The sequence below is a fragment of the Schistocerca piceifrons genome, chromosome 4, assembly GCF_021461385.2.
Source record: "Schistocerca piceifrons isolate TAMUIC-IGC-003096 chromosome 4, iqSchPice1.1, whole genome shotgun sequence".
NCBI classification, from domain to species: Eukaryota; Metazoa; Arthropoda; class Insecta; order Orthoptera; family Acrididae; genus Schistocerca; species Schistocerca piceifrons.
The window spans coordinates 366,766,839-366,911,017 of record NC_060141.1 but is presented as its reverse complement, the minus strand read 5'-3'; the positions used below and the strand labels follow the sequence as shown (position 1 = coordinate 366,911,017).

The following is a 144,179-nucleotide window of genomic DNA, read 5'->3' as shown; positions in this document are numbered from 1 at the left end:
TCTTTCATGCAGGACCCTTTTGGTCATCAAACACGCAGATGTATGCCTTTTTCACAACATGTGCACACGAGTAATTCTATTCACACCAATGTTCACACTGGGCACCTCACTTCTGTATGAGACAAGAAGAGCCGCATGGCGACTAGTCGCAACGCCGACATGTGCAAACGAACCTTTACAGCAAAGCGGTGCATCGGCGATTTTCTACGCCCCGTTCTGTTGCCCTTCATGCCGAGCCATCCAGGGCTCATATTTCAGCAACGTAATGCCCGCTCGCACAGGGTAAAGAGTTTTTACTGCTTGTCTTCGTGCATGCCAAGCCCTACCTTGACCAGCAAGGTCGCCGTATCTCTCTCTAATTGAGAAAGTTTAGAGCATTATGGGCAGAGCCCTCCAACTGGCTCGGGGTTTTGATGATGTAACGCGCTAATTGGACAGAATTTAGCATGTTAGTCATAAGGAGGACTCCAACAACTCTATCAGTCAATGCCGAGTCGAATAACTGCTTGCACAAGTGTCAGAGGTGGACCAATGCGTTATTGACTTGCTCAATTAGTGAAGCTCTTTCTCTTTAATAAATCATCTAGTTTTTCTGAAACTATAATCACATGTTTGTCTGTACACGTACATCACATTTACCGATTTCTGTCGCTTTTGGATAATTCCTTGGTTTTGCATTTATCTTTTTTTGTCTTAGATTGTATATCGACTTAACACTCGCAGTTTATTTAGATACAAATTCCTACAGCTTTATGATTAAAAACTAGTCATAATTTGTGTTCTCATTGTTTGTTACAATGAGAGCTTGACAGAAAAAGTATGTCAAAATTTTTTAGCAGTATTAGTCTCCATGCCCGATAGAATCTTCACAGATCACACATTAATGAAAAGGTTATTTTACCTCATTTTTAACACATGACAGATGTACTCCCTGCTTACGACTTACGCATTGAATCCATTCGTCACCTGGATTGCTGTGAGAAAATTGCTTCAAACCACGAAGACAGAGGCCATTCTCACCGTCATCTTTTTCATTTTGAAGGACCTTCTTAGCAATGCCCCTTTTCTTTCTACGATTTATTTGTTGAATTTTATCACGTGATTTTGCTTGAGCAAGCCCCCCCTTTTTTTTAGAAAGCAAGTTTTAACTCAGAACATCCATATTTCTCTTTAAAGTGTTTTTTTCTGCCTATGGAGGCTTGTTGTTCGTGTCCTATCACTGCTAATTTGATACTTCAGAAACATTGCCTCTTTCATGTTTCTTAGTATAATTTCGAACCATCCCAAAAACGAAACGGCAGAACGACGATGAGTAAACCCATGACTACATTCGAATATTCTCGTATGTATGATACTTCAAAACATATGTCCATCAGTGTCCAAAGCAATACTTTCAGATTTATATTACAATCGTTTTAATTAAATATTCGAACATAAGTTTTAGGTTTAAGAAAAAAAGAAAAATCAAAGCTCGCATAGTGATGCTGCTGGTTTAAAATCAATGCAGGACACAATTTTTTTACGAAAACTTGCGTCGGATATTATATAGACTTGGATTACATTGTATCTTTTAAAGTTAATAAGATTACTTACTGTCGACCACGGTGGCCACGAGGTTCTAGGCGCTGCAGTCCGGAACCGCGCTGCTGCTACGGTCGCAGGTTCGAATCCTGCCTAGGGCATGGATGTGTGTGATGTCCTTAGGTTAGTTAGGTTTAAGTAGTTCTACGTTCTAGGGGACTGATGACCTCCGATGTTAAGTCCTATAGTGCTCAGAGCCATTTGAACCAGGATTACTTACTTAGAAAACCACAGCGGGCCATGTTGGTACTGTCGATCGACATGCCTCTTCGTAAGTGGGCCATTGTGCCTCACCCCATACTTGAATTATTTAAGTTCGTTTACGAAAACGTTTTACAAATTTATCGCCACATACAGTGTCAAAATAATCCTTAATCTATGGACTTAACCACTGTACTTGTTTAGTAAAAGCGCTGTCTAGGATTACACAACAATATATCTTGAGCAAGTTAGGTTTACTGTCACGAAAAAGAAAACGTAAATGTGTGCCCTTCGTCTCTCGACAACCCAACTGATATAACGTGTTTGTGGAAAGATACGGTATTGTGGTCAACAACCTCCATAGTAGCCCGCGTATTCAAATGGTAGTTTAGCGAAATATACATGGTTATTGTGATTAAACTTTCAAACCGCTGTAGAAATAACACCACTGGTCAGAATGACGTCAAATAGAAACGGAATATTATCTGAGAAGGGGGAAAACCTATGGCAGAAGACAAATAGTTACAAAATGTAGCAATAGATGGCACTGTAAGCATCAATGTAATAGTGGTCGACTCCAAATGACAAATGAAGCATATAACAATGCCTAAGGTGTACATCAGTGTGAATCGGTGTACAGATGTGATACTGTTAGTTACGTAAGCCCATCCACCACAGCAAGGTCATATCACATCGGTTTTTGCCATGGGGCCAAAGACCGCATAAACAGCACCACTCACATCGGTTTTTAATTGTCGCATAAAAAGCATTAATCAAAATCAAATCGTATTATTAATTTCCGTGTGACTGGCACAAAACATGTTCAATATGCTGTCCACCGTTTTCTGCAACAAGTTGAAATCGAGAAACAGCATGTTCCACAATTAATTGAAGTGTTTCCGGGGTCACGTTCAGAATGTGTTGCGCAATGCGTGCCTTCAGTGCAGCTACGTCTGCAATCGGAACACTGAACACATCTTTCAGATAGCCCCACAGCCAGGAGTCACACGGATTAAAATTAGGTGATCAGGACGGCCAGGCTATAGGCAAATGGCGGCTGAGGATTCTAGCATTTCCGAAATGGCGCTTCAGCAGCTACTTAACTGGATATGCAATGTGCGGAGGTGCGCCATCTTGCATAAAAATGATCCCATCCATACATCCCGTTGTTGGAGAGGAGCTGGAATAACGTGGTTGCGCAAAAAGACAGTCCTGAGCTTACCAGTGACGATACAGGCAACAGGATCGGAATCAGCTGTCTCTTCGCAAAATATGGCTCTACGACAAGTGATGCCGTAAACCCGCACCACACAGTGATCTTTACAGGATGAAGTAGTACTGGTTGATTTGCGTGTGGATTTTCCGTTGCCCATATTCGACTATTCAGTGTATTGAACTATCCTGTAACATAGAAGTGGATTTCTCCTGTCCACAAAATCTTCCATGGCCAACATTGTCCACTTCCATGCGAGCAAGAAAGCAAAGATCTCTCTTGCTGGCAGATCAACAGTAAGCAACTCGTGCACATGGGTAATTTTGAATTGATAGCAAAGAAGGATGGCCGGCCGCTGTGGCCGAGCTGTTCTAGTCACTTCAGTCCGGAACTGCGAGACTGCTACGGTCGCAGGTTCGAATCCTGCCTCGGGCATGGATGTGTGTGATGTCCTTAGGTTAGTTAGGTTTAAGTAGTTCTAAGTTCTATGGGACTCATGACCTCAGATGTTAAGTCCCATAGTGCTAAGAGCCATTTAAAACAATTTTTTGAGCCACCCTCACATTTAACAAGTCACATATGCCTAAGATTCTAACAATAATAACGACGTACACTGCCTTACAAAAAAGTGAAGCACCCAGAAGACATAGTAAGATGTCAATGCAACTACGTAGACGCACATATCATAGGCGGGTATGTAAATAATTAGAACTGCAATTCTCTGTAGCATTAACATTACCCGTGTTTAGTGTTGTTACCATATCTCGTAAGGTATACAGAGTGATTTTTTCCACCTTGTACAAACTCTAGAGATTGGTCGATGAGAGGAGTTCTTCTTTTATATGATCCGCAAATGTTGACTGACTTATACCGTACTTGAATGCTCTGATGTGTTCTTTATATACGGTACGAGTCATTCAACATTTGCGGATCATCTAAAAGAAGAACACAATAGACCAAGCAATACTGAAAACGATATGAATATCACAAAAATCAGTAAAGACAGACACCTGCTTCCTTTCCAAGAAAATTTCCACATACAAAAAGCTTTAACACGAAATAAACAGTTGCTCAATGACCAATGCATAGTGCTGCAGAACATCTAAAAAAGTAGACGAAAATTATCAGTGTCTAACACAGAAAAACAACGATGTGCTAACAGACGGCATTTCCCGATGTAAGCGAGAAAGCAGCCGAAAAATCACCGTAACTACAAACCAACCTATTCTTAACGAACTGTTTTTCGATCTAAAAAGCAAATCAAAATGTAAATAAACTTAATTACAGACCACTGATGATGCTTTACCTCAATAAAGCGAAACGCGTCTGGTGAAAAAATCACCCACTTTCTTTGGATGCAACGACGGATCAAATATACCCTCATGAATTATAAAGTAACTACGGACACTATGGCCGCACAAATGAAGAATATCATAGTAGCTTGCTTTAAATGTAGAAGGATGTAAATGCAGATCAGCCGGCAAAACGATCCCGTAATGTTGAAATACTGCACTAGTAGTGTGCTGCTAGACACTGTCACGTCGATTAAGTATGTAGGCGTAATGAAATGGAACCAACACGTAACGACGATAGTAGGGAAGGGGAATTGTCGATTTCGGTTTATTGTGAGAATTCCAGGAACATGTAGCTTATCTAATCTATAAAGGAGACCGTGTGTGGAACTCTAGCGTGACCCATTCTTGAGTCCTGCTCGAGGGTTTGGGATCATCATCAGGTTGAAGCACTTCAGAGGTGTGCTGCCTGATATGTTACTGCTACGTTCAGTCAACAGGCGAGTGTTAAGGATATGCTTTGTAAACTCAAATGGGAATCCCTGAGGGAAGATGACGTTATTTTCGCAGAACACTATTGAGAAAATTTAGAGAATCGTCATTTGAAGCTGGCTGCAGAACGATTCTACCGCTGCCACGAATGCAACAGGTCAGCAAATGACTGGTAGTGGTACAAGATACCCTCCTCCATTTAGCATACGGTGACTTGCGGAGTATCTATGTAGGTGTAGATGTAGAGGTAGAGGGAGTGCAACAATGTATGATAAGTGGACTTATACTGTCAAGTTACTCGTGATTTTGACTCGATTTTGCAATTACTGAAAGAAAGTCACATACAATCTCAAGACATTATAATTTCTCTTTATTTTGAACTGAATATTAAAGGTTCATTGTATTTGGTTACTGGCAAGAAAAGAAAGTGGAATTATCTTAATAAGGGGAGCTGAAATGAAAAGCGAGGTAATCAGTGATTGTTGACTTATTGGTAAAAGGATGATGCAATTACTGTAAGAAAAAATATCAATAATTCAATGATAATCTTTGCCTTGCACTGCAATGATTCTTCGTAACTTTAACTTAGAATAGACAGGTTCGTCGATTGACCATGCCATGCGCATTCAAACTGCAGCAAAGGCGGACGATCAAGTAGCATCGCAATATTAGTAACGACTAACTTAGCCCGACGCTCACCGTTAAAAGAGGCTGTTAAAATATTTAAAAATTAAAAGTTAGGATGAAGAATAACGATATTATTAGAAACATTGTACCTTTCAACCACTTTATGCAGTTCAGACAGAGAAAGCTAATGAGAAAGTGTTACAGGGAACTAACAAAGACTCAGCAATTATTTTTTAACAAGATCAGGAAGAAATTCCTACCATAGATTCTATACATTTTACAAATATTTTTAACATCAGAGAATTTGTTAGACTTGCATGTTTTTTACATATTATTCTGTTTCCACAGCCACCTTGAACAGCACTGGTCTAGTTCATTTTACAAGTTGACAATATCATTCCACGAATCATCACTCGATATCCGCACACACTTAGTTGTGATTAAGGTTTTTCACTGGTCGTTATTGTTCCAGTTCATTTGTCTTCAAAAACGGTGTCATTTCTCCATTTCTGATTTCAGATCATTCGATACATATTACATTACACATAGATACAGCCGGCCGGAGTGGCCGAGCGGTTCTACACGCTACAGTCGCGAACTGCGCGACCGCTACGGTCGCAGGTTCGAATCCTGGCTCGGACATGGATGTGTGTGATGTACTTAGGTTAGTTAGGTTTAAGTAGTTCTAAGTTCTAGGGGACTTACGACCTCAGCAGTTGAGTCCCATAGCGCTCAGAGCCATTTTTGAACATAATACAAACAAACATACTGAATATATTCGTCTACTTGACGTACGTAAAAGAAGGTTACATCTAAAGTAATCGGTCGTCGCCAATCAAGTCAGGCAAGGGAAACGTCGGAGCATAAAACAGCCAACTGACATCTTGATGGCATGAGGTCACTTCAGACGGACACACACACAACTGAAAGTTGCACTACTCGAATATTATGACCCATTCAACTTAAACTCGCTGAATCCGGTCCTTGACGTGGTCGTGCACTCTCGCGACCACATCCTTCCATCGGGCAGTGCATATGTCGCCAGCTCCCCCCTCGGCGAGTACTGGCGCTGTCGGACCTCACTGCTCCTCTGTCCCAATTGAACTACTTAATACAGTACACAGACAGCTTCTTGAAACCATACAAGATACATACGGACCAGCGAAAACAATTCCGCAAACAACTCAATATTAAAACCAGACACTGTGGAGCAACAGGATGAATTACAGAGGAGCCAGAAGCGATTAGAAAACCAAATATACGTCGTCCGCTGGGACAACGACAAACCAACGGTTGGTCCCGCTCAAGTCGGGCACGGAAAGGTCCCAGTATGAATCGCCGACTGACAACTTATTGCCATGAGGTCATCTCGACGGACGGAGACACACACACGAGTGAAGGTTGCACCACTGGAATATAACAACCCATTCAACTTAAACAAGCTGAATCCGGTCCTTCACGTGGTCGTGCACTCTCACGACCACATCCTTCCGTCGAGCAGTGCATGTACGTCGCCAGCGTTCGACCGAGTACTGGCAGTGCAGACCTCACTACTGCTCCGTCCCTCCTGTGAACACCGACACACAACGACCCGGAAATACTAGAGGTCGCTCCAAAGATAGTACCAGAGTACTCGCTATCGATCAACACCACTGTTGCCACTCACGGACAGACAAAAAGAGCAAACGTAGTGGCGCCAGTGAACGCACTAAGAAAACGAGAGGTCACAATCCGAATACACGACGCCAACCTGTCAACGACACAAACGCGAGCCGGAGCACGGCTCAACACTCGTGCAGGCATGGAGTGTTCAGCGTGGGCCAGGCTCGTGGAACAATCGGACAGTGCGATCAGAAGCGCCTGTGTACAAATCACAGTAATTGTGCTCAAATAAATGTTCTTATTACATAAATACTGTTTTTCCATACAAGTTAGACACAGATCATACGATAAATACTTACAGAGTTACGAGATCCATGCGTTAGTATCATCGGACTGTAAGTTTTATAACAATTTTTGCCAAGTCGTAGATTTTACTTGTTCTTTGATTATTCTGCACTACAACGTGCGTTTGATCAACCTCACATATCTAATATGCAAAACAGACGTAGTAAGCGTCTTTGTTAAACATATTTTCATATTTATCTTGATCATGACACTTAAATTTTTTTTAATGGCGCCTCGCGCGGGTAGGGTTAACAATCGATCGGCGATTCAGCATAGTGGGTACTGTGTTCATGTGCTTGCGTGTGTGGAATGACAAAGCTATCTGCTTAAGGGTATCTCTTCTACACATCAAACCACAAACAAACATATGCGGTCGTTTCGATGCCAACGTTTTGGAAATCACGGATTGACCTAAATTATTAAATGTTCATTAATGACCTACCTTCTGACTGCTGTCGTTGTTCCATGTCTTCCTTGCATTTCAAGGTTTCCCTAAGATTTCACTAGTTGGGGATGGTCACATAAATATTGCTTGCCAGCCGCTTCGTCTCAAACTGATGCTAAGCAACGGCATAGACCGTATGCAAAAACACCTGCATTGTTGAGAACTGCGTCACTTCGCAATGCATTTATTCCAAGAGGATATGCGGAATAGCATCACCGCACAATTAAGGAAACCATCCAGCGAAAATAGTAGGGGCAGAACTAGGCTGGGAAGAACGGGGCACTATCTTCGAGGATAAGACGTCTCTGTAATGGAAAAAAGGGAAAGATAAGGAAAAATTGAATTGGAAAGAAAAGTGGACAGTCAAAAGAAGTAGATGGTTTTGATAATATTCTAGCTTAAAGATATGCGAATCATTTACCTCCTTTACCCAGGCCAAAGGCCAATCTGCTTTATGGCTCGACCACCAATTAATTTATATAAGGGAAGGGGATACATGTGAGCTAGTGTTCCGACCAAGATTATGATGGGTTATAGAACTGCGTGCAAAAATGAATCAAGTAACAATTTGCATTTAATCATTAAAGACGCTGTACAGCTAAGAGGTTACTTAAGAAACAGCCGTGTCTTCAGAACCAGCTGTGAACATCTAAAAAAATTGAAAAACTTGTTCTGTGAGTACTTTCAGGGTAACGCCATCTAACATTCTGCGTGGTGTCTGTTCTATATCGTGTCTCCCTACCACTTTCGCGCAACGACGCTCTAAGCGTGTTTTTTAGGGAATTGACTAGTTTGAACCTGGGACCTGTTGCTGGTAAGGAGACGCCAGACCACACATGACATGTAGAATTCAGAAGAGTTCAGTGAGACTAGCGATGATATAACCAAATACTTAATGATTTCAGCGTCAGCTCCACTGCACTCCCTGTAAAAAATCTTAATACTAACTAAATTTAGTGGAAGGGGTTCAAGGCTTACCTATTATTAGTTAGCTGGTAAAATAACGTCGAAAATGCAGTTAAGTTTACCATTGGAAATTTTATTCTACTCACAAAACATTGTTTATAAATTGCACTATTGATAAAAGGAAATGTTTTAATACAGGATGGTAAAAACCAACTGCGTTCAACAAAAATGAACGAATATTCCCTGAGTGGGTTTCCAAGTTCTACAATGGATCGAAGGATGACCTAAGCCATATCACATCTATAATCTAGGTTTAAATTAAGTTTCACAAGAGATAAAACTATCAAAATTGTCTACAGTGACCCTCAATTATCTTTACTTATCTAACTTGTAAATTACAGTGGCTGATGTGGCTTCTCAATAACTATATAACAGAAAAATCATCGAGTTTCAGATTTTTACTTCAAGTGGCAAATGTGAACACCGTGAGCTTTAATAGACGATCGACACTAGTATTACGCAAAAAGGGGGTGTAACAGATGAGACTTCTGCAGTTCTGAGTGAAGCTTTATGCGCTGTTATGCGGCATCGCGTTCGTTCATTACCTCGTCGGTGTTCGTCAGGGGGCGGCGGACAGCACAGCTCCGCTCACCTTGCCCTCTTGGAAGCCACTCTCCTAACTTCTCCTTACTACAATTTACCGAAGTTGGTTTAAAAAAAACTATCTGGCTGTGTTTTCATCGTTTTCATCTGACCAGTCAGGGTCTCAATGTTAACCTTAAGCTCCGCCTACAAAAATTCTGTCTATCCAATGAGAAACGTTATACTTTTCGTGGTGGGGCAATGTTTTTAAAGTTTTCAACGTAACAGAGACGCGAAAAAGTCTCAGGCTAAAACTTGCAGCTGGTGTGGTCCTTTAGTGTTAACGTAACATCTGTACTGTTCTTCTGGAGGGCTCTATCTTTTAACATGGGCTGGGGGGTGGTCCTAACGTGACAGAGACGCGAAAAAGTCTCACGCTAAAACTTGCGGCTGGGGGGGTGGCCCTTTTTGTGTTATCGTAAGATCTATACTGTTCTTCTGGAGGGCTCTGTCTTTTAACATGGGCTGGGGGGTGGTCCTAACGTGACAGAGACGCGAAAAAGTCTCACGCTAAAACTTGCAGCTTGGGTGGTCCTAGTGGTTGGCTGGCGACGTGGGTGTCCAGTCCGTCCCTTATCGTAGGGCCTTCTAGCTTAACACGGTTCTGCTCTCGGCTTCTGTTCTCGTTTCTCCCCTCGGAACTGCGTCTGTCTCACGGTGGGAAGGTATGACACGCATTTAGGCATTCTTGTGTTAGTCTGTGGTATTCCATTTGCTCACTCGTTACTCGTATTACTTCGGTTAATTTAATGTCACGATTTATTCGGAGCTGTGTGACATACTACTGGATTTGCTTATCATGTCGGGGTTTTCATGGAAGGTGTTGGATTTGCCTGACACCTTACAGCCAAAGAAACCAAATCCAACGCGTTCGGTTGGCATATAAGAAACCATTTATATAATTAAAGCGAGATTCACTGACGTTCTAAACAATTTGATAAATTTAATTCGTAAGAGTAAGAAATGTAACAAACGAAGTGCAGCAAGAGATCGCTATTTTATTCGTCTTCAGCAGCTGTAGGCGTATGTAATGAAATAATAAGCAACCAGTTGTATAAAATAAATTTGATTTCTTTACCGGTTTCGGGCACTTAGCGCTCTTCTCCAGAAGACTGTACAGGAAAATACACCACACATAAGTAGAAGTCAAATAAGAATATTAAAATTATGGACGAAAAGTTTAAAAAATATTCTTAAAAATTAAAATATAAAAATGGTACATACGTATGTCCATAGCATTGTTTGAGAGTGTCAACAATAAAGTGTATACGACGCAATGACGGTCCCGCTGCTTATATCCATTTACAATTATGTTTATGTCTTATGACAACTATAGTTACTTTGTTTTGTTATTATATTGTACTTTCACCCTCACTCTAAGACTAACTTTAAGATATTCACGCTATTGGCTCATGTTCTGGTGAGATGTCTGCACTTTTTGTTTCACTTTTTGTACTAGAATTATGCAGACAGGGTAAACTACGTACAGGCATCTAAGAACTCTTATTGTATTAATGGATTCAGTATTGTATTACTTATTGCTCGTGCATATATTTTTTTGGCCATGGCATTCTGCTGTATGCACTTTGTTGACACCCGCAAATAGTACGATAAGCATAAGTATGCACCATTTTTTATCTTTTAATTTTTAAAATATTTTTTAAACTTTTCGTCCCTGATTCGAATATTCTCATCTGGCTTCTAGTTATTTATGGTGTATTTTCCTGTGCAGCCTTCTGTAGAAGGACTCTAAGTGCCGAAACCGATAAACAAATATTTCTTTTATGCAACTGTTCACTTACTATTTTATTAAGTAGTAACAAAACTTAATAACATAATGTTACCCTTTCAAGATGGAATGCAAACCACAATAAAGAATTAATATACATCCCAGTGCGTCTCATAGTGAGAATATGGACGTTGCATCAGGATGTGACCTCTTAGGAACGGCACTCTCAAAAATAAATGATTATTAGGGTTTAACGTACCGTCGACGACGGGTCATTGTAAATGGAGCCCACATTGAGTACGTGAAGGATGGGAAAGGAAACTGACCCTATGCTTTTGAAATGAACCCTCCCAGCATTTCCCTCAGTTGATTCGGTAGGGAAATGTTTAATTTCGATGGCTGGATGGGGATTTGAATCGCCGAGCTCACAATTGCGACACCTCGCTGGTTGCTGTCAGAAATAGCAATCATCAAAGGACCATGCGACACACTACTTGACGATACTTCCAACACCTGTCAAAGACGGGTCAGACTGATGACCTCAGATGTTAGGTCCCATAGTGCTCAGAGCCATTTGAACCACTTTTGAAAGACGGGTCATAGTATAAACTGGCTAAAAGAATTAAAAGAGTAAAGAAGCACTTGTACGAGTTTTGCTAGGACTTAATATGACACTTTCTTACCCAGTAATGGCCAATATTTTTTCTCAACTAAATACTTGGTTTTAAGGAATGAAGTGTGTTGTAGACGCATACGTAGAAATACAATCTTTTTTCTATCTACCGCTTACGATGAAGCACTTTAATCGTTCGATGAATTTTTCTCAAATTTCACTTCTACTTCCAGAAAAGCCAGTGTCACTAAGAACTTTACTTAAAGCCAACCTAATGTACCTCTCAGAACCCACGGCTGTTGCAAAATCTGAGCGCTCGCTTTCCAAGAAAAAAATAGTTTTAAAAAATTACCTACATTCTAAAATCAGTCAGGAACGGTTATCCGATCTGAAAAAACCATCAGTAGGTGCGAATGGTCACAGGATTGTTTATCCGGCGATAGAGTGAGGCAGAAATGTTGAAATATCTCAAATGGCAGATCTCGAAGCAATACGCCGTACATCTCCCCATGACGTGCCTGGAAAACTCCAAGACTCATGTTTCAGCGTAGAACCCGCTAATGGTCGTCTGCCACCTACGTGTGTTGTCCAGTACAGATCATGTGGATAAAATTATAGACACAAAAACTCGCACAGAAGAGCTGAAGAACACATTCTTTCTACGCTCTATTCACGAACATAAGAAGAGAATATAATGTAAGTCAACAAGAGGTATCCTCCGTCGCGCAGTTTACGGTAAATCGCAGAATATAGATTAAGATATAGACGTATAAGTTATGTACCAAACGAAAGAGAATGAAATATTATTTCTATAAAATAATGGACAATCTTACACATACAAAGAGGAGGAAAAACTGATTTAAGAAAAAACAAGAATTTAGGTTGCAACTTCTTGTAATAAATATCTGCTTATATTATTTTGTATGAAAGTGTAACGTTCTTTAAAAATATTTATTTCGTTATTTTTTAATACATTAGATGAATGCGTGTGCATACAAATAAATGAAATTGTCTTACACCTAAAGTAGCAACGGATTAACGCGATATATTCTGTTCTATCATGAAAAAAGAATATATGCTAGTTACAGGCTCAGCAGTGTGCAAAGCTGGCCATATTGAAATGCAGGTGAATTTTTTTTTGCCGGATAGATGAAAACATTTAAGAAAAATCCATCTTCTTTGAAAAACATATGACCTGGACAGGGAGGCGGTACTGATTATGGTGAATTACTAACGCTGAGTTTTTTAGCAATATTATATTGCAAGTTAAATTTGTCTTTTCAAAGACAAATGACAATTAAAGTTACGTTGGTAAAAAAAATACCATATTAACTAACTGATTCACGAACAATGAGATTTATACAGCACGTATTATCTAGAAGACTTTGAAGCCATTTTGACTAATTTAAGAAAACTTTTACATCCTAGAAACATTAAAAAAGTGAAATACCCAACTAGCCTTTTTATGAAATCAGTTTAGGCGCATTCTGGGTTTACTCAACAATTACAAATTATCAGCCAACTCATCTATACTAACGCGCTGGCAAAACAAAAATCAATTATTTAACATCTTTACCTTGCTTTCATGACGGCTTCTGCTCCATGTTCAACAATGTTGACATACCTACTTTTGTATCCCGCCTGATAGGCGGCGTGTGGGTCGGCTCCCGTAACCTGAAGGGTAGACCGAATGTAACAAGCGATTAGGAGCAGGTGAGGTAAAAATCTCTGGGTACTGCAATTAAAAGTGGTTTTACTATATCACAACACAATACTTTGAATATATCAATTGTACTTAACTTTGGCTGACGTGAGAACGTAGATGCGAAGCTGTACATCAATCAAATCTAACATTGGCTAGAAGTTACAAAGGCAAAATCTGTAGTGGCTCGCCCACTATGAATTAGAAACAATGTTGCTTGGTCGTCTACTCGGAATCAAATGGGCAGAATCTGGAGCGGCGCTCGTAGAGCTGCACAGAGCCTGCTAGAGGGAGCAGTCGTCGGTGTCGGTGTCTAGTGCCAACCTAAGAAATTGTACCTGCACTGTGGCATCGTAGCTATCGATACCACACCTACATTAATCTAACACATGATGGCTTCAAAGAGCACACCACAAAAACTGCCTACTCCATCCTCTCTTACTCCAACACTACAATCTCAGACCAGAAACAGTGTCTTTGGCTCTGCGGTCGTGCACAGTCAGCGATCCGCTTTATATAGCCTATCAGAGATATACATCGTTCCAGTTTGGTTTACATTAATATTCTTATCATCTTCTGCTGTCACATACAAGTGTGCCCAAGTAGACTCCTTTCAAGGTCAATAAGCAAATACATTTTGTTAGCAGTTATATTTCTATGTTTATATTGACACATATATATTTCCTTGACATTATGTTTTCTTTCTTGTTTTGTCTTGCACTACAGTAACAGGCATTGTATCTCTTTTTGTGGAATTATTCAGTTTTTTAATTAATTAGGTTTATATGTTCTTATTAGGAACGTAAAAAGATAGTCTTACTACTTAAATGAACAGTCACGTAAGTAACAGTTTGAATTTGTATTTAATTAAAATATACTTGTATTGTTATGAGCAATGATGCACGGACAAACAGCTGTTTGATGTTTGGCTAAACGGGAGAGTAACTGATAAGATTATGTTTTTTATTTAACCAAAGTATTTGAAACGCATTGGACTCTTGGTTAACTTGTTCTTGCTTATTTCATGTTTTGACTGAAGTGGTTGGAGGGTAACTGGGTTAACTGTGTAAAGTAGTGTGTGTGTGTGTGTGGCTATGGGATCACGCTTCATGTACTTGCCTCATGGTCCCCATGATTGTACTTTCCACTCTGAGTAGCCTCCACCAATCCTCCCTACCCCGCCCCCCTCTCCGCATCCGCGAAACGCCTAAATCAACACAGCACAGAATTCTTCAAGACGATGTAACCGGCATAGCCCGAAAATTATTGTTATTCTTGTTCCGAGAGTAAGCCAGGAAGTAACGATCTATTCTGGAGTCCCACTGCGCAGACAGATACCAAGCTTCTATTCAAGTCATAACAAATAGTCACTGTGCACTAATTATTTAATATGAACTGGGTGATACAAAATCAGACCGACTGTGAGTCACAGGTGTGGATAGATTTTTAAAGCTAAAGAGTTCAACTGTCGGAAATCTACTCCCAATTACAGGTCGTGTGTGGTGATATAAACGGAATAAATGTGAAATTTTCAGCGATGGACGAAAAAATGTCCATGATAAACTCGACTCCCAACGTCTGTAATTCTTCACAAATTCTTTGAAGTATGTAGTGGAGAAACTCAAACACTTTCTAGACGGAAAAAGTTTCGGAAGTATTGCCGAGGTAAATGGAGTGAACAGCTGGCCTAGCGATAGCCGACTACAATGTGGGAACTTTCAAACCTCGTGGATAAACGTTACAGATGTCTTAACAACGAAAGTGGTTAAGTAGAAAAATAAATTAAGCTTTGTGGCTATTAAAATATTTTTCTTGAATTTATGAAACCACAACGGTTATTACCTTTTGGATTAACCTAGTGCGATATTTGGACAACAGTGTTTAAATATGTATGTCATTCCAATTAAGCAACGTTTCGATATCCACAGAAATGTAATTAGTACGAAACTGGTTTCAATATGAGCATTCCAAAGGCGTTTGCCCCACAAAAATTGACATGTATATCAAAACTTTGTTGTTCTATTGAACATATCCCCAGCTTTCGTCATTCGTTCCGGAATCTCAACGTGTTCCGTTGCGCGTAATGGGCGGCTTGTCAAACTCAGGAATGAGAGCAAGAATTTGGAGCTATCTGATGCTGTTAACTGTGCGCAAGTACTTGAAACAGAGCCATTAGTCCTGCCAGAGGCACTACCCTTGATTCAGGTCGGACTTAATTGAGGTCAGTGCTGGTGCAACAGCATTTTGGTCCCCCTCCCTCTGGCCCTGTTTCGTTGCTCACTGCTTATCGGTCAACGAGATCGAGGGAGGCGGGAAAACTGCAACAGCGGAGCGGCCACAATACTCAGCAACTCACGCTAGCTCTTCCTTTGTCGTCTGCATCTACGTCTTCAGCCGATTTGTTATACTGTAGTCTCCTAGAAGGCTTTGCTCGCCTCACACGCCAGACACAGAGTAAATGCGGCTCGCATAACGTCATAAACTCTCATCTAGAGGTAAGTTTCAATGCTTAGATACACAGGATGTCCAAATTTTTACACAGAGCTCCCGGAATCTCAGTGGTTTGAAATAAGGAACTAACGGTTAAAATGTAACTGTAGTTTCTTTTTGGCGTGGTTAGCTTACATCATCTAGCAACAAAAATTTGTTCAGAGTGTATAAAAATATTATAGGATTTTTCTTGTTTTTCCTGTGTTAGCAAAATTACTTTTTTTTAAGAAAAAATGTAATAAACTTATTGTGAACTATGCCACAGATGATAAAGAAAAAGAGTCCTATCTGTACAACATGAATTTATAACGTTTTACATTTGGAAGACTTAGTAGCAAATCTTGTAAAGCAAACTGTATCTTTTATCTGACATTCCTCTTTTGTTATTTCTTTCGTTACTTTTCCTCCTTCTGGTCTTCATCAGTTGTGTGTATCAGTATAAGTTCCTGTATGTGAGAATAATGACTCATTTTCGTTCAAGTTGTAAGGTCGTCATGTCATTTTGGTTTTTATATGTTATCGATGTGCACGTCAGAGAGAGAGAGAGAGAGAGAGAGAGCAAGTTACGTTACTGTTAAACAATCTTTGCTCTTGTCGTGGCACAGTTTTTGCATTTTACAGTCTGATACATTCTTAGTTGAAGTGTGCTAGGTGATGGACGCATTCAGTAGTGCTGTGTTGACTTGTGATTGTGTCTGTTAGATGTAGAAAGATTTATTGTAAAGGACAGCAAGGATGAATATGATGTACACACTGGAAGGCGAAGAGGATATAAATTTTGAATAATGTTATCATTTTTTTGAAGAACAGAAGTTTGAGATAAAACTGCAGCACTGCGCAGTTAGGAATGGTTATTGTCAGCTAGTTAACTTACTCAGAGCTGAGAGAAAGACCACCCCACTTCCTCAGTCGTACACTAACATACTAATTGAATAAGCTGTTTGATTTTTGTAGAAATTCTCTGTTAACGTTGTCCCCTCCTTACACCATTGTTCACTTTGTTTAGCATTGTATCGTTCAGGTGTATGTTACATGTGAAGATCAAGCGAAGTTTTACTCTCTCTTTTTGAATACATATACTTCATTCTAAAATCGTTGTCTTGGAATATCATTTCATACGAATAGTTACTCCCCCCATCCTGCTGTTTGTCAATACGAATTACCACCTGCAACAGGTTGAATATGTATTTAGAAATAGAAATCTAGCGTAGCCGCTGCCTGCTTGCTGTTTGCTGTTGTGCTGTCGAGAAATCTGCAACAACTTTGTCAAGACGCGAGGTAAATGGAAGTTTTTATTAGGTCCAGATAATGGCTTTACTTCAGCTGCGCATTTAATATAGAGACAAGTTGCATTCTGGCCAGTTACAGTTCAGTTCAAACTAGGATCTGTTTAGTCAAAGGTTAGCACACGAGTTTAAGTTAGATTTTGGGGACATAGTTTTGGTAATACATAGACTTTTATAGAGTGGGAGGTAAAGTTGGGCTAAATTTCACACAGAAACAAATATAGTGGGGAGGCTACAAAGAACTGCCTCATGTTCTTTTATTTGACACCACCGACCTCATTAATATATTACTGATAGGATTCCTAAACGGCGTCATTTTAGTTGACGCCGTTTAGGCGACTTGCGTGCGGGTGATGTTGAAATGATGATCAGGACGACAAAACACCTTGTCCCCGAGGGGAGAAAAATCTTCGAACCGGCGGGAATCGAACCCGGACCCCTACACGTAGCATCCAGCCACGCTGACGCCGTAGCCATCGAAGGAGACAGTGGGGGTCAAACTGCAAAGTTCTTTGTATATTTTCTTTGTACATTTGACTCGATTTTGTAATCATCAGAGTGCATCCTTTTTTTTCAGGCAGTTTTGTCTTGTTGTCGAACTGCAGCATCCTCTAACATGGTAAATACAACGCTGCACTTCAACGCCGTCTACGTTCCACCAGCCTTTCCTGTCCATCTTTCCAATAAATGTTTCTTTGTAACTTGTAAAGGTTTACACACGCAAACTATTATAACCAAATATGAGGACTGTTCAAAAAATTCTGGGACCTTCGTAATTTCGCAAATTCATGTCTTGGAGCAAAATGCTGTTGGCGTCCCTGCACACGGCTGTGTTTAATGTGTTACTGCCGGTACTTCCATTGTTGTGTTACCTAATGTTCAGTGCTGTATTGACTAGAACGTTAAATCATACAGTTTGCGCATTTCGAGATTGATGAGTGCTCGGTGTTACGAATGGGTCACTCCATTTAAAAAATGGCTGGACAAAAGTTAAATATGATCCTAGTTCAGAACGCCCTTCGATGTCTACCGTCGATGCTCATATCAGAAACGTCAGCGAAATTGTCCGTGCCAGCCACCCGTTGTGGCCGAGCAGTTCTAGGCGCTTCAGTCCGGAACCGCGCTGCTGCTACGGTCGCCGGCTCGAATCCTGCCTCGGGCATGGATGTGAGCGATGTCCTTAGGTTAGTTAGGTTTAAGTAGTTCTAAGTCTAGGGGACTGACGACCTCCCGAAGTGCTTAGAGCCATTTGAACCATTTGTGCGTGCCAGTCGAAGACTGACTGTCCGAGAGATTGCAAAAGAATGTAATATTTTAGTTGGACCATGTCATAAAATCCTGACACAACATCTTGTAATGCATTGTATTGCCGCCAAGTTGGTCCCACGGCTCGTGAGTCAAGACCAAAGAGATCTTCGCCTCGCAATCTGTGAGGAGTTTTTGGATCGCGCAGATGAGAACGAGGTGTCCCTAAGAGAATCATAACTGGTGATGAGACATGGGTCTAGGGTTATGATGTTGAGAGCAAGGTTCAGTCTTCACAATGGGTCGGAAAATGTTCTCCAAGACATAAAAAGCCCATCAGGTCAGATCAAATGTCAAAGCAATGCTGATAGTTTTCTTTGACTTAGCAGGATTAGTTCATCATGAATTCGTGCCACAGCGACGAACTACTAACCGGGATGTGATGCGATGCCTGCAAAAAATGTGTGAAGGACGGGGCCTGAAATGTGGCGAGACAATTCATAGCTCTTGTATCACGACAACACATCCGCACATTCGTCCCTGTTCGTGGGTGACTACGGCACAAAGAATCACTGTGTTACCTCATCCTCTGTACTTTCCAGACCTGGCCTCTACGGACACATTTTATTTTCCGAAGTTGAAAACCATGAAGATTTGCAACGATAGACGAGATAAAAGAAAATTCGCGACGGCGCTTCGCGCGATCGAGCAAGACGCGTACCAAGACTGCTTCCGGAAATGGAAACGGCGTTGGGGGCTGTGTATGAATCGTGGATGAGAGTACTTCAAAGGAGGCCATGCACATTAAGTAACAGGTAGACCTAGAGAAATTTTGTGAACAAAGTTCCAGAATTTATTGAACAGACCTCGTATATCACAACAGCAGCTACGCGTCAGGAGTATGGAATAATCAACCTGTGAACTCTTGATGTTGCGCAAACGGTTCAAGGCATCGATAAACGGTTGGTAGCAGGCAAAGACGCTGGTATTTTTATAATGTATGATTTGTGCTGTGGACTTTTTAAGTAACCAACATACCGAAGCATGCGTGATTTTTTTTATGTAGCCATGGACTCTTTCAGTGAAATTCGATATTACAGTGATAAGAAACACGCTGTGAAATGCGTTGCAGAAATAGCTCAAGAAAAATAACAAATTTGAGTATGAAGTCTGCTGTCACAGGGTAGTGTCAACGCTATTAAACTTATGTTTATGAGACAATGGAAGACTTTGGTCTCTCAACTGGTACGTTTCTTCAGCTATTTTGGAAGAACTTAAAAAGAATTTCGCCTTTGCATGTAAGCCCAAATAAAATACGTGACGCATGTCGACATTAGATATTGACTATCCTCCTACTTCATTGCATGTCGTCAGTACGTTGGATCAAGAAGTTTGGGAAAACAGAGAGGCAAATGGCAAATGAATTTTAAGCATGCTATGCACGGCGACATCTCCCCATCATGTAACGATTTGTTCGGCAGCTGGCGACAGAGTAAGACACTATCCTCAAATTGGTTTGCTGACGTCTATGGCCACAGCTACTGTGAGTTCCTGTCTACAGCGGAATCCTCTTTCTGGTAGGTAAATATCAGTGCTACGACCACCCTTTCAGTTGCAGACTTATGCGTTGCAGGATCTTCAAACTCAACAACAAATAACTGCCCTTGAATCTGAGCCTTCTTAATAACACTCGATATCATGGCCCACTGACTATTATTTACAACAGATAACATTGATCATTTGATGCATTGCATCGCATAGTATCTGAATTCTTAGACCTAATAATTCACCGAACAGGAATAGACAAATAACCCGTTTGAAATTACGCTATGTGGAGATTCAGCCATCAATCACGGCAGTTCAAGCCGACACAAAGGCGGAAGGTGGTCACACCGCATATTAATGTCCACTAATAGGTGTCCGGACACTATTGATCAGATAGTGTACATACAGAGTCAGTCGCCTTGTACTTGTACAGCAGATAACGCAGAAATGGAAAGTGCTATTAATTTGAGGTTTTCACGCAACAGATTGGTTGTCAAGGGCTCGTATTGTTAGCCAGTCACCATATTTAATAATACTTAGCTGAAATGTTTTTGGTGCAAACATACACTTTTCAAATAAAACAATGCCTATTGGCATTACCAAAAAATAAAGTAGGCCAAATCAAAATGTTTGTGGTGTTTGTTGCAGGATTCTAGTGCGAGTCGTTTGCGAGACATCGTATTTTGAAAATTTCCCACACTGACACTTTTACAATGCCCGTGGTAGAAGGAGCTAAAGAACAACACAAGTGCATACACTAATTACCTGGATTCTGACCCAAAACAAGACAACTGACCATCACAGGTTGTTTTCAGAGCCGGCCGGTGTGGCCGAGCGGTTCTAGGCGCTTCAGTCTGGAACCGCGCGACCGCTAAGGTCGCAGGTTCGAATCCTGCCTCGGGCATGGATGTGTGTGATGTCCTTAGGTTAGTTAGGTTTAAGTAGTTCGAAGTTATAGGGGACTGATGACCACCGATGTTAAGTCCCATAGTGCTTGGAGCCATTTGAACCATTTGATTTTGTTGTTTTCAGAATGACCACCGGCAGCGGAAATACAGGCTTCCAGTCTGATATGGAACGATTGTTGTGCACGTGCTAGCATTTCAGTGGAGATGTTCGAGCAGGCTGCACTAAAATGTCGTTTGCATATCTTCGAGCGCAGTTGGTATGTCCTTGTAGACGGCGTCTTTCGGCTATCCCCACAGAAAAAAGTCTACAGACGTCAAATTCGGGGAACGGGCCAGTCAAGGTACAGGTCCTCTGCTTCCAATCCAGCGATTTGAAAACATTTCGTGAAGACATGCTGTAGTACTTGATGTACTGTGGGCTGGACAGCCATCTGTTGGTACCACTGGTTCCTTCAAGTCTGCTGAGAAAAGTCTTCTAGCATCCGTGGAAGATGGTCTGTTAGGAGGCTACGAACTTGTGCGCATTCAGTGTTCCATATACGAAAAGCCGGCCCATGAACTGGTGGTTCACTATCCCGCACCATTCCTTTACACTCCATGGACGCTGACGTTCCACCTGACGAAGCCAACGGGGATTGTCGACAGGCCAATTGTGCGTGTTTCAGCGGTTTACCTGGACGTGATTGGTAAAAGCGGCTTCATCACTAAACAAGATACATGGTACGACTGAAGTAACCTGTCGTAACGCCCATGTACAGAAGTTAACACGATTCTCGTAATCGTTTCTATGCAGAGCTTGACAGAGAGCAATGTGATAGGGATGGAACCTATGTCGATGGAGAATGCGTGGGACGTTTGTCTGACTCATGCCACTTTGCCGTGCGATGGCGCGGGAGCTACTGTGCGGATCAACTGCAGCAGCAGCAAAAAATTAATCTCCCCCTCTTTTGTCGTCACTTGTTTCCTTCTGATACGTGGTCTACCACTTAAACGTAACTAGTTGAAGAGGTTGATAAATAATTGCCGAGATGGTTGACGTCTATTGGGATATCGGACCGCATACACGTTACCAGAACGAACTGCATTCTTCCTACACTCTCCATTCGCCATGAGCATGTCGGCTTTCTCTACAATGGTAAATACCATCGACCACTCACGACATACCACTTGAATTGTCACACACAACTGACTAGCAAGTCGCAGTGCTATCAAGAAACACACAACCACGCTGTGTGCAGCTGATCCCGGCGCAGGTTCGAGTCCTCCCTCGGGCATGGGTGTGTGTGTTTGTCTTTAGGATAATTTAGGTTAAGTAGTGTGTAAGCTTAGGGACTGATGACCTTAGCAGTTAAGTCCCATAAGATTTCACAGTCATAAGAACATAAGAACAACCACGTTGTAAGCAAACATAATAACATCGTATCTAGCAGCTAAGGAGGTTGAATGGCATAAACGAGTATCGGAGTGGAAACTTTTCTAAATACGATATCACGTAAACGACTCGCTCTAGACTCCTGCAACAAACACCACTGACATTCTAATTTCGCTGCTTTTAGTTTGTTAGTATCAATACGCATTTTTCCATTTCAAAAAGTGAAAGTTCGCACAAAAATATACTATCTAAGTATCTGTTTATTGACTAACAATAGAAGATACTAACTAGTAGTCCCTTTTGTGAAAACCACACATCAGTAGCACTTTCCATTACCGCAATATTTGAGATGCAAATTTTAGTTTATTCACCCTGTACAAAGCAGCTGTTTGCTGTATTTGTTCAATTGATTTAATCCACAGCCACAGAGCTCAACAACCGCTAACATGGACAAATAAGCTACAATATCCGATTCAGACACGATGTCGGTTTGTCAACAGCGCTATTAAAGATACACGCAGTGTTAGAAGGTTCAGAATTCTACTAAGATGGCATATTCTGTCGGTCGGCTACGTATTAACACTTTGGTGTCCGGCGACACCACAGTGGTGTCGTGTGCATAGCATCGCTCAGCGGCCGGTGACAGCAATTCAGTATCTTTCTCATTCTGTTGGTGTTTTGTTTATGTAACAATAACTTACACACGTCAACAAGTTCTCTGTTTTTGTAAGCACTTGCGCACTTTCATCATGGCAGACGAAAGCGGCGATACGATTATTTACGATGAATGCGCGGACGTCTTATCCGACGTTCCGGGCGACTTGGCCGGTTGGGAAGAAGACATTGGATATCAAAAAAATGAAAGTGAAGCAGAATCGACGGAAGATAGTGAAATATGTCCAAGAAGTTTTCGGCTTTTCAAAGTGCAATTCGTAATTGATTATTTTACCAAAAAGTTTAAAGAAACGTTTAATCTATGGCAAAACTTCTCAGTTGATGAAGGAGTGATACCGTGGCGCGGTCAGTTAAATTTTAAAGTTTATAATCCATCGAAAATTACGAAATACGGCTTACTCATCGGATGCTGTGTGATTCGAGTACGGGATGCATTTCCTCATTCAAGGTATATTCCAGTGCTGAACAACCTTTAGCAAAAACAGTGATGGAACTATTGACACCTTCTCATGGAAAGTGGTGCCACCTCTATATGGATAATTATTATAACATTGTAGAACTTGCAGAGAAGTTACTTGAAAAGAAAATTCGAGTTTGTGGAACGATACGGTAAAATAGAGCATTTCCGGAAAAATTAAAGGGAGCAAAAGTCAATATGTCTGAAGCTTGTCATCAACGGAAAGGCGACAAGCGGCTGGCGACAAACCAAGTAATCCGAATTAGCGCTGCCGGCGCCAAGCGAATAAATTTGTACGAGACGTGCGGACGCCAAAGTGTTAATGTCTACTAGACCGATAAGGTGAGCCTACAGGTCCGGGAGGTGGCGCGACCGCCAACTGTCGCGCGACAGCTGCGCCCGCTGCTACTGGTTCTGGAAGGTCAGCGGGCGGCGCCGTGGCGGCGGGACCGGCCACCCCCGCCACGCCAGCGTCCGCCCAGGAGGCCAAGGTGAGCGCTCACACATTCGCTCCGTCCGCCGCTGCGCCCCGGCGCCCGACAACCGTTACTGTTGCCTGTTACCCTCTCACATTCAGTGAGATCATAACTTCCCGCATACTTTGATGTTCTCCAGGGGCCAAGGGTCTCAACGTTCCCTCGTGTAGTTGGTGCTGCCATTTGTACATTAGAGTGACAAACACGTGAAAATTCCCGTCGCTGCCAGGAGTCGCGCTGGCAACAATTGACTGAGCGTTATACACTACTGTTCGTAAAAAGTGAACACTCAGAAGCAGTATTATGCATCACACCAAGATAACAGAACGTGTTGAACAGCGGAACCACAATAAGTGATTTCAGTGGCGGAGAGGTGGCGTACACGCAGGCCCAACACCGTTCTTTTTTCTGTGACTGGGCAGGTAAGTGTTACGCAACGCTCAGTTGATGAAGAGCCGTAATGCGAAGTGGACACGTGTAACCAAGTACCATTACGCCCTGCCAACATCACAGGGTGGTCTATAAGCGTGCGAATGCGATCGAACACAGCAGAATGATTGGTCTCTGTGAGACAGGTCTGTCGTCCGGGGCATAACAGTGAGGTTCGTATACACTAAGGTGACAAAAAACGTGGGATACCTCCTTATATCGTCTCCGACCACCTTTTTTCCATCGTAGGGCAGCATCTCCACGTGATATGAACTCAACAAGTCGTTGGAAGTCCCCTGCAGAAATATTAAACAATGTTGCCTCTATAGCGCTCCCAAGCTGCGAAAGTGTTTCCGGTGCAGGATTTTGTGCAAGAACTGATCTCGATTACGTACGATAAATGTTCGATGGGATACATTTCGGGTAATCTGGACGGCCAAATCACTCGTTCCAGTTATCCAGAATGTTCAAACCAATCGCGAACAATTGTGGTCCAGTGACATGGCCATTTTCACCATAAAAATTTCATTGTGGTTTGCGAACATGAAGTCCATGCATGGCTGCAAATGATCCCCAAGAGGACGAACATAACCATTTCTAGTTAATGATAGATTGAGTTGGATCAGTCCATTCCGTGTATACACAGCCCACATCGTTATGAAGCCACCACCACCTTGCACAGTGCTTTGTTTACAACTTGGGTGCATGGCTTCGTGGGGTCTGTGCTACGCTCGTACCCTACCATCAACTCTCACCAACTGAAATCTGGACTCATCTGAAAACGTGTAATATCTTCCCTCCTTCCTTCTTCCATCTGTTGTCCACATTTAACAACGCACAGTTCAAGTAATTAATAAATAAAGTATTTAATGAAGATTTGAGAGAAGCAAAGATTACAATAAACTCTCAAGTCTGCTTAGCTTGTCATGTTGAGATGGCTCCAGTTCTTCTTGTCAAGGGATCTGATCCTTGAAGCTGAAAATATAACCTCAGGTCCTCGTGATTGGTTTGAACTAAATACATTGGAAGATTGTTGTTGCAGAATTTTTTAGGTAAATATATTTTCCACTGATTTTCTCACATTTTAATATATCATACAGTATTTTGATTTTTCACATTAACACAAATTGAACAAGTCAATAACGCGTTGGTCCACATGTGGCTCTTGTGGAAACAATCAAGCGCCTCGGCATTGACTGACAGAGTTGTAAGACGTCCTCCTGAAAAACATCGTGCCAAATTCTGTCCAGTTGGCGCGTTATAACGTCAAAACACCGAGCTGGTTCGAGGGCCCTGCATATAATGCTCCAGACGTTCTCAGTTGGGGAGAGATACGGCGACCTTGCTGGCCAAGGTATTGTTTGACAAATATGAAGACACGCACCGTGTGCGGGCGGCTGTGATGTTGCTGAAATAAAGTGCTACAAACTGGGGTGTACAATGTCATCGATGTACCGCTATCTGGAGCTTCACCAGACACGGCTTCCCTTGTCATCGGCACTCACCACTTAAGACAATTATACTCCATTCAATGAGATTCCAGCTCGAAGAAGCGAGTAGAAACGTCCCGGACAGCTGTGGGATATCAACCTGACTGTCGCTCGCCATACGGCGTGGCAACCAGGAATGACGGTCTGGGGAGCCATTTATGTTCATAGCAGGACCGCTTTGGTTGTCATCCGCGGCACCTTACAGCACAGCAGTACGTCAACAATATTCCTGGCCATTCATTTCAACAAGATAATGCCCGTCCGCACACAGCGGGAGCTTCTACTGCTTGTCTTCATGCTTGCCAAACTCTACTTTGGCCAACAAGGTCGCCGGATCTCTCCCCAGTTGAGAACATTTGGAGCATTATGGGCAGTGTCTTTCAACCTGCTCTGGATTCTGATGATCCAATGGGCCAATTGGACAGAATGTGGCACGATGCCTTTCAGAAGGATATCCAACCATTCTATCTATCAATGCAAAGCCGCCGGCCGCTGTGGCAGAGCAGTTCTAGGCGCTTCAGTCCGGAACCGCGCGACTGCTACGGTCGCAGGTTCGAATCCTGCCTCGGGCATGGATGTGTGTGATGTCCGTAGGTTAGTTAGGTTTAAGAAGTTCTGTTCTAGGGGACTGATGACCTCAGATGTTAAGTCCCATAGTGCTCAGAGCCATCTGAACCATTTGAATTCAAAGCCGAATAACTGCTTACACAAAGGCCACAGGTGGAACAACGCGTTACTGACTTGCTCAATCTGTGAAGCTCTCTTCTTGGATAAATTATCCAAATTTTCTGAAATTGTAATCATTTGTTTGTCTGTATATGCACATCAACGTTGCAGATTTCCATTCCATACGGGTCTTTGCTGATACTAAGGGTAATGTGGCTACTATATGTGATGCTCCAGCTCACTGTCCTCTTGCGAGTAGAGCCGAAACAATGGTAAGGGCAGAGCATTCCCATTTGGCTTGTGTGTTTACATGTGTGCTTTCTATTATTGATACCCACGCTGTCAAAACTTATGTCCACTTTCAAGTGAATGCACCTCCCTTGAAACGCATTTCTGGCCCTATGTCCATATGATCTTTCCCGCTCCTTATCGTCTCAATTATTGTTGGCTGCAATTTTTGCCCATTAGGTTATTCACACTTTATACAATGTCTTTTTGGTGTGTTTAGAAAATCAAACAATGAAGAGGTATTGGTGAAAGGGATCGGAAAATTATGTCCCACTTTTCACGTAAACCTGACCTTGAAAAAATTAATTGAATAGAAATCCAATTCATACGTAAAAGAATCATATTTGCAAGATATGCTGCTGCTACATCTAAACGAAGCATGCTGATCAATAAGTGCACGAAAAATCGTAGTCGACAACCATACGATAGAGGGTCGTAAACGTGGAAAAACCGTGTTTCCTCGTGACTTGTCCGGCAGGGTACGTGACAAATGACGTGTTGAGCGAGTATTGCATGCTTTCACTTTAACGTGAGCTTCGCGCGTGTCTCTTGGGATATCCATAAGCGGATGACTGTTCCAGACAAAGGCGGCTTTTGAGGGTCTTTTCTATAAACAAAATCTTCAATGTATTCAACGTTATTTACTAAACCTGTGGCCAAACAAAAAAATTGGAAAATGAATTTTCGTCAGTAAACTGTATGTAGTTTCTAAAGGCGGTGTTTCAGCACACATCGAAAAGTCACCCAGTACATGTAATAGCAGACAACCTGATTAGGTGTAAGCAAGCGATCGTACCCATTTCTCTCGGTTTTGTAGATAGCATTATACTGATAACGACATCGCGCAGTGGAGAGTACCGAGAAAGTGGAAGTTAACTGATGAGGGTGAGCGCGATAAATGTCTTCCTAGATGCAGCGAAATACACCGTTGAGCCAAAACTCTATGATCAGAGCCTGCCGCCAGACTGAATCCCGGCTGGTATGTTGCGGACACTTCACGCGGTAAAAGAAGCACAGGGTTACAATTAAGTTGTCGCTACTTGAGCCAGTGTAGACGGAAAACTATTTGCTGTATGGGTACCTAGCTTTATATGAATGGTATTCAGACTATGCGCCACAGGATTTCCGCTGTTAGTGGTGTGAGCGCGACAACTTGTCGGCAGCCGCCGGTACTGGTACGGCGACATAGGGGTGAAACAAGAATCACTGTGCATCACAGCTGGAGGCAGCTATATGAATACGGACAAGGTGAGCAGGGATCTACTCGTAAAGCAATAGTGATGCTCCTTTCCGCGAATATCGACGCATTAAAGGACTGTAGAACGGTCCTCTTTCCGCACCGGGTTTGAAGAAAAATATTCCCAAGTTCGAATTAACTGGCGATCTTGGAACTGCTGCTGGGAGAGGTCGACGGCCAATTGCGCCACACGTTGTCGAAGAAGCTACTGTTGCCATGACTCTGAATGCTGGACCCAATGCACCTTCCTCAGGCAGTGCACGAGCTACACAGAAGAGCCAAAGAAACTGGTACACCTGATACCGTGAATCCTGGAGGGCTGTCCATAAATCCGTCAAAGTACGAGTGGGTGGAGATCTCCTCTGAACAGCACCTTGCAAGGCATCCCAGATATTCTCAATAATGTTCATGTATGGGGAGTTTGATGGCCAGCGGAAGTGTTTAAACTCAGAAGAGTGTTCCTGGAACCACCCTGTAGCAATTCTGGACGTGTGGGGTTCAGCATTATCCTGCTGGAATTGCCAAAGTCCGTCGGAATGCACAGTGGACATGAATGGATGCAGATGATCAGGCAGCATGCGTACTACGTGTCACCTGTCGGAGTCGTATCTAGACGTATCAGTGGTGTCATATCATTCCAACTGCACACGCCTCACACCATTACAGAGCCTCCACCAGCTTGCTGACATGCAGGATACATGGATTCATACCGGTGTGTGTGTGTGTATTGCGTATTGAACCGTGGACCTAGAAACGACTGAGAGGCTTGGTCCCCGCCTTAGCCCTCAGCGGTTCACAACCCCACAACAGGCTACAGCAGTCCACGCACCCCACCGCCGCCTCACACCGAACGCAGGGTTATCCCCATTCATACCCGTACACGTCCATCCGCTCGATACAATTTGAAACGAGACTCGTCCCACTAGGCAACCTGTTTCCAGTCATCAACAGTCCAATGTCGGTGTTGACGGGCCCAGGCGAAACGTAAAGTTTTGTGTCGTGCACTCAGGTTTCATTGACTGGTTCGCATGCTGGTGGCCCAGCTATGAAACCTGCAGCAATTTGCGGAAGGGTTGCGCTTCTGTCACGTTGAACGGTTCTCTTTAGTCGTCGTTGGTTCCGTTCATGCAGGATGTTTTTCTGGCCGCAGTGAAGTCGGAGATATGATGTTTTATCGGATTCCTGATTTTCATGGTACACTCGTGAAATGGCCCTACGGGAAAATCCCCACTTCATCGTTACCTCAGAGATGCTGTGGCCCACTGCTCGCAAGCCGACTATAACACGACGTTCAAACACACTTAAATCTTGATAACCTGCCATTGTAGCAGCAGTAACCGATCTAACAACTGCGCCAGACATTTGTTGTCTTATATAGGTGTTGCCGACCACAACCTCGTATTCTACCTGTTTACATATCTCTGTATTTGAATACGCATGCCTATACCAATTTCTTTGGCGCTTCAGTGTGTGTCACGACAGCTGAACATCCAATGGCCCACGGTTCGAAAAGTGCTACGAACAATTGAGAAATGGTGTCCGTGAAAACTTCACATTACCCACTAACCTTTGCCACGGGAAGCAGACATTCGAGCAGATTTTGCTCTTACGTTTCTTGCGAGGGTTGGAGTTGACGACATTTGGCCTTAGACAATTTAGTGGAGTGATGAAGCACACTTTACCCGCAGTGGGGCAAACTGTGTGTTGTGGCTTCGCGGCACAGTTCACGATTAGTCCATTTTTCTTTGATGAACTCGTTACTGCAATCTGCTTCTCCAACATGTGATCGAAGCTCTACGGGACAGAGGTGCTTTGGACTCAACCGTTCTGATGCACGATGGACCTCCACTTCACGTTCCTCGTGAAGTCACTCGGTAACACCGTAACACATTTGGAGAAAACCGAATCATTGGCCGATCGTTCCAATCTGTGTGGCCACGAAGATCACCAGATTTGAACCCCAGTGATTTGTGGCTGTGGAGGCACCTGAAGGGACAGGATTTATCAACGGGACACTAAGGCAAGATGAAAGACGAAGGTGAACATAGCTAGGGAGGTAGCTAACATCTCACTTGACACGTTTCAGCTAGCAGTAGACCAGTCTCTAGTGCGGATCTAGGCTGCCGTGGACGCGGATGGTCGTCAAATTGAGCAACATTCGTAAACCTGGAACGTAAACCTGGAAATGAAACTCCGTACCTTTCATTTTTTGTTTTTTCTCTTCCGCATGTCGTTACAGATGTTTCCACAAAGTTTCATTGTCCTACGATCAGTTGTTTTTCATGGAAACCCTCTGAAGTAGTTGAAGTTTAATTATAACCACCCCAGATATACGCGAAGCAGAGACGTATGGGGAATCATTGTAGCGACGATAGGAGCCGCAAATGGAGAAACCCACTGATATAAGCGATGTTGACAAAGGGCAAATTGTTATGTCCTGTAGCTTGGGGACGAGCATCTCGGAAAATGCAAAGCTGGTCATTCGTTCACCTCCTGCTTTCGTGAGCAGTTATGTAAACTGGTTGAAGGACGGTGAAACCACGAGTGAAGGACAAGACGGTCTACGTGAACGCGTCATAGCACAATGTGGAGGTCGGAGACTTGACTTGTTTATAATGTACGACAGTTGGCGATCTGTGACTACAATTCCGGTTCAGACACAAGTTCATCGCACTTTGTTGAACAAGGATTTCCGCAGCACAAGACCCTTATATGCTCGATTGTTGACGGCTGCGGTGGTCTAGAGGTTCTAGGCGCTCAGTCCGGAACCGCGCGACTGCTACGGTCGCAGGTTCGAATCCTGCCTCGGGCATGGATGTGTGTGATGTCCTTAGGTTAGTTAGGTTTAAGTAGTTCTAAGTTCTAGGGGACTGATGACCACAGATGTTAAGTCCCATAGTGCTCAGAGCCATTTGAACCATTTTTGCTCGATTGTTGACCCAATAACGTCGTCAACTGGGACAGCTGTGGGAATTGGATCATTGAGACTAGACCTTGGATCAATGGAAACGTGTCGCCTGGTCGGATGAATCTCACTTCTTTTTACACTAGCATGATCGACGTGTCCGGACACTCGAAACATGCCCCGCGCTACGGATACAGAAGATGAGGCAGTATTATGCAGTGGGGGACGTTCTTCAGGACTTCTGTGGAACCTGTGTTAGTAATCGAAGGCACCATGACAGCTGCAGACTACCCTAACTTTATTGCGAACCATCTGCATCACTTCATGCTAGATATATTCACCGACACCGTCCTCTGTCCGTGTCACAAAGCCAGAATCGTGCTACAGTGTTCTGTAGTGCGAACACTGTAATGAACTCACATCAACATCTTACTCATCAAATTCGCCACGTCTCAAGCCGATGGAACCCGTCTGATACGCTATCGGGAGCCAGTTTTGGCTTCATGAACACGTGATAGTGTTGACAAGGCGTATGGAAGTAGCTCCATCTTGCTGTATAAACAAGTACTGCCCTCGATGTTCCTTTAACTGAAGGAAACGTCTTCTTTGACATTGGTCTTTAAGAACACTGGGTTGATAATTCAAGTACCAGAAATAGCGCACAAAACTCCAATTTTCCTATCGTCGTGAAGAGGATTTTATGCACAGTTTGAGAGTTTTTTACGCATCAGCAGCGATTAGTCCTGCTTTTCACGTGTCCAGAAAGGTGAAAACAAGCTTCAATGCTCATGAAATATAGTGTCGGCTCTGGTTCACCATCCCACATCTTTTTAATCAATCTCCAATCTCTAGCGATACTTAATTGCCTTTTCTTTATTACGTGCAAGTAATCCCTGAGCACATGAAAACGCGGCAATGTGTCAGATGCAAGGACTTAAGTACATAATGGCATTTAATACCTGTCTTATCAAGTTTTTTGGGCTAGTAGTAGTATGTTACAGAATCATTTTCAACTGCTTGGGGAGATCGAACTGAGTGCTTACAGTTATGGCTTAGAATTAACGACATCGCCAGTGGACCGCCATTTTATTACCACGATCTGAACACTATTTCTTGCTGGGATACTGTAATTTTAGAATCGTTCATGAAAATTTTAAGTCTTTTTAAATAAACCATTATGCGATGTAAATTTTCTGTGCACACACTTCCATTCATAGTGTGTGGCATATATTGCTTGAATAACTCAGAGAACGACGAAAAGACACCCACAGTACAATCAAGCAGCAAGCAAGAAATAATGTTGTGACTGTTAATCCCCCCTCCCTCCCCCGCCAGTGATGTCCCAGTTAGTCGTCTAGTCGTTAGCGTCGATGCCTCTAGAGCGGGGGGTTATCAGATTTTCTTCGATCCGAGGCAAGGTGCTTTATATTGTCCAAATGATTTCATCTCGGGGCCCACGATAAACACGCAGTGAACTTGTGACGTCACACTACTCTTCTCGGGGGCAGCGAAATATACGGGCCCTACAACATCACACTAGTCGGTTTGTCGCCACACTCCGTGGGCGCTCGGTGTCATGCAGTGCCAATGGAAAATCGATATTTAATTGAAAAGTTACCTATTAATGGTCTTAATTTTGTCGTGTGCTATCGAGAAATTAGACGCTTTTAAACACGCAGTCAAGAATTATTAAACTCGTCTGAAATAGTTACTCGATCCCCTCCGGAAACGGCTGCTGGCGCTAGTAAGACCCGCAGTGTCACGAGCTGGAACGTACACACCTCAGCCTGTCTTTCTCGTGGGCCTCAGTTCGTCTCATCCCTATCACGGGGATGCGCAAGTCAACGGACTAGCGTCAAAGAGAAAGACTGCACAACACGGTCAAAAATCGCAAATGGGGTCTCTCAGCCAGTAGTGCTGCACTACATATCATTGTATGATCGTAAGATAGAGAGAACCGAAAACACGAAGCTCACAACACGATGCTTACGGAATAATGTAGCGTCTATGATCTACACTAAGGTGTTTCTCTCGCCGGCACGTAAAACCATCCATTCCAGAAGGAAGCCGCACAGCTTCGTTTAAATGAGGACATAAGCACGACTCTCAAACACTTTACTCGGCAAATCATGTGGAGAACTCTCCTGGCTTCCTTCTCCACAGCTGTAGGTATCTATAGCACTTTCACGACATGCGGCGTCTGAATGTTTGGCTGACGTGAAAGCAGTGTCTTCGTAACTTCGAGAGATTTCAACTTATTCTTCCTAAGCATGTTAAGTTAATCGTAACGAAATAAGTTAGTGAAAGATTTTATAGGTTACAAGTAGAAGATTTGCGGCCCTTAACCTTTGCATTACTTAATGCAGGAAATTTGTCTCTTCAATACATAAAAACCTGTCCTTCTTGGTTCACTGCTTCGAAAAAAATTTTACCAACCCCAGGTTTATACGTAGGGGTGGAAGAGTAACGTCTTTTGGGTGAACGAGAGGCTCAACAATGACTTTTTCTCACGAGCTTTACTATTTCTTGCAATCCAATGTGGATGAATATCGCGTTCAAAAATAAAAATTTTCTCGGAACAGAAAATGTAGACTCTAGAAACATTAAGAGCTAATCGGCTATTTTTATGGTTATTTATGAATTCAGCAGGTGGAAATACATAGTAATCAGTTATTTTTGAACCCAGAACATTTTCATTGTTGGCCAGTCTTACAATTACTAGTAGAGACAGTAAAACAAATAAATGGTCCTTGTAACGTACCGGAGCGGAAGACATAATTTTGACTGTAATGAAAATGAAATGGTCCACATAGCCAGATGAAAGAGCTGTAGACTGAGAAAATTTAGAGAACCGTCATTTGAAGGTGACTGCAGAACGGTTCTACAGCCGCCGACGTACGTTTCGCGTAAGGACTACGAAGATAAGATAGGAGAAACTAGAGTTCGTACAGAGGCATACAGACAGTCGTTTTTCCCTACCCCCATTTTCTATCGGAACGGGAAGGGAACTGACTAGTAGTGGTACAATGCACAGTCACCGCTTGCGGAGTATATATGTAGATGTAGCTGTAGCTGTAGATTCAGATGGACAAAAAGATTCTTTTACTGGATGACTAGAGATGAAAAGAGACCAAGGAGACGACTTAGTGGAATGCAAGTAAATGACAGTAAGGAACATGCATGAGTTCTACAGAAGTGTATAATTGAAGACAAAATACATGGAGAAATCTGAAGGCCTTTATTCAACAACGGATGTCAAGTGTGTGATCTGATAAGATCTAGGTGTAGTTCCTAGATTAAGATAGCTTGGGAATTTGGACACTAAATTTACACTGACTGACAAAAAAAGACAATCACCCAGAACGGGAGCAGGAAGCCAAACGAAAATTAACGGGTTTAGAGGGTTTGTGATGTTATTTCAGTGATCACAAAATCGAGTCAAATTTACAAAGAACTTGACAGCATCAGCCTGTTTATCAGTGTGAAACTACAATCAGTCTGGCCTGGATGCATCTTCTGATTCTATTGGAAAAGGTGCCATAAGGGCGTCGTATCGTCTTCTGAGGCACGCTGGCCCAGAATTGTTGCACTTCGCGCTTGACACACAGGATGGACCGAACTGACGTCCCATATGTGTTCTGTCGGGGAAACATGTGGGGATCTAGGTGGCCATGAGATTACCTCAACACACGCAGACAGCTCATAGAGTGCGTGTACGAGTACTGTAACTTTAAAAAATACCATAACAATACTGTTGCGAGACATAACACAAAAGACCCAGGATGCCCATGACGAATTGTTATTGCATCAGAGTTCGCTCAGTCACGACCAGCTATGACGCGACGGCTCCCACCACCATGACGTCAGGAGTAAAACAGATGTGCCTCTCCAAAACACTGAGAGACTCGGACTTCTCCTCACACTGCCGTCATAGTCACCGATGATGGTCACTGGGGTAGTGCAGAACTGTGATTTATTGCTGAACATAAGGTGAAGCCATTCAACACCAGTCCATGCTATCTATCACAGCATCACTCCAAATGCAATAGTTAGTGTTGCAGTATTAATGGCAGCATACACTCGGGAGGACAATAATTCTCTAATCTGGCTAATACTGATGTCCTGCCAGCGGTGTGGCAGGACACAGAATGTTGCAGGCGCCGGCCGCTGTGACCGAGCGGTTCTAGGCGCTTCACTCCGGAACCGCGCGACCGCTACGGTCGCAGTTTCGAATCCTGCTTCGGGCATGGATGTGTGTGATGTCCTTAGGTTAGTCAGGTTTAAGTAGTTCTAAGTTTACGAGACTGATGACCTCAAATGTTAAGTCCCATAGTTCTCAGAGCCATTTGAACCATTTGCTGCAGGCAGGCACAAGCTGAGTGATTGGTACACAGTACAGCGATCCTCCTTTGCGGTGGTCAGAGGTGGTTGATCGGAACCCCGACAATGAGTAAGTAAAATCTGAATGCCTCACACATCTGGATATTGCATGGTTCTACAAGCCGGCCAAATGGTGACGTATAATGGGGCCCATTTCAAACTCCTTCAGGTGCTGCTAACGCTGTCTCACGCGAGTGTGCGACATCTCCTTCACAATGATCACTCTGTCTCTGACGATGTCCATACCATTTGTGTACCCTGCCAGGCCGGGTAATAACACTAAATACGAACAACTCTAATGCACTCTGGTGGTCATTCTGCTTGTCACAGACAATTACAACTCTAATAATGTCACACAGCCATCGATGGCGTGCACGAGTAACAAGTTCCTTAGTCGCTCGAGTATGTCTTTGAGTGCCACACATTCCTGTCAGGCACCGTAGATTCCCGCACATACTCGCTAATTTAAGTTTCTCGTGGCTTCCTTAAAGTGCTGCAGGTTAACGGCTAAGTGGCTCTTTAACCAAAGCAACAGATCAATATTTTTCCCCGCCTGAGGTACTGTTCCCTCTCTGAAGGTCTTCATCTCAATGGAATATTCCACATTATCCTAAGAAGTAGATTAAGGAAAGGTAAACCTACGTTTCTGTAGACTTAGAGAAAGCTTCCGACAATGTTGACTGGAACACTCTCTTTAAAATTCTGAAGGTGGCAGGGGTAAAATACAGGGGGGGGGGGGGGAGTCTATTTACAATTTGTACAGAAACCAGATGTCAGTTATAAGAGTTGAGGGGCATGAAAGGGAAGCAGTGGTTGGGAAGGGAGTGAGACAGGATTGTAGCCTCTCCCCGATGTTATTTGCTGTGTTGGCAGAAGAGCCAACACCGTGTTGCTAGAGGAGGCCGAAATGCACGCGTTTAATTACACGCAGACTGGCGTGAGGTCTGGAACAGTTAAATGTAATTAATATAGCCAATAAGGTACGTTGTTGCTGGAATACTTAACTTTAATCCGTCGCTCTTGACGGTACATGCTTCACATAATAAATATCAATTGAATACGGCGCCTTGCTAGGTCGTAGCAAATGACGTAGCTGAAGGCTATGCTAACTATCGTCTCGGCAAATGAGAGCGTAATTTGTCAGTGTAGCACCGCTAGCAAAGTCGGCTGTACAACTGGGGCGAGTGCTAGGACGTCTCTCTGGACCTGCCGTGTGGCGGCGCTCGGTCTGCAATCACTGACAGTGGCGACACGCGGGTCCGACGTATACTAACGGACCGCGGCCGATTTAAAGGCTACCACCTAGCAAGTGTGGTGTCTGGCGGTGACACCACATTATTTAATCTGTATATTGAGCAAGCAGTAATGGAAACAAAAGAAGAATTCGGAGTAGGTATTAAAATCCATGGAGGAGAAATAAAAATTTTGAGGTTCGCCGATGAAATTGTAATTCTGTCAGAGACAGCAAACGACCTGGAAGAGCAGTTGAACGGGATGCACAGTGTCTTGAAAGGAAGAAATAAGATGAACATCAACAAAAACAAAATTAGAATAATGGAATGTAGTCGAATTAAACCGGGCGATGCTGACGGAATTAGATTAGGAAACGAGACAAAGTAGTAAACGAGTTTTGCTATTTGGGAAGCAAAATAACTGATGATGGTCGAAGTAGAGAGGATATAAAATGCAGACTGGCAATGGCAAGGAAAGCGTTTATGGAGAAGAGCAATTTGTTAACATCGAGTACAGATTTAAATGTTAGGAAGTCGTTTCTGAAAGTATTTGTGTGGAGTGTAGCCATGTATGGAAGTGAAACGTGGACGATAAATAGTTTAGACAAGAAGAGAATAGAAGCTTTCGAAATCTGGTGCTACAGAAGAATGCTGAAGGTTAGATGGGTAGACCACATAACGAATGAGGAGGTATTGAATATAATTGGGGGGAAGAGAAATTTGTGGCACAACTAGCCCAGAAGAAGGGATCGGTTGGTAGGACATGTTCTGAGGCATCAAGCGATCAGCAATTTAGTATTGGAAGGCAGCGTGGAGGGTAAAAATCGTAGAGGGACACCGAGAAATGAATGCACTAAGCAGATTCAGAAGGATGTAGGTATTGGGAGAAGAAGTAGCTTGCACAGGATAGAGTAGCATGGCGAGCAAACCAGTCTCTGAACTGAAGACCACAACAACATCTACATCTACATCTACATCTACATGATTACTCTGCAATTCACATTTAAGTGATTGGCAGAGGGTTCATCGAACCTCAATCATACTGTCTCTCTACCATTTCACTCCTGAACAGCTCGAGGGAAAAACGAACACCTAAACCTTTCTGTTCGAGCTCTGATTTCTCTTATTTTATTTTGATGATCATTCCTACCTATGTAGGTTGGGGTCAACAAAATATTTTCGCATTCGGAAGAGAAAGTTGGTGACTGCAATTTCGTAAATAGATCTCGCCGCGACGAAAAATGTCTTTGCTTTAATGTCTTCCATCCCAGTTCGCGTACCATATCTGCCACACTCTCTGCCCTATTACGTGATAATACAAAACGAGCTGCCCTTTTTTGCACCCTTTCGATGTCCTCCGTCAATCCCACCCGGTAATGATCCCACACCGCGCAGCAAGATTCTAACAGAGGACGAACGAGTGTAGTGTAAGCTGTCTCTTTAGTGGACTTGTTGCATCTTGTAAGTGTCCTGCCAATGAAACGCAACCTTTGGCTCGCCTTCCCCACAATATTATCTATGTGGTCTTTCCAACTGAAGTTGTTCGTAATTTTAACACCCAGGTACTTAGTTGAATTGACAGCCCTGAGAATTGTACTATTTATCGAGTAATCGAATTCCAACGGATTTCTTTTGGAACTCATATGGATCACCTCACACTTTTCGTTATTTAGCGTCAACTGCCACCTGCCACACCATACAGCAATCTTTTCTAAATCGCTTTGCAGCTGATACTGGTCTTCGGATGACCTTACTAGACGGTAAATTACAGCATCATCTGCGAACAACCTAAGAGAACTGCTCAGATTGTCATCCAGGTCATTTATATAGATCAGGAACAGCAGAGGTCCCAGGACGCTTCCCTGGGGAACACCTGATATCACTTCAGTTTTACTCGATGATTTGCCGTCTATTACTACGAACTGCGACCGAATCCAGTCGCACAACTGAGACGATACCCCCTAGGCCCGCAACTTGATTAGATGTCGCTTGTGAGGAACGGTGTCAAAAGCTTTCCGGAAATCTAGAAATACGGAATCAACTTGAGATCCCCTGTCGATAGCGGCCATTACTTCGTGCGAATAAAGAGCTAGCTGCGTTGCACAAGAACGATGTTTTCTGGAACCATGCTGATTACGTATCAATAGATCGTTCCCTTCGAGGTGATTCATAATGTTTGAATACAGTATATGCTCCAAAACCCTACTGCAAACCGACGTCAATGATATAGGTCTGTAGTTCGATGGATTACTCCTACTACCCTTCTTAAACACTGGTGCGACCTGCGCAGTTTTCCAATCTGTAGGTACAGATCTATCGGTGAGCGAGCGGTTGTATATGATTGCTAAGTAGGGAGCTATTGTATCAGCGTAATCTGAAAGGGACCTAATCGGTATACAATCTGGACCTAAAGACTTGCCGGTATCAAGCTATTTGAGTTGCTTCGCAACCCCTAAGGTATCTACTTGTACGAAACTCATGCTAGCAGCTGTTCGTGTTTCAAATTCTGGAATATTCCATTCGTCTTCCCTGGTGAAGGAATTTCGGAAAACTGCGTTCAATAACTCCGCTTTAGCGGCACAGTCGTTGGTAACAGTACCATCGGCACTGCGCAGCGAAGGTATTGACTGCGTCTTGCCGCTTGTGTACTTTACATACGATCTGAATTTCTTCGGATTTTCTACCAAATTTCGAGACAATGTTTCGTTGTGGAACCTATTAAAGGCATCTCGCATTGAAGTCCGTGCCAAATTTCGCACGGCTGTAAATTTTAGCCAATCTTCGGGATTTCGCGTTCTTCTGAACTTCGCATGCTTTTTCCGTTGCCTCTGCAACAGCGTTCGGACCTGTTTTGTGTACCATGGGGGATCAGTTCCATCTCTTACCAATTTATGAGGTATGAATCTCTCAATTGCCGTCGCTACTATATCTTTGAATTTGAGCCACATCTCGTCTACATTTGCATAGTCAGTTCGGAAGGAATGGAGATTGTCTCTTAGGAAGGCTTCTAGTGACACTTTATCCGCTTTTTTAAATAAAATTATTTTGCATTTGTTTCTGGTGGATTTGGAAGAAACGGTATTGAGCCTAGCTACAACGACCTTGTGATCACTAATACCTGTATCAGTCATGATACAACAACAACATCCTAAGAAAGGTGTAAGGTTTGACCAAAAATTATATTAGTGTTCTAAAAACAGATTCTCCATGAGTGATTTCTCAATCAATCTCGTGTTTCGTCTTCATCTTGAGATAATCGTCTTACCGACGTACTCACTACATCCAACATCTTCCATAAATGAGCATTGTCTGTCCATACAATTAAACTACGCTACCTGATCACATATCCTTCAACATCCTCTGCGTCTGATAAAGATTTTACATTGGTTGTTCACCTTAAGTATTCCCTTTACTTCGTACTACTTCCGTCCATAACCTTTGTACCTTCATTCTGTATCATAAAATTTCAAATGTGACTAGATTCTTGTTTCTGCTGTTGCATTGTGCTAGTCACATACTTTGAGAAACATGTTACAATTCTGTGTGACTTCTGGTACCTGTAGAGGTCTGTATCAGTCTGCTTATAACGTCTCCATTTCTTCGAAGGTGCTGTGTAATGTTGTTTGCATTGCAAGAGCACACTTTCCCTTATTTCACGGCGTCTTTCCTAATAATTTGTTTCATAAGACTAACTGCGCGCATTCATATGCTTTGGATCATACGGTTGTTAAATAATTTTCATTAATTTCTCGCTTTATAAAACAGGAAATCGTTAGTGTTCCCGTACGTAAAATTAATCAGTTCGAAGTTAAGGTTCAGATAATGTTTTTGCTGTGACTCATTGCATAACGGGTTCTCTGCGAGGATTAAATGACAGAATACGATTCGTACCGCTACCAAATTTCTCCTTCCTATTTCGAATACTTGATCTGTCAAGCATAAATTCATATACCGTTTTATAAATAAGCGTAGTTTCGGGCAGAACCGCAGTTATTTTTGTGAAAACATCAATTGCATCCAGTAGCCGGCCGATGTGGCCGAGCGGTTCTAGGCGCTTCAGTCTGGAACTGCGCAACCGCTACGGTCGCAGGTTCGAATCCTGCCTCGGGCATGGATGTGTGTAATGTCCTTAGGTTAGTTAGGTTTAAGTAGTTCTAAGTTCTAGGGAACTGAAGACCTCAGATGTTAAGTCCCATAGTGCTCAGAGGCATTTTTTGCATCCAGTATGTAGTATGTGAAGTTCGTTCTATACCAAATTCCAACTTACTTCTCATCTGATCAACAACGAAATTCATTGCCTTACTTGACCTAAATCTGTTTGGTGTCCCCTAAGTTGACTGAACGTGCTAACGTTTTGAATACTCGTTGTAGACATGTGCGTTTGCTTAACGGGCATATCCTATGTTCTCCGCACCATTCCCTTTGGAGATTTGTGGTCTGTGCATTCGTGCACGCTTCTATTTGCATTACGCCGTACTTTTCCATTCATGGAGTCGTGTTTTTTATGAGTCTTTGAGATACAACCTTGGAGCTCAAAATTAGTTGTAGTGCATCTTCTCTGTATAAAAACAACAATTGCTTAAACCAGTTCGACAAAGAGTTACGTATCATTCACCATCTAAGTGGCAAGTAGTTACAGGTGGCGTCCTACAAGATCCTATACCCTGACTTTTTATTGGGTGTATGAATCGCTTTTCTTCAGTAACTATACCAGATGCCTTTTCTTTCATATTATACAAACATTACAATAACCAGCAAATCAGGTATAGTTTTAGAAAGAGCGATTACTTAAATTTTCATTGACATGAAATTCTTTAACTTCAAGCTTCGAAAAAAAGCGCTATGTGTGGTCAGAATGTGTAAGAATTTTCCTTCCAGTTTACAATTGAAATATGAAGATAGTCACTGCTGAATTCTTGAGATTACAACTTAATAATAAACTCTGTTTTGAGTAGTACACCGCATAACTGCTGAAGCACCTAAACAATTCTTTATTTGCAATGTGGATAATATCAGCACACAAAATGACGCAAAAATAAAAAAGAAGCTGAAATATTTACGCTACTGTCATAAGGGATCATTATTAGGGGTAACTCAACGATCCAAGCTAAGGTTCTTCGTGACCAAAAGCAATACCAATTATTTGAGATGCGAACTCAAGACCGTCCCGCGGTGGCCTGTTGAAAGAATTGGATATCGTAATGCTGTTTCCGAATACAGTTAATCCTTAATGAAAATTGTCATAAATAATAGACCACTACTAGAAGTAGGAATAACCTACATAAAGATTTAAATTCACTTACTTTGGTACTGAGAGACATCCAGTCTTTAGGAACACACATTTACAATAAATTTCCAGTACCCATAAAAAGTTTAATTGCCAATAAATTACAGTTTGATTTCTGACTGGTTATCTCATTTTACTCCATTGACAGATTTCTTAGTTGAGTCAATTGATGTATGTATTAGTATGTTATTGTTTTTGTTGTGGTCTTGAGTCCAAAGACTGATTTGATGCGGCTCTCCGTGCTAGGCTATCTTTTGCGAGCCTTTTCATCTCCAAATATCTACTGCAATCTATATCCTACTGAATCTGTTTAGTGTATTCACCCCTTGATCTCCCTAGGATTTTTATCCCCCACACTTCCCTCCAGTACCAAACTGGTGATCCCTTGATGTCTTTTCTACCCAGTTCTATTCAGTACCTCCTCATCAGTTATATGATCTACCCATCTAATCTTCTGCATTCTTCTGTAGCACCACATTTCAAAAGCTTCTATTCTCTTCTTGTCAATACTGTTGATCGTGCATATTTCACTTCCATACATGGCTACGTTCCACACAAATAGTTTTAGAAAAGACTTCATAACACTTAAATCCATATTCGACATTAACAAATTTCTCTTCCTCAGAAACGCTTTTCTTGCCGTTGCCTGTCTGTTTTATATTCTCCCTTCTTCGATCATCGTCAATTATTTTGCTGCCCAAATAGCAAAACCCATCGACTACCTTCAGAGTCTCTTTTCCTGATGCAATTCCTTCAGAATCATCTGATTTAATTCGACTGCATTCCATTACCCCTGTTTTAATTTTGTTTATATTGATTTTATATCCTCATTTCAAGACACTGTCCATCCCATTCAGCTGCTTTACAAAGTCCTTTGCTGTCTCTGACAGAATTACAATGTCATCAGCAAACCTCAACGTTTTTATTTCTTCTGCGTGGACTTTAATTCCTACTTCAGATTTTCTTAGGTTTCCTTTACTATTTAAAATTGAATATATGTAGTCACAATCGCAATAAACTTGTTTTCATTTTTTATATGATGTTATCGGTGTCGGTCTGCTTTAGACCATCTTCAGACCTACACTGAAATATTTACATACAATAGAATTAGAGGGATGCAGTGATGTATAAAATATGTTATATAAAATACATGTCATGTACCAAATAATTGAAGAAGAAAATTTACACATGATGTAAATGGTGCCTGTGAGGTGGGCAGACGCTACACCTCCACGAACACCAACTGCTAAAGACGGTGATGTACCTGTTGCTTAAATACGGGATGCTCCACCCACTGCCCACCAATTACATCAGCGATAGTCAATTTGGCACACAGGACGTTGATCGGTTTTTACCTTTAAGTGTATCTAAAATGGTGACACGAAAGCTAGCAACAAATGAAGAAATAGGTGTCTTATGTAACACATGAGTCACGAGGTTTTCTCTCGGTTGCTGGAGGTTATTCATTAGGTTATTTGGAACAAAAAATGTAAATACAGTAATGTGATCAGATCCATAATTAAGGAGCTACAACAGAGTTCCGAAACATGCCACGGTGTATGGAGCACTACACTTGTGTTAACAGGACAAACGATCAGCCTTAGGTAGACAAGTGCAGAGAGTGGTACGTTTGCATGACAACCACGTTGTTGATACTGCAGTCACTGTTTACTGTTATTGTCTCCTGTGTACAGTACACTTTGCGATGCCGTACAAGTTTTCATCGCAAGAGTATGGAGAGATGGTGTACATTTTGGGCTTCTGTGATGGTAATGCGAAAGCTGATGTTGCCGAATATCACCGTCGGTATCCTAATCGCAGGATTCCGAGTGCCAAAACATTTAGTGGAACATAGCGAACACTGCTAGAAACTGGTACTCTTCCCAGTATTCGTATTCACTCCGAAAAACATCGTGACGTTCAAGAAGAGGAAAACATTCTTAATTCAGTAGACCGCAGTCCTCGTTCAAGTACAAGACTCCTAGCAACCCGATTAAACGTTTCACAATCTAAGGTATGTACTGCTAGAAAGTAACGTGCTCCTAAAATAGCATGAACATCTCAGATTTATTTTATGAGCATAACAAGATGCCATAGGAGCAACGACGTATATGGCATAATTTGCTACTAAAAAATCATCCATAAAATATTTGAAAATGGCCTAAGGCCGAAACTGCACAATTGTACAAGAAATAAAGAGAGTGGCAGCTGAAGGCTTCAAGAAATCTTTCAAAGAATTCATCGCAGCTGCAGACCCTATCGCAATGAAAATATCGATATGTTCCATCCAGCAGGAGAGGATCTGAGAGCTGTAACAGTGGCTGGAAGTGTGTGAAATCTCATGGGACTTAACTGCTAAGGTCATCAGTCCCTAAGCTTACACACTACTTAGCCTAAATTATCCTAAGGACAAACACACACACCCATGCCCGAGGGAGGACTCGAACCTCCGCCGGGACCAGCCGCACAGTCCATGACTGCAGCGTTTGAGACCGCTCGTCTAATGCCGCGCGGCTGGCTGGAAGTCGCACACGTACTGGCATGCAGGTTGACATGTAGAAATACATGCAAGTGATTGCACATTGCTGTTAGATCGTAATGCCAGTGAAAATACTGCTTGACTGACGCTATTGTTTATCATCGAAGCGGCGTGGAGGAGACAGTGTGCTCGTTTCACAGGGCCGATTTCAAAGCTGCGCCATTGACTAATTGTTACCAACTATTGGTACGCAAGTAAGACCACTGTCGTAATATGTGTCAAATCCCTCAGATGACATTAGCCATGTAACTCCCAAGGTAAGAAATAAGGTATGATACCTAAAGCACTCTCATTTACCCATCAAGGTAATCAAAGGCATAAAACAATGCGCATAAGAAATCTGCAGCTTAAAAAACTGTGAAGGCAGTTGTTTACAGCCATGACATAAAACAGGCGTACAAAACGTCCGATGTGCAGAAATACAGATTACAACACTACAATGTAATAATCGTGGACCCATCTACATAGTCAAAAACGTGAAACAATTGCATAAGCAGTCAAAAGTGAAATGATACTGTGACTGTAGGTGTTTACAGTCACGAAAATATCATTAAGGATGAAATTACATTCGTTATTTGGAGAAATAAAAGATAAATAAGCACGAACTGAGGAAAGATAGCGTTCTAAAGTTAGCCTAGGGCACAATCATCATGAAGTGAGGCACTGAGGAAAAACTGGATCTGTTAAGGCAGTCCTGAGGAAAAAGTATAAAAGCCTGAGCGCTCAAGAGTTTAGAATAAAGTGCACAAAGTTAATCAATAAGAAATTCCATAAAAAGAAAAATAATAAAAGAGGGACGGAAGAACAGTAACATTCTATAACAAGTCTTCAAAAAGATCGTAGAAATATTTTTCTCTGAAGTTTAGTTGCTCGTTGAGTATGGATGAGGGTTTATTTTTATAGTGACCATACATTTCTATCTCTTCTAATGTGTTAAGTAACAATCTTTTAGGCGCATTGTGAAGGAATTTTAAGTTATTCGTTATAGATCCTTTTGAGTGATTGTGATGTGTGAAGTGTTGGCCGAATGCTGATTTATTACGAGACGTACCTGAAGTATGTTCCTATAACGAGCAGCGAAAATGCTACCTCTCTGGCCAGTGTCCTATTTGTCGCAGTCTTTACATAATGTATTATAAACACCGGAATTAAGGTAGGCACTATTGAAGTTATATAAAAAAATAAAAAAAGTTTATTGTCGTTGTGGCTGTTTATATTCAATTTGAAATAATAAATAAACCGCTGTACTCCAGATAGACATGTTCTCAAAAATTTCCTTTACTACATGCTCAACGTACTGATTGAGTAAAATCGGGGGTACGCTACAACCCCGTCTGACTCCCTTTTCAACCACTACTTCCCTTTCATGTCCCTCGACTCTTATAACTGCCGTCTGGTTTCTGTACAAGTTGTAAATAGCCTTTCAAAAAAAATGGCTTTGAGCACTATGGGAGTTAACTTATGAGGTCATCAGTCCCCTAGAACTTCGAACTACTTAAAACCTAACTAACCTTAGGACATCACACACATCCATGCCCCAGGCAGGATTCGAACCTGTGACTGTAGCGGTCGCGCGGTTCCAGACTGTAGAGCCTAGAACCGCTCGGCCACCCCGGCCGGCAAACAGCTTTTCACTAGCTGTATTTTATCTCTGCTATCTTCTCTGCTCCATTAATAATAAAATCAAATTACTTAAGTGTTTCGTAAAATCTGACCTCTGGCCGTCTTCAGAGCTGCAGTGTGACCCGTGTAAATAACTGTGGTAAGCTGTTTCCTGTCTGTTGATGAGTGGCTACAATAACCTAAGAATTATCTTACGTACTTCAGTGTGTGTACATGTACATATCTGTGACATACCTGTCATTAACTTTCAAATACGAATATGTTTCAAATTTTTAGCATATTCCTCATCTTCAAATACCATTTCACGTAGGATCTGTGGGAGGAAAATTAGCATATCTTTTTGAGTAAAAATTTATTACGTGTTTTTATGTTTATGACATGATACGTATGCTTTAGGAAATCCTGTGATTTACCTACTTATTCCTTGTGATACAATCTCGTTTACAGATGTGTCTGATTTCTTTAAATTTATCCCCAGAAACTGCACTCATTTGGCCACGATTACGTCCCCACATCCAATATCGATCTTAAATACATTTTGATATCAAATTAATCTGACCTTAGTGTTTGGTAAAGCAGAAATCTTCTCTGTCAGTCTGCCGAAAACCTTCTTTGATTTCTAGGAGTTAATAAACTGTCGTTATTGAATCGTTAGAAACCCACCTGTTACTCATCTTATGTAGGCATTGGAGAAACACTGAACTGTAACATCGTTGCACTGATGATGCAAATATAGACTTATTTCGATTCACTGAAAACTCAGGCCTAATGAGAGAAGATGGACAGAGAGACACCGATAAAAGATCTTCCTGTTTAGTAGTAACCCAACCTTGCACGTTTAGAATAATGTCATTATACGGTCCTTTGTTGTAGATATCTCATACTGCAGGAACGTGTATTGTCCCATTACTTATCGTGCTGTGCAGTCAACAGCCGAACTGCTCGAAGAGAGTATCGTATATAGTGCTGGCTTGCGTGACAAGGTTTGCCATACTCGGAGCAAATTCTTATAATTATTGACGAGTATTGTGTGTAGGCAGGTCCGACAACCGTCTAAGTAACGGGTTCATTCCTAATCTCCCCTTTAGTAATACATCTCATGACCGATAACCCTTTCGTGACTGATGGGACACGTACACTATGTGATCAAAACTATCCGGACACCCTAAAAAACATACGTTTTCATATTAGGTACATTGTGCTGCCACCTACTGCCAGGTACTCCGTATCAGCGACCTCAGTAGTCATTAGACATCGTGAGAGAGCAGAATGGGCGCGCCGGGGAACTCACGGACTTCGAACATGGTCATGTGGTTGGGTGTCACTTTTGTCAAACGTCTGTGCGCGAGATTTCCACACTCCTAAACGTCCCTAGGTCCACTGTTTCTGATGTGATAGTGAAGTGGAAACGTGAAGGAACACATACAGCCCAAAAGCATACAGCCCGACCTCGTCTGTTGAATAACAGAGACCGCCGACAGTTGAATAGGGTCGTAATGTGTTATAGGGAGACATCTATCCAGACCATCACACAAGAATTCCAAACTCCAGCAGGATCTACTGCAAGTACTATGACAGTTATGGAGGAGGTGAGAAAACTTGGATTTCATGGTCGAGCGGCTGCTCAAAAGCCACAATCACGCCGGTGAATGCCAAATGACGCCTCGCTTGGTGGAAGGAGCGTAAACATTGGACGATTGAACAGTGGAAAAACGTTGCGTGGAGTGACAAATCACGGTACACAATGTGGCGTTCCGATGGCAGGGTGTGAGTATGGCGAATGCACGGTGAACGTCATCTGCCAGCGTGTGTAGTGCCAACAGCAAAATTCGGAGGTGGTGGTGTTGCGGTGTTGTCGTGTTTTTCATGGAGGGGGCTCGACCCCTTGTTGTTTTGCGTGGCACTATCACAGCACAGGCCTACATTGATGTTTTAGGCACCTTCTTGCTTCCCACTGTTGAAGAGCAATTCGGGAATGGCGCTTGCATCTTTCACAAAGCACGGCCTGTGGCGGAGTGGTTACACGACAATAACATCCCTGTAATGGACTGGCCTGCGCAATGTCCTAACCATGGGGTGGATTTATAGGAGGCTGTGAGCGATCAAATGGGGCAGCGTGTGCCTGCGGGCACACAGCGTCTGTTTCACGAAAATCAGACCAAATCACCATCTTATTCGTCCTTAGAATGTCTGAAGCAACTGCGTTTTCTTATACAAGAGTGAATCGAATATAATCCGCACTTTTTTATAATTTTATTTAAGCTTCGGAGAAATTCATATACACGAACTTGTTCCTCTATATATTCTCCTGAACGAGAAACACATTTTTCCCAGCGGACAGGCAGTTTCCTGTCCAGTTTCGTAAAATTTACGTGACTGTAACAGCAGCCAGCTGCACACGAACACTTCGAGAGTGCCATCGTCGTCAAATAAGTGTCCTCCGACTGCTTTCTTTAGTGATCCAAACAAATGAAAATCACTGGACGACAAGTCCGGACTATAAGAAGGATCTTCTTGTGTGGTCCAGAAACTTCGTGATTTTTTGTTGAATTCGGGCAGCTGTGTGAAGTCGAACATCATGAAACACAATCACACACCGGATTGAAAATGTGTGCCTTTTCTCCTTTTCTGACGATAAGCATTTTTTTCTTGGTAATAGTATGCAGCGTACATAGCATGATGTTAGTGGAGGAGATCGACGAGTAAAATTCCTTTAAAATCAAGGAAGACTGTTGCAAGAACCTTCCCAGCGGAGATACGGTTTTGGCTTTGGCAGGTGCTTTTTCTGCCATTCCGTGCTGCTTTTTTCTATTCGGGGGGGGGGGGGGGGGGGGGGGGGTAATGGTGCACCCATGTTTCATCGACATCCGGTGCAGAAAATGTTCCCCTGCAGTTTGGTAGCTTGTCAGTAGCTGTTTGTACGCCTCGAGACCACGAAATTTGTGCTCTGCATGAGGAGACACTTTCCGATATCCAACGTTGTTAGTAATGAACGGCTGAGCACAACCGTAGTTTATGGCAACCTCAGTAGCAATTTCAGCAACTGTCATTGGGCAATCGTCTTGAATAACCTGGTTTTCAAGAAGGGTCGTCGAGCAGATGCGCACAACTATAGCCCTATATCTCTGACATCTATCTGTTGTATAATTTTAGAACATGTTTTTTGCTCGCGTATCATGTCATTTCTGGAAGCCCAGAATCTACTCTGTAGGAATCAACATGGATTCCGGAAACAGCTATCGTGTGAGACCCAACTCGCTTTATTTGTTCATGAGACCCAGAAAATATTAGATACAGGCTCCCAGGTAGATGCCATTTTCCTTTACTTCCGGAAGGCATTCGATACAGTTCCGCACTGTCGCCTGATAAACAAAGTAAGAGCCTACGGAATATCAGACTAGCTGTGTGGCTGGATTGAAGAGTTTTTAGCAAACAGAACGCAGCATGTTGTTCTCAATGGAGAGACGTCTACGGACTTTAAAGTAACCTATGACGTGCCAAAAATGGCTCTGAGCACTATGGGACTTAACATCTATGGTCATCAGTCCCCTAGAACTTAGAACTACTTAAACCTAACGAACCTAAGGACAGCACACAACACCCAGCCATCACGAGGCAGAGAAAATCCCTGACCCCGCCGGGAATAGAACCCGGGAACCCGGGCGTGGGAAGCGAGAACGCTACCGCACGACCACGACCACAATATATATAAATGACCTAGTAGATAGTGTCGGAAGTTCCATGCAGCTTTTCGCGGATGATGCTGCAGTGTACAGAGAAGTTGTAGCATTAGAAAATTGTAGCGAAATGTAGGAAGATCTGCAGCGGGTAGGCACTTGGTGCAGGGAGCAAATGTAATGTATTGCGCGTACGTAGAAAGAAGGATCCTTTATTGTATGATTATATGATAGCAGAACAAACACTGGTAGCAGTTACTTCTGTAAAATATCTGGCAGTATGCGTACGGAACGATTTGAAGTGGAATGATCATATAAAATTAATTGTTGGTAAGGCGGGTGCCAGGTTGCGATTCATTGGGAGAGTCCTTAGAAAATGTAGTCCGTCAACAAAGGAGGTGGCTTACAAAACACTCGTTCGACCTATACTTGAGTACTGCTCATCAGTGTGGGATCCGTACCAGGCCGGGGTGACAGAGGAGATAGAGAAGATCCAAAGAATAGCGGCGCGTTGCGTCACAGGGATATTTGGTGAGCGTGATAGCGTTACGGAGATGTTTAGCAAACGTAAGTGGCAGACTCTGCAAGAGAGGCGCTCTGCATCGCTGTGTATCTTGCTGCCCAGGTTTCGAGAGGGTGAGTTTCTGGATGAAGAATATATTGCTTCCCCCTTGTTATACCTCCCGAGGAGAACACGAATGTAAAATTAGAGAGATTCGAGCGCGCACGGAGGCTTTCCGGCAGTCGTTCTTCCCGCGAACCATACGCGACTGGAACAGGAAGGGGAGGTAATGACAGTGGCATGTAAAGTGCCCTCCGCCACACACCGCTGGATGGCTTGCGGAGTATAAATATAGATGTAGTTGCAACAATGCGAATATTCTCCTCAATCATGGTGGTCCTCGGGCGACATTGGTTAGCTGCATTCTCAACTGTTTCTCGTCCTCGCAAAAATTGTTTGTGTCATGCGTAGACTTGAGTCTTTCCCAGGTTGTTGTCCTAGAACTGTACTGTAAGTCTTTTTAAAATTTCTAACGGTTTTACGCTATTGTGCATTGCATTGCGTAACAGTTGACCGTATCTCTTCCTCCGATATTGCGAATCTGACTAAAGAAACGGTGTGGAGAACAATGAGTGAAAACGAAACCAATAAGGAGCATAAAAAGGCCCGCAAAACAAAAATTTCGGCCTATGTTTGATTCACCCTCACTTGAGCTCCCGAGGCCCACCGCACGGCGTCCATGGAGACGAGGCGCACGCGAGAGCTTAAGTTATGTCTTGGTGTTGGACTTAGTACTTATGTACCACATTTTTAAAATGTGACTACGCCTATTCAGGATGTTTTAGTTTTATATCTGGACATGCCCTCTTAGAGAAATTATAGATTCAGGTATATCTTCTGAAGAAGGCTCAATTATTTGGGCTGAAACCTAGGTAAAGGTTGGTTTCATTACCGCAATTGAGGCTGATAGTTTCTTATATATTCGATAATCACGATTTCTAACTGTGCTGCAATGTTGAAAGTACAAAAAAGAGCTCACAAAACTTCTTTGTACCGTTATTCCTCACCCACTCCACAGCTCGTGCCTCACACATTCCGATTTCCATCTGTTTAGCACTATGACGGACACATTCCACAGGAAGCAGTATGTGGATGTGTGGATGATGAGAAGGTTATTGATGCAGCAGGACTCTACTGAGAGTCATACCGTACGGTCATAAAGGCTCGCCCAGTAACCAACAAGGTAGCGGAACGCCGTCGCATTGGACGGAGATTATGTTGAAAAGGAAGGGTTTGTGGGGAATAATATAGTGTACTGGAATCCAGAATAAAATCAAGAAGCTTTCAGAAATTAAAGTTTTGCATTATTGATTGAAAGCCCTTCAAAAAAAAAAAAAAGAGAGGAAGAAGATTGGTTAAAGATCTGCAAATCAGCTTGTATGGACATTGTTTCCTACTAGAGCGAATTGAGTTTGGTTCGAGTTTCCATTCTGGAGATGTTACAGTCGACACACTGGGTCCACACTCAGGTGATGGACCAGTGGCGGGTAGAGAGTGGGACCTGCCAGCTCGGACGGGGCGGCATCGGCGTGTGGCATTGACCGCCAGCGCGCTGCGCTCAGCCAGACTGCAGAGGCGGCGGGCGGCCAGGCAGCCACACCGCTCGTACATCCTCCCTGCGCGGCCTTGGTGCCGGCCCAGCGCGCGCTGCCACTCCAGTGAAAGCTGCTGCTGCTGCTGCTTTCTGCCAGCGGCGTGACGGCCCAGCGAAGAAGCTCACGTGTCGGCGACCACTACAGAGCCGTGCCCTAGCTAACAACAGAGCGAGGAAGAAACTTCAGCTATCCCAAAACAGTGTCTATGTTGTACTGGATACCAGAACTGAAGATAATTTGTAAATAATAGATTTCAGCTATCAGTATTCCTTTGGAATTTTTATTGGCAGATCTAGATTTCAGCTAGAAACAAGGTATTCTCAATAATGCACTATCCTTTTTTTTTGGTCAGTGCATGTAATGCCTGTTGGTCTGGCCTTAAATGCATCGACAAAAAAAAAAGAGGATAGTGCATTGAGAATGGCTAGTTTCTAGCTGAAATCTAGATCTACCAATAAGAATTCCAAAGGACGACTGACAGCTGAAATCTATTATTTACAAATCCAAATAACGGTCGCTGGGTGCATCAGCCTCTGAATGGAGGGTAACCTACTGAAGATAATGTTAAACAATAACAATTTATATTCATATTCATTTTTCAAAAACGGATTTTATCAGATAACTGTAAATGCGCTTTTGGCACTTTTATGTTGCAAGAGCCATGTACTCTTACATGCAATACATTCTAACACAAAAAAGACTTTGCGCCACGAAGGAACTATCCGGATACGGAAACAGACATATGAGATGTACATGTACAGAGAAGCAAATGGTTGCGAGTTTCGAAATACTGGATGATTTATGCAGGAGAAAGAGCTTCACAAATTGAGCAACTCAGTAACGAGTGGGTCACCTCTGCCCTTTATCCAAGCAGTTATTAGCCTTGGTAGTGATGTTCTCTTGAGCGACGTCGTACTAAGTTCGTTTCAATTGTCGCGTTAGATCGTCAAAATCCCGACATGGTTGGAGGTCCCTGACCATAATGATCCAAACGTTCTCAGTTGGGGAGAGATTTGGCGACCTTGCTCGCCAACGTTGGTCTCGGTAAGCACGAAGATAAGCGGTAGATTCTCTCGCCGTGCGCGAGCGGACGTTATCTTGCTGAGATGTAGGCCTGGGATGGCTTTCCAGGGAGGGAAACCAAACGGGGCGTACAACAGCGTCGACGTACCGCTGTGCTGTAAGGGTGCCGCAAATTACAACCAAACGGGACTTGCTATGAAGTGAAATGGCAGCCCAGAACATCAGTCCTGGCTGTCGGGCCGTATGACGTGCGACAATCTAGTTGGTATCCCACAACTGTCTGGAGCGTCTCCAGACAAGTCTTCGCTGGTCTAGGGGGCTCATTTCGAAGCAGGACTCACCACTGAAGACAATTCTACTCCATTCAATGTGATTCGAGGCCAAAGACGTGTCTGGAGATGCCTCGGACAGCAGTGGAGTACCAACCTACCTGCTGCCCGCCCTACGGCCCGACAATCTGGAGTAATGGTTTGGGTTGCCATTTCATTTCATAATAGGACCCGTTTGGTTGTCATGCGCGGCACCCTTACAGCACAGAGATACGTCGACGATATTGTACGTCCCGTTTTGTTCCCTTCATGGCAAACCATCCTAGGAATACAGCTCAGAAAGGTAATCCCCGCCTGCACATAGCGTGAGATTCTACTACTTTTCTTCGTGCTTACCAAATCCTACGGTGGCCAGCAAGGTCGCCAGATCTCTCCCCAACTGAGGACATTTGGAGCATTATGGACAGGACCCTCCTCCGATCAGGATTTCTTCAGCTCTAACACGCCTGTCGGACACAGTGTGGCACGATATCCCTCAGGAGGACATCCAACAACTCTCAATCAGTCCCAAGCAGAATGACTGCTTGCATAAAGACCAGAGGTGGACCAAACCATTATTGACCCTCTCCATTTGCGCAGCTCTTTCTCTTCAATAAATAATCCAATTTTTCTGTACATGTACACTTGTCTGTACATGTAATCCCATATACTGACTTCCATCGTTTTCGGATAATTCTTTCATGGTGGTCGTCTCTTTTTCTCCTACATGTATTTCCATGTCATTTATTTTCGAATGTTTTTCTTCCCTTTTTTCACATGTACTCTGGCGGTCGATGATAGGTACGCAATAGAGGGACAAATAATATCCAGTTGTTGAAATAGTAGCAAAACCATGTCGTTGAACATTAGTGTTCCAAGGAAAGCAGTGTTAGAACTGTTCGAGTTCGTAATACTCCATTGTGAGTTGCAGTGCCATGTAGTCAAAAAAGTTGTGATGATTCGGTTAATATGTGGATAAGCATGAGAGAACTGGAATGCAAAATTTTGGTCGGCCATCCGCGTCTGGAACAGACATGCTATCCAGAAATGCACCTTGAGAAGTTTTAGTGGTACGTCGTGGGGCACAGGGCATTGTGCTTTGCTTATGAATCTTTGTGCGGCGTTGGTTGACAAACGAACGAATAAAATAACGTTCGTGATCCAAAATGCTCTTATTTTTGAGCCTTCATTACCTTGTTGATTATGGGGTTGTCTCTGATTTGAATCCAGAGTTCGACGGGCGATTCGAACGATAAGAAACTCTAATTAGTAGTACAATACTGACCACTATGTTTCACTCACTCAGAGTTCTTCGCAGAGCATGTATACAGATGTTGATTTAGCAAGGGAAGAATATTGCGGACGGCAAGCGATGTTGTACTGTCAAAACAGGAGACATAGCAGTTTCACGCAACAATACGTTATATTCTTCTCATCTGCACACAGACTTGTTAGACTCACGCGTTAGCCTAAAAGATATGTTCCTAAATCTAAATAGAGATAAACTTGACGAAAATCGCCTAATACAATCCGAAAACCTGGTGCCAAATACTGAATAACAGACGAACAGTACGGAAACCTAGCTGAAGCTTCCTATAAACATTGCTGAGCCAAAACATTACGACCACGTTTCACCGCGAGAATGAATACCGCCTAGCGTTACTGCTAATGAGCGGATAAGAAATGTATGAAAGCGGAACACAAGAATGGAGAATGGTTCCAGCGACGACAGGAGCTGCAAATGAGGAAATCCACTGACACAAGCGAATTGGACAAGGACAGAACATATGGCATGAAGCCTGTGAACGAGCATCTCGGTTCTACATCTACATCCATACTCCGCAAGCCACCTGACGATGTGTGGCGGAGGGTACCTTGAGTACCTCTATCGGTTCTCCCTTCTATTCCAGTCTCGTATTGTTCGTGGAAAGAAGGATTGTCGCTATGCCTCTGTGTGGGCTCTAATCTCTCTGATTTTATCCTCATGGTCTCTTCCTGAGATATAAGTAGGAGGGAGCAATATACTGCTTGACTCTTCGGTGAAGGTATATTCTCGAAACTTCGACAAAAGCCCGTACCGAGCTACTGAACATCTCTCTTGCAGAGTCTTCCACTGGAGTTTATCTGTCATCTCCGCAACGCTTTCGCGATTACTAAATGATCCTGTAACGAAGAGCGCTGCTCTCCGTTGGATCTTCTCTATCTCTTCTATCAACCCTGTCTGGTTCGGATCCCACACTGGTGAGCAGTATTCAAGCAGTGGGCGAACAAGCGTACTGTAACCTACTTCCTTTTTTTTCGGATTGCATTTCCTTAGGATTCTTCCAATGAATCTCAGTCTGGCATGCTTTACCAACGGTCAACTTTATATGATCATTCCAGTTTAAATCACTCCTAATGCGTACTCCCAGATAATTTATGGAATTAACTGCTTACAGTTGCTGACCTGCTATATTGTAGCTAAATGATAAGGGATCTTTCTTTCTATGTATTCGCAGCACATTACACTTGTCTACATTGAGATTCAATTGCCATTCCCTGCACCATGCGTCAATTCGCTGCAGATCCTCCTGCATTTCAGTACAATTTTCCATTGTTACAACCTCTCGATACACCACAGCATCATCTGCAAAAAGCCTCAGTGAACTTCCGATGTCATCCACAAGGTCATTTATGTATATTGTGAATAGCAACGGTCCTACGACACTCCCCTGCGGCACACCTGAAATCACTCTTCCTTCGGAAGACTTCTCTCCATTGAGAATGACATGCTGCGTTCTGTTATCTAGGAACTCCTCAATTGTTGGCAATTCACAGGCTACTGCCGAGAGCACCTATGGAAATTGGTTGAAGGATGGTAGCACCACGCGTAGGCAACGAGATAGTGGACTCACATGGTTTTTCACTTAATGTGAAATAACAGAGACCCTGCTCATCACAATAGGATTAGCGATGATCTGACGATCTCACGACAGAGTACAACGCCGTTGTATTTCGAAACATAACGTCCAGTGCACACTGTTCAACATGGCGATCTGCAGCGCATGACCGCTATGTGTTGTGACATGACTGGCACATATTACTATGCGATTTTGCTTCATTTTTCTGCCACTGTTTTGTGGTTTTTTTATTGTCAGTACTGGACATGTGTGCCTGGGAGCAAAGCTTTGCGTCATTCTCGTTGGGAAGGTGCGCTCCTGCTCTAGTCTCAAGTTCCTGTTTGATGGCAGACTGTGCTCACTGAATCTCTTTAGAAGGGACGAGTATCCCAGGGGAGTTGGACAGTTTTCGCAGAATTTCGGCCAGGGCCTGCTCCATACTTTTGTTGGCGGAGCCGGCGCCCCCCCCCCCCTCCCCCCTCCCCGCTCAGTGCACAGGACGCCGTGCCGCCACTACCAGAGAATAATCACAGATTAACTTGACAGTTATGACACTCCGTCTCTGATTTGTTACCCACTGCTATTGCAGCGCGCCAAGCGGTCAGGAAATTATAGTATTGAGTTCGGCGAGATCTTATAAAACCGAAAGCGAATCGAAATTGTTTGTAGTGGTCTGTAGAATATTTTTCACAAATGGTAGCATTTGTAGCGCAATGAATTACAGGAAGAACAAGAAGAAGACACCACATTTGTCTTTTTAGGGACGACTCTAGGAGGCGTGAACCGCAACATTACAGAACAGTTTAATTATGATTTTCTTTTACGCTACAGACATTTACTGGAGAATTTCGTGTTCTTTAAGAACAAATAAATTGATAGTAAACAGATGAAGACCTGCAGAAAGGCATCGTGTATCTACTCAAAACGTGTTTTCTTCATTACACTTCATTCAAATCAGTGAACGTGGAACATAGGAAACGTGCATGGAATACAATACCTATATTATTCAGAGTAGCACAGAAGCTACTACAACTGTAGGCGAAGGAAAATCCACACAAACATGATAATAAAAGACAAAAAGCAGCACCATTGTTTCCCAAATCGGAGGAAATAAATGCCACAATTCTTGGTGCATCTGAGCCGCAAACGGAAGGATATTCAACACATTCACCTCTGAAGAAAAAGTAATTACATTTACAAAAATGTTAATGTATTAGAAAGTCGAGTGAACTGTAAGACTGTGCGAAATATTAGGTTCTCTCCAAAGTTGTCAGGTGTCAAGGAAAGTGCCGTCATAATAAGAATAGACAGCTAAATAAATAAATTCTTCTCATGTGTGAAATATGTGTTTACGTTCTCTTGTCTTCAGCGGAGTAAGCTGCAGTTATGCAGATATTCGAAAGTATTTCTTCGTCATTAAGTTGTAGTTTATGTCACTGAATCAGGATGATTCGGGTGTTTTTACATTTACTTCAAGATCGTTCACGTGTCTCGATAATTTACTAATACATGGAACGCAAAAATGTAATAACTAATTCATTAATTAACTGGAAAAATAATTAAAAACAAACTGTAATTTTACGGCTGCTTTCTCGCCGCTTGGGGCGCTAGTGTCGCACCGACTGTCAGACGGTAACAAATTTTACAGCAGTGAGTGTCGCGTCTGTATGTGTTGGGCTGTGATATAATAGAACATAATATTTTTGCCTTTTCCGTGCGAAGCTCAAAGAACAATAGATAATGTGGGAAAGACGGTAGATTTCGCTCCAAAATTCTGGGATGTACAATTAGATGAGTTTCCTTTGCCACTGTGCCTGGAGCAAAATGGCCGACCAATTGAGGAGACACTGTTCCAATCTCCTGTTTGAAAAAGTGCGTTTCGTACACCAAGAATAGGACGTTTCTGCTGCGTTCCTTGTTTTATCGTAAAATAAGCAATATTCTCATAAATCACGTGGGCAATAGCACTGAACCGCACCCCCTACATAGAGCTTTTTTTGGATGTTTAACAGTCGAGGGTTCTGATCTAGGATACTGGTCGAATAGTCTCCCGGTCACTGTCTGGTGCTGACTGATGCCCCCTAGCTGACTTTGGAGAAATGCGATCGTCGCAGTTGCGGTAGTGCAACTGATATTCTGAGAACCTCATTACTTTCTTACTTTGCCACACATTTTGTGTTGCTTAATTGATTATGATTTGTGGTCTCTTTTTGTCTTACTAACATTTATTTCGCGATCTGCTGAGATGAGGAGATCTGGTGTTTTCTGCATACAGTCTCCTATACAATGTAGTATCTCCCTACAGTGTTACTGTCATTTTGTAATTACATTTGTGGTTTTGGAGAACTTTGATCTCTCGTAATGTAATGTGAATCATGTCTGTCATTAAGAGCAAATAAATACCTGTTATCTTGATTTTTAACTTAGATTTCAAAATCCTTTACGGTTTTACTTCTCCCTGGTTCGGCGACCTACAAATAACAAATATAAGGTGTTCTTACTGTGACGGTGTTTTTGCTGCGCACAGCGGCCAAGCTCAACAATCAGTTATTTACAAATTCAGAGAAGGGAACTACCATTGCACTAACTCATCTTGTATGTTTACAGATTTGGTTATTGCCCAGAGAGAGGTGTTTCGACTTCCTCTTTGGTTATAGCTTGGCTTTGTGTTATTTCATTATATTACCGCTAACGACCTTGCAGTAACCAACGACCCACAAATTTCATGTCGACCCTTATCCAGGACCTTACTTTCGGTTTCCATTGGTATTTTGCAGTTATAATGGCACAGTGAGGCACGTCTTGGGGTGAAAAAAGTTGTAGCAACCATATTTTTGTCCCGCTTTGTATTTGCTTGTGCACTATTCCACAAATACAGCATATGCTAATGTGGCCCGTGCGGAACAGTGTCTCGTTGTAATTTGTTTCATTTTGTGAGTGCTCGCATTTTGGGGTTCAGTCGGGGTAAATTTAAATTTTATGTGAAAATTGTTTTTCTGTGTGTGATCTTTTTTGTGTTAAGGGTCATTTATTTATGTCAGATTTGTGATAGCGATTGTTTGCTGTGTGGTAGGTCTTTTTACTTTAAGTTTTTAACGATGTGCATGGGGATAGCTGAGCACGATCTAGAGAGGCAGGGAAAGTCTTCCAGCCAGGAGGATTCAGCGGAGCCGAAGGAAGTCGTGTCGGAGTTTTATGAGAGGGATGCGTCAGTAGCAATTGCGCAGACTGTAGTCCAGGAGACCGCACCGAAACTAGTGTGGTTTGTGAAATGGAGTCGACCGTGGCACAGAGCAACTCGAATTTCGGAATCGTGGAAGACTTTTCATTCTGGAGCAAATAAATGCTAGAGAGGCCCAAAACAGATAGAAAAGAAAGGACCACAGGACAGACACCGGTAAGCAGAAGCAGATAGGAAACTAATGCAGGAGATAGATAGAAAGGACAGACCAGATAGAAAAGAAGGGCTGGAGGACAGAAAGCAACTTAGGAAACAGACGGCAGAACTACACAAAATGTCGATTCCCGTTTGAAATCAGTTGTCGAAAAGCTAGACAAGGTTACAAAAACAGCAGAGAACAGCATGTCCAAGTTGGACCACGCAGAATCGCATTTGAAAAAAATAAGGGAAACTAATACCTCAATATCTCAAACAGCGCAGACTGTAGAGGAAATTAACATCTCAGTATCAAAACAGGTGCAGGTTATGGAGGAGCAAACGCTTTCTGAAGTCACGGAACCAGTTCAGATCTCAGAAACTGAGGGGTTTGCCTCGCTAAAACGAGATATAGAGAAGTTGAGAAGAGAGATTAAGTGACTATGAGATGCAGCGCCATAAACACTCCTAGAAGAGAGTGGGCAGACCGTCTATAATAAGGGGCATATTTGTGAGAGAGAGCCACGACCAGAAAATCATGTGCGGCATCAGAGTCTGTGCCCGTCAACAGACAGGATTTTGATGATGAGCACTTCTTCGCAATGAGGAAATTCTTCATTTATATCTGTATGCCCGCGTTACCCTGTCTCACAGTTTCACGGCGCATTAATCCTTCGTTGGACGAGTATAATGCCGGTTTTATACACATTTTAGACAATGGAGGGGAAGCTGCAATCAGAGAGAGCTACCGGCAAATGTGTTTGGTCTCTTGCAGGAGCGTCAAGGAAGCAATGTTTGAGATAATTAAATGAAATGTATCGTTCCCGTATTTTCTTTTCTTTTTTTACTCTGGTTTATCTTCGGGTCTTTTGACTAGGGCCCATATGTTGTGTGAAACAAGTCTTTATTGTTGTGAGATGGGGAATTTTTCTGTGGGAATTCGTCAGTTTCTTTCACTTGTATTCAAGTTTTGAAGGATGTAGCGGTTTGTTTTGTGGCATGAGAGGTGACTTTATATCTGCGGCATGAGGGAGATTTATGAATTGCGTGTTATGCGTGGTAATACAATGCACTGCAGACGTTATTAGGAGATTTTTTTTTTCCTGGCGTACCACCAACTACGACTAATGCCCGGGGTACAGGCTTAGATGTTTAGAGGATTTGTCACATGCTAGTTTTTGCCAACAGAGTGCTGAGCTGACTTAATCATATTTTATTTCCCCTGTATGGCTGGGGTTTAGTGTCTACTTTGGATTGTGCACACTCTCTGAACTTACTATGCATAGCACACATCTCACGGAAATCATCATACAGATAGACCTATGGGAGAGGACCAGAAAGTTGTTAAACATAAGAGGGCTGTTGTACCCGTTGTATATTACCCGTCTGTCCCTATAGCTTAATCCTATTTCCCACAGAATTTCGAACATCTTGCACTATTTGACACTGTCGAACGCTTTTTCCAGATCGACAAATTCTATGAAAGTGCCTTGATTGTTTTTTTTTATTATTATTCTTGCTTCCTTATCAACCGTAACGTTAGAACTGCCTCTGTGGTGCCTTTACCTTTCCTAAAGGCATACTGATCGTTCCATTCTTCTGTATATCATTCTTATCAGCAACTTGGATGCATGAGCCGTTAAACTGATTATGCGATAATTCTCGCACTTGTCAGCTCTTGCAGTCTTCGGAAGTGGTGTGGATGATACTTTCTCAAAAGATGATATATTGCCAATCTCGTACATTCTACACACCAACGTGAATAGTCGTTTTGTTGCCATATCCTCCAATGATTTTAGAAATTCTTATAGAATGTTATCTATCTCTTCTACCTTATTTTATCTTACATGTGCCAAATCTCTTTTAAATTCTGATACTAATACTGGATCCCCTATCTCTTCTATACTGACTACCGATCCTTCTTCCACAACGTCAACAGACAAGTCTTCCCTCTCTAGAGGTCTTCAACGTACTCTTTCTACCTATCCGCTTTCTCCTCCACATTTAACAGAATTCCCATTATACTCTTAACGTTACCATCCTTGCTTTTCATTTGACCGAAGTTTCTTTTGACTTTTCTATATGTTGAATCAGTCCTTATGGCAATCATTTCCTTTCGATTTCTTCACGCTTTTCATGTTGCCTTTTTGCCTTAGCTTCCCTGCACTACCTATTTATTGCTATTCACAGTGAGAGTGAGACACAGTTACACTGAGGTGACAAAAGTCATGGGATACCTCCCAACATTGCGTCGGGCCTCATTTTGGCCAGCATAATGCAACAACTCGAGGTGGCATGCACTCAGTAAGTCCCCTGACTCTGTAGTCGCCCATAACTGCGAAATCGTTGCCGCTGCAGTAGTTTGTGCACTAACAGACGTCTCGATTATGTCTCATAAATATTCGATGGGATTCATGTCGGGCTATCTAGATGGCCAAATCATTCGCTCGAACTGTCCAGAATGTTCTTACAACCAATCGCGAACAATTGTGGCCCGGTTACATGGCGCACTGTCGTTCATAAAAATTTCATCGTTGTTAGGAGACATGAAATCCATGAATGACTGCAAATGGTCTCCAAGTAGCCTAACATAGCCATTTCCAGTCAATGATCGGTTCAGTTGGATCAAAGGATCCAGTTCAGTTGGATCAGAGGACCCAGTCCGTTCCATGTAAACAAAGTGTGGTGTCACCGCCAGACACCACACTTGCTAGGTGGCAGCCTTCAAATCGGCTGCGGTCCGTTAGTATACGTCGGACCCGCGTGTCGCCACTATCAGTGATTGCAGACCGAGCGCCGCCACACGGCAGGTCTAGAGAGACTTCCTAGCACTCGCCCCAGTTGTACAGCCGACTTTGCTACCGATGGTTCACTGACAAAATACGTTCTCATTTGCCGAGACGATAGTTAGCATAGCCTTCAGCTACGTCATTTGCTACGACCTAACAAGGCGCCATTATCAGTTGCTATTGATATTGTAAATAATGTACAGACAAGAGCTACGTTCAACATTAATGGATTAAAGTTAAGTATTCCACCAAGTACCACCTTTTTTCTGAAGTCTAAATACCTTGTCCTGTTCCAGACCTCACGCCAGTCTGCGTGAGCTTAAACGCGTGCCTTTCGGCTTCCTCAAAACCCCGTGGGTTGGCTCCTGCCAATCCACAACACAAAGCCCATACCATTATGGAGTCACCACCAGCTTGCTCAGTGCCTTGTTGACAACATGAGTCCATGTCTCACCTCCACCCCCAATTACTGCTTCCCTCTCATACCTTCGACTAATAAATGCTGTTTGGTTTTCTTTCTAGTTGTAGATAACCTTTCGCTCCCTGTATTTTATACCTGTTCCTTCAGAATTCCGAAGATTGCTGTCATCACTCTCAAAAGTTTGGTGTAAATCTACAAATGATACAAACGTAGGTTTTTCTTTCTTCAGCCCACCTTCGAATACAAGTTGTAGCGTTATTATTGCCTCGCTTGTTCCTAGATTTCTCCTGAACACAAATTGATCTTCACTGAGCGCGACTACTAGCAGTTTTTCCAATCTCCTGTATTTTTATTTGCTTATCTTTCAGCATAAACACTTCGACTTTTATGGTAGATTGAGCATTTGAATTACGTAATTTGAGGAGCTGGAAAAAAAGTACATCAGAGTTTTTGCGCATTAGCTATAAATATGTAGTAAAATGAACAGCACAATGTGCACTGCAACAAGCTGTGAAACTACCAGTAAAACTAAGCTGTAAAATTTGCTAATAAAAAGAAACTGTAAAGTGAACAGTAAGGTGAGCAGTTGAATGAACAATAAAGAGTACATCAAAATGAACAATAAGTATTAAAAAGAATAACAAAATGAACCTTAAATTCACACCAAAAACATTGACAGTGGATTAAGGGAAATGGACAGCAATCATAATCGCTAAATATTATTGTCGAAGCCTTTCAGCCAGGAAACTGCAGTGTCGTTCAGTTCACATAGATCTGTTTTTGATTCTCGGTATGCTCTGATGCTACAGCCACTCACATGATCCGTTTTCTCGCGCAGAGCACCACCGTCACATTGAGGATTTGAGCTTTTGCTTCATTTGTACAGAAGGTCCTTGCAAATCCCATGTGATATTCGGATCCTGTTAAGAGCTTACCCATTGTCGGCGGGGATCTTCGAACCCAGAAAGTCGTTGTATGGGATCGGAAGTGAGGCAGTGAATCGTCCAATTATCGGTACTCCAATCTATCTCCCACTGCGCAGTGGTGGATAGATTGGTGTTGAGGTTTGTGTCCAACAGGTGCTCAGCTCAGAGTAGGCTGGGGTCTTCTGAACCTCAACCTTCTGAATGGTATATGAGATCAATCTTCAGCAAATTATTGGTGTCACGATTTGCAATCATAACTTGTTAAACTGATGATTCGGAATCCAAGCAACATTTGGGGACGCGAAAGTGTAAGTGCTACTCTGAGACGAGGAGGAAGTCCTGATGGGTTGTATCTAAGCAGTCGGAAGACTGGGACACCCTCATCTCCCCAGCCATCCCCATCCCAAAAATTGGTGATCCTGCACCTTATAAGGAGGATGGCACCCAGGCTTCCGTGTGGAGAATAATGAAATAGGCACCTCTGGAGTGAATACGTCGCCTGGTCCGGATGGTATCCCAATTAGATTTTACAGAGTAGTCTTCGGCAATGGTCATTTATTTAGTTAGCATTTATCGCGAGGCCCTCCCAGCGCAAAGTCTCAAGTGACTGCAATAACGCGCAGATGACTGCTGTATATAAGAAGAGTAAATGAATATACCCGTAAAATTACTAACAAAGACCCTCAACATAGGTTTGCTACAGTATCCTCGAACATATTCGAAGTTCGAATACAACAAATTTTCTTGAGACAGAAAAGCTTCTGTCCACAAATCAGCACGGATTTGGAAGGGACGGCTCATTCGGATCCCATCTTGCCATTTTCTCATACGATACTCTTCAAATAATGGATGAAGGGCAACAGGCAGACTGCATATTCCTAGGTTTCCGGAAAGCGTTTGACACAGTGCCCCACTGCAGATCCGAGCATACGAACTAGGTTCCAGACATATGGCTCAAAGACATTTTAGGTAATAGAATCCAGTACCTTGTCCTGGACGACCAGTGTTCATCAGGGATAAGGGTATCGTCAGGAGAGCCCCACGATAGTGTGATAAGACCGTTCTTGTTCTCTACATACATAAATGATGTGACGGACAGCGAGAGCAGCAATCTGGGGCTATTTGATGATGACAACGGTGTATACGAAAAGGTTTCGTCGGTGGGTGACTGTAGGATGTTTTAGGACGAGTTACACACAATTTATACTTGGTGTGATGAATGGCAGCTTGCTCTAAATGTAGAAAAATGTAAGTTGATACAGATGAGTAGGAAAAACAATCCTGTAATATTGGAATAAAGTATTAGTGGTATGCTGCTTGGCACAGTGACGTAAACGATATGTAATGGAACCATCACGCCGAGTCGGTAGTGCGGAAGACGAATCTACATCTACACGGACACTCCGCAAGCCACGGTACGGTACGTGGAGGAGGGTGCCCCGTACCACTAATGGTCATTTCCCCTCCTGTTCCACTCACAAATAGAGCGAAAGCGACTGTCTGTGCGCCTCCGTATCTTATCCCCGTGGTCCTTATGCGCAGTATATGTTGGCGGCTGTAGAATCGTTCGGCAATCAGATTCAAATGCCACTTCTCTAAATATTATCGATAGTGTTTCTACCCTCCAGGTATTCCCATTTGAGTTCCTGAAGCTCCTCCGTAACACTTGCGTGTTATTCGAACCTACCGCTAACAAATCTAGCAGCCTGTCTCTGAACTGCTTCGATGTCTTGCTTCAATCCGATCTGGTACGGATACGAAACACTCGAGCAGTCCTCAAGAATTGGTCGGACCAGTGTCCTACATGCGATCTCCTTTACAGGTGAATCACTCTTTCCAAAAATTCTGATAATAAACCGAAGTCGACCATTTGCCTTCCCTACCACAGTTCTCACATGCTCGTTCCACCTCGAATTGCTTTGCAACGTTACGCTCAGATATTTAAACGACTTGACTGTGTCAAGCAGGACACTAGTAATACTGAATCCTAACATTACATGTTTGATCTTCCTATTCATCCGCATTAACTTACATTGCTCGACTTCAGTTTATTGGGAGAATTCTAGGGAAGTATTAGCTCATATACAGAAAAGCGGAGGACACAGGTGGGACATATTCTTGAGTACCTCTCACGAGGTCTGATGAAAGCAAGACACCGAAGCAATTCATAGGAGTGTTGCTAGACTTGTTACCTGGATCAACACGCTAGTATTTCGGAGATGCTTCGTGAGCTTAAATCGGAGTCGCTGAAGGAAACACGACGTTCTTCGTGCGAAACAGTGCTGAGAAAATTTATATGACTGATTGCAGAACGATTCTGCTGCTGTCAACGAACATTTTGCGTAAGGACCACGAAGACAAGATAAGAGAAATTAGAGCTCGTAAGGAGGCAGACATAGAGTAAGTAGTTTTTTTCTCGCGCCATTTGCGAGTACACTGGCTATTAGTGCCGTATACCGCAAGTCTCTAGAGGAACGGAAGGTTCCAAACTATTGGAAAAGAGCACAGGTAGTTCCAGTTTTCAAGAAGGGTCGTCGAGGAGATGCGCAAAACTATAGGCCTATATCTCCGACATCGATCTGTTGTAGAATTTTAGAACATGTTTTTTGCTCGCGTATCATGCCATTTCTGGAAACCCAGAATCTACTCTGTAGGAATCAACATGGATTCCGGAAACAGCGATCGTGTGAGACCCAACTCGCTTTATTTGTTCACGGGACCCAGAAAATATTAGATACAGGCTCCCAGGTAGATGCCATTTTCCTTGACTTCCGGAAGGCGTTCGATACAGTTCTGCACTGTCGCCTGATAAACAAAGTAAGAGCCTACGGAATATCAGACCAGGTGTGTGGCTGGATTGAAGAGTTTTTAGCAAACAGAACACAGCATGTTGTTCTCAATGGAGAGACGTCTACAGACGTTAAAGTAACCTCTGGCGTGCCACAGGAGAGTGTTATGGGACCATTGCTTTTCACAATACATATAAATGACCCAGCAGATAGTGTAGGAAGTTCCATGCTACTTTTCGCGGATGATGCTGTAGTATACAGAGAAGTTGCAGCAATAGAAAATTGCAGCGAAATGCAGGAAGATCTGCAGCAGATAGGCACTTGGTGCAGGGAGTGGCAACTGACCCTTAACATAGACAAGTGTAATGTATTCCGAGTACATAGAAAGAAGGATCCTTTATTGTATGATTATATGATAGCACAACAAACACTGGTAGCAGTTACTTCTGTGAAATATCTGGGAGTTTTGGTACGGAACGATTTGAAGTGAAATGATCATATAAAATTAATTGTTGGTAAGGCTGGTGCCAGGTTGAGATTCATTTGGAGAGTCCTTAGAAAATGTAGTCCATCAACAAAGGAGGTGGCTTACAAAACACTCGGTCGACCTATACTTGAGTATTGCTCGTGTGGGATCCGTACCAGGTCGGGTTGACGGAGGAGATAGAGAAGATCCAAAGAAGAGCGGCGCGTTTCGTCACAGTGTTATGTGGTAAGCGTGATAGCGTCATGGAGATGTTTAGCAAACTCAAGTGGCAGACTCTGCAAGAGAGGCGCTCTGCGTCGCGGTGTAGCTTGCTGTCCAGGTTTCGAGAGGGTGCGTTTCTGGATGAGGCATCGAATATATTGCTTCCCCCTACTTATACCTCCCGAGGAGATCACGAATGTAAAATTAGAGATATTGGAGCGCGCACGGAGGTTTTCGAACAGTCGTTCTTCCTGCGAACCATAATCGACTGGAACAGGAAAGGGAGGTAATGACAGTGGCACGTAAAGTACCCTCCACCATACACCGTTGGGTGGCTTGCGGAGTATACATGTAGATGTAGAAGGTACGCGCCCTCCGTTATGCGCAGTCTGGCAGCTTGTGGAGTACGTACGTTGATGTGCAACCTGATATTGTGTTGAGCAGCCCTCATTAGTGTCTTATTGCTGCAGCTGAAATGCACTGCAGTGGCGAGAGCTGTTAATGAAGACGAGTGCCCGGCAGCACAGAGGCCTGGTGGACTGGGGACTGGCGCAGTGCTGCTCTCGCCTGCGCGTGGCGGCGCTGCGGCGGTTGGAGTCTTCGTGGGGCGGCGCGCCGCCTACCGCGGGTATATAAGACGCGGCGCGGGCGGCCCGCGGAGTTTCTCCCGACACCGCCGCTCTGCCCCGTCCGTCGCCGCACGGCCCGCAACACCTCGCTACAGTACCGCGCTCTTCTGCAGGTGAGTCCCTCTCTCTGCCACACTCTTCCTCGCGTCAGCCAGAAGGTAAAGCTGGAAGCTAAGGATTCAATGTCCCATAGACACCGATGCCATTCGAGATAGAACACTAGCCTATTTGGACAAACATGGGCGAGGTAATTAGCTGCCATCTGGTCTGGTTATCTCTGCGTGATTGATCAAATGCGTGCTTTGGGGTGTTCGACGACCGACCCAGTGGTCTTCTTCAACTGCTGCGAACTGTATTATGAGACTCGCCGTCCAGACTCCAACCAGTATGATTAGAGTCTAAGAGCAACAGCCCGCTGCACTTCAAGAAAACTGCGTCGTTCGTCGATATATTGTGCATGATGTGAAATCAACAACTTGTCTCTACATACGAAAGCACACCATTAATCCTGCGATATTTACGAAGGGACCACCCGAAAGAGATTTCGTGCAAGTGGTGGTAAACGTGAATAAGGATGACCACTCGAAAATTTCAGTCCCATACCTCCCGAATACAAACCTAATAGCTTAACCGAATGGAGGAGGGAATCGTAGATTCTATGCAATTGCAAACGGCTACGCGGTTTATCCGAGGATTTTCGCGGTGGTCACCAAGTACTTTCATCGTTACAAAAGAAAGAAGGAAGGAATATTAGAGTTTAACGTCCCGTCAGCGATGTCGACGCCAGTAGAAATGGGGGCAAGGATGTTCAGAAGGGCCATCACAGAAAATCTAAACCTGGTTGCCCGATCGAGATTTTAACCGCCGTCCGAATGAGCGTCCAGTGTACTACCACTTCCCTGTTAAGAGACTTCCCCTAGAAACAGGTTTAATCTGAGTAAACAGCCGTGACAGCTTATATTATCATCATCCAGTTTACCATTTTCTTTCGCAACACACGTGGTATTGCATTTGAATGTGTACATCTAGCGAAATCATTTATGAGACGTTACACTTTTCTATGAATTCTACATATTTTTTCCGGCAGCAGGATGGTTTCGTAAGTAAGCTAAGTAACTCCACTAATCGGCATTTTCTTCGTAAGGATGTATCATTTCCGCCGCAGCAATGTTCTTCACATGATAGTATGCAGTGTCCTTTATCCCGCGCGTGGATGTGTAACAGTATAGCGCAGATGATTGTAATGATGGTGGTTTGCGTGCGATTTTCCGTATTCGCATTAATGAAAGGATATTGAGGTTGAACGTCACATAAATTGAGATGTAACTAGAGACGGACTTCGAACTCAAACGGACAGTTTTGTGTGCGCTCATAGAGAGGAAACTCCCGACATTCTTCTGAAGTCATTTGTGGAGTCCACATGAAACCAAACTCCGACTGATTCTTCGTGAGTTTGAAGCCTACTCTTCCTGAATACGGGTACGATGTATAATCTCTCTGCCACATCACTCATTCTGTGCCTGGAATTAAAGTTGTGAAAACGATTATGAGCCCGATGAAAGCACGTAATTCTCTTTCGGAAAAACAAAGCTCGGTTTCATAGCATAACGTCATTACGTACTCACACAACGTACTAATCATCACGAACTGTCTCATCTGCCTTCACGTCGTAATAGACTGCTAACCGGATAGAAATGTATCGGAGGACATTCGTGTACGATTTGATGGGCGCCGTCGACAGTTCTCAGCTTCTAGCAGCTCTCCTGCCGCAGTCGAAAATATCTTCCACGATCTGATTCGAACCAGCATCTTGCGAGTTGAAAGCCACACCGTGACAAAGGTTTTTTAACTCACGCGTCCCTTTACGAGGTGAACTAGTGTTCGAAATTCACCTCCATTACCTTCACTTCAACGCCAGTGTATCTTTTCGTAGCAGTCGCTCTTGTGACCACATTCTGATAGTGAGCCACCGTAACGCACCTGGACGAAAGAATAGCTGTCTGCGCGCACATGTATGTGAATGTAAAATCACTTATTGATGACAGATTTATGCTTGAATTAGACACCATCGTACTAAATAAACTGGCACTCAGCAACATGGTACGCACGTTAAATGCTCCACTACTGTACTAATGCGAACTCGTGTTCCAAATTTCGACTCTTCTTGGCAAATGTAGACTTCGCTTTTAGTATTAACACCACTCTAGGCGACTACTTAATAATTCTGCTCTGGGAGGGTCGTTACTCCCTTGAAATTCCATCGTGCCCCTGCTCAAAATATCACAAAGTATTTTTATAGGTGGTGCGGACAACCAGCATGTTATTTAAAAGGCGGAGTATATACACTCTTTCGTAACAACGTATTTATTCGTCTGTCTAGGACACAGTTTCAGCCCTCAGGTCCGCTGCTTCCACAAGCCTGTAAAAAGAAGTTTGGAGGAAGACCAGAAACACCCTGCACATGAAAGTTACTAAGACTCCATCGTAACTGTCAGTGATAAACTTCTCCAATAGTCATGCCATCACATTACCTGTAGGGAAATGGTAACTACAAACAACAAGAAATGAGGTATTGCAGGAATTAAGGTCAGTGAGAGCGGAGGTTTTGTTTCTTTTCCTCAGACAATCCACGGCGAATACCGCTAAAAACGGACCTTAAAGAGAGAAAGTCAGAGTTTCTCCGCTGTGGCTTAGGAAGATTTTAAACAATATTCGAAGTCAGAATTTTTTCAACACAGAGTTGTTTCTGTTCTAATTCCGTACGTAGACGTTGGCTTTACTTATCAGTTTCTTAAAGTGTTTGATACACAAAATAATTGATTTTCTGTTTGCTGAATATCAGGTGACAGTTTAAAAATTTACTGTTTCCTCAGAATTCGCTTTCTAAGAAAAAGGTTTAGCATTTGAAGAGTATTCAGTTAAGACTTCCGGGATGAGAGGCCGCGATCGATATATGAAACTATTCATTGAGGTTCCATGCCAATCTGCGGGATACATCTTCAGTGACGAACCGGTCACTGTTGCAGCTGCCGAGTCATCTGTGAACAAGTAGCCCTCAGATGGGGAGGAAACGTCAGTGAATAATGAATACTATAATTATCGACCAGACACTCTCAAACTACAAGTTTTAACTGGTCTAAATACCGACAGTAACAACCCACATTTATTTGCAAGAGTTATTTTTTTGTATTTATATATTGTATGTGTGAAGTTATTTTAATGAGATTCGCCACCTAAATGTAAAGCGTGTGTATCGTGCGGATGATTACGGCTAGTGTTTCGTGGTTCATTGCTGATTTTGTGGTGTTGTGTACGCTTGAAATTTCAACAAGAAAGAAGTTGAACCCAGTGATGGAGCGGGTGTGGCCTGTTCTTGTGGGTGGCCTCTGGGTGTGATGGCCCCATACGAATATGCATAAGGAATGTCCAAGAGACTCTGTGATGAGTTTTTGCCACTTAAACCGTCATCGCATACAGTCTAGGGGCCAATAACTATACGTCGGTCTCTCAGTTCCCCGTGTCAAATTTCAGTGACAGTTTTTTCTGCGATCAGCACTAGAATGTATTATGTCCAGTCCGAGCGAGATTGTGACGCTGTACGTGAGCATCAGTGGCTACGGAGGCGGATTGTATTACACATATACTCATCATTCTCAACCTCGAAGAGCCATGCGGCGTCGGAGCCATTGCACAGCTCAAATTTTTTCTGACCAATGCCCAGCGAGTTGAGAATTGAGTGGAGAGGCTCGGAATTGGGAATTATCTGGAAGGGGTTTTCCCATTGCTGGCATTTGCATTACAACAGAGGGATAGCTCTTGAAGGCCTTTACTGCAATCGGGCGATTAGAACTAATTTAAATTCATTTCTGAGGCAATGCATCCCAGCCAAAGAAGAGGCCTCGTCCGTGTTTGTGTAATTGTTTGGGTAACACAGTAAAGTCGACTGCTTATTATGACAAGAACGGGAGTCTCGCATGTCGTTTTACAACACATAATGTCGCTAACTTCAGATATAGGAGCAATCAGACAGCACGTGGAAATTCCAGCAGTTTAAATGCGTAGCACGGGGAGTGAGTGTGCAGTGGAGAGACAGGATTACGACAGGCAATCAGAATTGCCTCCAATGTCAGTCGTGAGCAAGAGTCGATGCCGCGGCTGGAGTCAGGAAAACTTTGCGTTAATTTCTGAGGCCGCTGGTCCGGATATGAGATCCGCTTCATCGCGAATAGCGCTCCGGGTCACGAAAAGTCGTGCGCTTGCAGCAGCCAGCGTAGCGTTGCTTGCGTAAGCGAAACAAGCGTTGCGCGGAGGAGACCTGTGATTTGCTAACGAACCTGAGCTTCTCACAGACAGATGTGCTGTTATTAACGCGTGCATAACGGTACCATCGTAATAGCAGCGCCGAGCGTACAGTCATCACCTGGAGGCCAATCCCCAATCGTAAAGTCAGGAACATAACCTACAGCCACGATATTTGCAATGTGCAATTAGTGAATCCCGAGCACATAAATAAAGAAACGTATGTTCTCTTTTTTCGTGTTATTTGGCTGACTCTAATGCCGATATGAAGGTGTGGGATCATACCGAGTGACCAGAATAGCTTAATCACGACATAAACGTGGGACGCTAAACAAATTATGTATCGAGGCCGTCATTGTCGTAGTGAAGTCTAATCGGCAGCCTTCGTTAGAAACTATGGCTCCAGAGCTCTGATTTGCATCTAGAAGTGATGCCTTTTACTGTTGTTGTGTTCAGATTCCGTTGGTCACCTCCAGTAAGTAAACTAAATATCATGGAAGTTAACCTTTATTTCGAATTCCAGTGCTGCAAAACATGCCGAATTTCACTTTAAAATAATGAAAGTGAATTATGTGAAGTGATGAATCAAACTACATGGTGTAGCTGTAAAGTCGTCATGTGTCGACACGAATAATGCCAAACATGGTGGAGAACATAAACTTTGGTGGAGGAGATATTATCTTGAGGGCATGTTTTTCTCGACGTATTTTGATCTCTTGATAGGAACGTTGAAGCCAATAAGGTAATAATGAGCACTTCTTCAACATTCAAGCTGTGTCTACTAGTTGGATCTGTCAACATGATCATTTTGGTGTTAATAAAGCAAAAGCTATAGCCGAGCGATGAGCTAAAACAGGAGTGCCACATAGCTGAAACGAAGCCCAGATCTCAACGCAGTCCAGCCTAGTCCATCATGTTCAGTTATACTATCGACCATACCATGCCACACCGTAACGGATAAGTGTTTGTCATGTTCCAAATGTAACGATCGACATATGTGAAGAAATCTACAGCAATTCTTTGAAAAATCTTCCCATAACTGCAGAAGTCGAACTAATTGCGAAATACTGATTAATTGCTCGAGATAAGCAATTTCCTGCAAGGAGCCCACTCACAGGAGCATTGTAGAGTTTCTGGTCGGCGTCGCTTTTTGAATGACTGGAAAAATCGATTAAGATATCCCACGAGGAAAAGTTCTGCAACAGTGACATTACACCAACTTTGAGTTCAGGAAGCTACTATTCGTCTTTGTTGGCCAACCTGTAGAAGAGAACGGCGCTCTTCGCCAGACATCATTCGAATGAACGGTTTTTTTTTTTTTCATGCGCCTCAAAGCATTCCCTTTTTTGGCTACACAGCGTAGTAATATTTTTGTATTTTTGCATCTGTCGCTGTTTTGTAGCAATATATTTTTTATATCTCTACTAGTTGAGAGATTCCGATCCAGTACTCCATGCAAAAGGATTACTGATGCTCTCATATCAGGAAAAACCTGATGCAGTTAGTCTACGGGTAGCAAACCCAGGTGACTGCTGAAAGAGAAAGCCGTCAATTATAGCGCGATTGGTGGAAAGGAACAGGTTTTCTAGTACTCTGAAACTGGTTTCATCTCTAGCTAGCATTTCAAGCACTCGTATTTCCCCATAAATACATTATGTATGGCTGGAAACCGTTGCTGTTCCTCCCGCTCACTCTCATAACTGCAGTGATCTGTTGAGTTGTGAACACAGTCAGCAGCAATGAGCTCTAGACACGATAACAGGCTCGTCGAAAGAATATCCCTGACAAGTGCAGTGGGCTTGGCGTTGCTGCTTCGTGCGTCTACCTCCACCAATTGCGTAACGCGATTTTGTACGTGTCTCTATGCCAACGGCTCACTGTTACTGCAGCTCTGTAGACGACAATCGTTTTCGCTGCAGTTGTTTGTGCTTCCCAGTTGGCAGTTGGCAGCTGTCAGAGATTTTCTTTCGCTGACTCCACCACAGTTCGGTGTAGAAAATGATTCTGGATACCAGCTCATATGGAACAAATGAGGAACGCTTTGCCACGGAGGAAGCACACCGGAACGGAAGAACCTTCAACATCGCAGCGCGTCAGCAATCGTTGGTTAATATATTAAAAAACTACAAACCCGCCTCGATTGCAAAAAAGCACCTAGTGTTAACCTAGGTTCCGGCGTAGATAACTACACCTTCTTCAGAACAATAAAACCCATAAGTGCCCTAGCTATAGTGTTCTTTTAATCATTGACAAAGGTCTTCTTAGGCACTTGTGGGTTTTATTGTTCTGAAGAAGGTGTAGTTATCTACACCGAAACCTAGGTTAACACTAGGTGCTTTTTTGCAATCGAGGCGGGTTTCTAGTTTTTTAATACACCGGAACGGGGCACTTGTGATGACCATTGACCGATAGTCTGGATGGACATCATGCTAAGTGCAAGGACATAACCGCACAGAGAGCTGTATCATACTGGAAAGGCATTGTGCAAAGACGGAGATGCAAAAAGACTGGAGAGACAGTTCATCGTGTGAACAGAGTTACCTATGTATCCCTCGGATATGAATCCTATAGCTTTGGATTACCGTCGGAGAAATGTTGGCCCGTTAGGATCGTGATGTCGCGTAGAGACAGGACAGGTGCGACACACGTACAGAATATTTGTACTGTCCCGTGCAAAGTGATATAGATAGTCACAGACCATGTTTTGCTTTCCTCGGTGTATACATACTTCACTGATCAGCTGCCAAGCATGATGCAATGACATTGTAATCAGTGTACGATACTTCTCCGAGTCCAACTGTTTCTGTTGTGTGCTCACCCGTGGTACGGTATTTCTGGTATATCATTATGTGATTAAAGGTATCTCAACATTCCTAAGTAGTATGGAATTGGCCATCAGATGTAACGAGAGACGGACACCCCAGTATAAAACAAATGTTCAAATGTGTGTGAAATTTTATGGGACTTCACTGCTAAGGTCACCAGTCCCTAATCTTACGCACCTAAGTTACCCTAAGGACAAACACATACACACACCCATGCCCGAGGGAGGACTCGAACCTCCGTCGGGACCAGCCGCACAGTCCATGACTGCAGCGCCTTTAGACCGCTCGGCTAATCCCGCAGGGTGGACGCCCCAGTATAAAAAGAGACTGAGGCATACTGTTGCCCTGTCCATAGAGAAGCAGTAAAGCAGTAAGAGCAGGGTGGGTCGGTCGCGAGAACGCAGTCCCTTCTAACATGGACTAGTCATTGGATGTCATCTGAGCAACAAATCCATGAGGGATACTTTAATCATGCTAAAGGTGCCCAAATTGATTGTTGGTGATGTGACTGCAAAGTGAAAACGAGAGGCAACAACCACAGCTAAATCAAGAAAAGTCGGACTTCTTTTTCTGGCGGATAGCGACCGTAGAGCGTTGCCGAGGGTGGTTGTGAAATATCGCATGGATTCGCCGAAAGGAATCACTTGTGAGTTCCTAAGTTTTACCTGCAGTCCAGTTAGCACAATGACTGTACGTAAGGAGTTAAAGAGAACGGGGTGCAATGGTCGAGAGTGTCCTCATACGCCGTACATTTCTGTAGTGATGACCGATGCTTGAGATGGTGTAAAGAGCGACGCCACTGCACAGTGAATGATTGGAAACGATTTATTTGGAGTGATGAATCACGGTGCACCTTGTGGCACTCTGATGGAAGGTTTGGGTTTTGGAGATTACTCGACAACATTAGTGGCCGTCATGTGTAGTTCTGACTGTGGAGTATGGAGGAGGTGCTGTTACGGTACGGGAGTTTCTTCTGGTAAGGACATTGCGCCATTATTGCGCTTAAGAAAACGCTAAATGCGGAAAGATATGAACACATTTTACAGTACTGTGTACTGCTTACAGTAGATAAACATTTCGGAGAGAATGATAGTGTGAGCAGGTCATCGTACCCTGTCAAAGAAGCATCTGTGAGACCGGCGTCCAAGATTACTACCTTCTCTGAAAACAATGGTTCAAATGGCTCTGAGCACTAAGGGACTTAACTTCTGAGGTCATCAGTCCCGACCTTCACTGACTTCTGCTCTTGAGGAAGAAAGGGCTGTCATTCCTGTACGGACATTCAGACGCTTCGTTGAAAGTGTCCCCAGCAGACTCCGTCATAAATGGGAAGGGTGGACACATCTCATACTAATATCCACTATAGGTTTTCGGATACTTTTGGTCAGATAGTGTAAACGGAATCAACACATGTTCCAGATCCCGTATCGTTTTAGATATTCCAGTACCCATGTTAACAAAAGCAGCAGAACGTGCTATTCTGTAACTCTGCAATTATTGAAGCACTGAAAACGGAAGGTCAGTTATTGAGGATACAAGTATATAGAATGTTTATTGGTGTGACACATCAAATTGTACCTATATCCCTATAGAACTACATAAAGGCGGACATGTGAATATATAGCACTTGAGTCTTACACGTCTGCTCTTAAATCGAGGTGGAGAGTTAAGTGGCCGTTCACTTGTAGAGGGATGGCTGAAACCGTGCCATTCGATTGGTTCCGCTGCCGGGCCCGCGGCAGCTGTGTGCTTTGTCACGCAGAGGGAAACCGAAGGCCAAGCGGCTGCTGGGAGGCAGAGAGACAAGGCAAGGCTGTGCCCGAGAGGCGGCACTTTCCTGGCGCGCCATACGGCAGCCGGCAAGAGCCGCACTTTCACACCCCACGTCGGCTTTTTTACACCGGCTTACATTCCCCAGCAGCCGCTGTAACTCACCGCACTCCCGAAAGTGAACGCGCCGCCGCCAGCGCTGCACTTAAGGTGATCCGCTAGCTGAACCACGAAGTCTGTAACCGTGTGTATGTACTAATCACGATAAAGTTGTACACACATACATTACTAAACTGCTGGCCTGCTTCATGGTCCACGGTCCCAGTTGCTGGCTGCCCTGTAACCGCTTCCAGGGACTACAAAAATTTGATTTTTAGTACTTCATATTCACTGAGGAGACAGAAGTCATGGGATAGCTGTACGCACATAAACAAGCGACGGTAGTATCGCGTACACAAGGTATGAAAGGGCTATGTATTGGCGGGAATATCATTTGCACTCATATAATTCACAGTGAAAGGTGATTATAGACGCACGAGGAAAATTAACAAATTTTGAACTCGGAATGGTAACTGGAGCTAGACGCATGGGACATTCCATTCCGGAAATTGTTAGTGAATTCAGTGTTCCGAGATCCACAGTGCCAAGAGTGTGCCGAGAATACCAGATTTCAGGCATTACCACTTACCACGGACAACGCAGTGGCTGACGGACTTCACTTAACGACCGAGAGAAACGGCGTTTGCATAGAGCTGTCGTTGTCAACACACGAGCAACACTGCGTGAAATAATCGCATCGCTGAAATCAATGTGGGACGTACGACGAACGTATCCGTTAGCTCACTGCGGCGAAATTCGGCGTTAATCGGCTATGGCAGCAGACGACCGACGCGAGTGCCTTTGCTAATAGTAAAAAATCGTCTGCAGCACTTCGTCTGGACTCGCGATCACATCCGTGGACTCTAGACAACTGGAAAGTTGTGGCCTGATCAGATGAGTCCCGACTTCAGTTGGTAAGAGGTGATGGTAGGATTCGAGTGGAGCGAAGACTCCATGAAGCCGTGGACACACTTGGTCAACAAGACACTGTGCAAGCTGATTGATGGCTCCATAATGGTGTAGGTTGTGCTGACATGGAACGGAGTGGGTCCTCTGGTCCAACTGAAGCCATCATTGACCAGAAATGGTTATTCTCGGTGACATTGGAGAACATTTGCAGCCCATTCATGGACTTCATGTTGCCAAACAACGATGTCATGTCACAGGGCCATACATGTTCGTGACTGGTTTGATGAACATTCTGGATTATTCGAGCGAATGATTTGGGCATCGAGATTGCGAGACATGAACCCCGTCGGCTGACAACATCTTGCATGGGTGTTCTGACCTCCATATCTTTCAACACGGCGCACTCACCTGTCAGTGTTAATTGTGTCATTGTAGTCCTTCCACATGTGTGTCCTTTCAAGGATGCATTCGGCCCTGACTTCACTTTTATGGATGACAATGTGCGATCGCGTCGAACAGCGTAGGTAGAGGAGGTCTTGAAACGAGAGAATTTCGGCGCATGAACTGGCCTGCCCGTTATCTCGATTTAAATCCCATAGATCACGTCTACCATAGGTTGGAAATACGTATCGCAGGATCTCCATACATAGCAACGACCACCAAACAGTTGTCAGCTTCGCTGGTGGAGGAATGGAACGGCTTACCACAGGGGTTCTTATCAACCTTGTGTTCATCGTGGGAGCGGGTTGCAGAGCATGCGATGCCGTCTGTGGTGATCACGCATCCTATTAGGAACCATGTCCCTCCCCGCCTTCTGTCATGTCCCGGGGACCATTATAAATCGCTCTTTCGGTATACTTATTGTCTTCGAATAAAATGTCATTTCTGTTCGTTTCATTACGAATTTCTGTCAATTACCTTCTATATTATACTGTGCAATGCATTTTGTGGACAGTATCCACATATACCACTGATTGTACTTGAAAAAATACATAATTTTACGACACATAGTTCAGGAGATATGACGTCGCAAACATGTAATGCATGAAAAACGAGATTTTCATAAAACGGAGCGCTTAGTGACTTCCAACAAACTTCCACGTCTCCCAAAATCCCGAAAGTGGCGTGCTAATGCGCGCGTCTACTCGGGCAGTTGTCAATTTTCCTTTAAGTAGACAGCGTTTATTATACAAAAAGTCTTCCACGATCAGCTGAATATAACTTGATAATGGCCGAAAACAGCTGAGCCCTTTGGCTAATGAATGCGGGCTAGTTAAAGAAAAAGCGACGTCGCTTCGTATGAATAGTGTTGCTTTAAAATGGAATAAGTCGCAAACTAGGAGTACTGCCTTAGCGGACGACAGATAAAGCTTTATAAACGATATTTCTCGCTTGTCATTTTCGGTCTCTGGCTACTTGAGGCAATCCAAAACGAACATCGTGATTAAAAACGACTGAAACCATTTTTTCATAGCGACATATCGATAAAAATAACAGGTAATGTAAAAGGAAGTATTCATTTTTTGCCTCCATTACATGTGTTCTTTACGACTCCCCTATGTCACATGGACAACACATAGGTAATAATCCATTGTACCCACACTTTATGAAGCATATGTGGAGTCACCAACGCGAGCGCATTTTGAGTTCTGGAATCGTTTTTTGCAAAGGAGGCACATTCACAAACAAGGTCCTTCGCACAACCCAATGGGTGTCATGTTCAGAGCTCGAGGTGGCCAAGACCACAGTATCGCCATGTCCAGTACGACCGATTCAATTATCTGGAAGATGTTCGTTTAATAATGAGCGAAACTCCACACCCCAGTGTGGGTGGAGCTCCATCCTGCTGAAAGATGAAATCCATTGAATCAAACCAAGTTCACAATTCTAACACGCAGAATACCTTCTCTACGGGATCCACTTATGACACGGAACTTTTCTCTTATGCCTCACTGTGCAGGCACCGGCTTCCGATTTACTGCGCTTGCTCACTTATAGAAATTTTGACCTTCCTTAACATTCTCTATGATGGATTAAACATCTGTAGCCGTTCGCAATTGCTATATTCATTTTGAAATCCTCCTTACAATAACGAATTACGGAATAAATTGTATCAAATAAATATACATCTCTTTTCGGAGTACATTGTATCAAATAAATTTACACTGCTGGTCACACAAGGAAACATCCAAATGAGGTGAAATGTGCAGCGTGTGTTTGCGGCAACGAGGAGGCACAAGATTAGCATTTCAGCGCAGGCACGCATCACGGGCGCCAGTAGTGCCACTTGCAAGCTTTATATAAAGGGGGAACAGACGGAATTGTTCTTGCGTGCGGTTGTTTTGCGTAAACAGCTTCAGTATGGCTCGTAGAAGACAGCAAGCATCTTTGGAGCACGTTTCGGAGTTCTAATGAGGAAGAATAGTTGCCTGTAGGGCTTGCGTATTATCCTTCAGAGAAATCGATGATAGTGTAGGACGGAACCAAACAACTGTGATGAGGATCTGTAATCGCTGGGTGAAGGAGGGAACGACGGACCGACGAGACCGATTGCGCCCACCTCGTGTGATGACAGGCATGTTATGCGTGTGACAGTGATGGATCGCTCGGCCATATTATGAACCATATCACAACAAATTCAGTCTGTTGCGCAACAAGCAGTGTCCGCGCTTACCATTCGACGTCGTTTGGAGCAGTGTGGACTGTCTGCTAGGCGTCCATTATTGCGTTTACCACTGAGTCAACGCCACAGGCGTTTGCACTGGCAGCGGTGCGAAGAAAGACGGACACGGACAACCAAATGAAACGACATTACTTTTACCGACGAATCCAGATTCTGCCTGCACCACCACGATGGTCGGATTAGAGTCTGAAAACAACGTGATGAGAGATCGTTGAACTTTTGCCTTATGCACCGCCAAACCGGTCATCCACCCCCATTGTGGTTTGGGGTGGTACGGGATTCCACTCCCGTGCCCCCCTAATACGCATTGGCAGTACATTAACCAGCCAGCGTTACATCTCTGAAGTGTTGGAGCCTCTTGTCCTCCCATATTTCGGAGCTTTCCGATGGCCACATTGCAGCAGCATAATGCCCGACCATACGTGACTCAGAATGTTCAAGTCCTCTTCGTCGCTCATCGTATTGCAGTGCTGCCTTTGCCTACCTGTTCTCTCACCTATCGAAAACATCTGGTCGATGACTGCAGAACTACTGGCCCGGTATACACCACTCGCTGGTACACCATATCACTTTTGACGATATGTGGAAGCAGTATGGACTGCTATATCCCAACAACGTATCCAGAGCCTCTTTTATTCAGTGTCGAGGCATGTAGCAGCGGTTATAGCCAGCGATGGAGGCAACGTTCAATACTACTTTCATCATCTCCTCATGGAGCTGTATTTCCAATCATATGATCTTTGTACAAAGTGTTACCTTCCTTATCAATTTGGCTGTTATTCCTCCGGTCCTTCTTGGTCATTCACTTTGGATTGCTAACTAAAACGAAAGTGAGGTGAATAATCAGGTTTCAAACCTTGTTCAACATCAATCCAGAGAGCACTCTCCTTTCCGACCACATCTTACTAATGATAGCTTCTACGATCACCGTGTGGAGCGCCTTGGTTTGAGTAAGCGACATCGACTAGGAATGCAAGTTAAATGGTGCATTGGTACTATGAAACAAGTAGCTTCCTTTTGTGATAGGCCACGCTTCTAATCGTGACAGATACTGATAAGTAAGAGAACAGCGCGAAAATGACGCAGCATTCCTGCCGCAGGTTGCGCCGGGTTTCGCCGGTCTCTCCGCCCCCACGGCGTCCCACTTGCTGGCGGTCAGTGGCCGGCCAGCCGCAGCGGCGAAAGTGACGGCGGCGAAAGCGCTGCTACGCCAGCTCACCAGCTGCTCCCTGGTTCGATGCCTAGCTGAGCAGGTGTGCTCCGTCAACAGTCCATGTTCAGCCGCCGAGAGAGGCGTTGCTTTATCGATAGCAGAGCGTCATGGTCAAGCGTTAGCAGAGTCTACCTCATTGTTGTTGTTGTACACATCACCCACCTCCCATTTAATTCGCTTCGGGTACTACGTCATGGTCCACAAATGTGGCACGTTCTTTCTCTTCACCTTATTATTCCGTTTTGCATTACAACTCTCAATGAACCTTAAGATTTTCAGCGATTTGCTTCCATACATCTTCGTCCTCTGTATTGCTCGATGTAGCTGTTTTGTTACGAAACAAACTATTGACGTTGATAGGTTTACGAGAAGTATCGATAGCACACACATTCTAACAGGAGGTTCTTTATAATAACGTTTTAATCTGCTAAGTATAGATGTCGAGATTATGTCAAGGTTATAAGCTAAACAGACAAAATATCCGTCATCACATTGAGAAGAGCACACTGGTCGATTTGGAGCGCTGTAAGTCATGTGACCCTCCACCGCTAACGTCAGTAACGTCATTGCAGTGGTTTCTGGCAGTCCCATTCGTGGCATCAGCGCAGTAAGACGGCTCCAGATGGAGACGTGAGAGATAACACATCGTGTTTGCACGAGTCAGTGATCACACGGTAAATGAAATCAAATGGTTCAAATTGCTCTGAGCACTGTGGGACTTAACATCTGTGGTCATCGGTCCCCTAGAACTTAGAACTACTTAAACCTAACTTACCTAAGGACATCACACACATCCATGCCCGAGGCAGGATTCGAACCTGCGACCGTAGCAGTCGCTGCCATTCATGAACAGCATTCCAGGAGAATTCCAACAGAATAACGCTCGTCCACATACCGGTATTGTAACCCAACATGATCTACAGAGTGTCGACATGTTGCCTTGGCCTGCTCTATCACCAGATTTGTTTCCAATCGAACACATAATGAGTCATCATCAGACGACAATTCCGACCAAGTGCAACATACATGGAGCGCCATCCCAAATACTGACATTACAATGCAATGCATGCACGTTTACATGCTTGCATTCAACATTCTTTCGGTTAAACCGGTTATTAATGTACTAGCATTTCACATTTACAGTGGCTTATCTTGTACTTACCTGTGATTTGCAATGTTAATCTCTTAAATATGTTACCTAGACAAATGTATTCCAGAAATGTAATTACTCTACATTAGCATCGCCGCCTGCCCCATGGGGGACTCAGGATCGATTCCCGGTATCTCCTCGGATTTTTCTGTGGTAGGGAGTTCTGGAATAGGGTCCACTCAGTCCTTATGAGACCATCTGAGGAGCTGCTTCAATAAAGAAGCAAAGGCATCGCCAGGTTTGATCTGCTAGCAATAAAAGCTGGAGGGATTGGCGACGTGCTGATCACTTGCTCGAAGATCATGGAGCGCTTCTCGTACTGCCATGTAGGCAGCATTCGGTCAGTCGGAGCAAGCCTAAGGCCAATCCCTAAAGTGTTGTTTACGATTACTACTTGAAATTAGCTGATGGGGCGTATGGGTCAACATCTGCGCAATTTGAGATCTCTTCGGGATCTAATTCTCAATCTGCGGTTTCAATTGGATGTAGCTTACCTGAAGAAACTTTCGGACTCTCTTCCTCGTCGAACTGATGCCATTATCAAGGTTACAGGCGGTGTTATACGGTATTAGCGTCATGAGTCCGGGGTGCGTCACCAATTTTTTGTCCGATGGTCTTGCTATAAATGTTGAAAGGCAGCAGTGTTCAGTGCAACAGCTGAAGGATGTAAAGCTACTGGGCAATAAATAAACGCTACAGATGTATCAGAGGATAAAGAAAGTTTGTCACGAGCACAGATTCAGGACGAACAGATGTTACAACACAGGTTAGAGGCTGTTGTTGGACGGAGAGAGATTCTCTTTTCCACAAGCACCTGACAACCCGCCTGCATATTCACGGTGCGGCAGTGATTAGTAGCTGCTTGATCGCTTCCCGCTATTTCTCAACGGCGCTGTGACGCAGCAGATGTGGAGCAGGGTGGCCGATATCGCCGACCCGATCTACGGCTTCATCGGCAGGGCCTCCCCTGCAGGCATACGGCGGCGCTGTTGCGTAAGGCGGGTAATGGCAGAATTAGGGCCGAGCCGGCGGTGGCAGCTTTCACTGCGAGGCGGAAGCCGGCAGCCCTGCCCAGCAGCAGGAGCAGGCTGAGCGGGGAGGGGTCTCATGCCTGGTCCGATCGTCTCCTGTACCTGTACAGACAAAATATTTACACCCGTCCTGGCACTCAAAGCTCTGATCAGTTCGAGTGAGCGTCAATGCTGCTTCTCTCACCAGGCAGCCACAGCGTGGTGAAACATACATACTCCCGAAAAAGAATGCAATACCCTCAAGGACAAGAGCGCAGGACCATTTTGTTGACATCAGCTGTGACAGGTAGTTCGTCGTAGTAGGGGTGTACGATAACAAATTCATACCAAATGAGAAACACCTGCCACAATAAAGATTGCCCAAACAATCACATTAATACATAGTACCCCCCTCTGGCAGTAAAGCAAGTGTGTATCCTTGCATGCAAATAGTCATAAGGATTCCGAATGGCATCCTGTTATAAACTGTCCCAGGCAACCTGAGCTTTAGTATCAGTTTGGCAATGGTTCTTGCTGACTCAGGAGAACTAGTAAGTTTCCGCTTCATCACGTCTCATATGCGTTAAGTTGTCGAGAAATCTGGTGATCTTGCTGGTCAGGCCAGTTGCGTTGCAGCAGCCGTATGAGGGCGTGCATTGACTTGCCGAAGAACATCACCTTTCTGTCGAAGAATTGTCAGTAGCACCCTGCTTGAATATAGGAAGCAGATCCAAATAGATGAAGGTCGCTGTAGTATGCATAGCTGGAGAGACTTGCACCAACATGGAGAGTTGCATTAAACTAGTCTTGGGACTGGAATTCACAACAACAGTAACAATTGCATCATGCATGTCCCTCGTTCTTTATCGCAGAAAGATGATGCGGACAGCAACTCCACCGTCGAACATCCCTGACAAATCCTTCCGCTGCAAGTCTTGGGACAACGTGAAAATAAGACTAACAGATCTCTCGTGAAAGAAAATTACAAAGCTCTCCGCTGAGAGTCGGTTTAAGCTTTTTGTGTAAATTCTCAGTTACTGGCGAGTAACGCCTCAGTAAAGCAGTGGGTTTTCAAATGTGTCATGTACCATGTCTTTGTAAGTGCAGTAAATAGCAATTTCCGGGAAAAACATAATATGTATTTCGGGTTACAGGTGTTTACCGATGTCCGTGGAGCTCCGCGTCTGCATTATCGAGGATAATCGGGAAGTTACTGTATTTGCAAGTATATATATATATGTGTGTGTGTGTGTTCTTTAGGTTTAGACGGCAAGTAACAAAACTATTTCTTGTTCGACTTATAGCGAGCCGCATTACCGAAAGACTGACGTAGAAATTAAAACTCAGTTCCTCATGCGACACTGGTTTCTTAAATTGCGTAAACAATGGAAGGCCAAGACAGTTTACCCTCCAGTTACATCTAAAATTATTCCAACTAAAAATTTATTATGGCGGTCTCTGCTGTCTGATACTGAACTGTTCATCTCTTAATATATGTAGCACAAGGAATATTTTCTTTTTATAAAGATGTACCTAAGTTTTCTTTTGTATTTTCAACCTAATGTTTTTCGTGCAGACGGGAAAGAAAATAACATATTACAAACTCAATATTTCTTACCCATTCCCTATTTATTCGACAACTGGATTATCAACATTTTTCAAGAACGCGTCGCATCTCGTGATGTGATGCAAAACTTTAAGGTATTGCGTAGTCAGCCGTTGCCTTCAGTTTCAACACTCAAAGTTCAGATATGATTACTTTGTAGGCGCCAGTCGTGACCTATTCAACTGTACTTTGGCGAGTAAGTAAACAACGTATCCAAGGACGTATCCGTAGCAGTTACTTTGATTTTGTAATTTAGTGGATTAGTATTTTCTTTCTTTTTAAAAAGAACATCTGGTGACTTCGTAAAATGTCGGAACCTGTAATGACACCACGTGAGTGATCTTAGGCTGAAATACAAAATACAAAAAAAAGTTTGTACACAAGAAAGTCTCTGTGCTTCTCTAGGGCAAGGTTTCGCAAAATAAGTTCATGCGAACATTGGTGCTCCGCATGAAATGAATCAATGCCCCGTGAAAATCTATTAATAATATGGTTTTTTTCCATATTTTGACGATACTAAATATTTTTTTAAACTTTATTATGGCTTTTTCGTTATTAGTTAAAATTTAAAACTGAAGTAATCACGAAATAAAACATGTTTCTCTTTTTTTTAATTTTATTGACTCTGAAAATAATCAACGTATTCCACCAAAGTACCAGGTTTTTCAAAGTGTTCCGTCAGAGAAAAAGTTTGGGAAGCCCTGCTGTATCTGCCTCGCCGAAGTGAGAGTTTCGCCTGCTGCATAGGCAACACTGCAAGCACCACTGCTTGGCGGGTAACCTACAACGCAGGCGACCAGATACCACAGGCGTGTGCTATAAGAAGGCTGTGTGTCTGTGTTACAGGCACGAGGATGAGGGTGCTCCTGCTGGTGGTGGCGCTGGCGGCGTTCGCGCGCGCACAGGTGCGCGAGGAGTTCGACGAGGAACTGGAGGAGGAGCGAGGCAAGCGGCAGACGTTCGCGCCCCGTGGCGTCACGCAGATCCCCAAGGGGGTGCCGCTGCCGCAGCAGCTGCGCTTCCCGCCGCCACAGGTACCGCAGCCTGCCCCCTGCCCGTAACTACCCGTAAACCATAAGACAAGTTTGCACAGAAGGAGGGGGCGCAGTGGTTAGCACGCTGCACTCTTGCGGGAGGACGGTGGGTCAAATCTTCGTGTGGCCAGCCCGATTTAGGAAGTCAGTGATTACCTTAAACGCCAGTGGTGAATGCCAAGACGTTTGCTTTGAAAGAACACTATCCGTTTCCTTCCCAGTCCCCAATCGGACGACTGTTAACGACTTCGTTCTTCCATTTACAAATCAGCAATACAATGGCATTAATATCGCCAACATTACTCACTCCCCTTAATTGTACAGGAGAGTGCTGTACCTTGGAACACTTCTCGCACTTTCGCCTGTAGAAGGTCCAGTAATAGAGGCTATTATATTTTATTATTCCTTTTTGAAATAATGGCATTCACTTTTTGTGCACTGCAGTCTTTTTTTCTAAAATTACAAAAATTGCTCTGTAAAGTAAGTCTTTTCCAAAAGTTAAAAAACGTTCCACGGTACAACATGGTCGTATAACTATGAACAAATATCCTATGGAAATTTGAAAATGTTGAACTCGAGAACATTTTGTTAGTACTACAAGGGTGTAAAGACTCGGTTGGTTGGTTGGCTGATTTTGGGGGAAGGGACCAAACAGCTAGGCCATCGGTCCCATCGGATTAGGGAAGGATGGGAAGGAAGTCGGCCGTGTCCTTTCAAAAGAACCATCCTGGCATTTGCCTGAAGCGATTTAGGGAAATCACGGAAAACCTAAATCAGGATGGCCGAAGCGAGTACGAACCGTTCTGGGGGTAAAGAGTATAAGTGCAGACACCTTTATTGGTGACTGGGGTTAGTGTCCTGAACAACATTACATCAGTCTTTACTTCATTTGCAGACTAATAATTATAGCTGTTACCAGTAGTATGTTTTAGCTTGGCCAGCACCTCCAAGTGCTTGTGGCAAGAGCAAGCCATTAATGCTTATTTTCGTCCGGGCAGCATGTCAGGAAGTGCCGACATGTGGACGCAGAATGGTTAGCCTATAATGAAAGACATACTCTACTTAGTGGTGCAGTTACGACCACGCAGAAAATATCACGTAGTAAATTACTTGATGTGTTTGTGGGAAGATTGTTCAGTCCAGAGAAAAAACAACCAGCACACTCATCTGTGTACGTATAAAGCTACCACGTACAAAAATTTCTGCGCGTATACCTCTTACATCCTATATTTAATGGTCTATCAGTTACATTATATATTACACAACAATAACCAGTAAGCGAGTTCAAATTAAGTACAAGTACTATTAAAAACCATTTACAAATTAAATACGTTTTGAAACAGAAGCTGTTGAAAAATAATACAAATTTCCTTTTTCAAAACAGTGTTAACACACTACACAAACTCAGTTAATTTGCAAAGATCCCATGTTCCGTTTTAGAACGCCTTCTTCCTTTACGAGGTATAAGATGGTGGACGACCGACAAACTGTGGCTCAGCCTTCCACAAGCTGCATACTATAGGTAAAGTGTAGCTGCTCACGAGGGGGCTGTAATTATCGTATGGCAGCGAAACGTGATAGATGTGCATTAGACATGCTAATGTGGAAACAATTTACGCTGAAAAAAAAAACTAGTTACAATTTTGGTCATCAGGTGCAAATCAGGCACTGTACAGCATCTCGGTGAGGTTTCCGTTGCTCCTACTGAACAAATTGTACAAGCGTCGTTTAATAATAAAATCATTATATATTTCTCACTGGTTTGACCTTTTCTGGCCACGTACCATTGCACATCAATCACATATGGAAACATTTCTATACATCTTTCTTGCATTCATAGTGCCAGATTTGCACCTGGTGGCCAAAACTGGAACTTTTTTCAGCGCAAATCGGTTTCACATCAATGCATTAGAATATCTATCAAGTTTCGCTGCCATACTATAATTACAGGCCATAGTGCACCTCTGTGAGTAGCTGCATTTTATTTATAACCACCTGATAGTTCTCCGCGTCATAAAATTCTGTAACTAAAGAATTAACTGTATCTTCCAAATAACTTTAATATATTACACAGCACATAAATGTGTAGATCTGAAAATATTTACAACGCCACACAAAAGACAACGTCAGGTTCCACAATAAAGAAAACAGAAAATACCGCAAAATTTTTACGGTGCCTCGTAGCGTACATTCCTTCATGTGACTGAAACGCCGACCAGGAACCATCCAAATAACTTTAATATATTACACAGCACATAAATGTGTAGATCTGAAAATATTTACAACCCCACACAAAAGACAACGTCAGGTTCCACAATAAAGAAAACAGAAAATACCGCAAAATTTTTACGGTGCCTCGTAGCGTACATTCCTTCATGTGACTGAAACGCCGACCAGGAACCAAGATGTATTCGGAGATAAACCATCCTCAAGGTAAAATGCTCTCTCTTACTTTAAACTTTCGCCTCTGAGACTTCGATTGACAAGTATTTTCCTTCCATTATCACACTTATCACACTAGACAGTGGCCAGTGACTTTGTATGTTAATGGGATTGCCATTGTACATAGCTGTTGTTAGAAAACAGCCTAGAACACTTCAGAAACAAAAGATTCTGCTACCTCAGACATTGTGTCCATTCAGGTGCAAAACCGCAGTCATTGGTTCACTTATACAATTTTATGATATACGCAAACCAAATACACGATATCTTCCCTTTCTTCTTTGAGTAGTTAGTTCCCTATTTTGTAGACCATTTAGATTCTTCACGTCACTTGTCGTGGTGGATACAATTCTTTTTTAACAATCAGTAATACCTAATACGCGAATCGATGTGCAACAGATCTACATTATCAATCAAAACTTTCTGGATACCTACTAGTGGACATTAATATGGGATTTTTCCACCCTTCACCTTTATGATGACTTCAACTCAGCTGGGAACACTTTCACTTAAGTGTCTGGATGTTTGTGAAGGAATCCTAGACCATCCTTCCTCAAGAGCCGAACCACAGAAGGTGGGCGCTGTTGTTTGGGGCAAAGTCGAGGTTCTAACTCATACCAGAGGTATTCCATTGGGTTCAGACGGCGCTTCTGGGAAAGTCAGTACATGTTCAGATATGTTACTGTCCAGAAATGTTACTGTCCACCAAGCTTGCCTAACAGATAGATGGTGCCTTACGACAGGGTGCATTGTCTTGCTGATACAAACAATCTTCCATCGTCCGAACTGTTCCTCTATTCTACGCAGTACATAATGCTGTAAAATGTGTTCATAACATTACGCAACTCGTGTTTTCTTAAGCGCAATAAGGGTATAACACTCTGGCCTTGAGAAACACCTCCATACCATCACACCACATCCTCCGTACTTCACTGTTGGCACTACACATAATGGCAGGAATAATTCTTCAAGCATTTGCCAAACCAAGACCGTTCATGGAGTTGTCACAGGTTCATGGAGTTGTCACCACTGCAAATCACTCGTTTCCAGTAATCGACTGTCCAGTCGCGTCGCTCTTTACGCTACCTCAAATGTCGCTTAGCAGTGACTGCAGAAATGTGTGAGTTATGAGGAGCTGTACGTCCAACGTACCCCCATTCTTCTTGACTCCATTCGCACAGTCATTGTGCTAGCTGATCTCCAAGCAGCATTTTGGATCTCACTAGGGATTCCTTCCACTGGTTTCATGCGATGTTTTACAGCCACACTTAGCAAAGCTCGATGGTCCCTAACCGCACATCAATTCAAATATGTGCGAATTACTAAGGGACCAAACTTCTTAGGTCATCGGTCCCTAGACTTACAAACTACTTAAACTAACTTATGCTAAGAACAAAACACACACCCATGCCCGGGGGAATACTCGAACCTCCAGCGAGAGGGGCCGCGCAGTCCGTGACATGACGCCTCAAACCGCGCGGCCACTCCGCGCGGCCGTGGTTTAATTGTGGTTGTTTCTTCGTGTTTCCACTTCACAATCACATCGCCAACAGTCGACATCGGCAGCTTTAGAAGGGTCGAAATGTCCTTGATAGATCTGTTACTCAGGTGACATCCAATGACCACTCCACTTTCGAAGTCACGGAGCTCTCCTAACCGAGCTATTCTACTCTTACTGCTTCTCTACTGACAATATAATACTCCGACTCCTTTTACTTGCATACTAACTGGTCCGACATCTAGTGCTCAATTCCGCGTTACACAGGGGCGTCCGGATACTTCTGATCAGATAGTGTATTCGCGCACTCCGAATGAAAACGCTGACATCTACTGAGCGTAATGAACAGGTACACTGCGACTAACTACTGGACAATACGCACCAGGATAAAAGTCTAGTAAACAAGGGCTCTAAAATACATATCTTAAAAGCAATAAGCACTTATTCACCTTCACTACTGTGAAAAAATCTCTTTTACTACAAGTTCTTTGCTTTCCATATTTTGAAACGTGCTAGTATGAACCAGAACAAGAAAAAAGTCCAGTAAACATAAGCACTTTTCATGTTCGCTACTCTGAAGCATATCTCTTCTATTGTATCATTATTCATAGCTCGTAACGTATCCTCCTCAAAGCACACGTTCGCTTGACTTTTTTTTCTTTTTTTGGTTCATACTTTCTCTTCTCAAACTGCAGAAGACAAAGAGCTTGCAGCAGAAGAATTTTGCTTCACAGTAGTGAGGTTGAAAAAGTGCTCGTAACTTTTAAGGTATGTGTTTTAGAGTCCTTTTTTACAAGACCTTTTTTCCTTCGAATGATCGTTGCTGCCATATCCCAGGATATTGACCATTCTTGTTGGGATACCTTGTGAAAAAGGACAATCATATAAGTAGGAAGGGCAGCCGACAAGTTTTTAATTGTCACCTCCTTCAGCGCTCTAGATTGGCCTGTCAGGGAGGCGCCATTTCCACTGTGCCGATACTAGACCTTCTCAATGGCCTGCGCCAATTTGTCCCGGCTCCTCTAAAGATCTAATATGGTAGTGCAGCACCTTGACAGTGTCTACCAGGATTGCAGGCATGTAGCTGCAAACAAATAAAAACTTCAGAATGAGATTTTCACTCTGCAGCGGAGGTTGCGCTGAGATGAAACTTCCTGGCAGATTAAAACTGTGTGCCGGACGGAGACTCGAACTCGGGCGGAAGTAAAGCTGTCAGAACGGGGCGTGAGTCGTGCTTGGGTAGCTCAGTTGGTAGAGGACTTGCCCGTGAAAGGCAAAGGTCCCGAGTTCGAGTCTCTGTCCGGCCCCAGGCTGTGGCTAAGCCATGTCTCCGCAATATCCTTTCTTCCAGAAGTGCTAGTTCTGCAAGGTTCGCAGAAGAGCTTCTGTGAAGTTTGGAAGTTAGGAGAATTGAAGCTGTGAGGGCGGGTTGTGAGTCGTGCTTGGGTAGCTCAGATGGTAGAGCACTTGCCCGCGAAAGGCAAAGGTCCCGAGCTCGAGTCTCGGTCCAGCACACAGTTTTAATCTGCGAGGAAGTTTCAAACACAAACTTAATTACGCTTTTTTATGTGATAATTAAAAATTTATGAATATCCTTGTACATATATCGTGAAGTAATTTGTAATACACATATGGTAAATTTAATCTCTGGAAAGTGATCTTTTCGGAAATAAGATTTAATGCTCTTCACTAACGAGGGGACCTTAGGGATTGACCGTGTCAGATTTCCTTCATACTCAGAGGATCTGAAGTGCCAACGGTCTCGCCGCAGAGGTAACGCCGGCTCCAGTCAGGTCACCGGGTTTAAGCGCTTTCGGACTTGGCCATCACTTGGACGGGTGACCGTTCGGATCTGCCGAGCGCTATTGGCAAGTGAGATGCAATCAGCACTTACATGACCAATCGAGAACCTACTTGACTGAGACGCTGCGGCTACTGTCATGAAAACTGAAGAAGGCCGTGAGAGCAGTGTGCTGACCACATGACCCTCTATATACGCATCCAGTGTTGCCTATAGGTTGAGGAGGACACGGTGGGCGGTCGGTACCGGTGGTCTTCCCGGGGCCTGTTCGGATGGAGTTCTGTTTTCTTCATAGGACTTGAGGCTCAGTGATGTTTTAATATAAATAACATCTTTTTATTTCCAATCACTAATCAGATGAATATGTGACTATTGACAAGTTAAAATTTAGTACGAAAATACAAAAAAATAAATAGAAAATTAAATACTTTTTCCAGAGGTTGAACAGTATTAATGATGTATATCTTTTTTATTTAACAATAAGGCATTGCGCTTGTTTGGATCAAAATTCAATTTATCTTAATATGACCAGCAATTAAAAGTAATATATGTTATTTATATTACAAAAATATCACTCGGTATTTGTTAGCCAATATTTCCATTTGTTAATAAATATGTAATACAAACAGAAAGCTTTTAAAAAATTTCTGCTAGCAGTATTCGAAACAAACACTTTACGATTATAAGACTTTGAAAGTGTTGTTAATAAAAATTCTCTATTTAAACTAGACTGAACTGCATGTGACTGCTTTAGTCTTTAATAAAACTTGCATCTGACTGCGTATTTAACTGAACTGAACTTTATCTGACTGCATCAAAATATTGTTGAAAAATTAATACTCAAAATACACATCTGACTGCATGAAAGTTTCGTGGTAAAAATAAATGAAATTCACCAACCTGCATCTGACTGCGTCTGTGGACTTAGATCGTGCACTCCTTCCCGTTTAGCCGATAATAAAACATATATTCAACTCAGCCGTAATGCAATGGCATAAAATTGTCATTCTACATAACTTTACTCATTTTGGAGCTGTTTGTTACTTAGTAAAAATTCTGTCCTGATCTGAATAATTTGCCAACTGTGCAATGGCATATAGATTATTTTACTCTGATAAATGAAATTATTAGCTTTACCCATGGGAACTTTAATGTACCTTTTGGTTCAATGCAAGCACAGGATGCGGAGAACAGCATAAGGTGTGAGATGAAAGTCTAATTTTATCTAAAAAATATTTATTGTTCAAACTTTTAAGGCATATGTGAAAAACTAAAAAAAAAAAATTCTATAGCATGGATTTACGAGAAAGTTTCACTAAACGCTTATTGCATCAACAATGGGTTTTCTATCTAGCTTTTAGACATTATTTAACCAAAGAATACCTATTTTATTAATTATTCTTTCTAGTTTCCCCAGGTATGTGCCGAGTTTCGTTCAATATATAGCTTATTATGTGCATAGCGCCAATTCTTACTTTGATGCTGTCACGACCCGGCTGCCTCCTGCAGGCATCTAGCTCCGACTCGAAACACGTCTGCTGTCTCTGCGGATCTCCTCACCACTCCTCAAACCTTTACTGCGTGCACCTATATCTGTTAGCTGTCAAAGATCTTACTACTCGAAGATGTACTACCCGTCCAACCTTGAGGTTGGGAACTATCGACATTTTTCACTGGCTCTATCCTGATCGAATCTCAGCACATACCTTTCAAGTTTTACGCTAGTGCTCACTATGATTGTTTTGCACTTACCAGCCTTTGCTAATCCTCCAACATTCAAAGTCGATTTTTTGGAGTTCTTCAAAAAACTGATTTATGTTAGGACAGTCATGTCCGCACGCTGATCTTCAAACCCTACGGAGAATATGTAAGACATCTGATACGAAATGTTCCCTTGTAAGAGTGGGATGTAGGTGCCGCTTGCTCCGGGTGTAAAAACAGACGTAATCAATGTCTCTCATTCCCGATTGCTGACCGCGGCTGTTGCCGCCGCTGTGCAGGCGTTCCGGCAGGCGGCACCGGTGGACGAGGAGGACGAGCTGAGTCGCAACATCGTGACGCCGACGCCGCAGCCGGTGTACCGCCGGCCGCCGTCGCCGCCCCCGCAGGACTCGCAGCGCGATTACTCCATACAGAGGCCGCAGCCGCAGTCGCCCAACGCCGTGCGCAGGCCGGGGCCGCCGCCCGGAAAGGGACAGCCTCTGGTAACACGCCGACTGCACCCACACCAGTAGCTTCCATCCCACGCACTGGGCTCCGGCTGTGCTCTTCCTCTACCTGTCTGGGCTACTGTTTCCATCTCCACACACTTGCTAACTTCACTCATTCGCACGTCGTATTCCTTAAAGCTCATAATGGAGCGGAGGCTTCAAATGTGCAACGAGTCAACTTATTACAGCCAAAAACAGCAACCGCACACTACTTCCGTAAAGTTCTTTGTTGTTATTCTACATCTACATCTACATACATAATCCGCAATCCACCATACGGTGCGTGGCGGAGGGTACCTCGTACCACAACTAGCATCTTCTCTCCCTGTTCCACTCCCAAACAGAACGAGGGAAAAATGACTGCCTATATGCCTCTGCACGAGCCCTAATCTCTCTTATCTTTGTAGTCTTTCCGCGAAATGTAAGTTGGCGTCAGTAAAACTGTACTGCAGTCAGCCTCAAATGCTGGTTCTCTAAATTTCCTCAGTAGCGATTCACGAAAAGAACGCCTCCTTTCCTCTAGAGACTCCCACCCGAGTTCCTGAAGCATTTCCGTAACACTCGCGTGATGATCAAACCTACCAGTAACAAATCTAGCAGCCCGCTTCTGAATTGCTTCTCTGTCCTCCATCAATCCGACCTGATAGAGATCCCAAACGCTCGAGCAGTACTCAAGAATAGGTCGTATTAGTGTTTTATAAGCGGTCTCCTTTACAGATGAACCACATCTTCCCAAAATTCTACCAATGAACCGAAGACGACTATCCGCCTTCCCCACAACTGCCATTACATGCTTGTCCCATTTCATATCGCTCTGCAATGTTATGCCCAAATATTTAATCGACGTGACTGTCTCAAGCGCTACACTACTAATGGAGTATTCAAACATTACGAGATCCTTTTTCCTATTCATCTGCATTAATTTACATTTATCTATATTTAGAGTTAGCTGCCATTCTTTACACAAATCACAAATCCTGTCCAAGTCATCTTGTACCCTCCTACAGACACTCAACGACGACACCTTCCCGTACATCACAGCATCATCAGCAAACAGCCGCACGTTGCTATCCACCCTATCCAAAAGATCATTTATGTAGATAGAAAACAACAGCGGACCTACCACACTTTCCTGGGGCACTCCAGATGATACCGTCACCTCCGATGAACACTCACCATCGAGGACAACGTACTGGGTGCTATTACTTATTGTTGTTGCTCTCACAAAACCGAAAATTTTCTTCGAACAGTGTTGCACTCTACCTTACACCAGACGTTTCGTATTTGCGTAAGTACTACGTACAGTTGTAAAGCTATAGTAGGCTACCGTAGACTGTCGTAAGTAAGCGAAGACTATGGTAGTTTTCCTGGTGGCATTGGTCAGTTAAGATCGTACCTGTAAATTAAGTGTGTTGCATGCCTATCGGACGTTACTTCATTTCCATCGCTCTGTTTACGTATACGATTACTGTCTTACTTGGTTCCCCTAGAAACTGAAGAGCAATGAACTGTCTAGAAATTGAAGGAAATTTGTAAGATTTCAGATCTGCAGAATTCTGAAAGAATGCGGTGCGAAAATATTGGACGTTTGCCACGAATTGATTTGCCAGAGGGCGCATTAACATCTATACTAAATTTTATCCACCTCTCCTAGAAAGGTTAGAACGCACCTTTGGCGAAACTAGCATTGCTTGTAGTTCCAAATAAAAATAGATGTTTCACGAGTGATAAATTACGCACTGACTGGATCTTTCTCCAGCGCTAAACAAAGTTATTCTACGATAATGATGCAATCCGAAGAAATGAGTTAATATTTGTGCCACGGCTGGGACTGGAACGTGGGATTCCTTGCTTACGAGGCAGGAATGCTAACCATTACACGACCACAGGACTATGGCTACCATTGCTGCACGCTCTCCACATGTCCAATACCCCCCCCCCCCCCTTTTCTTCATATTCCATCATTATCGTAGATAAAGATGTCTCAAACGTCTGGATCAAAATGGTTCAAATGGCTCTGAGCACTATGGGACTTAACATCTTAGGTCATCAGTCCCCTAGAGCTTAGAACTACTCAAAATCTAACTAACCTAAGGACATCACACACATCCATGCCCGAGGCAGGATTCGAAACTGCGACCGTAGCAAAACGTCTGGAGGAAAATCTAATTATAATATCTATGCAGCTACTCTAATATTCAAGACATGAGGGAAATAAAGACATTATCTGCCACTGGGCACTGATTTATATCAATGGGGCAAGTTGAAAAATTGTGCCAGACCAGGTGTGTAATACAGGTCTTCTGTTCACTAAGCAGTTGTGTTGACCACTACGCCGTTCAGGCACAGTGGTGACCACACCCGCACAGACTGCCATTAGCACGCCTCCCGTCAGACTCACGTCCTCAACTTATACCACACACTACTGACTTGGTGCCCTTGCTCATTAACCTCATTACTCGCGGCAGCTCGCCGATTCCCGTAAGAGTTCGAGCTTGGTGTGCATCTGCACTGTTCTTTCGAACAGACGCTACATGCTTATTTACCTTATTTCCTGGTGAATAAAAGTCGAGAAACTCAACTTGAAGAGAAGGGTGACTGCCCTCGCCGGTATTTACACTGGTTTCTCTCACAGTTAGATTGACAGCAGTGTGTACAGCGGCTCGCGTGAAAGCTGCACAGAGCGGAGGCCGTTGCCAACAGCGCGTGAAAATGCATTGGGCCTCGCAGACTAGCATTAACAGCTGGCACGTTGCGAAACTTGACAGCGTTTCCCAACAAGCCGCCGGTGCAATGAAGACTGCACTACACTTACCTCTAAATGTTTTAATTATCCCAGAGGATATGCTGAACTGAGAGGCTGTTCTTGTAATTCCGGTAAGATCATGTTCCCACCTCACTGTGATCTATATTTATTAATTCATTTATTTTGTTGCCTTTCTACTTCCCGTAAGCTCCTATGCTCTGGCCGGGTCAGTCAGTCCGACCGACCACCGTGCCGTTGTTTGCCACATGGCATCACGCTGGTACAGTGTGGAGTCAGCGTCTGGTGAGCACACCGCTCTTCCAGCCGTTGTCGATTTAGCGCACCTTGGAGTCGCTCGTCTTCACTCAAGTAGCTCCTCAACTGGCATTACGAACCAGAATGCATCCCGTTACAGTCGATCCACCAAGGAAAAATCCCTGGCAGTACCGGGAAGTCCTCCACATGTCGGACAGCTACGATGACCACACCGCTACGGCCGCGGTCCCTACTTCCCGTACATGTGTTTAAATCACAATCCTCCTCATATCTGTGCCACCTCAACAACACTGAAGTTTTGCCTATCGCTTCGAACAAGTACATTTGGGACCAGGAAACCTGGTGATAGCGATAGGACTCGTCCACAATTCACCTTTCAATGCGAGACATTTTTACCAATGATAGATGACTTGGTGGACACGTTCGTTGTAGAAGCCTGCTTTTTGGCTATTCAGGAAACGTTACACCTCGAAAAGCACCTCGTCTTCATCCTGGAAATGCCTACCACTCAATAGATTCTTCAGGAAGGAGTCATTGTGTGTCATGTTAGGCGGAAACGAGGGTGAGGCAAAAACTGATAGCGCAAAGAGGCAGCATGTGTGACCGTGTTCTGTACACAATGAGGTGAGGGATGCCGTGGAGCAGAATCACCCCGTTGTACAGCTTCCCGCTATGCTTTATCTCGACAGCCATCATGGAAAACCATTAACAGTGACGTGCACTGAGAGACATACCGTAGCCTACGCAACTCCATCAACAGCAAATGGCCTGAGCTCGTCACGGATGGAGTAATTCCACTCCACGATAACGCGTGTCCACACGTCTCTAGGGTCACACAAAGTCTAATGGCCAAGTTCAAGTGGGAGCAGCTTGACAATCTGCCCTACAGCCTGGACAAGTCGCCCTGCGACCTCCGTGTGTGTGTGGTCCGCTGAAAAAATTTTCAAAGCGAAGCGCTTCAACTGGGACGACGAACTGAAGGACACAGTGAAGGACTGATTCCCGTCACAGCCACAGGAGTTCTTGGAACATGGAATCCTTCGGCTCGCGAAAAGTGAGATAGCTGCGCTCGGGCCTCTGGTGATTACTTTTGAATAAAGACTTCAATTATACCCACAGTTTGTTTCGAACCTTTCTTCTGAACACCCATCATGCTACGATGGCCATTTTCCCATTTGTAGGAAGGAATTATCAAAATATTTTCGTATTCGCACGAGAAAGTAGGTAACTGAAATTTTTTGCTGTCCAAAAGCTATCTAACATCAGATTCTGAAAACTGATCCATGTCTGATTTTCATTTCTCCCACAATCTCATCGATTGTGATACCCTGGTCTTCGAGCACGATGGGCTCCACTTCCCTTGAGATTTCCTGTTCTTCACAGAGGGATGGTCCGCCACTTCGTTCTTCCTCATTCAGACTTGTTTGTCAACACAGGCACCCTCTGCACCACCAAAGCACTGCCTCGGATTATGGTGTATTGTTACTACACGCTTCTAGCAACTTCAGAAAACGAATAACCGCAGGGTATTCCATTTTAGCAGTGAGCTGCGCCATTTTGCTTTGGTTACTCTGGTGGCGTGCTACGGTCCAGTGGTGCGGTGATTTCAATGCGTATCAGCACTGTAGATATGTATCTGCAAACATACATAGAATCAATCAGGTAACGCTGTTTATTGAGGTGAAAACTAAAATCTTATGACTGCCTGTCATGTATGGACGAACACCGAATCATGAATAAGAATATTTTGTTTAAGGAGCAGTGGATCTTGGCCCACATTTATATTAGGCAGATTCATCAAGCTGCCAGTGGAAACCAGACTCTGAGTTAGGAAGTTTAACAGTAATGTGTGCTACGAGCTCAATAATGCATAGATGAACACACTTGTTTCAGAAAGTCTACAGAGAAGTGTGCTCCATTCTTCTCATCCAAACATATGTGATGTAATCTTATGTCATTCGAAATGCCATTGTAGCTCCCGTTTCTGGGGTTCCTGCCTTCCGAGTCACGTTTTGATGACATGTACTGACCAATTGGAAGTGGACTTCGGTCTTTCAGAGTAGTTTCACCTGCATTCGCCATAATCATTCGCTCCTTGACTACTAACCTTATGAAAACAGCAAAAAAAATCGAAATTTTATTCGGCTTCAAAGCGAGATTTAGGTAAAGAACATTTTGATCCACGAGTCCGTCGCCAAAGACGTTGAGGTCAAGTTAGTGATAACCATCAGTTTGTTATGAAATGCACTCGCATACTGGAAATACGATTGTACAACGGCTATACAGCAGCAGCAGCACTCCGTCGTCAGGCCACAAGTGGCCCATCGGGACCATCCGATCGCCGTGTCATCGTCAGTTGAGGATGCGGATAAGAGGGGCATTTGGTCAGCACACCGCTCTCCCGGTCGTTACGATGGTTTTCTTTGACCGGAGCCGCTACTATTCTGTCGAGCAGCTCCTCATTTGGCATCATGAGGCTGAGTGCACCCCGAAAAATGGCAACAGCGCATGGCGGCTGGATGGTCACCCATCCAAGTGCCGGCCACACCCGACAGCGCTTAACTTCGGTGATCTCACGGTAACCGGTGTATCCACTGCGGCAAGGCCGTTGCCACAACGGCTATACGATTTACTAATAACATACGGAAACTTGTGCCGGGCCGGGACTCGAATCTCGATTTACAGGAGCGGTCGCCTTACCCGTTTTTTTAGCCGTACATTACTCACAGCCAGACAAAACTTCCATATGTCCTTGTGTCGACGTCCCTTAGTGCTTGCATAAAAATGGTATGATTCCTGCAAAGGAAGAGACATTGTTATGCTCGTAAGATTGCTTGCATGGATGTCCGAAGCAACGTCGCATAGATCTACGTTGTGTTGTTGTTGTTGTGGTCTTCAGTCCTCAGACTGTAAAACACAGACACTGCCCTACTGTAACATCAGTACAGTTTCACTCCCTAAAGATAAATGAGAGGCAGTACTTCGTTTGAGAGAACGAGCGATATGGCGCAGAGTTTGACTCTGGACTCCCATTCGGCAGGTTGGTGTTTCAAACTGAACAACCAATTTCAAGTTTCCCGCGGTGTCCCTAAGCCGCTGAAGGAAAGTGCCTGGGTAGTACCCTTGAAATGGACACGAACGGTTTCCGTTTTTATTCTTCTCCAGCGCGCTCTTGACGGATGTTATATTCTAACGCTATCTTATCAATAGCTTTACATGGTGAGAGGCGTGACTGTAGTAGAATTACATTGCGTATTCGCAGAGAATACATAAAACCAGCTGATGTATTTGTTACAAACCCCTGTACGTTATGCTACATGCGATGTTCAAGAGTCTTGTGAGTCACCTGCATTTTAGAGTTGCTGCTTGTGCGTTCCTGAGTCCTGACAGGGAGTTCCTAGTAAGCTACAATGATCGAAAAGGATCAGAAATAGAAAAAAAGAAGACGAATCTTCAGTTAACAATATATTCTAAAGTTAAAGAACGCTACGGCCAATTTATTCAAATAATTGTTGGATAGCAACGTAAGCAACCAACGACAAGAGGACATGCAGCCACTAATACACTCTTGCCTGAATCAGATAAACATAAAGAGCACAATATTGATTCCCAGCAATAAACGTTTTGTAACTGATTCTTCCATGTAGTACAGACAGCGCTCCCCCATATTTCGGGAGGAGGAAGTATCATATTTTCTGCCGCGCGGGATTAGCCGAGCGGTCTCAGGCGCTGCAGTCATGAACTGTGCGGCTGGTCCCGGCGGAGGTTCGAGTCCTCCCTCGGGCATGGGTGTGTGTGTTTGTCCTTAGGATAATTTACGTTAAGTAGTGTGTAAGCTTAGGGACTGATGACCTCAGCAGTTAAGTCCCATAAGATTTCACACACATCTGAACATCATATTTTCTCAGCGAAGTTTCAGCAGAGCGCACATTTATCTGCAGAATGGAAAATTCATTCTGGAAACAATCTCTAAGGCTGTGGCTAAGCCATTTATTTGCAATATCGTTTAAGCCAAAATTACTAGTTCCGCAAAGTATGTAGGGGAACTTCTGTGAAGTTCGGAAAGTAGGATGAAGGTAGTGGTAGAAGTAAAGCAGTGCCTGGATTGCTCAGTCATTAAGAATATTTCCCTCTAGAGGTAATCATCTTTCTCCATATCCTAACTGCATACATCTCTATCTGTCTAAGAGAGTGAATCAGACATTCACTTCGATTATACTCTTGAAAGAAAGCAAACACAATTACTTCAGTCTCGTAACCGACACCCATGACAATGATTAAAAATGCAGCAATATGCTTTCTCCTTCGCGTTCCATCATTTAACGGAAACCTCTTATCATTGTCTCAAATCGTTATGTAATATTAGCGATACCAACGTTACGTTGGAGACAATGCCTACACTATCTTTCCATAGCAAGAAGATTTTCAGCCAGAACGCAGTGACATGCATTTATAATTACTGCGTAACAAATCAGTTTCAGGTGAATGGTTGATGAATTCTTTTTCTTAAGCGGATCTCCATTGAGATAGTTCCCGTGCAAGAAAGGCAAGACGGACGCCACTACGCCTGTCAGAATCGTTTAAATATTCCAAAGTAAAAGTGCTTGTGTATTTCTCCCTCGGCTTGTGATACTGTGCGCCCTAGACCTTGGCAGGCCCGAATAAAGCCTGTCTCTTGTTCCTGTTCGTGCCAGGTAGTCAGGTTTCGGCGCGGCTCCGCGGTACAGCAGCGTTCGCTCACGAGAGTGCACCCGCCAGTGTAAACACGCGAGTCTTCTGTTTGCCCTTCGCTGTCGTTTACGCAGGCCGACATCCGCAGTGCGCATGCGCCCGCCGTGCCACTTTGCCCGCTGCCCTGTTTGCATACGCTTTCGACTGCCCTGGTGAGCGAAGCGTTGTAAGTGCCAACTACGCACTAGCGCTATGTTCACCCGTCAAATACAGCTCCAGAGATAATCATGACATTGCTGGCGTAGTCACTGCCTAAATGGAATACAATGCTCCTGATATACGATGGTATTTACATGATCTTGAAGTAGATTTCTGTCTTAGGAGAAATCACTACTTGTATCCGTCCTTGTTTGAACAACAAATATTTCACGAGGTGCTCCCTTCAGCAAAACACAATTTCCTATTTTTTCCTCTTCTCCCACGCGTGCTTCGTTCGGATTAGATAATTATCAGGGACTTTCTATTCATTTTACTGTCAAATACTAAATGAGAAGAAGGTTAATAAATTTCAAGCTGTGTGTGGAACAACTGGAATAACACAAATGAAATTCTACAAAGTTACGGTTGTACCTACTCTTGCATGTGGCTCCGAATCAAGGAATAAAAAAAATAAAAAATAAAAAAAACTGTGCCAGCAGAAATCAAGTTCATTACATGCGTAAAGGGCTGTAATAAAACGGATAAAATAAGGAATGAAACAATAAGATCTTAGTCTTTACAGTTAATGACAAGAGAGAAGAGTACAGAATGAAATGGAAGAATCATGTTGATAGAATGACAGAGAAGAGATTGCCAAAAATATTAATGAACTATCTGCCGACTGGAAGGAGAGAATAAGGAAACCTTGCAAGAGGTAGATGGATGATGGAAACTAGAACAGGTGACTACAGCACCTAATCCTTGGAACGGGATGATGATGATTATGACGATGATGATGATCATAATGAGTAAATATTGGATGACAAACCATTTAAGCTGGAGTTGTGGTCATCATGCTTAAAACGTGTTTTAACAGAAATATCTACAACAGCATGTTTTGTTATTCATGTCGCTGCCAAGTTCTGCATTACAGCTGACATTTCAATACTGCTTGCATACTCTCTCTCTCTCTCTCTCTCTCTCTCTCTCTCTCTCTCTCTCTCTCTCTAAAGAAAATAAAAGAAAACGACGTGTTTATTCCGTAGCTGGACTTATTAAGGCACGGTATAATATTAGTCCACTGTTCTCATCTACTCCCCAGACCCCATCATAGCATGCAATATAGTGATGAACTATTCGCAGTTTACTCTATCTTTTGCTATATTTGTTGTCATGGATCATACATACATTTAGCCTAACGATTATACGAAGCCAGAAGAGGTCTTTTCATCTTTAAGCTGCGATTACACAAACCTAATGCGGAAAATTCTCGCTGCGATGAGCTGTCCACGTGGCGGTGCGGTCTGGAACATCATTTACGGCGACTGAAGGCAGAGGCTCCCTCCCTAGACAGTGAGGTAAAACGTGTTTTATGCGGTAGTGCTAATCAACATTTATCTGTCAGTTCTTCTTTGTGACTCTGTTATCACGCTGTGACTTTCAGATTACAGTTGCGACTTCCGCTGTGTTGCTACAGGCTTGATTTGTTACGACCCCACTTAAATGATTTCAGCATACCTTAGCGTCCGAGGAAGATTACTAAAGTGCTCGTTTCCGCTGTTACGAAACACCTCACAGAGTAAAGTCTCTGTCGTCATGCCACATGTATCTTCTGTCTTTTTGTTAGTATATTACGTGAAGACACAACCTCTATTGGTGATCTCTTGGTAGTTTTGGGCCTTACATTATTTGGTCACATTTGGAAAGTGTGTGCGATGGTCTTAAATAGTTGTAAGCCATTTCCTTCGTGATTTTCAATTGTTCTAATTCATGTTAATTTCTTTCGACCATCCTTTTTGGAAACATATCTCAGCCAAGAAGTGGTTGTCTATGTCTCAGAACATTCCTTGTTTTACCTATTTGCTGTGTATCTGTATTGATCTATTTTACAATTTTCAACTAATGAATCACTCTGTTCTTCACTGTGACTTTTCAATATCACACCACACTGTCACCCATCGATGGACTGATTTACAGCACTTTTTATGTTTTTAGTCTGATTATGGACAGTCAGCTCCCAGGGACCTTATCTTAACTTAGTATCGAGCTAATTGTTGCATTTTATTAATTCATTCGCTGCATTGATACTTTTAACTCTTGCAATAGTCAACAAAGGAAGTTAGTTAGCCAATGTAGTGGTTTTTTACTGTCGAAATCATTCAAATTTGAACCGGCGATTAAACCAAAGGTTTTTACTGTTGCGCTGCGATGACTGTTGTCTGCCTGGAACGCATCTCCATTACATAAGCAATTTTGAACCCTATGTGAATCGCCGTCGCCTGTCGGAACTTCATGAAACTATAGAGGCTATAGCGGGTATATTCCACGATGTCCTATAACAAGTTCCACTTTTTTTCAACGGAGTTTGGTGGAGGAAAATAACTGGGGTGCATTTCTTATCGAACGCCCTTCGCACGAGGTTCAAATGATTCAAATGGCTCTGAGCACTATGAGACTTTAACTGCTGAAGTCATCAGTCCCCTAGAACTTAGAACTACTTAAACCTAACTAACCTAAGGACATCACACACATCCACGCCCGAGGCAGGATTCAAACCTGCAACCGTAACGGTCGCGTGGTTCCAGACTGTAGCGCCTAGAACCGCTCGGCCACTCCGGCCGGCCTCGTATAAGGAATCAGTATCTAGCCATGCATCTTGAATCGATAGTTTTGTTCCATTATTATCATGATATCGATATAACTCTAGTTACTCGTATCAGTACCAAATATGATATCGAATCTGGCACTGAAACGTCCTTAGACTATAGTGCGACACCGCTCCAAGTGTAGCTTTCTACTTTTCCTTGTCCAATGTCTGTTCATGATGGTGAAGTCCTTCCTTATCGCTCTAACTGGAAATAGTCGAGATGGTCACACGAACGACTGTTACTGAAACAGGAGTCTGAAGCGTTAAATGGTCCCAACAGTTTTCTTGGACTTCTCTCGATGGCCACCGCTGACTCATCTACGAGTAGTTCGGCTAAAATCGAGTCGGAGGAGCGGGCCGCAGCGTATGCTGAAGTCGCGTCGTGCGTGAAATACGCAGTATAAGCGAGAGGACGCTACTGTTTTACGACTTTCGCAGGTAAAGCACGTGTTGGTATGTAACAGTTCGCGTCGCACTTTCCGAGAAATGAGCGCGACTGACTCGGGCATTGTTCTCCGGTGTGATAGGGGTTAGCGCAGATAGCCTTGCCCTCGGTCAGGTGCAAGACTCGAGGCGCGGCCGCTCTGCCGCTTTGTTTGTGCCAGGAACAAAGGCCTCCGTACAAGTAACAGCTCTGAGGCTTTTTTCCCGCAGACACAATGAAAGACACTCTAAAAGCGCTGCTCTTGAAAGCACGTCTTCCGGGCCTTTCTTGCTCCTTGCCCCACAGAAGCCATTCAGCGAGCACCGGCACGATCTCCGGCACTATCCTTTCCCTTTGCCTCTTGATAAAAGTCACGAAGCCCTCTTCCTTTCGGAACGACATCAATACTCGCTCACTGCACCAGAACACATTACATTGTTTCCCTCGAATACCAACCAAGGCCCCCTTCGTATAGTCTGTCAGGCGGTTTTTTGAACTTCGATCTTGTTACTGATCCATGCTGCTTCAGGAGGAATAGCAAACATTTTAGGAGGTGGTACTGTAAACTGATGCGTAGAGACCATTCCATACAACATGCGCCCACTGGCTGCTGACGATATCTTCGTAGTTTCTTGTTTTATTTGATTTGTGATATATCTATGTTGATCTATATTATGATTTTCAACCGATGAATCATTCTCTTGTCATAATTAATTGTTTTTAATATCTTACCATCTTGTCACCAAACTGATGGACTGATTTACAGTATTTTTTATGTTTCTAGTCTACATGTAGTCAGTGAACTCCCAGGGACCTTAACTTGGCATCGAACGAATTGTTGCATTATTAATACTCGCATTTTACTGGCGTTGAACCGACGATTAAACCAAACGTTTGTACTGTTGTGCTGCGATAATTGTTGTATTTTCGAACGCTCGGCCTCTTTCTGTTCAATTACCTTCAGTCAAGTAGATGTCTGTCGTCATCTCAAGTCACACAAAGAAAAAAAATTTCGTATAGGTAATTTTAAAATATGCCTCGGAGGTTCAGTTGTATAACTTATTCACTGGAGATCCAAAATTTACAGAATAATAACGTGTAACGTCACCTGTTTCTCATGGATATGAAGCATCTTGGCATGTGATGCACTTAATCGGTCGGCGCAAATATCAGGACGTAATGTTCCATGTCGTGCCATACATGTCCATAGGTTCATGATTGACTGTAGGGAGTAGATTTTGAATTTCCGATTTTATCTCATGATTATTCCAGTGCTGTCTCATCTAGCGATATTATTAGCCAAATAATTTCCTTACATTGTTCTGAATGTTCTGCAGACGAAACTAACGGTGTCTAGAAGATGAAATGCGGTACTACCCGCCTATAATATACTAAAACACAATTTCTGTTTGTAGTGTCGCTAGGGAGCTGTCTTGGACCTATGTAGCTAAGGAGCATGTTTGATTTTTAAGTGGAGATAATTTTCATTTCACATGTTGGTACTCCAGTTACGAGGATAAATGAGTAGATCAATAAATAAATCGCAAAGGTCAGGATACCACACATTGTTTTAAATGTCCTGCCTGTGAGTATCTAGAAGGTGACAGCACATGTAGCGTGGGAGAGAGCCGATACACAGTATCACGCTGCAAACGCCTGATGACTTGCAGCCAGACCAAGATGGCAGGTGTGCTATGAATTTGTACCCGACTATAACAGCGTTATTTTTGTGAGCCGAGGGATTGTCCGCAGATCACGTCCATAGTGAAATACGTCCTGTATATTGTTAGAAGCGTATTTTACGGAAATTATTGTTCAACCGGATACAATAATTCAGTAAAGAACATGAAAAAGTCATAAACAAGGAAGGTCCTGGCCGCCCTGGTTATACTGATAGTTTCCCCCATCTAGGGATATTTAGCTACCCGCAGAACACATCGGTCTTGTGGGTTGCAGCAATGTAAGGAACCAAACGAACTTGTGCTGAGAGGTCAATCGTTAGATGAGAACGCAGCCAGAATAATTCCACACTATGGCTTTTATCGCCTTGTCCAACAATGGGAAATGTGTTTAAGCTCACAAGGGGAGTATCTTGAAAAGGAAAATAAATTTCAGATTGTTAAGTGCGACTCTGATGTCTCTATCGCAGTACAATTCATTTATCAACTCTCCCTCGTACTAAGCGTTTCTATCATTATCGTTTATTTATCAGTTGTCATTCTTCTTACAATTCCTTCAAGAAGAAATGCCACGATTGCTCGAAGAGTTCCACTTACTACGCGATTGGAAAAGTATTTTCAACATGTCTGTTGAAAGCTTTGTGCAGTTGTCTGGAATTTAAAAAACAAATAAGGCCAATTAGTTAATAAATTAAAAATTTTACGAAATTACGTCTTTGCTTCTCTGGATGTTCTGGAAAACTACTGTAGATACACGTCTGGGACATGTTTTATTAGATTCACCAGATCAATAACAACAAAATAATGGGAATCTTACTTTACTTTAACCTCGTACAGTTTTTCGATGGCTTCATATTAGTGAAGTTGGTAAATTTTAGGCAAAAACTTTTATTAGCTTTATTAGCTGTAACTCTGTAACCAAATATTTGCGGACCTATGTTTATATGAACTTTTTCCTTTAGTTTTACTTGTAGAATAACATATTAAAATATTTGCAAATCTTAGTGAATCACACTGTATGTCCAGAAACCAATTCCTGTTAAGATAAGAGCCGTTCTACTAGTGCTGACTGATGTATACCTCCAGGTGAGACAGGATTCACAAGATACAGCATAGTAAATAACCACAATACGCATGTATGTCCAGATACAAACCCTTGAGCTATAATGGAGGTGAGGCATCAAGCTCGCTTTAGTGTCAATGGATGGGGAGCAATTGCCGGTGACAGACTCATAGGATCATACACTTTATCAAACAGATTAATAGGTGCTGTGTATCAGCCATTTCTGCGTGATGAGTAACCAGCGCTACTGGAGAACGTTAACCTCGCAGAAAGATAGCGACTGTGCTTTATGCACGACGGGGCAGAGGCACGTTTGTACGGATCCTGCGACAGTACCTCACCGAAACGTTTCACTGGAGATAGATTCCTCGAGAAGGTCTGGTAGCATGCCTCTCCATTCACCGGACCCGAATCCGTTGCATTTCTTGCTATGAGGACATTTAGAAGCAAAGGTATATTCCAAACCCGTGGACAATGTGCAGACATTGCAGGAGCGTGTGATGCTACTGTTGACCAATACAACTTCCTGTAGGAATATGTGACACTTTATGAACCAGCCTATACTGTTTAGTCAGTAGCTAGTTTAGTAGTTGTTGTGGGCTTCAGACCGAAGACTGGTTTGATGCTGTTCTCCATGCTACTCTATCATATGCAAGCGTTTTCATCTCCGAATAATTACTACAACTTAGATCCTTCTGAATCTGCTTAATATATTCATATCTAGGTCTCCCTCTACGATTTTTAACCCCCCCCCCTTCCCCACATTTCCCTCCAGCAGTAAATTGGTGGTTCCTGGATGTCTCAAAATGTATCCTATCGACCAGTCTCTTCTCCTAGTCTGATTGTGCCACAAATTTCCTGCCTCTCCAGTTCTGTTCACTACCTCCGTATTAGTGACGTCATCTACCCATCACATTTCACAAGTTTCTATTCTCTTCTTGTCTAAACTGTTTATCGTCCATGTTTCACTTCCGTACATGGCCCCCCCCCCGCCCCCCCCTCCCCCCCATACAAATACTTTCAGAAAAGATTTCCTAACATTTAAGTCTACATTAAATGTCAAAAAACTTCTCTTCTTTGGAAACGCTTTTCTTGTCATTGCGAGTCTGCATTTTATATCCTCTCTATCTCGGTCAATATCAGCTTTTTGCTGCCCAAATAGCAAAACTCATTTGGCGATTTAAGTGCCTCGTTTCCTAATCTAATTCCCTCAGCATCACCTGAGTGAACTCGACTACTTTCCATTATCCCTGTTTTACTTTTGTTGGTGTTCATGTTACGTCCTCCTTCCAAGATACTGTCCATTCCAGTCAACTGGTCTTCCAACTCCTTTGCTATCTCTGACAGAATTACAATATCATGCTCAAACTTCAAAGTTTTTATTTCTTCTCCCTCAACTTTAGCTCCCACTTCAAATTTTTCTTTGGATTCCATTTCTGCTTGCTCAATGTACAGACTGAATAACTTTGGGGATAAGCTGGAACCTTGTGTCACTCCCCTCTCAGTCACTGCTTCCCTTTCATGCCCCTCGACTCTTACAACTGCCTTCTTCTTTCTGTACCAGTTTTAAATAGTCTTTTTCTCCCTATATTTTACCCTTGCTACCTTCACAATTTCGAAGAGAGTATGCCAGTTAACACTGTAAAAAGCTTTCTCTACGTCTACAAACGTTATGAACGTAGGTTTGATTTTCATTGATCTATCTTCTAAGATAAGTAGTTTAGTTACGTCACTGGTTTTGTAGATTATTTTTGTTAAAACACTAGCACCCTAAGACGATCTCATTTTGACTGATATCACACTAGGTGTACACGCGACGCTGCCCACTCTTTCGGTATGTTCCCCTGCTAAGACATTATTTCTACAATACGGAGCGTACGCTTACTGTCGGGTTGTTCGCAGGATGAGGAGGAGCTGGAGGAGGAGAAGCCCGACAGACTGAGCCTGCTGCTGCCGCAGTCCAAGTTCGACTGCAACAACAAGAAGACCGGCTACTACGCCGACGAGGGGCTCAACTGCGAGGTCTTCCACTACTGCCAGGACAACGCGCGACACTCCTGGATCTGCCCCGAGGGCTTCCTCTTCCACCAGGTAAACGCACTACGAGGCGCCGCCTCTGCCCCATCAAGTGCTCTAAAGCGGACGAGTTTCTTCTGTTAATTAGTTTTATAAGAGTGTGCACAGTTTGGTAACAGACCCTTTTTTTTTTTATCGGAAACGACAGCGCTTTCAAATGTGTGGCCGACCTCGGACATCATTACTGATAAAATTCTCCTCTTTCACCAAACGTTTAATCTGCATCCGGGATACGCATCATTAACTGGGAAATCAGTTCTCAAAGACTTGTTCATAAATGCTGTAAAGTTTATTATCTGTTTACCCAGAACTTTTTCCTGGTTATGTCTGTTTGGAGTGCACAGTTGTGTTTGGATACTAGGCTTGAAAATTCCGTGCAGATCGTTATTCGCATTTTCCTGTCAAAATTATCCCCAAGTTTTTAATTTATTTAACTTTTATTAATGGTAGAGCATAAAATTTCGACCCATTTGTTTGATCCGTAATATGTGTGAAACTGTATATAGATCTCCCAGTTTCTCTGTCATGACTTCCTCCGCTTTCTTTGAACTTCTTTTTGCAAAGTTGCCTTCCTATGTACATATATACAGAGGTTAGATAAAAATGTTGAAACTGTCGTTTCTTGTTAATAATATCAGCTTATTCCCAAGAATAAGCAGCTTTCACTCAGTTAATACTCGGCAGAAATCCAACCTGCATTTGGATCGGACTTCCTTAACTCTTGTGCAGAAAGGTATGCAGTATACTGATCCACCCACTTTCAATAAACTACCACAAGAATTCAAAAATCGTAGAAGTAATCCACGCGCTTTCAAATCAAAACTGAATAGTTTCCTCAGGGGTCACTCCTTCTATTGTGTTCTGGAGTTCCTTGAAAAATTAAACTGATTCTTATGTCATATTGTTGACTGCGTTTACTGAAACTTATAGATTAGCTTTTCTCGGGTTCATAAACATTTTATTTTTAGCTGTTATTACTTCTACGTTCTAATTTCATGTACTCACATGTTCCATGACCTTGGAGATTTGCTCCTCAATTTGGTCCTACAGAACTTGTGTAAATAAAATAATATAAAACAGCGAGGAATACATGCTTGAACACAAATGCAGATGCTAGCTAAGCCTGCAGATGGCGCTGTTGTATCTGACCACGAACGGCGCCTGTACAATGCAGTCAACATGTCAGTCGTGGTCAGAACAGTGCCCTGCGTAGCTAGGATGCATTACGTCGGAGCAAAATGAATTCGGACGTGGGCGAATTGTCGGTGCTCGTATGATGGGTGCTTCCGTAACCAAAGGAAGATTTATACCGCATACGGGGTAAGTGGAAGATCATCTAAGCCACAACGCGGACAAAATTGTGTGCTGAGCTATTGTGACAGGCAGTTACTGAAGAGGAACCTGACCAAAAATAAACAGGACGACAGCTGCAGAAGTCACTGTAGAACTGCGTGTCTCATTCTGGAACCCTGTTAACACCAAAACAACACGAAGGGAGCTCCTTAAGCTGGGGACTACAGGGCGACTCGAAATTCCAGTCAAATAAATGGACGTAACAGGAAAACGTTGTGCCGAAGCCATAAAACCTGAAAAAATGGTTCAAATGGCTCTGAGCACTATGGGACTTAACTTCTGAGGCCATCAGTCCCCTAGAATTAGAACTACTTAAACCTAACTAACCTAAGGACATCACACACATCCATGCCCGAGGCAGGATTCGAACCTGCGATCGTAGCGGTCGCGCGGTTCCAGACTGTAGCGCCTAGAACAGCTCGGCCACCCCGGCCGGCATAAAACCTGCACTGTCCAGTAATAGAAGAAAGTCATTTGGTCGGACGAGTCTTGTTTCACAATGTTTCCAACTTCTGGCCGAGTTTACGTCCCAAGAGTGAAACATGGCGAGTTTCGGTGATTATTTCGACAGCCATATGGCGGTATTTCATGGGCCCCATGCTTACCCTGCAGCGTCGCATTACTGCCAAGGACTATGTGACCGATTTGGCTTATCAAGTGCATCGCATGGTACAATATTTGTTCCCCAATTGTGATGTTGTGTTCCAAGACGACGGGGCCCCTGTTCACGCAGCTCACATTATCGATGCCTAGTTTTGTCAACACGGGGATGAATTGTCGCATTGCCCCCGGCCACGTTATTCACCAGATCTCAGTGTTATTGAGCCTTTATGGTCTATTTTTGAGAGAAGGGTGCGAGATAACTAGTCATCTCCATCGTCGTTAACTGAACTTGCGCTTCGTTTGCCGGAAGAAAAGATTGAGATTCCGAGACCTGTATGTATCCATTCCGAAACGACTGGAAGCTGTTTTGAATGCCAACAGTTTTCTTACACCGTATTAGGCATGGTAACGTGTTTTGTTTGTGTTGTTTCCACATTTTAGGCCACCCCTGCACATGCTATTACAGCTAAAAGAAATCTCATAGTCTCTTCAATGGCGGAAATACATTTCAGTAACCCCCTACGGTAGATACTGAATCGACACAAGTATTTTGTTCTGTTCAATTACCCTTGGTAAACAGTAATATCGATAATTTTCCAAGGAAAGGAAAAGGAAGAAAGACCTTTAGGTTGGTGGTATCTGTTCCTCTGAAGCCAAAACTGCACCTGTTCAATTTTGGATTGAATTTGTTGCTGTCGATACATTGTGGTATTGCATTGTAGTGAACAAGACTTAATTTTTTCTGATTTATAAGCAATACTGATCCAACGATGTCACCGAATTTTACTTGTAGCTCCATAAGAACTGCGACCACCACTGAGAGCTCAAAAAAGGGGACTACGTTCCTAGGCAGATAGTGGCCTTAAATTTTCTCCACATTGAAATCTAAAGGTGAAGATTTTCTACATATTTTGCGTTTTTAAGCAAAATAGTTACTGTAAAGATGTCAGCCATGTTCAGAAATGACGACAGTTAACTTTTACAGCTTGCCACAGATAAGCACACGCCAAAAACAAACGTCTTCAATTTGTGCAACGTCTTCATCTCAGAATAGCACAACCAGCGCCCTTAATTATTTGTCGAACGTATGTGAATCGTTTTGGTTTCTATGGCTGTCTCTACCATCACGGAAATCATTTCCTGTATCTTAACACATAGCCTGGTATTTTGTTCATTCTTTTAGCGTTCACCATATATTCCATATACCGGGTGATCTAAAAGTCAGTATAAATTTGAAAACTGAATAAATCACGGAATAATGTAGATAGAGAGGTACAAATTGACACACATGCTTGGAATGACATGGGGTTTTATTAGAACCAAAAAAATATAAACGTTGAAAAACTGTCCGACAGATAGCGCTCCATCTGATCAGAATAGCAATAATTAGCATAAAAAAGTAAGACAAAGCAAAGATGATGTTCTTTACAGGAAATGCTCAATATGCCCACCAGCATTCCTCAACAAAAGCTGTAGTCGAGGAATAATGTTGCGAACAGCACTGTAAAGCATGTCCGGAGCTATGGTGAAGCATCGGCGTTGGATGTTGTCTTTCAGCATCCCTAGAGATGTCGGTCGATCACGATACACTTGCGACTTCAGGTAATTCCAAAGCCAGCAATCGTACGGACTGAGGTCCGGGGACCTGGGAGGCCAAGCATGACGAAAGTGGCGGCTGAGCACACGATCATCACCAAACGACGTGCGCAAGAGATCTTTCACCCATCTAGCAATATGGGGTGGAGCGCCATCCTGCATAAACATCGAACGTTCCAGAAGGTGTTTATCAGCCAGGTTGGAGATGATGCGATTCTGTAACATATCGGCGTATCTCTCACCCGTCACAGTAGCAGTTTTGGTGTCCAGCGCCATCTGTCGGACATTTTGTGCCTTTGTTTTTTTTTTTTTTTTGTTCTAATAAAACCCCATGTCATGCCAAGCATGTGGATCAATTTTTACCTATCTACATTATTCCGTGGTTTATTAAGTTTTCAAATTTATACTGACTTTTTGATCACCCGGTATTTGCAATATATCTAATTGATAATATTCCTCAATTTCCATAAAAATACTTCTGGTTTGTAGACCACGTCATGGTATAAAATGAAGTACCAACGTTTCGCTTATACATAGCCTCTGACGAAAGAAACTTACGACAGTGGTCGAAACGCTGATATATCGTTTTACACCACGTCTTTCTCAAATGATAATGTCGGACTTGTTCGTAATTTAAATAGCTTGTCACTGCGAACAAATTGTGGAAGCCTAACTCAGGTCACGTCTGTGGTTGACGAGAGGCCCTTGCGCAACACGTTGGAGTCGCGAGTCGCGGCAGGTGGGACTGCACGCTCTGGTTCCCGTGAAAGTGAGTGCGAGGCGACACCGCGGGGACCGTCCGGTTAATTCCGAACGAAAGTTGCTGCATGACTGTCCCCTGCCTTCGTTTCCATTTTACGCCGCACAAGTTTTTCGATCAGACGGTAGAAAGTTTGTTAGAAAGTTTATCCAACAAGCGGCAGTAGGCCCGGCTACTGATTGAGCCACTCCAAACAGAGCCCTTAGAACGCAGCACGGGGTGTGCAGCACGCTCTTGCATATTCTTGTGCGGAGTACCTTTGTTTTATCACGCTATTTGTCGTGATTCACGATGCACGGTTCTCTGGGAGACAGTTTGTCGATCAATATATCTTCTGTTACCCAAGCATTTCTACTAGCCCTCGTCTTTTTACCTACTTGATCCTCCGCTGCCTTCACTACTTCATCCCTCAGAGCTACCCATTCTTCTTCTACTGTATTCCTTTCCCTCATTCCTGTCAGTTGTTCCCTTATGCTCTCCCTGAAACTGTGTACAACCTCTGGTTCTTTCAGTTTATCCAGGTCCCATCTCCTTAAATTCCCACCTTTTTGCAGTTTCTTCAGTTTTAATCTACAGTTCATAACCAATAGACTGTGGTCAGAGTCCACATCTGCCCCCTGGAAATGTCTTACAATTTAAAACCCGGTTCCTAAATCTCTGTCTTACCATTATATAATCTGTCTGGAACCTTCCAGTATCTCCAGGCCTCGTCCATGTATACAACCTTCTTTCATGATTCTTGAACCAAGTGTTAGCTATGATTAAATTATGCTCTGTAAAAAATTCTACCAGGCGGCTTCTTCTTTCATACCTTACCCCCATTCCATATTCACCTACTAAGTTTCCTTCTCTTCCTTTTCCTACTGTCGAATTCCAGTCACCCATGACTATTAAATTTTCATCTCCCTTCACTATCTGAAGAATTTCTTTTATCTCATCATACATTGCATTGATCTCTTCGTCATTAGCGGAGATATTTGACATATAAACTTGTACTACTGTGGTAGGCGTGGGCTTCGTATCTATCTTGGCCATAATAATGCATTAATTATGCTGTTTGTAGTAGCTTACCCGCACTCCTATTTTTTATTCATTGTTAAACCTACTCCTGCATTACCCCTATTTGATTTTGTATTTATAACCCTATATTCACCTGACCAGAAGTCTTGTTCCTCCTGCCACCGAGCGAGGTGGCGCAGTGGTTAGCACACTGGACTCGCATTCGGGAGGACGACGGTTCAATCCCGCCTCCGGCCATCCTGATTTAGGTTTTCCGTGATTTCCCTAAATCGCTCCAGGCAAATGCCGGGATGGTTCCTTCTAAAGGGCACGGCCGACTTCCTTCCCTAATCCGATGAGACCGATGACCTCGCTGTTTGGTTTCGTGCCCCAAACAACAACCAACCTCCTGCCACCGAACTTCACTAATTCCCACTATATCTAACTTTAACCTATCCATTTCCCTTTTTAAATTTTCTGACCTACCTACCCGATAAGGGATCTGACATTCCACGCTCCGATCCATAGAACACCAGTTTTCTTTCTCCTGATAACGACGTCCTCCTGAGTAATCCCCACCCGGAGATCCGAATGGAGGGCTACTTTACCTCCGGAATATTTTACCCAAGAGGACGCCATCATTATTTAATCATACAGTAAAGCTGTAGTTTCCCCCTGCTTTCAGCCGTTCGCAGTACCAGCACAGCAAGTCCGTTTTGGTTAGTGTTACAAGGCCAGATCAGTCAGTCATGCAGATTGTTGCCCCTGCAGCTACTGAAAAGGCTGCTGCCCCTCTTCAGGAACCACACATTTGTCTGACCTCTCAACAGATTCCCTTCCGTTGTGGTTGCACCTACAGTACGGCTATCTGTATCGCTGAGGCACGCAAGCCTCCCCACCAACGGCAAGGTCCATGGTTCATGGGATGGATTTTGGTATAAAATGTTATTGGTTCTTTCGTATGAATACTGGAAGGTTATTAATCAAATAATCATAAAACAACATAGAGCAAACTTATTACCCTAGGGGGAAATCGACACAGCTCTGTCCCCAGTCAATAAACAGACTTATAATGAAACAAGATGAGTAATACTCGTTACCTCCACTGAATACCAAGAGCTTAGGTGTGCAACAAGCTACATTTATTATTAATGGGTCATCTAACAATGGAAAAGTTGTAGGACACTTAAAGGAACTTGTAATTGAAATTCAGGTTGAGTATAACGGACATTATTTCCTCTAAATGTTGGACCAATACACAAGTAGCTAACAGAGAGCAAGTTTTCTAAAAATTTGAATTGAGTTCACGCAAAAATGGCACTAACACTGCGGGAAGGTACCAAATTTTGTGGAAGACTGTGTGGAGAAAACATAACAAGTTATCTTTATTAGGCCAGGTCACGATTTCAATGTTAACGAGTCAAAACCACAAATTATAATGAAATGGGCAAGTTGGTGCCAGAACAAGTAAGAAGTGAGCTGCTTGGAGTACAGATCGTGCTACTGCAGACTGTGAAACTTACATTTCCCTAAAATCAGCAAAGTGTGTGCCCATCAGCACCAGACAGTGGCTGGGATACCAACTGCCACGAAACGTCGTTGTCCATCCTCAACTTACAACTTTCAAAAAACCGTACATGGGCGACAGGTTAGTGCTGTTGCCAATGTGTCAAACCAGTATATTGCTTATTTCTTCAAAGTACAGGGGAACGAAACAGAAAATTCTCACTCTTGAAGTACAAAACGCATATTAACACACACAAATTTGGTACTGACCTAGAGCAGTGTCTCCTTGATTGGTCGGCCTCTTCGCGCCAAGCACGGACGTGGCCCGACTTAATTCGATTGGGTGGCTTAAAGTCAGGAGCGAAAGCGAGTGTGTTTCTCACGCTGGCCGGACGGTGCCGCAGCGTCTCGAGCTTCCATGTTCACGCAGAAAACGAAAAGATGTCCAATTCAATTGTTCTTTGGGGATGGCAGTGGTGGCAAGGTATCCGTCGCCCTGACCTAGGCCAGGCAACAGCTCTCCCCACAAAAGCACGAAGGAAGCCACACCCTCATATCCATGAAAACTGCCCTTCTCCCTGGGGTGGCTTGCCTTTTGTAATGAAGTTCAGTGACTGCCTTCTGCCAATAACAGAATGCTGAGACCAAACCAGGAGTGTGATTCAGAAAACGCAAAGCCGTCCTCCCAGCGCCACGTATCCAATACTCTCAATAAAATAACCACGAAACAGTGACAAAAAATATAGCTTAGCATATGTGGCAGTAATGTCACGCTCTGTACCCCAGAGTAGATGGGCGTGGTGGCCGGAGGGCTGGGGGAGGGGGTAGGCGAGGGATGGACAGAGCAAGTACGCTATCCTGACCCCCCCCCCCCACACCACCACTTTCCCCTCCTTGCAGACGTCCGTGGAGATGATCGTACTATGCTATCTGGACCGTAATTGTACGAAAATACTGGAGGAATTTCTAGTTAGAATACCTCTGTAGCAACTTTGTCAATTTAAGAAAATACTAGCGTTATTTCGCCTTCGCATAGCTCCTGAATAGTTCACACGAGACTCCCATCACGGAAAACATTCTCTGAATCGAGGTTTGGACGCTAGTATCCGTCAAAGTACAGATGTACGCTGATCAGTCAGAAAATTATTATCACCGAATTACTATCGATATAAGCCCCTACAGGCAATAGCAGCGTCACCTGGCGAGGAATTACTGCTGCTCAGGCACAAACACGGTGCATGTTGTATCAGTGAGCGTGATGTCCGTGTGTGGGATGGGGAAGGCGCGCGATCTATCTGCGTTCGACCGAGGGCAGATTGTGATGGCGCAGGGGCTCGGCACGAGCATTTTGGAAACTGCACAACTTGTTGGGTGTTCGTGGAGTGCTGTGGTGAGTGTCTTCGACACGTGGCAAAACTAAGGTGAAACCACGTCCAGACGTCTTAGGGTTGGGCGGCCACCCCTTATTTCAGATATTGGATGTCGTAGGCTGGGTAGACTGGTAAAACAGGACAGGCAGCGAACTGTGGCGGAACTAACATCAGGCTTTAATGCTGAGCAGAGTACAAATGTATCTGAACACAAAGGGCACCGAACCCTACTGACGATGGGTCTCCACAGCCGACAATCAATGTGTGTGCCAATGTGAATACTACGACAATGGCAACCACGACGGAAATGGGCACGTGACCATCAGCACTAGATGTTGGTGCAATGGCAGAGAGTTGCAGGGTCTGATGAGTCCTGATATCTTCTTTATCACACTGATGGAAGTGTGGGAATATGTCGTCTTCCAGGAGAACAACTCCTTGATACCTGTAGTATGGGATGGAGACATGCTAGCAGCAGCTCCATTACACTCTGGGGAACATTCACATGGCCATCGATGCGTCCAATGAATTTCGTGCAGGGCACCCTGACGCCAAGGAGTATCGTACACTGGTTGCAGACTATGTACAGCACATCATGACGAGCATTTTTCCCGACGGCAGTGTCGTTTTCCAACAGGATAATGAACCATGCCACAAAGCCAGGAATGGGATGGAGTGATTCGAGGAACACAGTGGCGAATTCCAATTGATGTGCTGACTCCCCAACTTGCCAGATCTGAACCCAACTGAAAGCATATGGAATGTGCTTCAATTTGGCGTCAGCGCTCATCGCTCCCTCCCCGGAATTTATGGGGCTTAGGTGACTTGTGTGTGTAGATGAGATGCAACACCCTCCCGCAACCTATCAAGGACTCACTGCTTCCATGCGATGAAGCGTCGCTGCTGTTATCCGTACCAAAGATGGACATACCAGCTATTAGGTGGGTGGTCATAACGTCCTGGCTGATCAGTGTACGTTTAGGACTTTTACACGCTACAGAGGAAAGATATCAATTACTTCCGCATTTTAAACCGTGTAGCTTCTGTAAAATAATGTGGCCCTGCAAGCAAAGCCGTAACCTGTGTGGAAATTAAGTAGCGGGCAGTCTAAATAGAGTTCTCCCGTCACTACTGTTCCAACAGCCGGTATTGAGGGCGGCTCTTGCGAAACGAGCTACCTGCGTCCTGACGTGGCGATTTCCATAATCGCCGGCGCAGAGAATGCAATGCGGCGCGGGGCGGGACGCGACGTTTCCCTGGCCGGAAGCGGCCATCCTGTGCAGGGGCAGCCAGCCCTTGGCTTTGGCAGATAAGCCGGCCGAGCCGCGCGCTGCCGTGTGCATATTCCGCAGGCGCACCGCTCTGACGCGTTGCCGCCAACTCCACTTCCGACCTCGTTTAGATTTTCCCAGAAACTCGCTACGGAGATCTGTCGGCGTATGAAGCTGGCGTGCACACAGGAGCGCTGAAAGAAATACAACAATCCTCTCTCTCGAAATAACTACCGAATTATGAAAACAGGGGCGCCCAGTATCGCCAGTACTTTTTCATATCTACATCAACTTCAGCTTCCACGTCTACACTCAGCAAGCCAACTTCTGGCGCGTGCCAGAGGGTGTTTGTGGTACCATCAGCATTTCGCCTTGTAACCCAATCAGCAACCTCCGGTACAGGGTGGTTCTAATTAAACTTTCCCTATTTAACATGTTATAACATGGAAACTAATTACCGTACGAGTACCAAACTTGGTAGCAATAATGTCCAGAGTTTGGAGAGCATATGCGTCACAGTGCCACCGTCCAGTTCCAACTATGGCCAACACATGGCATGTTCAGTCATCGTGAGTCATAGTCTCACACACCTGAACTGACGCAGTGCGCTTGTTGACGTGTCAACATGAGCAGGGCATTATTGATGAAGCTCTATTATCAAAACAACACTAAGGCTGCAGCTGCATTTCTAGAATATCACCGGCTGAAAAGATTACGGAAGGGTCTTCTCTCACCACCTGTTGTGCGGAGCATGATGAAGAAGTTCGAATCAACTAGAGAACTGGGCGTCGCTCCGGGAAGATATCAACGACCGGTTGCACCACACGTGATTGATGAAATTGCTGTTGCTGTGGCAGACAATGCTGCGCCCGATTCCCAATCGTCAGGTAGTGCGCGTTCTGTGTCGCGACAGTTGAACATCCCGTGGTCCACTGTACGCAAGGTGCTTCGAACCATTCTCAAACGATATCCGTACAAGTACCATATCGCACAGTAGCTTGCACCACAGGGCGCACAACGTCGTGTTGACTTCGCTCTCCACTTTCTCGCAAGGATTGAAGTTGGCGAGGGCTGGCCCTTGACCATCCTATGGACAGACGAAGCTCATTTTTTCCTGACGATGAGGTGAACACGCAGAACTGCCGAGTGTGAGGATCTCCACCTCCAGTCACTGTGCATGAAGTTCTAGGGAACTGATGACCTCAGAAGTTACGTCCCATAGTGGTCAGAGCCATTTGAACCATAATAACCGTTCATCCTTGAATTCAGATTTTATGTTCTTTTATTGTCACGAAATAATGCAGAATATTTCCAGCTTGTGTGACGATTGATACGTCTTATATGTGAAAATAAAAAAATTCTTAAATTATTCAGTCAGAAGGTATGTGAGATAATAGGGAAAGCAATATATATATATATATATATATATATATATATATATATATATATATATATATCAGTAACTGTGTTGGAAGGTATCAGAGAGTTTGAAGTTGAAATAGTTAGGATATCTTATATGTAAATGTGGAATATTCGATGGTATTAGTGCCTTGAAAACAGTTACATTCGAAACACTAGCTTTCCAAATTGTTAACAAGTTGGTTTGGTTACTCGAGAGAATTGCTTATTGTGGTACTGTCTAAGGAGGCCTTTATTTCATAGAAGTGCCGATCTGATATGAAACGAGACACACTTTTACTGCACAGAATTTTCATTTTACAGAGAAATGATGTTTTCTTAATATATCAGTTATTTATTAAAACATGAATACGCAGCTTTAATGTTCCACAATAATATTTATTTAATAGTCAGTTATGAACAGGATTTCGGCTTCCTATCCCATCGTCAGATCGTTCTACAGAGATATGTGACTTTATGTCCATGTCGGTATAAAACAGAAGCATTACGTAGTACCCAAGGAGACTCTGAACAAATAAATCTTATATTACACTATATTGTACCCAAAGAGACTTTGAGTAAATAATTCTTATCTTATGCTGTATTCAAATGTTAAAAGAATATGAATGTTTAAGCCTAATATTTTGTACAAGTGGGTAATAGCACAGACTACTATGTTATACGGACAAATGGATGAAAGTGAGGAAAAGGCCGAGAGAAGGAGGGAAGGGGCGAGGGGAGAAAGGGAACGTTTAGTAATGGAACTGTGTTTGGTCAATAAGGACTATATCAGGATTCTTTGATTGGTGCTTATTAATGACCAGAATTTCGAGTAATGTTGATTTCCTGCGTTTAGTTCCTCTATGGAGGACTCTCATTTAATATCATATGAACGACATTCCTTCAGAGCATATTCAGCAAAGGTGGAAGCTTTCTCTTTCAGCCTCCACCTCCTTTCACGCTCAGCCAGTCTAGTACGGTTTCATTTGATATTAAATGTGATGTTCTCCATAGAGGAACTAAAGGTAGAAAATAAAATTACTCGAAATTCTGGTCATTAATAAACACAAATTAAAGAATCCAACCTGGTCCTTATTGACCAAACACAGTCCCATTCGACTTAGACTTCGTAGACTTACGGAATATGTGATTCGATAATGTTTTATTAGTCCATGGTTTTTTACACCGTGTCAACTATTCACTATGTTGTAAACCTATTGCCTGTTAAAAATTCAATTACTGAACTAGTTAATTCTGATCCAGTTGGGGACAAAGTAATACCTAATGAGTAATACCTAATGTGGACTGGTTAAGAGTTCGGCACTAGCATGATTGAGAAGCACTTGTGTGCAGACAGAGAGAAAGAGTTGCAAGCTGAAAGTGATTAAAGACAGGAGTAAGCGCTTTGTTGACGTGGCATCCAGAATGTAACAACGCATTGTGAATTTACGAGCGGCCTTTTATTTGTGCTACAGGACAATGTTTAATCAAGAAGAATTGGAAAAACAGATTTTTATATGAAGAATTCTGTGCGGCAAAAATTAATACAAATTGATCGTTACTGGAAGAACTACTTAAACCTACCTAACCTAAGGACATCACACACATCCATGCCCGAGGCAGGATTCGAACCTGCAACCGTAGCGGTCGCGTGGTTCCAGACTGTAGCGCCTAGAACCGCTCGACCACCCCGGCCGGCTGAACGGTTATTATTTAACTTCTTGATATAGATTTAGAAAGCGATCACAGTGGACATAAATATCATAAAACAATACTGAGTCCTTTTTAGCAATCAGCACAATCTGATGGATACCCAGTCTAATAATAACTGCACCATGCATACCGCCAGTTCCGTAGCATTTCAGGCGACTTTGTTTACTCAATGGTTCATTTCCATGGACCTGTCCTCTTTATTGTTAATTCGTGGCCACAGTAACATTTATAATGAGTTCTTACAAAATTATACAACAAAAATACTTTCGTCTTGGAGTAGGATTACCATACTCTAAAACCGCAAAATGAGGACATCCTCGACGAGGATGAGGACGATTCTAGTCCGGATCTATATAGGTGTGCTAGAATATACGAGGGGCGTTCAGAAAGTAAGCTCCGATCGGTCGCGAAATGGAAACGACTATGAAAATCCGATAAAGCTTTGCACAGATGTGTTGGGTAGTGTCTCTAGTATAACCCCAGTTAGCATCACGTCGCTCTTCTCATTTCTGAGCTCGCAGTGAGTGCGTAAAGATGTCTGGAAAATAGTGTCTGCCGCCAAGTACGAGGGCCTGGTGAGAAATTTCGCCTGAAGCTATGCAGCTAACATTACATAACTGTCGTGCTGTTTCTTCTTCAAGACAATTCTCAGCCGCATTCTGCAGGGGCAATGAAGATGCTCCTGCATCGTTTTCAAATGGAAATGTGAGATTACCCACAATACAGTCCGCAATTGTCTCCCCCTGAGTTTCATCTCTGGTCACATGAACCGCTGTCTTTGAAGACAACATTTTGACACAGACAACGAGGTGTAGGCCAGCGTGGAGAATTGGCGGAAAGCACTGGCGGCTGCCTTCTATGATGAGGCTATTGAAAAGTTGGTACAACGCTATGACAAAAGTCTAAGTCAGAACGGCGACTACGTAGAGAAGTAGCTGAAAGGTATAGCTAATTTTTACAAGTAAAACATTTCTGATGTTCACTGTGGTTTCAATTTGGCAATCAATCGGAGCTTACTTTCTGAACACGCCTCGTATTCCTTTGTTTTAAATTGTAAAATGTATTATTTCCCTTCTCTTGTCTGTAACGCAGCCCAGGTAATCAGCACTAGATTGGGATGATTTTTGGTTTTGAATAAGAAGGTACGACTACTGTAAAACACTGACTATCATCTTCCTTTCAAGATCCAGACTAATCCCTTTAGTACTGCCGATTGAAACATGATTAGCTCGGTTTTATGTTGTGAAATGGTTATATTATTATGCAAACATAGCTGGATGAGTGCACTAGATCGCTAAAAATTCGTGTATCGCACAAAAATAAATTATTAAGTGAAAACCGGAAGCAGGGAGACAAACACAACCAAGAAGCGTAGATATTACAGCTAACTGTAAGCTCAAATGGCTCTGAGCACTATGGGACTCAACATCTTAGGTCATAAGTCCCCTAGAACTTAGAACTACTGAAACCTAACTAACCTAAAGATATCACACACACCCATGCCCGAGGCAGGATTCGAACCTGCGACCGTAGCAGTCCCGCGGTTCCGGACTGCAGCGCCAGAACCGCACGGCCACCGCGGCCGGCTAACTGTAAGCTAAAAAGATCGAAATATCGACTTTAACCAATATAAATCGATATTTTCCGTTTCACTAACAAACTGGTTACATGTGAACTGTAAGCAAATAACAAATGATTTAATTCAGTAACCGAAAGAAAATGTTATAAATTGTTGACGAGACGAGATGAAAATAAAAATCAAATTATCTTAATTCCCAAAACTAAAAAAATGCTGGCATCAGCAGAAATCATAAAAATATATACAGACGCTACACTAAACGACGAAAATGCGGACACGTGCGCATAAATACAGACGTATTGTGACCCTATCTCTGATTCCTATTAGATTACTTAGCTTTAAAGACTATTACAGTTTCATCTAACGGATTTTCACGATAGCTCAAGAATAACTACTCTAAAGTTTGGCCAGGTGGCTCTGCATTAGCTCACAGTCGTGCAAATTATTAGTTCAAGAAACAGATCATAGGTGTCACTCGCGTACACTCAAAGTAACTACATCTCTTACTAGAGCTTGTGATGCTCTGTTACTTCTCACGTAGAATCTGGATAGCAGCTCTGAACGGCAGTCTCGTTGCCCCCAGGTGCACCTGATCTGCATGCCGCCGAGCAGCGAGAACATCTGCAAGCAGTCGTCGCAGTTCCACTTCGTCAACGACTACCTGTACCGGCCCATCAACGCGGAGGAGGTGCAGAACAAGCCGAACGTGACTCTGCGCTACTCTGACCGCTACTACCCGGACAATTTCTACGAGGAGGAGAGTCTGCACCAGCAGCCGGCACCCATCCGCGGGTCTGCCGCGCCGCCCCCGCCACCCCCGGCCGCCGCCCCCGTGCTGCGCGGCCGCCCCCAGGTGCCGCAGTTCCGCCCCCAGCCGGCCCCTCACCAGGTCTTCCACTCGCCCGAGGAGGTCAACATCCCGCTGCAGCAGCGCAGGCCCTCGGGCCCGCCCCCAGCACCCGTCAGGGGCGGCTTCGGCCCCCAGCACGATGACGAGTACGAATACGACGACCTGCCCTTCCGCCAGGGCTAGAAGCGCCCTCCTGTCACAGCCAGGATGCGACTTCGCGTCCCGAACTGGACTAGAGAAGGCAGGCAGACTGTTTCCCGTGCAGTCGGCATCGACGGACACTGTGGAATGCCTTTGTGCGTGTGTGTAGTTACATGCGGAACTCTCCAAACCAATCGATTCTCCCCCGAGATACCGCGGCAGTTCTCGCGAATCTCACATACCAAGTCGACTCATTCAATCAGCTCTTGTTATGTAATTTACAAACTTCCCTCCTCGCTCTTGACTGGTTCTCTTATATGCAGTCGCAGAGCAGCTTCCTCCTTAAACGTAACAATACCGACGACCCGTTCCTGGAAATATTATCATTTTCGTTATGTATACTCTAATTGCCATATCTACATCTGCACGATTATTCTGCAACTCCCTCTTAAGTGTTACCCAGAGGGTGCGTGGAGCCGCTTTCATATTATTTCTCTACTTCTCCACTCGCGAATATCACGTGGGTGAAAATGCATGCCTAAACCTTTTCGTATGGACTACAGTTTATTTCATTTTATCACGACGTAGATGGGAGTCAACAAAATATTTTGTCATTCAGAGGAGAAATTTGTCGATTGTAGCTTCGTAAAAAAATTTCGTCGGAACTAAAAACGTTTGTGCTTTAATGACTGCCATCCCGACGTGCTTAATATATCCGTGACACTCTTGCTACTATTTGGCGATTATACAAAACGATCTGCCCTTCTTTGAACATACTTGATGTCCATCGTCAATGACCCAACTGGATGAATATGCGAGCTCTTCCGTTACTCTTTACCCGAAAAAACGTGTTTAAGAATTGAAAAAAAAAAGTTAGTTTGGATATCCTACTGAAATTTATTTACGTTAGCGATCCCTTTTCACAAAACAAAACTTTTCACTCGTAGCAAAATAGATAGATGATTCAGTTTACCACTTTCAAGGAAACAGTTTGCGTCAAAATCAAGAACTCAGTATTTCTTTCCTTATCTACTGTACATTACAGTACGTCGACAGTTTGGGAAAGGGTTCACTTCAGAAGTACCTCCAAATAGTCTATAGTTGGTGCAAAATATTTTTAGGTATCCATCATTTTTCCAGCAAATTTCACTTAAGTCACCTACAATTGTTTTTAATCGTTAACAAATAGGTGGAAACATAGTCCATCAGATACTAAAACGCAGCATACAATTCTCATTATGAGTTTTGGAGGAAGCTACTCTGCTCTGCTGAGTCCCGCCCATTATGTCGCCTGGGCGCTACGGTACACCATTTTCAACGTTAACAGCTGTTTAACATCTACTGTACAAATTAATTTATTGGTACTTAGAGTTAAGCTATGTGTGTATGTATGTGTGCCCTTGTATTTCTCAGAACTTCATCGTTAATCCTTACCTGTATCATCGTGATCCCCATTAATTTATCCCCTGTGATTTTACTCTTAAGAATGTTCACGTATGTACTCGTGCTTTAGTTAAATAAAAGCATGGTGCCCATAAGTTTTGAAACGAGATTACTAGAAACTGTTTTATCTGAGGAAGATAAAGTACTCATAGTATTTTTACCTTTAGCCTAACGCCCGAAAAAACTTCCAGAGTATCAAGATAAACTTACCAAAAACTCTATATAAACGTGAAAAATTGTGAAAAATTCTAGAGAAGAGGAGCTACGTACTTACCATGTAAGCTTAGTCAGAAACTGGCATTTTTGGGAATGATGCTTCTTAGAAGATTGCAGATTAAGGAGCGTGATAAGGGTGCAATATGTTCACTGTATCTTTTACATTACACAGCTGAACTGTTACAGTAATCGACACGAAGATTAGAACTAGACAAATAATTTACAAAATTAGATATCTTAGTTACTGATATTTAGAACTATTAACAAACAACAGCACATGTACTCCATATATCCATAGGAGAATTTCGTAGCTGCAAGGAACACTCCCATCATTTCAAACAACAAGAAGCAATCTATTCTATTTAAAGGACGAGAACCTGTTAGGTATTAACAATAGTTTCATACAAACAAACAGAAAAGATTAAACCGTTCAAGTTTCTTTGGATACACCGCTTTTCGAGAGGGAATGGACACTGGAAGTTAAATAAGAAGATTGAATTACGTTGTATAAAAAGAATAAGGTAAGAAGGACGATTACGATGACCATGAGTAATACTAAGCAACTATCCGGAAGTGAACTGTAATTCTACCAAAAGAGAAAGAAAGAATGAGAGATACAGGTAACGAATATTTAAGAACAGTGTGGTACACAGGAAGAGAATCTAATGTAAGCGGAAATAAAAATTTAATTACAAACATGAAGTTTTATACAACAGACACAGTACTTTACATTTGTTGGAGAAAAGATATGAACAATCTGCTATCGACACATTATTTCTCTAGTTCATTTTCTGATTCATTATAAAGCTAGTGATTGACACCATTGGGTGTTTTCCGAGACGTCTGTACATATGCGATCGTTATGGTTCTGTGTTGATTCACCATCATGTCTAAATTCAGACTTCCATAAACGGCAGATTGTTTGCTAAGTTGACGCGTCTGTGACAACAGTCACAAATCTAAGAGATATAGCTGTAATTACACTATCCAATGTCATAAGCAAAATTTCGTCTACCAGACACAGTAATGGGAGAAAATTTAAACATACTGAAACACATAATCGTAGACAATTAAGCACGTTTTTACCGGTCAACAAAGTGATTGTTGAACTTAATCTGCATAGATCTATGTGGATTCAATACCCCACGAAAACCATCGTACAGGAAATGCATAAAGGAAACTCCCTGGTGAAGCTAATGTTGACATGTTGTTATTGTTGTGGTCTTCAGTCCTGAGACTGGTTTGATGCATCTCCCCAAGCTACTCTATCCTGTGCAAGCTTCTTCATCTCCCAGTTCTTACGGCAACCTACATCCTTCTGAATCTGCTTAGTGTATCCATCTCTTGGTCTCCCTCTTCGATTTTTACCCTCCACACTGCCCTCCAATGCTAAATTTGTGATCCCCTGATGCCTCAGAACATGTCCTTGTTGTGGCGTAACAAGCTTGCTACGCCACACTGAGAAGGGAGCCGAAAGGCACGCGTACACACACGCCGACGGGCGTCAAGTCTGAAACAGGATAACTATTGAATGGTAGCAAGAAAAGTACGTAGCTGCTTTATACTTAACTTTTAATCTTTGTTGGTTTACAACGTTCTTCTTGAGACATTTATACGACAACTCTCAAACTAGGTAAGGCTAATGGCGCCTTGCTAGGTCGTAGCCACGGACTTAGCAGAAGGCTGTTCCAACTGTCTCTCGGCAAATGAGAGGAAGGCTTCGTCCGTATTGTCGCTAGCAATGTCGTCCGTACAACTGGGGCGAGTGCTATTCCGTACCTCGAGACCTGCCTTGTGGTGGCGCTCGGTCTGCGATCACACAGTGGCGACACGCGGGTCCGACATGTACTAAATGGGCCGCGGCCGATTTAAGCTACCACCTAGCAAGTGTGGTGTCTGGCGGTGACACCACAGTCCTACCAACCGGTCCCTTCCTCTTGTCAAATTGTGCCACAAACTCCTCTTCTCCCCAATTCTATTCAATACTTCCTCATTAGTTATGTGATCTACCCATCGAATATTCAGCATTCTACTATAACACCACATTTCGAAGCTTCTATTCTCTTCTTGTCCAAACTATTTATCGTCCATGTTTCACTTCCATACATGGCTACACTCCATACAAATACTTTCAGAAACGACTTCCTGACACTTAAATCCGTACTCGATGTTAACAAATTTCTCTTCTTCAGAAACATTTTCCTTGCCATTGCCAGTCTACATTTTATGTCCTCTCTACTTCGACCATCATCAGTTATTTTGCTCCCCAAATAGCAAAATTCCTTTACTGCTTTAAGTGTCTCATTTCCTAATCTAATTCCCTCAGCATCACCCGATTTAATTCGACTACATTCCATTATCCTCGTTTTGCTTCTGTTGATGTTCATCTTATATCCCCCTTTCAAGACACTGTCCATTCCGTTCAACTGCTCTTCCAAGTCCTTTGCTGTCTCTGACAGAATTACAATGTTATCGGCGAACCTTAAAGTTTTTATTTCTTCTCCATGGATTTTAATACCTACTCCGAATTTTTCTTTTGTTTCCATTACTGCTTGCTCAATATAGAGATTGAATAACATCGGGGAGAGGCTACAACCCTGTCTCACTCCCTTCCCAACCACTGCTTCCCTTTCATGTCCCTCGACTCTTATAACTGCCATCTGGTTTCTGTACAAATTGTAAATAGCCTTTCGCTCCCTGTATTTTACCCCTGCCACCTTCAGAATTTGAAAGAGAGTATTCCAGTCAACATTGTCAAAAGCTTTCTCTAAGTCTACAAATGCTAGAAACGTAGGTTTGCCTTTCCTTAATCTTTCTTCTAAGATAAGTCGTAAGGTCAGTATGGCCTCGCGTGTTCCAACATTTCTACGGAATCCAAATCGATCTTCCCCGAGGTCGACTTCTACCAGTTTTTCCATTCGTCTGTAAAGAATTCGCGTTAGTATTTTGCAGCCGTGACTTATCAAACTGATAGTTCGGTAATTTTCACTTCTGTCAACACCTGCTTTCTTTGGAATTGGAATTATTATATTCTTCCTGAAGTGTGAGGGAATTTCGCCTGTGTCATACATCTTCCTCACCAGATGATAGAGTTTTGTCAGGACCGGCTCTCCCAAGGCCGTTAGTAGTTCTAATGGAATGTTGTCTACTCCCGGAGCCTTGTTTCGACTCAGGTCTTTCAGTGCTCTGTCAAGCTCTTCACGCAGTATCGTACCTCCCATTTCATCTTCATCTACATCCTCTTCCATTTCTATAATATTGTCCTCAAGTGCATCGCCCTTGTATAGACCTTCTATATACTCCTTCCACGTTTCTGCTTTCCCTTCTTTGCTTGGAACTGGGTTTCCATCTCAGATCTTGATATTCATACAAGTGGCTCTCTTTTCTCCAAAGGTCTCTTTAATTTTCCTGTAGGCAATATCTATCTTGCCCTTAGTGAGATAAGCCTCTACATCCTTACATTTGTCCTCTAGCCATCCCTGCTTAGCCATTTTGCACTTCCTGTCGATCCTATTTTTGAGACGTTTGTATTCCTTTTTGCCTGTTTCATTTACTGCACTTTTATGTTTTCTCCTTTCATCAATTAAATTCAATACTTCTTCTGTTACCCAAGGATTTCTACTAGCCCTCGTCTTTTTACGTACTTGATCCTCTGCTGCCTTCACTATTTCATCCCTCAGAGCTACCCATTCTTCTTCTACTGTATTCCTTTCCCCCATTCCTGTCAATTGTTCCCTTATGCTCTCCCTGAAACTCTGTACAACCTCTGGTTTAGTCAGTTTATCCAGGTCCCATCTCCTTAAATTCCCACGTTTTTGCAGTTTCTTCAGTTTTAATCTACAGTTCATAACCAACAGATTGTGGTCAGAGTCCACATCTGCCCCTGGAAATGTCTTACAATTTAAAACCTGGTTCCTAAATCTCTGTCTTACCATTATACAACCTATCTGATACCAACTAGTATCTCCAGGATTCCTCCATGTATACAAGCTTCTTTTATGATTCTTGAACCAAGTGTTAGCTATGATTAAGTTATGCTCTGTGCAAAATTCTACCAGACGGCCTCCTCTTTCATTTCTTAACACCAACCCATAATTACCTACTATGTTTCCTTCTCTTCCTTTTCCTACTCTCGAATTCCAGTCACCCATAACTATTAAATTTTCGTCTCCCTTCACGATCTGAATAATTTCTTTTATCTCATCATACATTTCATCAATTTCTTCATCCTCTGCGGAGCTAGTTGGCATATAAACTTGTACTACTGTATTTGGCATGGGCTTCGTGTCTATCTTAGCCACAATAATGCGTTCACTATGCTGTTTGTAGTAGCTTACCCGCACTCCTATCTTTTTATTCATTATTAAACCTACTCCTGCATTATCTCCATTCGATTTTGTATTTATAACCCTGTATTCATCTGGCCAAAAGTCTTGTTCTTCCTGCCACCGAACGTCACTAATTCCCACTATATCTAACTTTAACCTATCCATTTCCATTTTTAAATTTTCTAACCTTGAGAGGCACCCACTTGCCTTGCTCATACTGTGGCATCAAGCAGTCAGGCCTGCAAGATGAGTGGTCTGCCAAGCGAGTGGACTCATTCTTATTTATCGAGTAACATGAGCTCTCGTACTCACAATTGAGTTACCAGTTATCCTCCTATATGACTAATACGCAACGGAAACGCACCTCTGACTATCAGTAAATTACAGAACTCTGACTGTTCACTACGCACTGGCAATACCACATTTTGTTTTTGTCTTTTATTTAACGGCTTTTATCAACACGTGGCCACCGCACTGAATATGAATGGCGCACACATTATAAATTCGGGACGTCACGACAACATACAAATCGAAGGAAAAGTCCACCAATCTTTTTCTTTTCACTATCTTATTTATTCCGATAAATTCTATAACCTAAACACACAAATTCTATAACCTACAACAACAACACATGAGAAATTCCGCCCAGTGGGCATGGCTTTACGTTGGTGAGTCTCTATATTATGGTCTCGTAATTATTTAACGCTACAGTGCACTTTCTGGATAGGATGGTGGATCTTTTATTATATCTCACACTTCGACTCTCACAGTCATCATCACGAAACTTTCCTCCAGATCGAGCGGTACAGAAGGAACAAGCATAACCCACTAATCTTTTGAAACTACCTTGCTACTCCCCCATGCAAACCACACATGCCCAAATTACATGACATACACCACACTACAGTATGAAATACTACACAGGGAATAGTCACAACATTATCACTTTCAGCTTTCCCACTTCAATTAATATTTATCTCAGTTTCACACGACACTGCCCCTCTTCGTAATTCTACTTTCCTACTATGAACTCTGGAGATATATGCACGTCTTCCTGTGCAATACAAGCCAAGTGGCGTTGCTGGATAGACGGCCGACTCACCTTGCTTCTCTCTCAGAGTTTGAATCTAGCGTCACACGGAATCATATCAAGCAAAGTAATATTAAGAACATATTCATCACACACGCGAGTCCTCAGCTGATACCATGGACGAGTACTTCTCTTTATCCTTTGTCTCATACACAGATTGAGACTCACACAGTACTCACCACGTGGAAGCACTCGTCTCTAATTTCAAGTCCTGCACACGCCATTTCTTAAATATTTCAACTTATGGTACACACGTTATTTCTTAAATATTTCAACTTATTGTACACACACTAGTATTTCAACTTATTGCTACACGTGGTTTCATTGTAACCATTGGTCACTTCCGAAGATTACTACGATCCCATTAATATTACCTGCCTGACATTTAATTCTCCCCACAAAAGTTCCTGAAATAGAGAAATTACACTCCTGGAAATTGAAATAAGAACACCGTGAATTCATTGTCCCAAGAAGGGGAAACTTTATTGACACATTCCTGGGGTCAGATACATCACATGATCACACTGACAGAACCACAGGCACATAGACACAGGCAACAGAGCATGCACAATGTCGGCACTAGTACAGTGTATATCCACCTTTCGCAGCAATGCAGGCTGCTATTCTCCCATGGAGACGATCGTAGAGATGCTGGATGTAGTCCTGTGGAACGGCTTGCCATGCCATTTCCACCTGGCGCCTCAGGTGGACCAGCGTTCGTGCTGGACGTGCAGACCGCGTGAGACGACGCTTCATCCAGTCCCAAACATGCTCAATGGGGGACAGATCCGGAGATCTTGCTGGTCAGGGTAGTTGACTTACACCTTCTAGAGCACGTTGGGTGGTACGGGATACATGCGGACGTGCATTGTCCTGTTGGAACAGCAAGTTCCCTTGCCGGTCTAGGAATGGTAGAACGATGGGTTCGATGACGGTTTGGATGTACCGTGCACTATTCAGTGTCCCCCCGACGATCACCAGTGGTGTACGGCCATGTAGGAGATCGCTCCCCACACCATGATGCCGGGTGTTGGCTCTGTGTGCCTCGGTCGTATGCAGTCCTGATTGTGGCGCTCACCTGCACGGCGCCAAACACGCATACGACCATCATTGGCACCAAGGCAGAAGCGACTCTCATCGCTGAGGACGACACGTCTCCATTCGTCCCTCCATTCACGCCTGTCGCGACACCACTGGAGGCGGGCTGCACGATGTTGGGGCGTGAGCGGAAGACGGCCTAACGGTGTGCGGGACCGTAGCCCAGCTTCATGGAGACGGTTGCGAATGGTCCTCGCCGATACCCCAGGAGCAACAGTGTCCCTAATTTGCTGGGAAGTGGCGGTGTGGTCCCCTACGGCACTGCGTAGGATCCTACGGTCTTGGCGTGCATCCGTGCGTCGCTGCGGTCCGGTCCCAGATCGACGGGCACGTGCACCTTCCGCCGACCACTGGCGACAACATCGATGTACTGTGGAGACCTCACGCCCCACGTGTTGAGCAATTCAGCGGTACGTCCACCCGGCCTCCCGCATGCCCACTATACGCCCTCGCTCAAAGTCCGTCAACTGCACATACAGTTCACGTCCACGCTGTCGCGGCATGCTACCAGTGTTAAAGACTGCGATGGAGCTCCGTATGCCACGACAAACTGGCTGACACTGACGGCGGCGGTGCACAAATGCTGCGCAGCTAGCGCCATTCGACGGCCAACACCGCGGTTCCTGGTGTGTCCGCTGTGCCGTGCATGTGATCATTGCTTGTACAGCCCTCTCGCAGTGTCCGGAGCAAGTATGGTGGGTCTGACACACCGGTGTCAATGTGTTCTTTTTTCCATTTCCAGGAGTGTATTATTTCAAACTACTCTTAAATATTCCACATGCATACCATGTCTCCACTCTTTTGTCTTTACGGAGCACAACTAAGACAGGTCTTAACAGCACAAGATCCAGCGGCAGAGTGCTGAAACATGGCCGTTCTCGAGGTCCTCTCGCACCTCTGCTGAAGTGGGGGAGCACCTTGCTACCGTATTGGTCAGCCACATTTCAGGTGCTCAAAGCTTCGGTAAGTTTCATCTCTTTGGTTCCACCAAAGGTGGCCAAAGGATCGTCTCAAAGATGATCATATATTCACATTCACTATCTGCAGTTAGCAGACGACCATACATTCATTCATTTCACAGATCTCACCAAACTGGATGTAGGGATTTACTTTGTGGGAGTGCACATGTGATCAATTAAATAAATAAATTGTCATTCTTTCCCACACTGGTATCCGGCCTCGCTGTATTAATTGAAATTGAGTTATTTTACAAAAAAAATGTGTTGTTCTGACAAAAATAATGAAGTATGTTGTACCTATTTTCAATGTCTGGCAGTACTGTACCCTTTCACCACCGGCTACCCATGCAGAAAAAAATGGCACGGTACTATCCTAGCAATGCGAGGGTAGTTCCGAACATTTTTTTTAAAAGAAAGCTGTATTAGAACAAACGTAGCAAGTCATCAAAATACCCAGGAGGAGACCTTAGCCCCTGGTGACCTCAATCAGACGACCAAATGCTGTTACTTTACCAAATTATTGACACAGTTGTTGCATTATTGTACTCTCCACAATCCGGAGTAATGTACACATACAAATTTACAACAATCCACATGACAAATAAAACATTACATCATACAAATAAAAAATAATGTTGAGGTAAAAATTTGCTTAGTTACTGGGATCTTAGTTATTTTTATGAGTAATCCAGACTTCACTAATTCTATGACAAATATAAAAAATACTAACTGTACTCATGAAATTTTAAATAGCTCACCGTCCAAACACAGAGCAAGTAATCTGACATTCATAAATTGCGTTGTAATAATCTTTTACCCGGCAATGTCTAAATACAAAACAAAATCAACAAAGAAAACAATTGCGTACACTAGTTACACGTAGAAGTCAGGCTCCATATCAGTACTCTAAAATATACATCAAACCTACAGAGAAATAAAACTGAGAAGAAAATCAATGAAATATACCACAAGTTACATACTGGTTACGTAATATAGTTCGTCTAAGACATCATGTCATACCTCATTAACTATCATCACCTAAGCAATTGCCACAACTACTCGACTGTGAGTTTAACCTTATCCTTGTCCACCAGTACAAATACCTGCTGCTGAACTAGTCAGTCCATCAACTTTGATCAATACACGCAATAAATAGTTAGCAATAAGTGCTTGAATCCACCAGTAGCTCTCATATCTTACTCTACTGCTCATTTCTCTATTGTTACACATTTAGACGACAAGAACTTGCATTTCGACTAGCCTTCGTTACACTTTAATGTGAAATATCACCACTGTGATAATGAAAATAAGTGGCTTCAGTCAACACACCAACAAGATCATTACTGTCCATGACAGCAAAATGCATCAATTAATTCTGATATTTGTTGTGCAATGCAAACTCTTGTCCCCTGTGACAACCTTACTGACCTATGCAACAAGAGCCGCTACGTTAGTATTACACCACTGGCTAAAATTAAAGCATCATTGTACCAAATTTTCTAATAAACATGCTACATGAACTGGTAGCCCAGAACAAACAAAAAAAAACACTAACTATTCTAAACACAAATGTTAATGAAATACAATTACACTTGCTGTCCCTTCAGGAATGAAACATATAAAAAAAATTTACACAATTACAAGTACAAATACATTATTCCCTATCTTGTGAGTCACACGGAATCATTTCATTCTGTGATTTTCTTGGAGTCAAAAAAGTTGCTGACAGGTTCCCCAGAAACACTGTCTCGGTGTCAAAGCTCTCCCATGGTTACCCGGACGAAAGTCTTTAAGTCACTCAAATCGGCATTTTGAACACGCACTGAACAGTAAACTGTATCTCACATTAAACACAAATGTCATAGTCACTCTCAGAGTACCATCCACACGAATCTGGTCGTCCAGAAATGGCCCTACAACTACTTTTACCCACAGGTCTGTCCTTTCAGTTCATGGTGTAATTAAAAGTCGTAAGTTCCAACAAACAGCACTTATTCCCGCACCAATTAAAGAAATGTCTCCCACTACAAACGCAAATGTCAATGTCCCACTCTAGTTTCTTGCATTCATACAATAATTAGTCACCAAACAACAACTGTCCCGCACACTTAACAAGTCACTGCCAAAAGTTTATGGATCCCACCGTTCAGTGGTCAAGACAAAACAAAACGATCATCCTGTCTGCTAAAGACAAAATCTTTTCCACCACTCACAACGTGGAAACACCAGTCCTTCACTTTCCACCTTATGGAGACGTAACGAGCAGTCATCTTGTTTCACGGCTCCACAGTCCAGTACTAGTTAATAGTTGCTGGTAACAAATGCCCGCCGGACTCTGCCCCGCGTCGTTCATTCTGCCATGGCACCGCCCCGCGAACCGTTGAGCACAAGAAACCACCCACTGTTGCCTCCGCGGGATACTTTCCCCAGTCGTAAGGGTGGCGGAAGTTATGAATGGCCAGTGGTACGTGCGTATCGCCCCAGGCCGTTGACCTGCCATAGCAGGCGCTTGGAGTGTACCCCGACCGGCAGTGGAGTGGGGAGCGCACCGGCTCTGTTGCCGACGTCTGCTTGGCTTATGTGGCACGGGCGCGTTCGGTGTAGCCCCTCAGCGCTACGACACCCAATCAGTGAGACCCTTCCGTGCATCTCGCAACATTACAGACAAAAGGATATTCTTACAGTATTTAAATACTCATTGATTACATGTATGATCTATTAGATACATTGGTAATAAAAGAATCTTTGTTCTAAAAAAAACATAAAATCATACACCCTAGTTTTCTACACATATAACATCAACATTTATCCCTTTTCTAAATACAGCCCACACTTGTGCTATTGATTGTACCTGTCGTCCCTCATACAAAACATGAAAGTGTAAAAAAAAAAACAAAAGGAATAATAAGCAATCTATACAGCTCATAATTACAATATCAAATAGTAGGCTACTCTAACATCCTATCACAGTGAAAATATTAGAAACTGTTTATTCTAAAACTACAATATACAGTGAACCTTTGTGTTTGTGACAGACTGAAATTAATACCCCTTGAAAGTGTTCTAACAAAAAAATAAGAAATAATCTACACATCTCACAATTACCTACCACATGTTATTAAATAGTAAACTATTTTAACATCCTAAAACAATAAACATTTTAGAAACTGATGACTCTAAATCTACAACGTACACTGCACCTTTGTGCTTGTGACAGACTGAAATTAGTATCTCTTTATATATTTTACCTTTTTATTTTATATAACAACATTTCTAGGACATGTATGAACCATGCACATGATGTTAGATCCTGACCTGCCATCGAGGTTCATCCAAATCAAACAATAAAGCACAATAATGTTTTAGTTATGGATCGGTAGCATCCCCTTTACAGGAGTGTGCGCATTGATCACACTACTCTACGACTCTCACTCACCAAACATCACATTTTCCTTCTCATTCAATCCATTAATACACTAACAGAATAGGTCTAGAAGTCAGCTAACCTTAACACCACCACACTCACGACAACATACCATACCTTTGCTCCCTTATACTCAACCACACAACACATGAAGCTGTTTCGGAGATAGCTTTCCAGTCTCCAAATTCGTCCTTTCACTCTGGCACCTCTCTCCATCGGCTTACCTCTGCATTCACTTTACCGATTATTCATCCTGCTAAATATCAACTTAGAATTGCGACATTTCATCTAAGAACAAAAAATACACAAATTATTCATCCTGCAAAATAACTGTACACATTCTTGGTACCGTTTTGATTAGTTATACTGGTACCACGCTTCAACAACAACAACAACAAAAATTATTTTTTTCATATAGCAATTGTTATGGTAAGAATTAGATTTACACTTATATTACATCTTACGTCAGTATTCCACAACGTTCACCATCTGGATGTCATACTCCCTTCATGTCCTTTCACGTTGTGCAGTTGTCCTCATCTCTTCATTCGTATTTCGGCTCTCCGTCCGTCCATTACTCCATCATTTCCTGGTCTTCCTTCGCCATTCGCATCAATCTCGATTGCAGCATACACAGGCCTCTCTGTAACATACATCTAAGACATCTCCACATTATTAATTCTACTCACCTTTATTTACCACTGTTTCATCACGTCGAATCTCTCTTTATTAATCACACTGCTTCACGTCGCTTCTCTCACTATCTACCATCTTTATCCACTTATTAATCATCACGTCGTTTCTGCTTGATCCTTATTCATATGACAAAAAATACGTACATACACCACTCTGTCGACTCCTGTTCATGACTCATTCGACCAGTCTATTCCGTCATACTTCCTGACATCCCGCCTGAAAATTCTTATGTTCGATTTGCCCCTGCACAACGTTACACACCACAAATAAATACACTGACTATCTACCATAACTTGCCTACTTTCGATTTATCCTTAACTTTTCCATAATTTGATGTTAGAAATGTGATGAAGCCCACGAGATTGTTTTCCCTTGATCGTCTCAATCAATACAGCATTTTCATGGACAATCCGCCTCACTCTGAATGGTCCACTATACACCGTAAAGTAATCGATGAGTTTTTATTAGAACCTTGTCCCCTATTGCCAATTCGATCTTACGGATCTTTCCTTTCTGCTTCTCCTGCCTATCCTTAGCTGCTTTCTTAATACGCTCTATCGCAACCTTGACAATTTCTGTGTGCCTCTTCTTTCCTGATCGCGGAAAATCTACCGACTCCCTGACTCGATCTGGTGGTGGTTCATTCTTTAGTACCGTAATTGGTGATAAACCAGTTGCTCCATGTGGTAGCTCATTGAGGATGTCCTGAAAATCTTTGAGAAAAATACTCCAACTTCTATGTTGCCTATGGCAATAGATCTTACACAACTTTCCCAGTTCTTTTACCACTCTTTCACTGGGGTTACTTGCAGCATGGTATCGGGATATGAACATCGGTTTTATCCTTCTTCTCTTCAGTGTGGTTAGCCATTGTCTGGATCTATATTGTGGTCCACTGTCAGCTATGAACTTTTCTACAGTTCCTACTTCTCGCAAGAAGTTTTTAACGATCGCTGCTGCCACTGTCCTTCCCGTCGCACGTTTCAATGCGGTTAAAGTCACATACTTTGACACCAATTCCACTGCTACTAAAACATATCTATATCCCTGCACTGACTTAGGTAGCGGGCCAAACAAATCTGTTGCTCCGAATTCCCTCAATCTACCTGGCACTATCGGAAAAAGCGGTGCTTTGCATGAGATAGTTAACGATTTTGCCTTCTGGCACAATTTGCAACTACCAAGCACGTTCTTGATCCTCCTCTCCATACTAATGAAATAAACTGATTCCCTTAACTTCTTACAGCATTTCCTTGCCCCGTAATGCCCGTAACTTAGGTGAATGTACCAGATCAGCTTGTTGACTATTTCATTTGGTATACACAACCCCCAGTCCTGTGTGTTCGGATTTCTGCGGTAGAAAAGGACTCCGTTCTGAATTGTATAAAAGCGCGCTATATTGGCATCTAAGTTCGCTCTAACTCTGTCCTTCACCATTCTCCATGACGCGTCTTTATCCTGCTCTTTCGCGATATTTGTGAGTACCGCCCCTATGTATTTCTCGAACGGCACGCCCTGCATATACAATATATCATATCTGTTCTCATTTACCTCCTCATCAAAGCATTGACCATGACCTACTGGGTTCCTTGACAACGCATCTGCCACTATATTCTGTGGCCCAGGAATATACATGGCCCGCATCTCGTGGTCGTGCGGTAGCGTTCTCGCTTCCCACGCCCGGGTTCCCGGGTTCGATTCCCGGCGGGGTCAGGGATTTTCTCTGCCTCGTGATGGCTGGGTGTTGTGTGCTGTCCTTAGGTTAGTTAGGTTTAAGTAGTTCTAAGTTCTAGGGGACCGATGACCATAGATGTTAAGTCCCATAGTGCTCAGAGCCATTTGAACAATTTTTGAATATACATGACCGAAAACTGAAACTCCTGTAAATAGAGTGCCCACCTAGCGAGTCGTCTATGGTTAAGCTTGGCCGACATCAGAAACTGTAGTGACTTGTGGTCAGTATAAATTTTAGTATGCCTTCCATACAAATAGTATCTAAACTTACTAAAACCCCATACTATTGCCAAAGCTTCAAGCTCAGTTACCGTGTAATTTCTCTCAGCTTTGCTAAGCACTCGGCTCGCAACTGCAATAGGTTGTTGTATTACTTCTCCTCCTTGCTCTTCCTCTTGGAACAATGTTACCCCAAGTCCACTACGGGAACTGTCCGTGGCCATACAAAACTCTTTCCCTAGGTCTGGATGCCCGAGAAGAGGTGCCGATAGCAGTGCCTTCTTTAACGCCTCATATTCTTCCTGCGCGACAGGGTCCCAATTCCACACCGTTTTCTTTCCAGTCAGCTGACATAGTCTGGGTGTCGCTGCACCCCCAATCTTAATGAACCTCCTGTAAAAATTGATTAATCCTAAATTACCCCGTAGCTGACGTTTTGTTCTTGGCACCGGAAAATCTCTGATTGCTTCGAGTTTGTCTGGATTTGGTCTTATTCCCTCTGGTGTCACAATGTGACCTAGAAACTCGATTTCTTCTCGTCCAAATTCTGACTTTCCCAAATTCACGGTTACCCCATGTCTCTCCAGTGCACCGAGCAATATGCTTAACGTTCTATTGTGGTCTTCCCAGTTTCTTTCGGCTATCAGGACATCATCCACGTACTGTGTTACCTTATCTTTTATTTCATTAGGAATGACAGTATTTAGCGCCCTGATAAATGCCGCGGATGATACATTTAACCCAAATGGTAGTTTCCAGAATTGGTACGATTTCCCGTAGCACAAGAAAGCAGTGTATTTTCTACACCCCCTATCTAACTCCACCTGCCAGAAACTCATTCTCAAATCAACTGAGCTGAGAACTCTGATCCCGTGGAACTTTTGTAGCAATTCGTCAAGTGTCAGCGGCCGATCTGTCTCTGGCTCTATTATCTTATTAATCCTTCTTGCGTCCAAAACTAATCTAATTGACCCATCCTTTTTTCAACACAAACTAAAGGGCTGTTGTACGGACTGGATGCTGGTTCGATAATCCCTTGTTGTATCATGCTTTCGATCTCAGCTTCCACTCTTTCTTTGTACACAACAAGTATGGGGTACACTTGGGCCCTAAACTGTTTATGAGGCTTGACCTTGAATCTATGCACAAAATTTCTTATTGCACCCGCAGCATGTTTAAATACCTTTCTATTCTCGTATAAAATTTTCTGCAATTCCCCGTAGACCGTGGTCCCTCGTAAATGCCACATTTTCTCCCTGATCTCCTCCTCCAAACATTTATGAATTTCCTTCTTCTCTTGTTCGAACCCCCCCGTATTCTGTGCCAGACATAATGCTAAGTGTGCGTTATCTTTAGCATATAAGCAATCGTCGAATCTTAATGTAATTTCCTCCGAATTTCGTTTCAACTCCATCGAACCATTTCTCATGTTAACGACTGCTTTATATTGGTTCAAAAAATTAACGCCTAATATCCCTTCAACAGTTAGAGATAACACAATCATGAACACTGTACTAAACCTCTTCGCCTGGCACACAAAGTCTACCTGCGCTTGTAACTTCACCTCAATTCCCTTTCCTGTAACTGCCCCTCTCACTGTTGTCCTTTGCAATGGCAACGTTGGCCATGGTTTTGTAAGACTACAACAATTAAACACATCTTCGCTCAAAACACTCGATGACACAAGGTACGATTATATTATTTATTTCTACGCTAATTATTGGGTGGACTTCACTCCCCACATCTCCTACCTCCTCTAACAGATTCTCCCTTAGTTTTCCGTAATCGATATACCTAATATTTACATCATTAATAGTCCTGGTTTGTACCCGTCTATCATGTAGTCACCCTCTTGTCCCTCCGTCATTGTGACAGTGATTGTCCTGTCGTGAACCCAATGACTGCCTATCCTCTCTTCGCCCATCATTTTCATTTTCCCTTCTTCTTCCATCTCTGTCCCATCTTCTATTTTCCCGGTTTGCCGGTCGATATCCCCATGAATTCTGCCCCCTATTGCCGGCCGTAGTGGCCGTGCGGTTCTAGGCGCTACAGTCTGGAGTCGCGTGACCGCTACGGCGCAGGTTCGAATCCTGCCTCGGGCATGGATGTTGTGATGTTCCTAGGTTAGTTAGGTTTAAGTAGTTCTAAGTTCTAGGGGACTGATGACCACAGCAGTTAAGTCCCATAGTGCTCAGAGCCATTTCTGCCCCCTATTTCCTCGCCACCTTCCATTTCCGTCATTCCTCTGAATCCATGCTCTCCTGTCATACTGATAGTTTCTGCCGTTCCTATCCTCGACTCTGTCTGACCTTTGAGTCGTTTCGCCGTTCACAATGTTGCTCTCATTACCCAGTTCCTGCAACAAGTGCTGAAATGACGCGGAATCGTCTAAGCCTCTGCCTGCTATCACTATATCTCTGCGCAATCTCACTGGCAACTTCGTTATACAGATTCTAATGAGCTCCCCAGTTTCGTATGGCACATCCAAATACCTATTTCGTCTCAGCATTTCCTGATAGCACGACACTGGATCTCTTATACCACCTTCGTTACAATTTGGCATCATCAATATGCTTTGCTTAACCTGGTCCTGCTTACTTTTCGACCAGAATTCATTTAAAAACTTGTCACAAAATATCTTGTAGCTACTACAGTCTTTAGTAACTTCCTGCATTTTCGCTCTAGCCTCACCCCTCAAATGGTTACACACAAACTTCATTTTGAGAAGCGGTCCCCACGATGAAGGCAATGAATCTTGAAATTGAGACAGCCACAGGCATGGATGTTGGTAATTATCAGGATCCGGAAAACAAGTGTATGTTTGTATCGACACGAAGTGCCTCCTACATTCTTCTTCCGCATTAATGTTTTCCGATCTTGGACTATACCCAGTTGGGTTTGCCACCTGTTTTATCCGACACAACCGTTCTTCTAACTCTCTGAGTTCGTCTTCCTCTTTCTGCCTATTTTCGTTTTTTTAATTTATCTCACTCTCCCTCTGCAGTCTACCTGGTGGTGTTTCACCTTCACTTCTGCACGCTAATTGCAACTGTGCAAGTTCTTCCCTATGTTTCCTATTTGTTTCTAATTGTGCCTCTTTAAACTGTAATACTGATTGTATCTCCTCCTGGTCGGCATAAACCTCTCGCTGCGTACTGTCAGAGCCTGTTTTGCCTCTTATACTGATCTTTTCTACATCTGCGCTAATCGTATTCAATCTGACCACTACCTCCGCAACTTCATCCCTGTGTTTATTTAGCGCCACTTCCTGCCGGGTGACTTGAGCTTCCACGCTGTCTAATGCCCCTTGTTTATCTGCAAGTAAGTCCTCCACTGTCTCTTTGATTCGCTCATCTGGCAACATGTCCCTACGTTCTGTAATATCGCTCTCTATTGCACTTATTCGTACCTCCAAATTATTGGCTTTTTCTTTCATGGCATCACATACTTGCTTCAACGCATCCAGATTCTTCTCCCCCTCATCTAACCGATTATTAACTGCGGACAGACGCTCATCGATAACTGTGTGTAGCTTCCTCATTGCCTCTTTATTTCCCTTATCCATTGCCTCCAGTCTTTCCTTATTTGCTTCCAATCTTTCCTTAGTCTCCCTATCTCCCTCCTTATTATCTCTATCCATCGCTTCCAATCTTTCCTTATTTGCTTCCAATCTTTCCTTATTCTGCCTATCCATCGCTACCAATCTTTCCTTATTTGCTTCAAATCTTTCCTTTTTCTCCCTATCTCCTTATTATCTCTACTCATCGCTTCCAATCTTTCCTTATTATCTTTATCCATCTTCTGTAAAAACTGCAGTAGCACATTGTCATTTGCTACTTTCGGTGCGCTCACCTCGTTCGCCTGAGAAACCGTAGCTTCGCTAAGGGTAGCTGCACTTTCACTGCATACCTGACCTAGTCCC

The 144,179-nt window shown here is 43.3% G+C and overlaps 1 protein-coding gene across 1 annotated transcript; it reads left to right on the top strand.

The window, feature by feature from the left end:
* The first annotated feature begins 67,608 nt into the window (after positions 1 to 67,608).
* Positions 67,609 to 126,602, top strand: LOC124794915. The gene is made up of 5 exons (XM_047258617.1): positions 67,609 to 67,695; positions 85,993 to 86,180; positions 93,922 to 94,125; positions 109,738 to 109,926; positions 124,643 to 126,602. The coding sequence occupies exons 2-5, from the start codon at positions 86,001 to 86,003 to the stop codon at positions 125,090 to 125,092; spliced, it is 1,023 nt and encodes a 340-aa protein (XP_047114573.1). The 5' UTR covers positions 67,609 to 67,695; positions 85,993 to 86,000; the 3' UTR covers positions 125,093 to 126,602.
* The last annotated feature ends 17,577 nt before the right edge of the window (positions 126,603 to 144,179 follow it).

Bases quoted from the DNA above. Each gene is read 5' to 3' on its own strand.
- LOC124794915 (XM_047258617.1), top strand. From the start codon at position 86,001: ATGAGGGTGCTCCTGCTGGTGGTGGCGCTGGCGGCGTTCGCGCGCGCA. The intron at 86,181-93,921 runs GTACCGCAGCCT...GCCGCTGTGCAG, and splicing joins TGCGCTTCCCGCCGCCACAG to GCGTTCCGGCAGGCGGCACC. The intron at 109,927-124,642 runs GTAAACGCACTA...CGTTGCCCCCAG, and splicing joins AGGGCTTCCTCTTCCACCAG to GTGCACCTGATCTGCATGCC.